This window comes from Lepisma saccharinum, chromosome 18, assembly GCF_977018435.1.
Source record: "Lepisma saccharinum chromosome 18, izLepSacc3.1, whole genome shotgun sequence".
Lineage (NCBI taxonomy): Eukaryota > Metazoa > Arthropoda > Insecta > Zygentoma > Lepismatidae > Lepisma > Lepisma saccharinum.
Genome location: NC_139246.1, coordinates 58,912,805 through 59,048,438, shown reverse-complemented (window position 1 = coordinate 59,048,438; position 135,634 = coordinate 58,912,805). Strand labels below are relative to the sequence as shown.

General features: G+C 38.2%; 3 protein-coding genes across 3 annotated transcripts in view; 2 read left to right on the top strand and 1 right to left on the bottom strand.

Moving 5' to 3' along the window:
- Positions 1-18,711: 18,711 nt before the first annotated feature.
- Positions 18,712-68,869, bottom strand: GatA (glutamyl-tRNA(Gln) amidotransferase subunit A, mitochondrial). The gene is made up of 9 exons (XM_083139843.1): positions 68,738-68,869; positions 61,535-61,694; positions 53,763-53,958; positions 44,035-44,301; positions 37,682-37,857; positions 29,258-29,460; positions 26,597-26,814; positions 24,987-25,192; positions 18,712-18,932 (listed from the first exon to the last, which is right to left on the bottom strand). Exons 1-9 carry the CDS (start codon positions 68,759-68,761, stop codon positions 18,775-18,777), a joined length of 1,608 nt encoding a protein of 535 aa, XP_082995969.1. The 5' UTR covers positions 68,762-68,869; the 3' UTR covers positions 18,712-18,774.
- Positions 68,870-75,865: 6,996 nt separating this feature from the next.
- LOC146002123 (NAD(P)H oxidoreductase RTN4IP1, mitochondrial) lies at positions 75,866-107,967 on the top strand. Its single transcript, XM_083139842.1, has 6 exons — positions 75,866-76,255; positions 79,906-80,129; positions 86,917-87,114; positions 92,005-92,117; positions 99,900-100,173; positions 107,752-107,967. The coding sequence occupies exons 1-6, from the start codon at positions 75,976-75,978 to the stop codon at positions 107,884-107,886; spliced, it is 1,224 nt and encodes a 407-aa protein (XP_082995968.1). The 5' UTR covers positions 75,866-75,975; the 3' UTR covers positions 107,887-107,967.
- A 12,687-nt stretch (positions 107,968-120,654) lies between these two features.
- The window catches only part of LOC146002298 (uncharacterized), a 54,488-nt gene continuing 39,508 nt past the window's right edge, over positions 120,655-135,634 (top strand). The window contains exons 1-5 of the mRNA XM_083140008.1: positions 120,655-120,874; positions 126,893-127,116; positions 128,276-128,623; positions 133,904-134,101; positions 134,532-134,777. Coding sequence (XP_082996134.1) covers positions 120,655-120,874; positions 126,893-127,116; positions 128,276-128,623; positions 133,904-134,101; positions 134,532-134,777 — 1,236 coding nt within the window. The remainder of the gene's footprint in view (positions 120,875-126,892; positions 127,117-128,275; positions 128,624-133,903; positions 134,102-134,531; positions 134,778-135,634) is intronic.

Genomic DNA, 135,634 nt, shown 5'->3' with positions numbered 1-135,634 from the left:
CATTTCGTTCTTAGTTTTTTTCCATATTTTAATCCTATCTTTTCTATTCTATCTTCCCATGTATTTCTTGGCCTGCCTCTTCCTACTCTACCCTCAACCCTCATCTCCATCACTTGCTTGGCTTTCCTATCTTCATTCATTCTATTTACATGTCCATATCACTTCACTTCCTTTTCTATTTCAGTCATTGTCTTCTTTTGTTTTACCTCTTCTCTTATTCTTTCATTTCTTATTCTGTCTCTTCGAGTTTTCCCCACTGTTCTTCTAAGATATTTCATCTCTATTGCTTGAAATTTACTTAGATGTTTATCTTGGAGTGCTAAGCTTTCTGTGCCATAGCCCAGTGTTCCGCAACCGGTGTGCCGCGGCACACTAGTATGCCGTCACAAGGTGAAAGGTGTGACGCGAACTTTTACCTACTATTGTAATATTGTAAGAAATTAATTGTCGATTTTAAGTAAGAAGGTGCTTCTTTATTTTTGCTGATAACTGTTATATTTTCATAGAAATTGAATGTAATTTATTTACTCAATATTGTTAGGCTATATATATAGTTTGCTCATCTTATATATATTCTCGCCTGTAATATTGGGCCGTTTTTATGAGTTACAGGCGGCAAGCTTTGTGTTCACCGCAAAGAAAGCCGCATAAGATTTTTAGCAAGCCTTTTAGCGGCCCGCACCAATCACACAATCGAGTTTTTCAAGCGAGTTCTTGTGTACGGCTAGCTGTTTTGTGCCTGTTTGTCGGTGCTTCTTAAACTTTATTGCTCTTTTCCTTCGCCGAAGGACCCACACATTGTCAGACAACAATTACTGTTCAGTTCTATCAAAGCTGTGCTCTGCAGTAGTGCGAATATTGTATTGCTACACCAGTCGTACTATTTTCTTTTTTCGATGTGGATAAGTTCCTTGTAAAATTTACGGAGTGGTCCGTCCTCGAGTGCAAGTAGTGAAACCATCGAGCCCAAAAAAAAGAAACTGAAAGTAGTTCACCGGGAATATAGTGATAACTATTTATCTTACGTTTTTTTTTTTTTGGTGTGGTGACAAAACATGCCCAATCCTGAGTGTGTTGTGTGTTGTGAAAAACTCAGTAATGCTGCTATGGTTCCCAGTAAATTAAAACGACATTTGTCAACAAAACATTCCTCTCTGTTAAGTAAAGATGTGAATTATTTTCGTCGGTTGTTGGAACAAAATAAAAAAAAAAAAACAAGTGACGCTCATGACTACGTAGGTACGTGTTTCGCAAAAAGTACAGTAAGCTAGCTATAAGGTAGCCGAACTTATCGTAAAGGCCAAAAAACCACACACACTAGCAGAAACGTTGTTAATGCCCGCGTGTAAAGAAATGGTAAAAATAGTCCTGGGTTCAGAAGCTGCTACTGAAATTTCAAAAATTCCTCTCTCTGCTGACACAATCAGCTGCCGAGTTAGGGACATGTCCAGTGACATCGAAGACATTATGAAGGAGAAAATAAAGAGCAGTCGAAAGTTCTCACTTCAGATCGACGAGTCCACCGATATTGGCGGTCACGCACAACTTCTTTCCTACATAAGGTATGTTGATGGGGATGTAATTGCCAGTTAATTTCTTTTTATGCAAAGAACTACCCGAGCGAGCAACAGGTGAAGAAATATTTCGTACGACTAATGAATATGTGGTCCGTAATGAAGTAACATGGGAGGACTGCGTTAGTGTTTGTACAGACGGAGCCGCGTCTATGACAGGCCGAGTGAAAGGATTCGTGGGTAAAGTACGCTAAGTAAATCCTAACTTACGAACCGACCATTGTCTCATTCACCGCGAAGCCATTGTTGCTAAGTCTTTGCCATCTCCTCTGAAAATTGTGATGGACGAAGTAGTAAAAGTCGTGACCTTCATCAAATGAGTATGCGGATCTATTTGCAGATGATGAATGGGTATCTAAGTTGGCATATCTTTCCGATATTTTCGTACACTTGAATGAAATAAACAGAAAAATGCAAGGTACAAACGAAAATATTCTGACTAGTATGGATAAGATTTAAGGATTTATTAATAAGTTGAACTTGTGGACATAGACAATTGAAAATGGATCGTGTGAGATGTTCCAAACTGTATGGCCCCTTGCTGACGATAACAAGGTCTTGATGGACTTAATTAAAGAACATTTAGTACTCTTGCAGCACACTTTCAAAAAATATTTTGGAGAGAGCGTTGAAGATTTTGACTGGGTTCGTGATCCATTCAGTATGGATTCGAAATATCTTCCGAAAAATTTACGCATACAAGAGGAACTGGCAGATTTGAAAGCAGACAGAACATTGAAATTAAAATTTTTCAAAGTGCCTTTGGATACATTTTGGTTGTCAATAAGCAGTGACTCCGAGATGGCAGTTAATGTGTTACTATTACCATTTTCAACTACTTATTTGTGTGAAGTGGGCTTCTCGACGTTGACTGCAATTAAAACATCAAAGAGAGAGAGACTCAAATCCATCGATGAAGAAATGAGGCTTGCTTTGTCAACGATTCTGCCACGAATCAGCCATCTGTGTGCAGCTAAGCAGGCTCAAGTATCACATTGAAGGCATGAGTAGAGTTATTTACTTTAAAATTCGTATTAGAAATGTGTATTTTCTACAGTGAATTAAAGTTAATAAATTTTTAATAAATGCATGAGTCTATTCATGTTTTATAATAATAATAATAACAATGATGATGATAATAATAATTGATTACATAATGACGTAATATTTCGTAATTATATTAAGATTTGAGGGGACAGACATTTTGGTGTGCCTTGTTGAGTCTAGGCCCGTCTGGGGTGTGCCGTGAGTAAAAAAAGGTTGCGGAACACTGCCATAGCCCATGATGGGAACTACAATTGAGTTGTAGAGTTGCATTTTTGTTTTTGTACTGATCTCTCTTTTTCCCACTAAAGTATTACTCATTTGATAATATGCTGATGCTGCCTTCTTTGTCCTATTCATTATCTCTTGATCAATTTTCCCACTGCTACTTATGATAGTTCCTAAGTATTCATATGTTTCTACTTTCTCTAGTTGTTTCCCTTCGCATATTATATTCAGGGCTTCATTTTCCTTGTCCTCTTTAGTCACCCACATGATCTTACTCTTTTCTATATTAATCTTCATGCCTTTCCTTTTAAGTTCTTCATACCATTCTTCCACTGCTTGCTGAAGTCTCTCAGGTGTATCTGATATCAGTACGATATCATCGGCATATAATAGTGCTTGGATATATACTGGCCTTAATTTCCACATACCTATCTTCGTTCTGTGTGTTCGTCGTTTGCATATTTTAGCAATTTCGTCTAAAAATACGTTAAATAGGATTGGACTGAGGCTGTCTCCTTGTTTTATGCCCTTTTCAATGTCAAATTCACCTGAGTGTTCGCCATCTACTCTTAATTGTTCCTACAGGATTATTTTATACAATTTTTATTGAATTCAATAATCTTACTGGTACTTTCTTTGCCTCCAATGCTTCCCATACATATTGCCTAGGGACTGAATCAAAAGCAGCTTTTAGGTCTATAAAAGCTAGATATGTGTCCTTGTTCTTGGCAATTCTTTTTTCCATAATCGTTCTTATAGTATATACATGATCTTGTGTTTGTCTTTTAGGGTGGAATGCTGCCTGCTCCTCCTCCATATCTTCTTCCACCACTTTTCTGAGACATCTTTCTAGTATCCTTGTGTATAATTTATAAGCGACTGATGAGAGGCATATTGCTCTGTAGTTATTACAGTCATAGCTACTGCCCTTTTTTAGTGGGATAATGATATTTTTTCTCCATTCATTTGGTATTTTGTTTTCCTTCCATTTTCTTTTAAACATCTTGGTTAAATTCTTAACTACTTCCACACCTCCATATTTTATTAATTCTGGATTTATTCCATCTGATCCTGCTGCTTTTCCTGTCTTCATCAGTTCTATTGCTATTTGTAATTCATCTTCTTTTATTTCCCCTTCTATATCTGACTCTTGTACCTCCATGTATGGTCCATATATCACCCCTGCCTCCTCTGGGTTATTATTTTCTTTCTGGAAATTTTCACCATAGTGTTTCCGCCATACATCCAAAACATCCTTTTTTCTGTGATCAATTTATCTCCATCTTTAATGGTTCTTATTGTTTTTCCATATTTTCCTCTCAAGTTCTTTACAACTTTCCAAAATTGCCTTGTATTCTTTTCTCTAGCTTTCTCTTCAACCATATTTCCAAATTTTTCCCAGGATGTTATTTTAGCTACACTATTTCCTTGACTTCATTTCTTTTTTCAATGTATTTCCTTCTATCTTCTGTCTGAGACATAATATATTTTTCCATGCTTCCTTTTTGTTTCACTTCTTCATTCCACCAAGATGTTTTCTTTTTTCTTGTATCTACTATTTTCTTTCCGCATACTTCTTCTGCAGATTTTATGAGTGCCTTTTTAATTCTCTTCCATATTTCTTTCTTCTATCTCTAGTTGTTCTACATCTGGTCCTTCTGTCAGTCTGGCTGTTACCTGTTCTTTATACTCTTCCTTCTATTTTTTCTGTAACTCATTTATGTTAATTGTTCGGTATTTTTTCATTCTGGGCTTTGGTGGTCTCGTGAAGCACGTGTCCACTATTAGTAATCTATAGTCTGTACCAAGTTCAGCACCTCTTATAACTTTAACATCCATTATGTTTCTCCAAATGCTACTGGTATATATTATGTAGACTATTATGCTTTTAGCATTTCTTCCTTCAGCCTGGAAGGTTATTTTATGTGCCTCCTTATGTGGGAATGCTTATTAGTAGAGCCCGGAAGTTTGGCAAAATGCCTTTTTTTATCTACTGCATATATTGATAAAATTTTTCCGGATATACGTTTCTTATGTTGTTTCGAATGTTTTGGAAGCCTTTTCATTTTGCCTATTTGGGACCCCCCTGCCTATTTTTAATTATAATGCCTTTTTTTGCCTTTTTCAATGAAATTTGACATTTTTTAAAAAAAAAGATGTGTATATAAACTATTTTTCTCCCAAAAAACGTTGTTGGCATTTATTTTTCTTCCGTTTATTATGTGAATAATTTTCGCCTTATTTAAGTAATATTGAACTCACGCATGTTTCAACATTGCTGAAGGAGAAAAGTGTGAGAAAAAAGTATTTCATGCCGAGTCAGGATATTGCCTTTCGGTTAACATTTCTTGTGCATGATTGACTGCTGAAGTGGACAGGTTGATTTCGAACACAAAGAAAATATTTCTGAAATCTCCCTCTCGAACCCGAAAATTTCAGGAAGTTGCGATTGAGCTTAGTTTACCTCAGCAACCAGTCTTGACGAGATAGGGAACCTGGATATCAGCAGCTATATATTATGCTAACAACCTTCAAAAAATCAGTGAGGTGATCGATGCTCTTCCAGAAAATGAAGCGGCTTCAATTCGTGAAGTGAAAAAACTCCTGTGCTATTCAAGTTTACTTTTGCACATTATGGTGCATTGCCAGAGACAATTACAATTATAGCATCCATGAAAATCTTCGAGGAATCTATGCAGCAGATGATGGAAGTGCCAGGAGAAAAGGGGTCAGCTGTTGCGGAAAAGTGCTAACGGGTAGTGAGTGCAAATGAGGACTTGAAACAATTGAAAACAATTTGTGATATTCTAAAAGGTGAAAATGCTGTTACCAAAATGAGTCCAGCTACATTAGCTTGTTACATGTACATATGCTCCAATAACTTCTGTCGAAGTAGAAAGATCATTTTCTATTATGAAAAACATTCTCTCTGACAGACGACTATCAATGAATGTTGAGAACTTAAAAAGCAATCAAGATGGAGAAAATTGAAATGCTCTTCCCAATTTAGATTTTAACATTTTGCCAGAAATTATAGGTAAAAGTAAGCGACTTCTAAATGTGCCTTTTTTCGGTTTATTTTGCCTTTTTTTTCATTTTTAGTGCCTATTTACCACATTATAAATGCCTTTTTGCCTGCCTATTTTAACGAAAATAAATGCCTGAACTTCCGGGCTCTACTTATTAGTTATAAACTGCCAATCCAGACATCAAAGAAAAGAAAGAGGGACAATTTCTTTTTCACCCATAACACTAATAGAATTGGGACAAACATTAGGCACATTTTTTTTTAATTGCAAGATTAGTGATACCAGAGGTTGAATGAGGAGAGCAAATGACCACAACCCACCTTCTTGCAGCAAAAAGAGAAATATATGCATTTTAAAGGTATTTAGATAAATTAAGAAAGACCAATAGTTCACAAAAGTTTTCCTATCATTTTTCCTAAAATTTATTGTCAACTAAACATATTTTAAGGCCCCTACATCTGAAAAAAAAGAAAATGTTAATCACTAGAAAAGTAGAAAATGGATTTTCAGATGAGAAGAAAGCCTTCATTAGCTGAATAGTTTGTCATTAATTCCATCGCTGAAGGGTAGACGACAAAAATATGCACTGGCAACTTTTTCACCCCTCCCTGCCACTATCGCACAAGTTTCATCAAGGTTTGGTGAAACTCTGCTGGTCCCTTATGTTAAGTTTCTTATGTAGTTTTTATTGTTAATGAAGTGAGATACGTTTTAAAAAAGTCCAAATGGTGCTGATATTCGAACACTGAAGAAAGAAGAGGAAGTAAAGGTAAAGCATTTTTCTATGACCCTTTCCATTTGTGAACCTGGCAGCAGTAGTGATACAACTGAAAATATCAAGTGGTGGGACTGGTAGTGGCAGAGTAGCCAACATTTGAGGGGGTAAGGTTGGCACAAACAATATTTTGTGTGTAAATATGCATAATATCTGTCCCTACATGGCATTTGTAGGTTAGTTGCGTGTTACTCACAAATGCAAAATATAAAAGAGGGAAATTTAAAAATTGTACTTACGTATGTGAGTATATGTTCCTACCGTAAAACGACGTTCCAGAGATAGACTATCTCCTTCCTCAGGTTCATATAAAAAAACTAGGTACTTGGCATAGTACTGACTCAAAAATGTAATATGAGGATAGTGGTTAAGGGTTGGTTAAGATACATTTAAAAATATTATGTTTTTGCTATTAAAAGTACGTAAGAAGTGTGTCGTTACCTGAAAAGACTTGTACTATAGACCTATTCACAGGTACAAAAGTTAAAAAAGTTAAAAATCTAAAAAACCTGCATAAATCACTATGCTACTTGCAGGTTTAGCCATTCTTATCCAACTGTGCATCCCAATCCGCATGAAGGTCAATTCTCCACGAATGTCTCGCCTCCCCTTAATTTTCTCGTTTCCCCTTATTACGTCACAAGTCCAACGTAAATTCACGTTCCTCCCGTGCAGCTTGCATAACTTCCGGAGTGATGTGGAAACCGATATTGGGTTCAATCTTCCATGCTTTGTCCCATTTTTTGTGGAAATTGATCAACCCTTCTTCCAAATTTCCTTCATCCCTATTAAGATTATTCTCGCCCCCCCCCCCCTAGAAGTGTGCACTGTTTCATACACGTTTCTTCCTAACTTCCTCCTTTCTTTTCTAATTATCTCTTTTTTTGCGATTCCATGCCCACTTTCCAAAATGTGTTCTGAGAGACCCGTTTTGGGAACTTTTTCCTTTATATCCTTTTCATGCTCGCTCCATCTTTTAAACATATTTCGACCCGTCTGTCCTATGTACTCCTTCCCGCATTGACATTCTATTCGATAAACCCCCTTCTGTTTTTCCGGTATTTCCCTAGTTGTCTTTCCTTTCGTATAATCAGTAAAGTATTTCTCTACATTCTTTGGTGCTTTCATCCCGCAAACAATTCCAAAATCTCTCGTTATTTTTCCGATACGAATTGATGGTAAGGGATACCAACGTACTTTACCTTCTTACTTTCAATTTTTTCCCCCTCATTTTGATCCCCTTTCTCTTTTTTGTTTTCTTTCCTAATAATTTTCTATGCCCTCTCCGCGATCTTATCCATTTCTCTATTCGTATACCCGTTTTTTAATCCTGTTTTTCTTATCCATCGGATTTCGTTGTCTTTTTCTTTTCCATTATTGCATAGTCTACCGGCCCTAATAAAAAAGTTAAGGAATATGCCCGAAGGGGTGGGTGGGAGATTGTTTACTAAGGTGGCTGTTAGAAAAAGGAATAGACATCCTAACTGCTTGGGAGTATGTACGATGGTACAACCTTGTAACGGAATATAACTTTTTCTACGTCAATGACAATATTTATAGACAAAAAGAAGGCTTGGCGATGGGAAACCCCATTTCCGGTATGGTAGCAAGCATTTTTATGCACTTCATTGAGAAGGCAGCTTTGGAAAAAACGAGAATGGGTATCAAATATTATGGGAGATACGTTGATGATACAAGGGTCGTTCAAGGTTGACCGGGACTTTTATTTCTAGACAAGAAGTATACATACATAGAAGCACCAAACTATGTCAGGTTTTCAAAGTATTCCCCCTGAACACCCAGACACCGTTGCCATCGTCGTGGAAGTTCTTTCATGCCTTTGGCGTAGAAAGAAGTAGGTTGGTGACGTAAGCACTGCAGGACAGCGTTCTTGAGTTCCTCATCTGTCTGGAAGTGCGTCCCACCCAAATGCTCTTTAATTAAGAGCCCCAAACAAGTGGAAATCACTGGGGGCTAAATCTGGACTCTAAGGACTGTGTGGTAAAACCTCCCAGTGCAAGTTGGTCAGTGTTGTTTGAGTCAAATGGGCCGTGTGTGGCCTGGCATTGTCATGGAGAAGAATGACATGTGTTTCGACAACATCACAGGTCATTTCTTCCAAACGGCCCAACGTACAGCACCGTGAAGCAGTGTTGAGTAATACTGGGAATTAATTGTGGTACCCTTCTCCAAAAAATCCACATGGATAACACCTTTCATGTTCCAGAAGACAGTTCCCAAAATCTTACCGGTTCAAAAATCCGTGCGGTTCATTTGCTACAAACTCCCGCCCTTCACTGAACTGTTGACACCATTCGTACACTCTTGCCCGTGACAGTGTTTGTTCATCATACTGTGCTTGCAGTCTACGCCAAATTTCAGCAGGTTTCACCTTCTCCTTCACGAGAAATTTTATTATTCACCGCTATTCCACAGCAACAGATACACTACTTGCCGCCATGTTCGCTGCAACTGCTGTGCATGTGCGAAATACGTCATGCCGGGCGCTAGTTACTCGCGAAGGAATACATTACGTCACCCGCACGTTTCATCATGATCCGGCTATTCATCGATTTTTTACGTACGAAAATCCCGGTCAACCTTGAACGACCCTTGTATTTTGATTATAGGAAAGGGGGTAGCACTGAACAAGGTATTTGAAGAATTAGAAAAACAAGACGAAAGAATAAACTTCACTAGGGAAAACTTAAGCAATGGAAAAATCAATTTTCTGGATCTTAGTATTTTGAAAGAAGGGAATAGGATTAGAACAGGAATACATCATAAACCTCTATCGGGGAACTTATATATTAATAAGGAATCGGCGCACTCCGAAAAAACAAAGAAAAACGTATTCCTTAACTTTTTTATTAGGGCCGGTAGACTATGCAATAATGGAAAAGAAAAAGACAACGAAATCCGATGGATAAGAAAAACAGGATTAAAAAACGGGTATACGAATAGAGAAATGGATAAGATCGCGGGGAGGGCATAGAAAATTATTAGGAAAGAAAACAAAAAAGAGAAAGGGGATCAAAATGAGGGGGAAAAAATCGAAAGTAAGAAGGTAAAGTACGTTGGTATCCCTTACCATCAATTCGTATCGGAAAAATAACGAGAGATTTTGGAATTGTTTGCGGGATGAAAGCACCAAAGAATGTAGAGAAATACTTTACTGATTATACGAAAGGAAAGACAACTAGGGAAATACCGGAAAAACAGAAGGGGGTTTATCGAATAGAATGTCAATGCGGGAAGGAGTACATAGGACAGACACAGGCACGTATCCAGGAATTCCTTTCGGAGGGGGCTCAACACAATTTTTTAAGGGGTATAGTAAGATCCTCACAATTGTATGTTTAAGACCAGTGGTGGCAATTGGGTTCCAAAACAGGAAGGGGGGGGGGGGGCGGAGGGCGGTGCAAGGAAAGTTTACTTTCTCTTGGTAAACAAGGCTTAACATTTAAGAGGCCATAATGTTGAGGCAAGAAAATGGGGAGCAACTATCCCTTAAATCGTCGCCACTGTAGGCAGTATGTGTGTTTGTCCATTTCTTCTCATCAGGCATAAAAACATCTATGGTGTCTTTGAGTGTTTTTACGAAGTTGTTACACATGCACGGGATGGACAATCGACTCGACAACGCGAGATTGAAATTGTGGGCTGCAAACTGGACGCAGACAGCTCTCGAATATTTCTCTCTGATTTGAGCCTGAGCACCACTAACGTGTCTTGTCCTCCCATGTTTGCAGCTCTTATAAAAGCCAAAACCCACCAAATTGTTCAGATTCAGGCTTTAGCACTCTCAAGTGTTCAAAAATGCCTGTCACAGCTTCCGCTGTCTTGTCATATATCGGCACGAAACAAAGGAAGTATTCTCGAATACAGCTGGATCAGGAAACAATTAATGCACAGCAAAAACACTTCCGTTCCCAACACATCTAATGTTTCGTCTCCCCATATGATCAAATGCTTATTCATTTATCTCCACTGACGTGCCCAAGGAAGGGTTGGTGAGGTCATAACCCCCATTTGATCCAGTATTCCTTTTCTTTAAAAAAAAAAGAAGAACGTCAAAGACAGGAATAAAAAATTGCAAAATCAGGACTGACCACCAAAAATAGTATGCGTAACCCCTCTCCCTTCCGAAAATCCTGAGCACGCCACTCTTTATCTCGGACACATTTTTTAAAATCAACTCACCAGAAGTTTTTATCATTCCGTATTGGAGATTGAAGTAAGATGCATTCTTTCTGCAATTTTGGATATGATCCTTTAGGGTGCTGTCGTCTGCCTGCCTTCACACCTAACCTTAACAAGGCCCTAATTTTCCATCCTTGTGACTTGGATTTTCAAGACTTAGGAAGGTTTCAGACCGAAGGGACAGGCAATACATGTCGATTGGAATGGGCCAATCAGCAGCAACGTTTCACACCGTAGCGACACAAAAGGCCGCACAAACCTAATTTCGACTTGTGAAATCCTCTGGCAACGCGGTGTGAAATCTCCCGTATTAGGCCACTGTCATTGTTACCTCGAAGTAGTAGCTCTTGTTGACCACAGGAAAAAAAATCCTCAACCGGTGGGAAAGAATGCTCCTCAGTTTTCTTCTCTCCCATATTTTCTGTGTTTGTTCACTATACAGGCAACACCTTACGATTTGATATACACAGGACATGTACTATGTAGACATTTTAACGAGAAATCGGTTGAAGTCAAGGATGGTTAGGTGGCTCAGTTGGTAGAGCCCTGATTCGGGTCCTGGTAGAGCCTGCAATTTCCGCCTAAAATGTCCAAATATGGAACATTTTCTTGCTTTCTCTTCTCGACATTCATAAAATTTTTGGCTGTCTCTTTATGGTAGTTAAGTGTTTGAATGTATTTTGAACGCAGTAGGCTTAAAAAAAGTATTTTTTTATACCATGAAATCCTCGGACTGCATATGCGAAATTTAGTTCTGGCAAAACTAAATCATCACTCAAAACTTTGATTTTCAGTTGATCTATGCAGCTTATTTTTGTTTTAATAAACCACTCCAATATCCAGTACTTCTGAAATATTCACTTTAGAGAGAGAAAGATTATACATATATATATATATATATAGAGAGAGAGAGAGAGAGAGAGAGGCGCGCCTTGATCTCTTCGGCTCTCGACCCGAACTAGAACTACATTGAGGCCCCGAAAGTTCTACTGTCGTCAATGTCTTCATTTTCGAATCACTATCATTAATCGAGTCTTTGTAGAGATGAACCGAAAAATTGAATCCGCGTATTTATATCCTAATTATATTCTAGAACGTTCCGTAAATAAAACGATTCGTTAATATTGCCAGTGTTGACTCCTTCTCTCATTGAAGAACGTATCCTCTCCCGCCTTCCAGAGATTAGAAATTACAACGAATTGCCCTACGTGTGGCGCTACCTTTGTTGTGCAGCTTCCAAATGCTGACAAGTTTCTACATAGTGCTCAAGTGCGCTGCGACAACACCGAAAGCGCAAGAAAAGTTGCAATATTATCAACCACAGGGTTATAGAACATTCTCTGTCTTGCCTCGATAATTGTCTATCTCCTTAAATCATCGTCACATTATTCAAAAAGCCAAAAACCTAATTTTATCTAGTGAAAAACAAAAAAAAATTCTGGGGGGGGGGGGGGGGCTCGAGCCACCTCAACCCCACCTTGGATACGTGCTATTAACAAGAACAGGGTTATAGAACATTCTCCGTCTTGTCTCGATAATTATTTCTCCCAAATTATCATCACATATTTCAAGAAGCCAAAATCCTAATTTTATCAAGTGTAAACAGAAACTTTCCTGAAGGGGGCTCGAGCCTCCCGATTCCCACCTTGGATACGTGCTATTGACAATAATAGGGTTATAGAACACTCTCCGTCTTTTCTCGATAATTATTTCTCTCAGATTTATAAATTTATTATCTTCACATTATTCAAGACGCCAAAAATCTAATTTTATCTAGTGTAAATTGAAAAATTTCCTGAGGGGGGGGCTCGAGCCATCTCATTCCCACCTTGGATACGTGCTATTAACAATAATAGGGGTATAAAACATTCTCAGTCTTGCCTCGATAATTATTTCTCTCAAATTATTTTCACATTATTCAAGAAGCCAAAAACCTAATTTTATCTAACGTAAAGTGAAAAATTTCCTGGGGAGAGGGTCGAGCCCCCTGTGCCCCATCTTGGATACGTGCTATTATCAATAACAGGGTTACGGAACATTCTCCGTGTTGCCTCGATAATTATTTCTCTCCTTAAATTATTATCACATTATTTTATTTCACACAAGAAACCAAAAACCTCATTTTATCTAGTGTAAACCTAAAACTTTCGAGGGGGGCTTGAGCCCCCTAAGCCCTCCCTCTGGATACGTGCCTGGACAGACGGGTCGAAATATGTTTAAAAGATGGAGCGAGCATGAAAAGGATATAAAGGAAAAAGTTCCCAAAATGGGTCTCTCAGAACACATTTTGGAAAGTGGGCATGGAATCGCAAAAAAAGAGATAATTAGAAAAGAAAGGAGGAAGTTAGGAAGAAACGTGTATGAAACAGTGCACACTTGTAGGGGGGGGGGGGCGAGAATAATCTTAATAGGGATGAAGGAAATTTGGAAGAAGGGTGGATCAATTTCCACAAAAAATGGGACAAAGCATGGAAGATTGAACCCAATATCGGTTTCCACATCACTCCGGAAGTTATGCAAGCTGCACGGGAGGAACGTGAATTTACGTTGGACTTGTGACGTAATAAGGGGAAACGAGAAAATTAAGGGGAGGCGAGACATTCGTGGAGAATTGACCTTCATGCGGATTGGGATGCACAGTTGGGTAAGAATGGCTAAACCTGCAAGTAGCATAGTGATTTATGCAGGTTTTTTAGATTTTTAACTTTTTAAACTTTTATACCTGTGAATAGGTCTATAGTACAAGTCTTTTCAGGGAACGACATGCTTTTTACGTACTTTTAATAGCAAATACATAATATTTTTAAATGTATCTTAACCAACCCTTAACCACTATCCTCATATTACATTTTTGAGTCAGTACTATGCCAATTACCTAGTGTTTTATATGAACCTGAGGAAGGAGACAGTCTATCTCTGAAACGTCGTTCTACGGTAGGAACATATACTCACATACGTAAGTACAATTTTTAAATTTCCCTCTTTTATATGTCCCTACATGGATTTTGTGGGGCTGAATGTGCCTTACTACTCTAGCACGAATATCGGACATGAAATACAGAAATTGGGTAAGGCCACTCATCTACATGAGAGACTGTTTATTGTAAACTGTGTTGGTTGTTTGCCAATAGGTTTGATAAATACTCAATGATGCATAGTGTAAAGGGAGAAATGGTTTGGAAAGGTTTAAGAAATCAAAGAAAACAAAATGTGCAGAATTCACTTCAGTACATGTATGACATAAAAAATCGTAAACATGTTCAATATTGGAAGAATGTCTAGAAAGCAGTGCGAAATCATTAAAATAATTTTATATGTAATAATAATGTTATCCACCTATAATTTGTCTCTCGCTGGACATCGAGAAGATGTAAGAAACATACAAAGTAGTTCTGGGAATTCTCTATCATAGACTTCTTAGACTCATCTATTTTCATTATATATATATTATATGAGTTTTAAGAAGTACATCATATATATATATATATATATATAGTTTTGTCATCCTAACCTTTCATACCAGTTTTTACATTGATTCAAATTACAGTTCATGTACGTATGTATTTTCATATTTGAATATACCTAATATAAATCGAGGCGTGAATTAATATTTTAGAATATAGCTTTTTTATTTTTTAAACGTGTAGGGGTGGTCCTCAATTGTCCCTGTGTCGCAGTATCTGTTGATGGTCCGATGCATGAACATCCTGCTGATATTCAGCTTTTTCAGGGTGTTGAAAATGTCTGATGGTGATTTGCCAACTTTGTGCAGTGCAATTGCTGCCACACAGTTCTCATACACACCCCACTCCATTTGAGTCACAGTGAAATTCACCTTTCCGCTACCACAGCCAAACACACAATGATACTGGTTGTTTGATCCAACATTGTGGGGTTACCTTGCCAACCAGTGTTGCCATCCCTGTCTAAACTTTGTAATATAATTTATGATATCACTAGGTACTTCTAGATCCATTTAATGTTGTTCATGTGAAAGCAAAAAAGGTTCATTTTTCTAGACCAGCGTTAGTGGCCTGTATGAAAAATAAAATTCATGGTTCTAGCTAACTATGTACGATAAACATGCACACTAAACACTATTAGGCTTATCTACTAATGCTAAAAAGTTTAGTTTTAGTGTCCTGGAGGGAAAATCAGATATTCATAGTCGTGGCTGACTGTACGAGAGGCAGAAATAAATTAAGACATTCCATGTTATGCGGATTCCTTTGCTCGAGCCACAGTTTTGACTGCCACTCAAGTCGTGGTAACAATATATATAGTCAACATGATTTATATAATTGGTTCGATAAATATTGTGGAGACATTTCACGATCGGGCAATACATAATAACATCTGAATAAATATCGTAAATATGAAAGTCTGCATGAATAAATTATTTCAGGGAAATTATACACGTGCTGTTTGTTTTTTCAATCAAGGGTTAAGTTTCAAATAGGGGTGAAGAGAGAAATACTTTTTTATCTTAAAATTATACACCAGTCCTGATTATCTTCTGTGCACAAAATTTACTTTAAAAATACAAAGTATGTGTGTTATCACATTTTCTTCAATATTTTATATATATACAGGGTGATTCAAGGTAAAGGTTTGGCCATGAAAGATAAACGGGCCATACACAGTCCGGTCTGATATGGCACAAAACACATTAATTATAGGAGTTATGTTCAACTTCCAGGGTGACATGCAGATTCTCTCTCACATATCCTCACATTGTATTGTTTTGCCTCATCACTGAAAATGATCTTTGACAGCAGGTTATCATAATTTTCCATTAACACCAGGAGATTCCTGCAAAATTCAAGTTGCGTTTCATTATCTTGCAGGTGTAACTTTTGGACCAACTGCAGCTTGTAAGGGTGAAACCGAAAGCGTTTGCATAAGATCTTGCTTACCAAGCTTTGTGGGATGTGCACGCTGACTTCCTGGGGCTGGGTTTTTTCCTTCTCTGATGCGATCAACAACTTGCTCTAAAATCGATGGTCGGTCTGAATATCCCTCCCTCTGATCGCATAAAAATCTTTTCTCAATGAAATTGTTGTATCACTTCAAAATGGACTTGTTAGTAGGCAGATCCACATTAAATTTGCATTTGAAAGCATGCTGCACAGTCAGAACTTTTTTTTAGCAAATTCCAACACACACCAGCTGCCCTCTGGCGGTGGGAGTGGTGCACAAAAATTTTGGGGGAGAGAAAATATTTTTTTTGAGAATGTATTCACAATCACCATATTTATAAACATATTCCAATAAGTTTTGACTTTGTAACTACTTGAAATCAAGAAATTGTTTTTGTGGTCACAATATATATCACCAACATGATATATATTCATAATTGGGAAAAGAGAGATGCGGTAGTATATAAATACGGAAAAACTAGTACTCACTTTTATCCGCGAAGCTGTTTTTTCTTCTCTTTCGATTAATTTCAGTGGCCACTGCCACCATCCTCGTTGGAACTTGAAGAAAAAACAGCTTCGCGGATAAAAGTGAGTACTAGTTTCTCCATATTTATGATATATATTGCCGACATGATACATATCGTGGAGATGATGCATATCACCTATATCGTGGAGACGATACATATTGCCAATCTATATCACCAAAATATCTTAATGTATCATCTAGTTTATATAACCTGGACGATATATTTTCAATATTGCTATATATCATCTAGAGAGTGTATCACCAAACACTATTAACCTTTTAACATAAAAGCCCGAGTATACTCGGGTTTTTAATTTCCACGAAAATATAATATCCCGAGTATATAAACTTCTGTTTATCCGTACACATTTTAAAAGGATGATTATACTCGTTTTTCTATGTTTCTGCATGTTTCCGCTAGATAGTGCTGTTGAAGTTGTTGTTTACTTGTCTTTCCGGTAGATGTCACTAATAGTGCTGTTGAAGTTGTTGTTTATTTGTCTTTCCGGTAGATGTCACTAATCTCCTTCTTTTGGCGTTTATTTTTGTATATGGCGTAGGTGTGAAAATGTCAGTTCGGGTGCCTTTGTTTTCTTCCGTGTTTCTTGGCGGTATTCTTCTTCTTTTGTGAAAATGCAAGGTAAAAAATATTATAGGAAAATATTTTTCCACCTCTTAGAACTAGCTGTGTGAAATGCCTTCGTACTCTACAGAAAACATGGAGGACGGAAGAGTGTCCTTGACTTTCGTGTCGCTGTCATTGAGAAAGTGGTTGCTCATCATCAGAGAAGAATTTTTCGCCTAAAGCAGCTGGTCGACCCTCAGCAGCGGCAACACCAATGCAACTTCTTGTTTGCCATTTTCCTTCAGTGATTCCTCCAACTGATAAGAAGTAAAATCCAACAAGAATGTGCAGCAGTGTGCGTGATGCTAGAGAGAAGGAGGCTAGAAGAGAATCCAGATACATGTGTGAGGAATGCAGTGTAGCTTTTTGCATTGATCCATGTTTCAGGGCTTATCACACAGCCAGTAACATATAAACAATGTATTTCACGTTTAGTGGGTACACTTACACACGTTTGAAGACTAATGACAGAGTCCCTATAATATAAATAATTGTTTTCAAGTTTACTAATTAGTGTTTCAGTGCTATTTTGTGTTTATTTTGATTATTAAAATAATTTATCTTGATTTTTTAACAAGTTCTATTGGTAATATTCTACTCATTGATAGCACGAGTATACTCGGGATTTAATTTTAGGGGCTTTTCAGATGCATGTATCTCATTGTTGAGTTGTCAACAATCAACATTATTATAACCATTTATAATGTTCTTAACTGATTATTTCAACTGAGTAATAAAAAAATTACATTAAAATCGAAACATTTTTTTTTAAAAAAATCTGTATGTTAAGAGGTTAAATATGCAAAATCAGATGGATTTTTAGAAATAGATCTTCATATGCCACACTCACTTTTGATCAACTGTTTTCTTTCATGGCCAGACAGATGGATAAACCGAGCTGGTTTATGTTGTTTTGAACTATTATTTGGTCTCTCTGTGCACCAAATGTTGAACTCCTGGCTCTGTTATTTTGCTCTTTATTATCCCAAAACCATGAAATGTGTGAAGATACTATATCACTTACACAGCCATGTCAAATTAGTTTGAGGAGTTTTAAGCTACATTCTTATTGTTTAAGTGGGTTTCATGTTTAGGGAAGGTTTCATTACAGTGGAGAGCAGACATTGCCTTGCATAAAATCACACCTGCAGCTTAGAAAGGAACAGCTTTGTAATTTCAACATTGTGATGTAATAGTGAAAAAAGAAAGCTAATTTTCAGGTTTTATTAATGTTGTTATTATTTCAGGATGGGTTCAATCCACCCTTATCAGCATTTCCTTTGCCTGTAAATAAATTTATCTGTTGACAAACCTTACTTCCAGCTTGTGATCATGGATTCTGATGACTGTTAGGGAGAAATTCACATGGAAGTGACAATTGAGGATTCTACCAGTCGACGGCAGGCTTGTGTTGTGCAACCTGTCATGCTGCTATGGTGTGAAACTTTACTGCTGATTTGTTTGTTCTTTAGTAGCATGTGTCTCATGTTGCTTCCATCTTGTTAATTGGGATCAAAATAATGGTGGAAGCTACCTTCACTTCACTTTCCCACCAAAAATGAATGTTGAAAAGATTGAATAAATCATTTTTGAAGCTGTCCTAGCAGCAAATAATGAAGAGATTCTTCCAGGATATCAGCTAAGTCAGTCTGGATAGGCTTCCGAGCTTTCGAGAGCTGACACCAAACTTCTTTCAGGGACTGAAGTGTGGTGGTATGTTGGAAGTTTGAGTGAGGTAATTTTTAACATAAGCATGCAAATTAAGAATGCAAACATACATTTTTCATAAATTTATTGATAAATGATAACAATATAAAAAATTACAATTATAAAATATGTACACAAAATTCATTCTTCTAATACAAGCCTGGGAAATTCAACTTTTTCTTCAATGCATTTTGCAATGCTCAATAATTGCTGCTCCTTGAAATTCTGACCAATTAACTGCAAGCTCAATGGTAAACCTTGTTGTGATAATTTAATAGGAACAGTAATGGCAGGACAACCTGAAATTACACAAAATTACATAAATTTACACAAATTATTATATCTTATAGATATTTAAAACATGATGACATCTGGTGAGAGATTTTGTAAGTAATATTTCTGGGAATACTTGCTTTGTCATGTGGACACAAGTGGAGAAAACAGAAAAAGTATATAACTTACTGAACAAGTGTTTTTGTCTAGAGATGCTTAAAACCAATGATAAATACCCAAAGCCTCCTATATCACATTTTGATATCATTCATATGTCATCCTCACAGGATATTTGAAAAAAAAAAATTATAAAATCTCGAAATGGATTATTTGTTCTTGATTTCGGGTTGCAAAATGTCAGTTCATGAAAATGGAATTTTTGCAATATATTTTGTACTTATTTTTAATACTTGTAGCAGTTAATTTTTCGCCGGACAATATAATTGTGCTAAGTAGACTCTTCTCAGTAATGTGCACAAAAAGAATATACACTGTTGTTTGTGAAAATTGCAACACCAAGAAGGATACATATGATTGAAATTAACTTTATACCACAGGTTAGGTACATGCCAATACACAAATGATTAGGATTATAGAACTGTACATAGTCTCCGACCTTGAGAATTCAGTATGGTGTGAAGTCCCCACCTGCTGCAAATAGAGCATCTACACGTCATGGCATGGAATCAAAGAGGGCCTGGATATGTTCCTGGTGAGTCTCCCTCCACGAGGTTTGTATGAGAGTCCACAAAGCATCAACAGTGGTTGCTGGAGGACAAGTTGCCGACCAACCATATCCCAGACATGTTCCATGGGCTATATGTCAGGCTAACGTGTAGGCCAGGGAAACAGTGGTACCCGTAGTTCTTTGAAGACAGCTTGCACATTCCTCGCCACATGTGGCAGGCATTGTCCTGCTGAAATATGGCATGTGGAGTTGCCTGAAGGAGGGTAAGTACCTCAGGCTCTAAAACTTTCCTGATGTAGAAGTTGCTGTTCAGATTACCTTCAATACGTAGGAGGCAAGATCACTTGTTGTATCCAATGGCGCCCCAAACCATCACACTTTGCATTTGTTCACTATGCTGCTCAACAATGCAGGCTACCAGATTGCGTTCACCACTGTAGCATCTAACACGTATGCGGCCATCACTGTAGGACAAGTTGAAGCGGGACTCATCCGAAAACACTACATTTTGCCACTCAGCATGCCAGGGACGGCGTTCATGTTCCCATTGTAGTCCGAGACGTTTGTGGTTTCTGGACAATGGAAGCTTGATGCAATGGCATGCGTACCAACAGCCCAGCCTGCAGCAGACGGCATCGAACCGTCAACGCAGACAGGTCCACAGCCGTTGCAGTGCTCCAGCGTCGAGCCAACACTGCGGACGAAGCTGTACGGTCCATTATAGCCATGGGACAAAATGGCGGTCATCCCGTGCTGTGGTCACATTGCATGGTCCAGTACCTGCCCATTGCTGTGTACGAGCCTCTTCTATCCACTGGTTCCACACACGCATCATTGTCGTAGCAGCATGCCCTGTACAAACCGAAATGTCACGGTATGACAAACCCGCTTCCCGGAGACAAACCCGCTTCCCGGAGACCGATCATTCTGGCTCGTTCGAACACACTCACATGATATTGCGCACTTTGACGTCGACGAGGCATACCGGCACTTGCTTTCACATTTCCACTTCGTTTGATGGCTCTTCACTGACTGAGCTTGGCGTAACACCGACCTTTCCAGTCACATAAGAGAGGGTGCTGCTGGGCTTACATGCACGCCATCGCTCTGCAATCCTAATCACTTATTGCTGGTATACTGCTCTACACATCCTCCAAGTTTAGATTCATTTGGGCCATCATTTCTTTTATACAAGATATTCGGTTCTTAACCTTAGCAAAAGCCAGGTAGTGGTCTGTATCCACATTAGCTCCTTCTAAACTACGTACATCTAAAATGTTAGATTTGTGTTTACTATCTAAAATTACATTGTCTATCTGATTACTTGATCCCCCATCCGGAGTTCTCCATGTTGCTTTATGTATATCTTTATGAGGATAAAAGGTGCCTGCTATGATCATTTGATGTCTATTTGCGAAATCAATCAGTTTTACTTCGATATCATTACTCTTGTGGTGCAGGCTTTGCGTTCCAATCACTGGTCTAGCACAGGTTTCCTGGCCTACCTTTGCATTAAGACCTCCGAGGATTATTTTAATATCATATTGAGAGCAGGAATCACAGGCCCTCTCTAATTTATCATAGTAGGCATTCTTTGCATCCTCAGTTTTATCCTCCATTGGTGCGTGGGTTATCAAGCTGTAGTTATGAAATTTTCCTCTAACTCTTAAAATAGAGGTTCTATCACTTATTGCCTTAAAATCCATTACAAGACTTTTCAACTTCTTTATTAAAAAACCCTATCCCAAATTGGTGTCTTTCTCCACAGCTATAGTATATTACTGTATCTTTCTGCTCCAACACATCCTTCCCAGTCCACCTTACTTCCTGTAATGCAAGAATATCAAGCTTGTATTTATTGAACTCTTCGATAAGGTTTCTTAGGGCCCAAGTTCTATATAGGGATAATATGTTCCATGTTCCTAATCTCATAACCTTTTCCTTGCCTCTTCATCTTACATGTTCCAGTCCGGCTCTCTGATTTGAAAGCTTCTGAACTGTTGGTGTTTTTACTGGGAGGAATGGTCAGTCCCACGCCAAACCCCCAAACTTGGAGGACCAGGATTTTCCATTGGGGTTTATTCTTCTAGGGAGGCTGTCTTCGCTACGCCTTAAGAGTCCTCCCTACCCTTGGTTTTCTGTCAGGATATCCTTCCCTTAGCCTTTGGGGATCCCTCCCCTCCCTGCAAGGCAGCATTAACAACTCTCCCTAAAGTTTTTTACAAAGATCTAATTTATGGTTATTTTAGCTCTCAATTGATCCTAACACCCTCCTAAAGACGAACTTCCCAGCCTATTCAGACTGAAATTTTGGGGTGAGTAATTAACCTTGCATGACTCCTGCTCTCTGCTAGGATGCGAGGACTCGCACTGTGTAAATATCACCCACAGGCAAAATTACTTTGTAAGTCCGAATTATAACTGTTATAAAGCATTTGAATAAAATTACCTTTACTGATTGAACTAATTATTGGGGTTGAGCCAATAACACTTTGAACCAATACCCACCCATACCGATACTTGTATAATTCCAATTTAAAATAACAAAGGCTATTATATATATACCGTGTGTCCATTTTGATCTTCAGCCGAGAGATCGGGAGAAGCGTGGCGGGCGGTGCTGACGGAGATGCCGACATTTGCGGCCTGTAATGTCCGCTTATTTTTATGGACATATGCAGACATTTATATAAGTATTGCAAAAGGAGCACTAGCCTGTGTTATAAGAGTTGTTCAAACTGATATCCACCAAGTGCCAAGTGTGTAGACTTTCGGGGAGAATACGTTGAATAGCCTGAAACTTTCGTGCCTGTAGCTAAAGTCGTTCTGGGTCGGGCCGAGAACTTATCAGCCCCCCCTCGTAACGTGAACCTTGCAGCTAGCATTGCAATCCTCTCACTGACACAACACACATACACACTGCAATAACACAAACAAGTAACGGCAAGTAACCAATAATAACACTCTTGCGCACAGTACGAAATTAACACGCTCGCCACTATATTCACTGCTCTGTCGCGAAGGAACAAAAAAACTCGAGCTCGGAGATTTCGGATTTCAAGGAAACTCACGAACACCATTGACTTTTAACGGTTTCGTCTACAGCGTAATCTTGATACAGTGTTGCACATTCGAAACCTCCAAACGATCCCCATCGGCACAAAACTCTTTCAAGGATATGAACTTACGCAGCACGTTACTGGTCAAAACTATGATTAAAATGTTTTATTATCTGTGGCTCTTAACATAGTTTCTAAAGCGTATTTTTTTGTGTATATAAGGGCAGAACTTGGATGAATTACAGATGATGAATTATAACACAGGTTAGTGCTCGTTTTGCAATATTTATATAAATGTCTGCATATGTCCATAAAAATAAGCGGGCATTACAGGCCGCAAATGTCGGCATCTCTGCCAGCGCCGCCCGCCATGCTTCTCCCGATCTCTCGGCTGAAGATCGAAATGGACGCACTGTATATCTGTGTGTGTCCTCTGTTGCAACGATGCATCTCAAGTTTACAGTATTTTTTAGATCAGTGACAATCGATCAAATGTTTCAAATATGAGAGAAATATTATAAGAAGCTAAGAGCGAGATAATCGTGTCGTTGTGCCCCCACCCCCAATGTTGAAAAAAGAGATCATGCCTCTTCAACCTCCTCTAAAACTAAGGGATCAATCTTCCCAAATCATCTCTGAACACAAGAATAATTGGCGACTTACCAGCCCCGGCCGGACACGTCGTCTTAAACTAACAGGAAAGCTGAAATGTAAAACCAATCTCGTCTCTTTTTTGTCCTTTAACAAAGAGAATAAAAATTTGTAAACAAAATGTAAGGAGAGAATGATAACTAACCAGTCTCTTGCTTCTATATCAGGCGATTGACTTCAGTACAGTGATATTCCGACGTGACTTTGCTTTCGGCAAATGATTTCAAAAAAAGAAGTATAGTTCTATCCATTGGCGTGCAGGAAAATCCAAACCCATCACTACATGTTCCAGAAAGTGCCTACCATCATCTGTCGTTCAAAGAACATTATTTCCCTGCCGCGTCCCTGTGTCGAAACATGCCTGCTGAAACCCAGTTATCCAGATCGGGACAAACAGAAGTCTTAAAGTTGGAACGGAAAAGTGGATTAGCCCAGGTATTTGAATTTCCAGGAATAAGCTATGTACTAGTACTATGTCTGAGACACGTCCACCACGTGGGCGATCACTGTTTTGACTGCGGGAGGTCTCTAAGGAGAGAGATGTCCACAATACACCAGGTGCCTTGTTGGCACTGGAACCTTATTGGGATTATTGCTAGACGAGACCGCATCTGTGGGAACAAAGCCTGGCAGACTTCAAAGGAACTCCTATGGGGATAATTTCACGTTACCCTTGATTTGCAAGATACTTGACCACAAGTCTTATCTGGGTATGGATTCTTTGTCACGTACTTGCCATTCACGGAACTTGAGTCCACGTTCAACTAACAAATGCACAAATACGTACTTTTCAGTTTTTCTCAAAGCCAGAGGTAAGTTGGAAAAGGTGAATGAACCTTTGAAAAGAAACAAATTTTGGTTTTGGCCACGCCGCTTCTAGCGACTCAAAGACAATGGTATCGGCTAGTATCAGTGCAAAAATATCAACTGATGCTTTCAGATACCGATAGCCTTGACTGATGTATCGGTATTGGCTCAGCCCTACTAATTATATTAATTTTGAACATTTGTATTGTATTACACAATTGTTAATAGTGATAAAAAACATGAAATACCAAACTGAAACGTATGAGCATGCATTGAGTGAAACTTAACAATATAAAATGATAAATCTTAAGACCATTTCACAGAGGTTAGATTTTTTTTTTTTTTTTTTTTGTCTTTCTGATTAGTACCACAAAATAAATCAAAATAAGAAACTTTTGCATACGTTATATAGAACATACTCATGCATTTCGATGTGGCCTCACATGGAGTAGCAATGTTTCCATAACTTTTTTATAATTTTATGAATAAAAATATACAATTCATATATCATAGTTTTGTGCAAAAGTCTAAGTATGCAATTTCTTTTCTTAAGGTACACACATTGCAGCCACTTGGTTACACACATCAATTAAGAAGGCGAATAAGCCATTCACAATCTTTACGGAACATTTGAGATTTCATATTGGATCAGTTTTCAATTAATTTTATATCAGTACATACTATCAGCAAAAAAATACATGTCACTCCATCCCCATCCCTAAAGGTGAAAATTTTGTGGAAATTGTTCTTGTTTTCCAACTGTCGGTTATGTTGTTTAGGTATCATAATGGCACAGTTAAAGCCTCGTATCACTTGTTTAAAACAAAAACAACAGGAAACATTCTTCCAAAATTAATTGCATATTTACTACTTACCTGCCATATTAACTGGTTGTGTACAATAATCTTGAGTTGAACATTGTTCTCTGTTGTCTTTACTGCTAAATTCTGAATACTTTGGAGCATCACTTAAAGTTATTGGAGTCAACAGGACATCAATTCCTGATTTCCAGAGATTTCTGAAGTCCTCAGCTATAAGGCGTCGGATTTTCAAAGCCTGAACAAAGTACTTCTTATAATTCCTTTAAAAAATGCAACACAATGAAAAACAAAGGAACTGAAAAAAACCAATGTACATATTTTTAACCATAATGAGCCTTTCAATTACAACTTTGATTTTTCAGAGAGTTGTACATATTGATTGCTATGTGAATGAACTACTAATAAGTAATGCAGTGGAATCCCAAATTTACGTTCCTCAATTTTACATTTGCCAGCATTTTACATTCAATCTTGATGTTCCCAACACAGCAAAATGTTATAGAATTGAGTTAATGGCTCTTAAACCTGGTCCTAAAGGAAATCGGTAAGGATGGAAGAGATTGGATTGACCTTGCCCAGGATAGGAACAGATGGAAGCCTTGTGTTGCTGCAGCCATGAACCGTTGGGTTTAAGAATGCTAGAGTGTTAGTTAGTTAGTTAGTTAAACCTGGTCACAGAGCAAGTTGTGATATATTTTGGTTCTCAACCTTCATGATGCTGCAGCCTGGCCATATATATATATTTTTTTTTTTTAGAAAAGTTGATGCCTTGACTGTTATATTCCTAAATAGCTTTCCAATTCCTACATTAATTAATATGCAACCTTGGAAATAAATATTAATACTGAAATTATGGCATAATCATATAGAGTAATAGTTAGATTAAATTTTAGCGGATGGAGCCTCATGCACCTGGAAAGCCTATGTGGATGGAACCGTTTCATGTGCTTGCTTTTCAAAATTGCCAAGCACCGTCTGCTAAAAGTTATGTCTAGGCTTGTTGACAAACATAAAATTAAGTTTAAATTAGTTGTGAACTACTCAATCTTATTTTACAATTTGTACACACAGGAGATATGTAGCAATTCCAGTAAAAAAAATGCAGGCATGACCAGGAATCAAATCTGGGTCTCGGCATACTGTGTCATTGTTACCACCTAAGCTACCAGGCCAGACCTGGTTTTGGCTGATCTTTCGCCGTTGCTGTTTTACCTGTGTGAAACTGTCTCTTGCCAGCATTACTGCAATGCATTTGAAACACTGATGATGTACACAGTGCTGTGTTTATCCCAGCATAGAGTTGTAAATTACCTTACGATTAGGCATACACAGGGGATGTACTATGCAGAAATCTGCTAGAAATGTGCTAATTTTAGCTGAGTTGGTAGAGAAATGGCACAGTATGCCAGAACCCCAGGTTCGAGTCCTGATCGAGCCTGCATTTTTTGATGGAATTTCTACATAAAGCACTAGATCTAATGAACTTCTCATGGGCTGGCATAATTGATACCAGGACTCAATACTGGGTCGTTGGTGCAGATTGTAAGAACTTCCAGCAAACCATTGGAATATTATTCTTATTTTATTGCGTGCTTTGTGTTTTTATTCTGTTCCTAGGCTCTTGAGAGGTTAGGAGTGGAGCAATTACTATTATGAAAACATACCTTTGCAACAGAAAGTAATTTCCAGAAAGGATTCTTTCTCGCACTATTTGATTGAAACCCTCATGACGGGAAGCAGCAAATAATTCTTCGGTAGATTTATTGTCTTTAGCTCGATGACCAAATTCCAATCCATCATATCTTGCCATGTTACTTGCCACCTCGCACACATTTAAGACCGAGTAACAAGCTATGGAATACTGCGTGTGAGGTAAGGACACCTAGGGCAAAGAAAACATATATTGTCTACTGCGGAGGGAGTTCACACTAACATATTACACATTTCTGCACAATGCTAAAAGCAAACGATATAAGCTTAAAGGGCATCTCAAAATTTAGTAAATGTAATGTAAAGCCTGACTGGTCAAACAATAAACTTCAGGAAACCAGACTTTTCGCCTCCAGTTGTGGGAGCTTGAAGTGGGGAAAAGCAGTGTTGCCACATGCCTGATTTTTTTTCCAGTCATACACAACACCTTCTCCTGTGAACATGCACCCTTAACTTGCATTTCAAGGAGAGGCAGGGAATTGGAGACCCATTCGCTTTCTATGCTGCGGCAACCATTAGGCTTCACTGTGCTCGGCCTTGTTGAGAATACCACTTTCGAAAACGACTCGAAACGAAAAATTTGGCATTGCACAATACCATGAGAATTTCCCCTCACCACGGCAACTGGACAAAGGCAATTGGTTCAGCAGTTCTTGATACCCTCCCCGATTTCGACAGAAAAGACAAAAATAGAATTTTGATGTGCCACCAACAGATACAATGTAAGTTCAGTGTGTTCAATAAGTCATGCAACCCATGGCAGTTTCCTTCTGTTGCAAGTGAATGAATAGCCTGTTCTAAACATGGTCTTCAAATTGGAACAATGGATATTCATTCTTGAGCACTACATACAGACCTGCAGTTTTAGAGAAATGCAAGAAACATTTGCAAAGAAGTTTCTGGAGACACCTGGTCGACAGAAATCGAGAATCAAACGCCTCTATGACAAATTTAAGGCCACGTGAAATGTAGTCAATGTATCGAGAAAAGGCCATCCTGCAACAGTACCAACAGAGCAGAAGTTAATGGGTAGTGAGGCTGCAATGGGTCCCCAGAAATCTATGCACAAAGTGGTGTGTCTGGACTCTGTGCACACAGCAGTCAGGAAGAAACTGTACCTTTTACCTACAAGGTCTGTGTTGTGCAGGAATTGAAACCAGAAGATCATGCTCATTGTATACAGTATTATTGCCAATGGTTCATGGAGCATGTGAATCTGGATGGAGAAGAGATAGACGAGACATGGTTTCCTGGAACTCGTGAATATGGTCAGTCACTAATCCCTATATCTTACATCTCTATAGCCAGAAGAATAGCATGTGAGCCATAATATCCTGAAAGTGCATTTTCGTTACCTTCGTTGAAGAGAAAGTGAATAGAAATGGGTATGTGTTGCTGGTATAGGAATGTCCTACTACACTCACAGACATTGAATGGGAAAGGACTTTGTTTCATCAGGCCAATGCCACAGTGCACACAGCATGGAATTCTTGGAAGGATCTTTTCACAGGTGGTTTGCCCTTTGAGACTGCCTGATCTCACTCCCTCAGACTTTTTCTTATGAGGACACCTCGAGTCCACTGATGCATACTGGCAGAACTGCAGGCAATCAGCACTGTGTGTTTTGTAACATGATTCGACACACATGAATTTGCAGGTGGCGTGCTTTCCCAACATTTGCTGTGATACAATGGGTTGCACCGACTTATTGAACACTGCAGGAGCAGCATCTCAACCCAGAAAAGAATTTTGATGGTCTTGGTCAGGAAGTTCCTTAACCAATGGATTGATGCGTGACTTGCCTTGAAATACCGAACACAAATACAGCATGAACAAACACAGATTACATTTTAAACCCTAGCTTTCGACCTTATCTCTGTGTTACCAACAGCCAGTGACCAATATTCTCATCTAACCTAACTGCAAAATCCTCCACTGAGGATGACTCTGAAACGACTCTGAAACAGGTCAAAAGGTAGGGTTTAAAGTTTTGCATGTGTTCGTGCTGTAATTGGGATACTTGTTGCAAGGTAAGTTTAATATGACTGTTCCAGCATAGGGTGTTACATGGTTTTTGGTATGTTTGTTTTAAAATTTAACATTCATTTAACTTTATGCCATTTAACAAATTCTATTATAATATATCCTCCACATGTAGTAATTGTTTTATTAGATGCAAACAAATTTTTATATGAAAAATGTTCCCTTGAAAATACAGTATTTTGCTTTGCGATACTTTAATTGTATGTTATCATCAGGTGATAATTCAAACATTGCATATAAATAAACCACAATTTCTAAACTTGGTGAGCAAGTAAAAATTTCTGGCTGCATCAGTAACATTGATAAAATTTGCTGAATCTATACACTAATATTCCTGAATCAAATAACAGCTGCATTTTTTATAGGTTAACAACGGAAGTTCAACTTCTTGAGCAAGAGAACCCAACTGCATGGATTTTTAGTTGCTTGATTCAATTTGTAATATGTGGCAATACTTTCTTGTGTGAATCACTCAAAATTGCAGTGATACCATTGAAAATGGAGAGGAAACGGTAAGGAAATGTATAATTTGAATAAACAAATATTTGAAGTCACAGGATGTTTACTATTACCTGGGAAACAATTGCTCCAGCATTCTCCAGCAAATCAGTAATGCCACTCCACGTTTCAACAACTTCAGATGACATGCCCTTGCAGTGATATTCTTTGGGAATGCCGACATGTACTCCAGAAATATCATTGTTCTCCAACTGGACAGGTGTTAACGGACTCTGGACTGTAGTTGAATCTTTAGGATCATGACCAGCCAATAAATCTGTAATGGAGAACAAAAAAGACTAAAGATATATTTTTGTATTATTTTTTGCAAACAAAACATCAATTCATACCAGTGAAATTCACATTCAGTAAGACAATGGATTTGAGAGTCAGTTGATGCCCATGGTTTACTTTAACACATCAAAATGATTTTTTTGAATGTTCGAAATTAGCAGTGCCAAGTTGCCAAATGGGTGGGTCATCATTCCATGTCAATTTATCCAGGCCATGTCACTCACCATCCCCGATTTTGATGAAATCCGGTATACTTATAGAACTTTTAATCCTGATTACAAAAATTACAACTTTTTTTTAGATTGTTCAAGGGGTTCAGAAGTTACGTGGTTTTTAAAATCTACATGTACGCTTGAGGCTCCACTTTTGATTGATTGCATTGTTGTTTTAAGTCCACTTTATGCACAGAGGCTAATCAGGACTGGACCTACAGCTTAAAGTGGGATCTGAACCACTAAGTGCCTCCACCGGGTATCGAACCCAGGACCCCTTGATTACAAGGCGAGAATGCTACCACTGCGACATCGGGGAAGCCGCGCTGCTCCACTTTGAATGACACACATTAGGTTATAAATGATTGTATCTTCCCTCAGGTTTTCCGTAGAAACTTCAAGTTTGTTTTCTTTTGTTCAGAATAGTGCAAGCTTTCATTTAAATAAGGTATCAGATGAGTGTATCAATAACCATGTATTTTTATGTATTTATTTTAGAAAAATAAATGACTAACTTCAAGAGAGAATTTCATGCAATTCCCCCCTTCAATTTTCCCCCAATTTTATATGTAGGTAGCTCAGTGTGTGTACTAATGCCTAATGAAATAAATTGGATGGGCGATAATTTGCATCACATGACATTAAAAATTAATGCATATGAATGGCTTATTGCAGAAAGGGACGTGAGTAACATTTCTGAAATATCGGAGTTAATGGTATTTTTGATTTTCCTAGTTACAGACACATCTTTTAGTGCAGAAAGGACGTCAGTCACACGAGACTATAGCCACGAAAATGCACAGTGAAAAGTGTACTTTAATGCAGAAAGGTACCTAAGTCACTGACTCGGGTCCTTTTCTGCAATAAACCTAGCTACTCTGTAGCGACGGACACTGGTCCCTTTTCACAGAGAAAGAGAAATAACCAAGTGGAAAATAAACTTGGCAACTCTGAAACAAGTGACGAGCGATTTCCTAAAAAAAAAAAGTTCGTCTGTAGAGGGTAATATGTGTTAGTGTAGAGTGGTGGCAACTGTTGTTAGAGGTTTTGTTGCTTGTATTACAGATATGCAGGACGATTGTAGTGTTAGTGACGTGAGCGTTGACAGTCCAAGAAAACGTCGGAAAGGAATTCGACATCCGGAAACATATAACAGAAATGTGATTAGAAGTGCAAGGGTGAATGGACAGGAGTATGTGAACTGCAGGGGTGTTACAACCGCAGGGGTGTATACATTCTATTGTATAGAATGCAAAGTAAAGATGAACAGGATATACATTTGCAGAGAATGATCCATGTTGAAAATGTTAAGACACATCGTCCACGCAAAGAAGATGCTGTGTTACACGAAAAGTCGTTTAAGTACCACGTACTACTGGCAAGTAACAAAATACAAGTTTGTCGTGAGGCGTTTTGCAGACTTTATGATGTGTCAGAGAAAAGAATAAGGCGTTTGCGGAAGTTATTGTTAGAGGGCAAAATACCTCATGATATGCGCGGACAGAGCAAAAGTGGGAATATGATTAAGGCTGAGGATATACAGGCAGTGCATGGACATATCACGTCTTTTCCAACTAAACGTGGACATTATGCAAACATCAAATACCTACATGAAAACCTGTCAATTCAAAAGATGTATGAACTGTTTAAAGAAAAATACCTTATGTCCAGAATAAAATACAGTTTCTAATAAAAGTATTTTAAGTAAAATTTTGCGTTTCATTTTGGGAGGACACAGGTAGACACGTGTGGTGTCTGTGAAGAACAGACTAACAAAATGAAGACTATACTCTTAAATGACAATGCAAAAAGAGTTGCTGCTGCCGAATTAATAGTTCATAAAAGACGATCAAATAGGTTCTACACAGCACTGAAGGAATCTGCAACTTTGTCTCGTTCTAAGGAAGATACAGTGGGGCTGTGTTTCGATTTCATGCAAAATCTGGACCTACTAAAAGTTCCTGTACAAGACATGTTCTATTTGCGTCAGCTGACTGTAAATACGTTTTGTGTGTTTAACATGAAAACAGGACATTCTCAGTTTTACCTGTGTCATGAAGGACAAGCAGGCAAAGGACCAAATGCCGTGGCATCTTTCCTGTTAGATTATATTACAGACTATGAGCCTCTTAGTGTTAAAAAAGTAAAGTGTTCCCCTGTGCATAGCACCACGCCATGAAGGCGTATAGGGGGTGTGGGGGTAACGCCCCACACTTTCTTGATCCGGTCGTGAGTGGGGGTGATGTGATCAGCATCACGCCCCTGACCGCCTTTACCCCCCAGGGTTTCCCCCAGGTACCCATGTTATTCGACGCTGGGTAGGCGCCGGGGCCGCTTCCACCGTTAGAAAAGTTCACGGATTTGAACCGGCCGGGGATCGAACCCGGGACCTTGAGCATGGTAGTCAGACGCGTTACCGACTGAGTGTTACAGAATTGCATATTTTCTTGGACACTTGTCCTGCACAAAATAAAAATCACACATTGTGTCGCGTTCTACTAGCATTAACGGACACTGGCAGATTTCACAAAATCGTGCATCATTTTCCTATCAGAAATCACTCATATCTTCCATGTGACCGGAAGTTTAGTGTGATTCGACGTCCCATCAGACGTTGTAGCCGTATTTATACGTTGTACGAACTGTGTACGCTAATCTGTAATGCAGCTCTGGGTGGTAAAAATACTGTCAAACTTATTGACACCAGTAACATTATTGATTTTGCAACGTGGTGGCCTCATGTCTACAAAAAAAATGTGGCATCTGTGGAAACTACCATGTGTTCCTACAAGAATAGGCAGTATTTTCAGATTTCCAAGTATAATTACTTTGAATACTGTGTTGAATATAAGGGTACTGTCAAGGTTTCCAAATTCATCAAAGTTTTGACTTGACGTCACACACCTTCTATCTGTCCAAAGGTGCAATAATTGTAATTCCTACGCCACGTATATTCCCAGTTGCACATATGCCGATCAAGCTTACTAAATTGAAGGACATACGAACTGCCTTGTCGTATGTACCAGACGACGTCAAAGGATTTTATGAAGATATTCTTCAGTGGCCCACTCCACGTGCCAATGAAACAGACTCAGATGTAGAGTAACACATACATGTATGAGCTCGTACATTATTGTACTTCAAACACTGACAATAAAGTCCAGAAAGTGCAGTACACTGTCATTTATTGATGAATCTACAATTTCCTGTGGTGTATATATAACATAATCTAACCTAACCTAGCGTATGAGGCAACGACAAACGGGCGTTTCTCATCTTATTTAACACAGTTTCCACTTTTATTGCAGAAAGGTATCGGAGTCGCAACTTTTTCATCTCCACTGTCTCTAGCAGCATACTGCAGGGGGGGCGCATTGAGGGTTGCAAAATTAACTATTCATTATGCTGAAAATCTGAGCCAACAACGGCACATTTCTTTCTTGCACTATCAATATTATACGATTTTTCTTGTTTTTCTCAGAATTGTGCAAAAGTGACTCAGGTCCCTTTCTGCAATAAGCCATTCATATGTATTTAGCACAAAGCCTGAAGTACAATATGTTTGAAGGTATAATATTCAAAATTTCTGTTCAATGTGTGTGAAGGTAAGCATAGGTGTAAACTGGCGGGGCCAAAGGGTTGCATTCTCCCCCTCCCACATTTATAGATTCATTAAAGTTTACAAGTTAAATATATTTTGTGAACCTCTTGGCACTAGAGGAACAAACAAATACAGTAATAATTGTGATTTCTCAAATGTATTTAGCAAATAACCCTGGACACTATTTTTATAGGATGGAAAACTTTGCGATTCTCCCAACCCAAAGATAGTTCCCAAGTCACGCCCATGAAGATAGTACCTAATAATACTTACTCTATTGTACTCTATGCATTGCCAAAATTTCATGTACTCTAAATTGTGCCCTTCACATTTTAGATGGATATTTTGACCACTTCGAGATTTTACTTATCACTACATACATATGTCCTTTCATTTGTGTTGTTAATGTCCACTGGACACAGAAAACTTTGTGGCATGTAGTAGAAAGTTGATGGACCAAGTGGATGCATGAATTTAATTGCTGAGCACACACATGCTACTACATAACTGTTTAGAGTTGGAATGCCACTTCTTCACAACTGTCAAACCATACACTTATATAAACCATATTTCATCAGCACTTACTATTTTTGCACTGACTGTTAAACAACCAGTGTTTCAAAGTAACTAGTTCTACAAGTAACAGTTAGTTTTTATTTAGGAATTCTAACTGTAACTAGCTACTTTTAAAAGTAAATAACTGTAACGTTAACAACAGTAACAGAGTTACTTTTTGCAATAGAGGCTGTGGTGGCTGGTGGTCTGGCTCTATGGGTGTGCACTTCAGTCTTGCGTCCAGAAAAAGTGTAGTATCACCCCTGTCAAATTCTAGTACCCGTTTTTGCATATGTAATGATGCTAAATGTATTGGCAACCCAAGTTTTGATCAGCTTTCACTGAAAATAAGGCTATGACAGTTATATTTCATGAAACTTTTTTTAACACAGATTATTTCAGACATTTTCCAGAAGAGCAATGTGGTTGTGCACTATGTAATTTAGCATTCAATAAACTAACAAAATCACTCAAAACATAGGCCGATCTATTCTAGATTTGCAAAATATTTCATAAAAACTTCCTCCCCACTCCGCTGATATTAATGAACAAGGAGAAAAATAACATTGGCGTACACCAAAGAAGCCGATCCAACTACCACATGGAGGAAATCAATTGTAATCTATCTAGCTGTTGTTTATTTCTAATGACAGACTGATGGAACCAAGCAAATCAAGTGAAATCAAGAGAATAATAAATCTTAAAGAAAATTACAGTACTCACTCAGTCCTCACTGCCCTGCTTCGTACTTCAGAACTTTTCCTTCCCTTCCGCCATGTCCATATATTACTTCAGTTTCTACAGGCTTTGTAGCTAACTTCCCTCTAAAAATTCAACAACTTTAAATATTAAGTCTCTGCTTCATGAAATCGAACACTTTACACTGAAGCAGGAAAGACCTTTTGACAGCGCTAAAAAATTTTGCAACACAGTAACAATGCAAAACAGCTGACTGATTGATGTACGCTCCCTCCACGCAGGTTGATAATTTGGCTACTCTGCCGCAGGGACCATTTATTTTGGCCAAGATGCACTAAGCGAAGGCAATACCAGACATGTTTAACACACTAGTTTTGCTTTCAGTCGCCCACCTCCCCTTCCTCTTCTTTCTTACTCGGAACAGGATGAAAGGGACAATATACAATTGAAATTTCCCATTTCTAAAAAAAAATGATGCATGGGTTCCATCGACTTTGTTACATCGTCTCGAATGGAATGGGTTTGCAACACTACATTTGCTAGCACACAGACTGCTGTATTCGTGGGGTTTCCTTATGATGCAAAATCCTCAGGCACGGGCCCTGAGCCAGAAGACCCAATCAGTGTTCTCTACGCGACTGCAGCAACAGCGTCATCGGGAATGAAAGTCGTATTGTGCGAGTGCCTCTCGGTCTACGCGTATTGATATCACTGATCGCACGCTTCTCCATCACCTCTCTTGGTGAAGCAGCGTGGCAACACTTGATGTTTCGAAGGAGACAGAGTTCAATGAATAAGTATAATAATAATAATGATTCCCATTACAGATTTATTTGGGTGTGCACGTGCGAATGTGCAAATAGGCAGAAGCTGCTACTGAATAGAGAAAGAGATAAACTTGACAATTCTGTCCACAACTAAAAAAAAAAAATATGTGCCTCCTCTGGATGCTACGTGAAAGGATTTTCTTGGAATTGCTGGCAAGGAAGCTGTGAAAACTTCAGTGTTTTTGTTGGACTGCTGTGTTCGTCTGGAATGTGGTTGTCGAACTAGGAAAAAAGTAATTGTCGCTTGATTGAGATTGATTTGGTGTTTTTAAGTCCACTTTATGCATAGTATGGTAAATCGGGACTGGACCTACAGTTTAAATTGGGATCCAAACCACTATGTGCTTCCACCAGGTACTGAACCTGGGACCCCTTGATTACAAGGCAACCATGCTACCACTGTGCCATTGAGGAGACTCCCCAAAAAAATTATTGTTGCTGGAGTGGGTCTTTGGATCTTGTTGAACTTGGAATGGAGGAGAAAGAAATACGTGCAAGTGGAATCAATGACACCACAGTCAAAATACCATGGTCACCATACAAATGATTTCTTAATTAAAATCGTTCAAGGCAAGCTAACTCTGTGTTCCATCATTTATTTATAGTTAGAGAAAATACTAGGAACATAAGTAAAACACGCAAGTCTTCATAATAATTGATTGTGTGTAATTTTTACACAAATTCAATGATCATTAATTGTAAGTGTACAGCTGTAAAGTAACTCTCAGTTACTTGTAAAAAGTAACTTACCAAACACTGTAAATAACCAATAAATGTTCAAAATAGTGCATACTTAATTTTCCTGGTACTGTTGTAGTACTTTGCAATCACTGACACATTGTACTGTGGGTTGTTGTCATTTCACCTTACATGATTAATAAGAAATTTATGCCTTGAATACTATTTCTACAGAATTGGTACATCATTGCCGCACTTGTTACTTGATACTGTAGAAGTCTATACAAAAAAAGATCATCCATATTGAGATAAAATGCACAAAAAGAATGTTCTCTCAGATAAATTAGCTAAATTTGGGAATGCTAATAATGATGATTATAACTTTGAAAAAAATGAAGACAGTTGAAACTAACTTACATATAGTGGAACCTAGATTTCACGATATTCAGGGGACCAAGCTGACAAAACTTAAAAATGTGGGAAAATGTAAAATCCAGGAATATTTCTTAACATTTTGCTGTTGGGACCACCAACATTGAAGCAAAATGCAGGAAAATGTCATACCTAGGAACTTAAAATCGAGGCTCAACTGTAATTATTATTTGTAAATTTTAATCTAACATATATAAAAATGTATGTACGAGGGATGACTGAAAAGTTCTCGGCCTACCCATGAAGGGTTGCCAGGGGCTCAATCGTTCATGGCTATTTTTCAACACCGTCCCCTTTCAGCGCCACACACTTTTAGCACCAGTGCTGTAGGCCCATGATACCTTCCTTGTAGAACGTTTCATCCTCCACTGCAAAAAAGTCCTCCACCGCAGCCATGATGTCATCATCTGATGGAAAATGGATTCCACCGAGGTGTTGCATGAGTTTAGGGAACACATGAAAGTCTGAGGGAGCCAAGTCTGGCGAATAGGTAGGGTGTCAAAGCAGTTCGACGCCGCAGGTCTCGATGGCGGACATTGCAATGGTGGATCTGTAACATTAGTTCCTAAGCTTCTGGCTAATCACAAAAGGAGAGAACACAGTACAAGCCCCTCGGAGGATTATACTGGCTGTGAGTCCACATGCCAGTCTTGTTAGTTTGCAAAATGCAGTCCAGGATTTGTGTGGAAGGGAGTTTGGCATTTGGGTGTTTTCGCAAAAGGTCAACCTTTCAATTTACATCATTTTGACACTTGGACAGATGAATCAAAACAATTTATGTGACATGTTGCTAGTTTCAGAGCTAGCCACAGGTTACCTAAGACAGACTATCAACAGCCAAACAGATAAATAAAATCTAGTTAATTTATGCAAATTATGGGGTAAGTCTATCTTTGCAAGAAAATTCATCTTTGTGGCTCTGATATCTGAGTTTGTTTGTAAGTTCACTTTGTGCACAGAAAAGCTAATCAGGACTGGACCTACAGTGGGATCTAAACCACCACGTTCCCCCCACTGGGTATCAAACGAGGACCCCCCCCCCCTGATTATACGACAATGACATTACCACTATGACATGATGGGGAGTTTGGTAGTTTCCGAGACATCAATAGTTGACACAAATTGACAGACAGATGAACATAATTATTGCAAAAGGGTACCTTTTGTTTTCAGCTTTTGCATGTTAGTAACCTCACTTACTGAGAATCAATGCTGCATCCTCCACAGTCCTAGTAATGATTCCTGGAACATCCATAGAGTTAACCAGAGGTATGAGCCCATTTCGAGAAAGTAGACAATACGTTGGCTTCAAACCAATTACACCGCAGTATGCAGCAGGATTTCTAGTTGACCCACCAGTGTCTGAGCCAAGAGCTCTACAAAAAGTGTAAGTTATTAAATGCACGTAGATGCACATGTGCATTCACAGACACACACAAACACGAAAAATATGATTTAGGCAATGCTTTGTCTAAAATTAAAAAGTTGTTCATTCATCCTTTTTCACAATTATACCCAGGAGGGGCACCACACCTGTTGATTTCCATCATCAGCTTTAATCACATGTGTTTTATTTACAGTACTGTTTAGCCTGGTATGAAGTTGCAAACATATTGAATAGTTTTAGGATATCCATACAAAATATGGTGATCTATATCAACTTTTTTTAAACAAAATTGGTTTGGTCCAAGAGACTTACCACAATGAGGTGCTACATTAGTACACTCTACCTGTAGTACTTCCATTGCACCCCACCCCCCTTGGTTGCATAGCCAGGGGGAGGGCTCAGAGGGCTGAAGCCCCTCCCAAAATCCTACATATATCTAATGAAAATAGTGTACAGTGTTCTTCTTGAAGGTTCGCATAACCACGTTTTGTACATGCAAAATAATTGAACACAATTATTATTAGTGGTTTTTATTTCATTTTATCTGTGATGTTTCGTTCTGGTTCCCCAGTACTTTTTCAAACTACACCAAGATATACATACAACACAACCTCAAATGGCTAGTCACTCTGCACTTGTAAGGAATGAATGTGTGTCCTTATTTCCTCCTAGGTAAACTGGTTTTTCCACCTTTATTGGTTTGGTGGCACTGACCTTCCCTTTCCCCTTGAACTGATCTGGTAAGGTGAAGGTGAAAGAGCATTGAGAAATAGTTTAATGAATACAAAGGAGAGAAGGAGAGTGATGAATTGTTAATGGCAGAGGTAAATGAAGTAGAATGTAGTGGATGTACACGCAAGTACATAGGAGAGACAGGGAGAAGCATCAACGAAAGAATTAAAGAACATAGGAGAGACATTACAGAGGAAGATCCAAGAACAGCCTTGAGTGAGCATATGTTGACAAATGGGCACAGGATTAAGAAATTAAAATGAAGGAGAAGAGGGGAAATGAAATAGAGAGGAAAGTGGCAGAGACAAAGCACATATGCATCAACAGGGGAGAGAAAATTAACAAAAACGAAGGGGAAATTGGAATAAAATGGGTAGAACTAATAAGAAAGCATGTGGACAGCAAGTTGGTTATTCCAGAGCCACTTTCAATTTTCTGCACAAAAATGGAAGATTTCACCTTACCAGATCAGTGCCACCAGAAGGAGGAGGGGAGGGAAGACAAGAAAAGTAGGTTACAGGATGGAGGGGGAGGGGGAGAAACAGCCAGCTATGACACCTGCAAGGTGGAAAAACCAGTTTTACCTAGGAGGAAATAAGGACACACATTCATTCCTTAGAAGTGTAGAGTGACTAGCCATGTGAGGTTGTGCTGTTGTATGTGTAGCTTGAAAAAGTTATGGGAAACCAGAATGAAACATCACCGATACAATCAAATGAAAACCACTAAACATAACTGTGTTAGATTATTTTGCATAGTGTACAGTGGTAATTAATTTTACTTCATTAACAGAATTAAACATCTTGTGTAATAAGTTGTAATATACTGAGAAATTCATTTTCAGTTCTTCTATCCCCCACTTTTTCGCTTTTAGATGGTGGCTGCTGATAAAGGATGACCCCCTCCCCCAAATAAATTTCTGGCTACAGGCCTGCCCCCCTTCCCTTCCCCAATGCCAGCATGCAGTGGCATATTCTCCCATGTTACCTGGTTTACCGCATACATATAGAAATTGCCCGAAAATTTGAATTTTGTTTTTGTTTTACTTGCATGCCTCCATTAGTGTTTAATTCCTATTATATCTAATTAATACATAATAAATATATACAATAAATAAGAATTGGTGTGGTAAACCTGGTACAATTTTCAGAAGATGCCACTGCCAACAGGGAACCACTGGAAGTGAACATTTACACCTGACAACTCACTTTATAGGCTTTCTTGGAGTGACATAGAAGCTTCATTAATTTTGATTTTGGTTTCATTAACCTTAGCTTCTACTACAAATGTCACACGTTTGTGAGTATGACATCCAATATGCAAATATTTCAGGACAAATATTTAAACGTGTACTGGGCCCCGTGAAAAATGTGCTCCTTGCATGTAGGCAACCCTGGTAGACCGAAGAGAAGAGCGGGGTAGAGAACAGTCCAGGATATCGGTGCCAAGCAGTTTAGACAACTTGACATAGAGGGAGATTGAAAAGAAAGTGTCCAGTAGTGACCTTGAGGCAGGCAGCGTGCAGGTCAGTTGAGTGCAGTTGAGCAGCGAGGAAAGTTGTGTATGTGGTTCAGTGGATGTTAACGGTAGCAGCAGCGTATCTTTGTTGTCGAGACGTATGCTCGCCTCGGTTCTTGGGAACAGTGTGCAGATTTGTTTACGACAGAGTTTGCAGTGAATGGAGTTCCAGCGAAGGTCCCAACCAAATCAGTAATGCAAAAACTGATTGCAAAATGGCGGGAAACCGGATCCCTGCTGAATAGGCCAAAAGTGCATCCAAAGAGTGTCCGAACTGAGGCAAAGGTGGGCGACGCAGCGCAGCACAGCTAATGATACGCAGTCCACAAAAATCATCTCGGCGTTTGGCACAACAGTTGCAGGTGTCCCAGTCAACTGTTATGTGGATCCTGAAGCAGGACTTGAACTTGCACACATTGAAAGTTACCGTGATGCATTAGGTGCGGGATGTGGACAAGGCAGCTCGCCTGCAGTTTTGTGAGTGGTTTCTGTCCAATATTGCTCCAGAGGTGCTGCAGGATGGTTACTTGTTCATTTCCGATGAAGCATAGTTCCATCTGTCAGGCTATTTAAACTCCCAGAACATGCGACACTGGTCAGGTGACAATTCACACGTGTTCATGGAGGTTCCACTGCACACCCAGAAACTCGGTGTCTGGTGTGCCGTGTCATCATGCCGCATCATCCCCGTGTTCTTCCATGAGACGTGAACTCGGCTCGTTACATCAGTAACATATTCAACATGTTTGTTGAACAACTGACTGATGATGAATGAAGGAATGCTTACTTTCAGCAGGATGGAGCCACGGCACAAACAGCATGTGCAACGATCACGTGCATTGAGTCAGTGTTCCCGCCTGATCGGATCATCAGCCATGGCACGAACTAACCTTGGCCACCTCGTTCTCCAGATTTATCACCCTGTGATTTCTTGTGGGGAGCTCTAAAGGGACAGGTGTATAGCAACAACCCTCACACACTCGAAGAACTCCAGAACAACATTATCACAGCTATCCAGGATATCCCGCAGGATGTCCTCGCCAGTGCTTTTCAGAACATGTGGTATCATCTGCACACGTGCCTCGAGGTCAACGGAGGACATTTCCAGCACCTCCTCTAGGTAGGTTGTTGTCACACTGTACTGTATTTACAGAAGAGATGTTTCATTAATTTACGGTTTTGTCAAGTTGTCTAAACTGCTTGGGACCGATATCCTGGACTGTTCCCTACCCTGCTCTTCTCTTCAGTGTACCAGGGTTGCCTACATGCAAGGAGCACATTTTTCCACGGGGCCTCTTCTAACAGACTCACCCAGTACATAAGCATAGCTATGATTTTTTGATTCTGAAATTCCCTGGCATTTCCAGGTTTTTCAGTCCATAAATGAAATTTTTCCAGATGTATTTATTAACATCATTATTTTCGCTTTTGAACCTTGTGTTTTAATTAAATACACAGGTCTATTAATTATTAGGAAAATGTACAAAATGATTAATACAATAGTATTCAATGAAAACCTCGAAGTGTCACCAGCATTATGTCCAGTTCCTTACATCCTGACCTATTTCAAAGCATATGTCCTTCTGCATGCACAATATTCGAAGAATAATATCATGATGTCATAACTGATACCGCATAAAATCACTAATTTCTTGGTTATAATGCATCTCCATGAGCTAAAAATTAAGACAGACTTTCATGTGAGAGACAATCTTCCTAAACCATGCATTTCTTTTTCTACTTTCTACCAGATTTGCTACACAATTCCCATGCAAAAAAAAAAAAAAAAAAAAAAATCCAGATGCTGAGCGTTTATGAACCACTTTCTACCGGATTTGCTACACAATTCCCACGCAATTTTTTTTTCCAGATGCTGAGTGTTTGAGAACATTAAGAATTTTCTATGACACTGTATTGCTTACTGAACTATTCTTGTAGGGTATTTATGACTATTATGCAGAATCACCAGATAACAGCCAGGCTAACATTCACTGCATACAATTGTACTTGCATTATCATCTTGCTAACAAAATGTATTTTCTTGTTCCAACAAATTTAAATGACAACAAGATCAAGATCTATAAATTAATAGATTATAGCCTCTTCTTCTGCACCTACCTTTCAGATAATTATGATCATACTGTCAACCTATTTTAGTTATCAATCAGTATAGATAGACTACAACTTTTACTTTGATATTCCTTTTAAAAATAGTATATAAAAGTGAAAATTAAAATACAGTCTTACAATACCGGAAAGTAAGGAAGGATCTGCAACATAGGCATGAGTCATTCGCAAACAAATGAATCTTTGCATTCTCTGACATTTCCCGGTTTTCCAGATGTGCAGCAACTCTGTACATATAACCTTAATGATAATACACTTACGAAACTAGGAATCTAGTACCTGGTCAAGAATTCCTTATTTACAAAAAACATCACAAGAACACAATTTAGTACTTATGATTGTTATCATGCCATATGAAGAGTGATAAGGTGGGATGACCAAACTTGGCATTGTCACACCTAGAATTGTAACCATAACAATAAAAACATTTTTTTTTTAATAATGTTTGAATGTTCACAAAAATTCTACTGTCATAAGTGGGGCTCAGAAGTTGATGAAAAGCCATCTTTCTTTTTTTTTTTTTGGAGGAGGAGGGAAGGGGGTCTTGAATGTAGTGTTAATAAAAAAAATATGCGAGAGTAAGTCACTAAATAATGGAAATTTTATTCTAAACTTCAAGGAGATTTACGTACAATGAAAGTTTGCATTTAGGGACTCAAAATGGTTCCTTACAAACATGCCATCAAGGTGAATGAAGGTTCAGTACGGAGACAATTATTTAAGTCAGGGTAGAGTGCATGAATGGGTGGAAAGATCTGTGAGTGAGTGACTGAGTGAGACCAAAAAAACCTTACATGGCTTGCATTAGCATACAATGACTAGCCATGTAAGGGTATAAGTGTGTGTGAATAAGTAATGGGCAAAAACAACAAAACATTGCAGCAAGAATAAAAACCACTTTAATAGTTACATTCACTGTATAATTTTGCAATATCAAATGCAAAAAGTGTCTATCACATACATAATGACAGAGAGAGGAAATAATTTAAAAAATAACATTTTAGGTAGCTGCAAATAAAAAGTAAATTAGCACATAATTCTCTTCTTAGTTTCAGTAGTTGCATTGAATTATTACAGTACTTTCATAAGCCCATGAAAAATTCAAGCTTACATTTTAGTATCTAAAGTAGCTTAATATGTAATTTTTCAATACCATTAATACTTTCTTACAATTTTAAGGTCACTTTATATGTCTTCCCCCTTTTTAAAGAATGTTATGCCATAAACTTCTGAGCCTTACTCCTAAGAGTTCCTGTGGAGAAGATCAAATGCAAAATATATTTCTAGAGTTAAACCTATTTAGAATTGTTTAAACTGCCCAGTTTGTAAGTGGCTGCAATGAGTAAAAATGCCATGAAAAAATAAAGCTGGGAGTTTTTACATTGCTTATGTAAATTTGTGTAACTACATAAGGGAAACATCAAAGTATATTCTGGAGTGACCCACAAGGTAAGGTAAAGTTTCCCATGCATATAGCACTGTGCCATGAAGGCACACTTAAGGGATGCACACATTCTCCATCCCAGCCATTTTGGAGGTGATGTGTCAGTATCATCCTCCAACCACCTTTACCCCCCATGGTTGCCCCCAGGTACCCATTGATTTCAAGCTGGGTGAACCGAAGAGCCGCTATATGTGGGGACAAGGCCAAATAAATTTCGACCTTAGATCACACCCCGGGGAATGAAACCCGGGTCTCCAACATGGCATCAGACATGAAGAGACCCACAAAAGAATTTTAATAATAAAAGATAATTTACTTTACCTGTCAGTATTGTATTGTACTTACGCAAAGGCAGCACCGCTAGCAACTGCTACTGCACTTCCACCAGAACTACCTCCCACTATAAACCAATCATCAGGAAGACCTGACGTAAGGGTGGTGTCAACATGAGCATCTTGATGCAATTTTCTATGCGACCCTACTGCTTCTTTTAATTTGACCTTCTTCTCTTCAAAATGCACTATAGTGTCCTGCTGTCTCCGCAGAATGTATTTCAGCCCTGATCTCCACACATTCCTTGTAGGACCATGAATGGAATCAATGGTTCCCGATCTGATAAGACAGAATTTGAAACAGGACAAAGTTACATTGCTGAAACAATTTCAAATAATAGCTTCATGTATTAATATGCCTTTAACAAGTACTTACAATTATCCAAGAGACCAGAAGGTGTTGTGTTAATGCTGTTACCTTGTAATCACCTGGTCCTGGGTTCAATCCCTGCTGCGTAGTGGTTTGGATCTTTCTTTAAACTGCAGGATCAAGTCCAAATTAGACTGCATGGTCACATAAAGTGAACTTAAAACAATAACATTATTCACGAGGCTGACGTGAATTGCAGATAATGTGAGTACTTGTTTAGGGGGTATATTCATAACAGTTTTTCTTTGTGAAATAATTGACAGGATAACCACATGGAATAAAAAAAAATATATACTTCTATGATTAAAGGTCTCTCTTTAATTACCTGATAGTGAATGGTTCATATGGTTTAAATATTGTGTAAACTAAATAATATACAGTACATTGCTTGTACACATCTATTATAAACAATTTTGTTTCACTTTAAATTTTTTCATGCTTCACTTTTAATTCAATTGAAGTTTAGATGCAATTCACATGGATCTTTCTCAAGAGCTGTGAACAAATGAAAAATAATGCGAGTTCTAAGAGATGCTTGTAAAACAAAATGATTAAACAATTAAGTAGTAAACGGTTACAATTTTACAAGCAATGGTAAACAATCAATGTTCAGAAATTGCTGCATTACCATGTTTGAATTCAACTTATTATATTATATTTATATTGGCATGACAAATAAGTTATTATTAAAAATTATATGGAGGGGAGGGTAATTTAATTAATATCACTTATTTGAACCATGCTGACAAGGGGGTTGACGATTACATGGCCTCTATTCCCAGCATTTGTTTGGAGTGGCTGACATAAACAAAACAAAAAGATTAGATTAAAAACAAACTGTAAAGAAGTTCGTAAGAATATAACCACAACATACGATACCAGGGAGAGAGACAAAATAAGTTCCATTTGCAGATATTGCTGACTGCAACATTGCAGTCAGGATGAGGTGCATGCATGCTGAGTTTGTTGATTCTCTGGCATGAAGAAGGATGTAGAATAGGTGTTTCTCTGAAGGCTGCTTCCCCACTCAATGGAAGAAAGCAAATATCATTCCTATTTTTAAATCTGCCAATGTGAACCATACTACATGTTACAGGCCAATTTCTCTCCTGTCCACACTTGCTATTGTCTGTGAAAAAAAGTCTAAAAAATAGACTTCTGAAATTCACATCCCCTTACTTTAACCCAGCACAACATGGTTTTCTTCAAAATTCTTCATGCCTTACCAATCTATCTTCTATGCAATCCTATGCCATAAATGCCATTACTAATAATAATCAGTTGGATGTTGTGTACTTTGATCTGTCCAAAGCTTTTGATTCAGTGGATCACCATTATCTACTGCATAAATTAGCCAACAGATTTAACATTACTGGAAATGGAAACATGTTAAAAATAGTGAACAACAACAACAGGTTATCCTTCCTGGAATTCATTCTAACTGGCTTCCTGCTTTATCTGGTGTGCTGCAAGGAAGCATTCTTGGTACTCTATCATTTGTATTATATCTGGATGATCTTACAGACCTCTTTAAGCACATTTCTAATGTTTGCCGATGATTGCAAGATTATTAGAGAAATAAAAGTCATCAGACATGCAACTTCTCCAAAATGACATACACAGATTCTCTGAATGGAAACTGTCCATAAACCCTTCAAAATGCTCTTCCATAACAATTTCATTCAAGCAAAGCATTCATGAAGGTAATTATACACTCATCGACATCCCTGTAACAAAAGAAGCACAACACCGAGATCTAGGTATCCTCATAGATTCAAAACTAACTTTCGATAATCATATCAAGCCTCACAAAAAGGGCAATGCGTATGCTAGGCCTACTTTACAGATTCACCGAAATCAATAACCCGAAAGCACTTTCCATTTACTTCAAAACATTTGTGTCCCCCATTCTAGATTACTGTTCACCCATCTGGGACATGGCTGCCCTTCTCATACCTCCAAGATCGACAGTGTTCTCAGTTTTTTCCTATCCATTGTTCGATATAGAGTGCTGGCCCTGAGACAGCTACCTAAGAGAGATCTGCTTGCAAACTTAAGCATAAATACTCCAGAATCACATAGATAGGTTACAGATATGAAATTACTACAGAAGATCATAAATGGAAACCTAAGATGTAGCATCCCACTCCACAAACTCTCCCTCAGAGTGCCCAGACATAAAACACGGAGCATGGAAACTTTCCACACTGCAACTCCCAGACTCTTACTCATACAACGTTCATTATTCCATGGGGTACCGAACCAATTCAACATCATCTCAAACCAAGTAGATATATTCACTTCATATTTGTCTTATATCATGAACTTAGAAAAAAAGGTACATAAGTAATGCATTGTGAAAATAATCTCTTTACCTTGGTACAATTTTGGCTTGTTTATTTTATTTTATTTTATTTTGTATGTGGTTTTTAAACACAAGTGTACTGTTTTACTGTTGTTTCTTTCTGGTTTAAAATGGATTCTGCTGTACTGGAAATTTCAATAAATATGCTATGAGTGATTGAATGGTATGGATGATTCTTCACTGAAGGACATGCAAGTGTGCATGATGAGTCAACCATCTGTGGTGCCTGAAGTTGTAGAGATGATTAGAGAGAACAGATATCCACCATTACATCACTTTCCCTGCATTTCCCACAAATTTTGTGGTGACTTCTTCACAAATTTATTTTTAATGAACTTCAGTTTTGGAAATTGTGTGCAAGGTGGTTGTCAAAGGTGCTTACAAAGTACCATGTAGTGTGCATCTCAGGTAGGGTCACTAGATGTCCACTTTTACCCAGACATGTCTTACATTTTATTAAGAAAATGCATGCAACAAAGAGAAATCAAGCAAGTTATAAGTGGAGGCACAAGTGGTTCGGATCCCACTTTAAACTGTAGGTCCAGTCCTGATTAGCCTTACTGTGCATAAAGTTGACTTATAACAGCAACTCAAACTCCATTGCTGTTGATGGTAATTCCAATATATTTCAAACTCTTAACTTGTTCCAGTTCTTCGTTTTCAAACTCTATTATGCATGATTATCTTCTTTGGCTATTATTTATAATATTCAAGTTTCTTTGTAAGTTTGCTTGTGAGTTAGCAAAGAGAACTATATCATCTGCATACAGCAGCTCTGAAATATTTACTGCTTTCATTCTCCAATATCCTACTTGGAACTCCCTAATTTTCGTTTTTATTTATTTCTTTTAGCACATCCTCCATTAAAATTATAAATAAGTAAGGTGATAGTATATTGCCCTGTCTTACTCTGGCTGTAACTTCAAACTCCTTATAAATATATCTTACTGGAAACACTCACTAGAGAAATTCCTCTATGCTACACAAACGTACTATGTAGAAATTTCAACAAAAAAATGCAAGTTCGACCATGATTCTAATCCAGGTCTCTGTTTCAAGTGTTCCAAAGGCAACAGATCCAACTGAGGTATCCAACAGAGACAATTCTATGCAGATAAAACAGCAACAGCAAAAAATCAGGTGAAACGAGGGATGATTTGGTACCTCAGATGTTAGTGCAATGGCACAGTACGCTACTACTCCTGGTCAGGCATTCATTTTTCACAAAATTTCTAAATATATTATTGTTTCTCCTTAATAGTCCATTGGAACTTACTCCCTGATAACCCTCACATATATGTCTCCTTGCAAGAAATGTTCTACAGGAGAATTCTGATTCCATTCTGCTGCATTATACATTCAATTTTCATGGCTCCAACAAATTGATGGATTACATATAATATTCTGAGCTTTTAAATTTTCTGGAATTAAGAATAATGCTAAAATATTTTTAATAGCAGCTAGAACGATAGGTTTGGAAGTTAGCAAAGAGGAACACAAAATTATAAGTACTCGAAAATAAAATCCTTAGAAAAATATTTGGACCTAAATGAGATGAGGAGACAGGTGAGTGGAGAAGGTTACATAACTAAGAACTGCATAATTTGTATTCATGCCCAGATATTATTAGAAAAAATAAATCAAGAAGACTTAGGTGGGCAGGCCATGTGGCACGAATAGGAGAGGAAAGAAGAGTTCACAGGATTTTTGTTGGAAAACCTGATGGTAAGAGACCTGTAGGAAGGCCAAGATTGGATTGATCTTGCCCAGAATAGGGACAGATGGAAGGCTTGTGTTGCTGCAGCCATAAACCTTCAGGTTTAAGGAGGCTAGTGTTAATTAGTTAGTTTATTTTTTTTCAACTTGTTCCCTTGAAAACACACAATCAAAAGCCTCTACTGTATAATCTTATGCTTAGTAAGTATAACAAAAATGTAAACTACACAAAAACCTTACATAAGACTTTTATTTTGCAGAAAACGAAAAATGAAATAACAAATTAATATATATTATCTGCAAAATTATTTATCAACATTTGTATTTCTTTCAGGAGCCACTGTCACTGTCCATTTGGGAACATGGTGACAACAAATTACTGAAATCAATATATATTTATTTATGAAAATTTCGAGTACAGCAGTAGACATTTTAAACTGGAAAGAAAATATACTAAAACAGTAGACTAAATAGTGTTAAAAAAATAAAACAGATGCAAAAAAATCTAACAGTTATTTTTAGTGGTTTATATTTTATCTGTAACGTTTCGTTCTGGTTCCCAGAACTTTTTCAAGCTACACCAAGATATACATACAACAACACAACCTCACATGGTCAGTCACTCTACTCTTCTAGGTAATGACAAAACACTGCTAAGGAAGTGTAGAGTGACTAGCCATGTGAGGTTGTGTTGTTGTATGTATATCTTGGTGTAGCTTGAAAAAGTTCTGGGAAACCAGGATGAAACATCGAAGATAAAATAAAATAAAAACCACTAAAAAATAATTGTGTTAGATTATTTTGCATCTACATAAAGTGATCATGCGAACCTTTAAGAACACAAAATAAAAAAAAAAAATATCAAGATTAAACAGAGTTAAGTTTTATGAGGGTGACAAATAAAAATTGAACAGGGGCCAGAGAATGATATCAACAAGGTTTATTGAAATGTAATCTCCAAAGTCACACATGCACTTGTCTCACGGTTTCTCCAAGCGGTGAATACCCTGCTCGTAGAACTCCTTAGGCTGAGATCGGAACCAGTTGTGAACATTGTCAGAGTAGAAGCGCCGAGCCATCAGTGCCTTTCTCAACAGACCATGGCGTTGCATGGTGATAGATCAGGGCTATACAGTGGGTGTTCCAACACACTGTCCACCCAAATGTCGCCAACGTGTTCTTTGTAACAGCTGACGTATGTGGCAGCACGTTGTCGTGCAGCAAAACCACTCCAAAGAACAACAGGCCGGGCCATTTGTACTTGATTGCTGGTGCAAACGGTGGAGGGTACTGCAGTAACAAGCAGCGTTGATCGTTTGACCATGGTCCAGGAACTCGAGGAGAAGGGGTCCTTCATGATTGAAAAAACATGTCAGCATCGCTTTGCCACTACTCTGCACCATCTTGAACTTCTTCGGCAGTGGAGAGCTCGGATGTCTTCACTGTTGGCTTTGTCGTTTGCTTTCGGGTTGAAAGTGGTGGCACCAAGATTCATCACCTGTCACAACCCATTCCAGGAAATTGTTCTCGACACGATATCTCATAAGATGCTGCATAGACAATCCCATACTGATCATCTGTGAGATGATGTGGCACCCACTGTGCACCCACTTTCCGGTACTGCAGTCTGTCTGTAATGACGGAAAGTACTGAACCAAAACTCACTCCTGCATCCATGCTAATGTCCCTCATGCCGACTCGTCTGTTTGCGCAGATTATCCGGTCGACTTGTTCCACCAGTTTTTGTGATGAAAACATGAGCTTGACCAGGTTGCTCATCATCCTTTACAAAAAGGCTTGTGCCAGTCCTGCACATGAGTCAATGACAAGAGCATATTCTCCATAGACTGCCTTCATTCACCGCTGCACTTCACGAACTCCAACTCTTTCTGCAACTATAAAATTAATAACACCACATTGCTCTTCTTTGCTGGCAAACATTCCGCTGCCACACGTGAAGCACTGACTGACTGCCTACCTGCTTGCCTTCTCGGATGATACTGCTGCCCGACCGCCTATTCATATCACATGCTCACTATCTAGGGCAAGTCCATTATGCAGTAGGGGTTTCCTTGCTTACCTCCTGCTCTACCTCTACACAGGGTTGTCAACCACACACATACATAAATATAACCCAATACATTCACTGTTCCGTTTTCATTTGATCCACCCTAACACAATAGCATTACTTATGCACTTTTTGTAGGTTGGTGACAAAAGACTAATAAGAGCTTACGCTATTTGGTTTGACATGGAGTTGCAGTGTGGAAAGTTTCCTTGTCCCATGTTTTACGTTGAGGCACTCCTCGGGAAAGTTCATGGAGTGGGATAATACATCTTACCTTTCCATTAATAATCTTGAATAGTAATTTCAATCTCGAATGTTCTACAAGATTTTGGGGTTCCGATGTGTAAATTTTCAAGCAGATCGCTTTTGTTAGGTGTCTCAAGGCTGATATTCTATATCAAACAATGGCGAGGAAAATGTTGCAAACACTATCAATATTAGAGATATGAGAATGGACCACCAGGTTCAAGATGTGTGAACAATATTCTGGAATGATGGGGAGACACAAATATTTTGAAGTACATGGAAAGTGTTGTTGGGTTAGTGATTTTGGTGAATGTGTACAATAAGCCTAGGATATACATTACCTTTATTGTGGTGGTGAGATGTGATTTTTGAGCTGATAAAGATACCAAGATCTTGGTGCTCGGTTCTTTTCATTAGAAGCAGGTGATTAGGTGTATAATTGCCTTAAATTTGCTTTGTTTAAAAGAAACTTGTGATGTTAGAGTATGTAGAAGGGTTTATGTACCATTCAGGTAATCTACTGATGTCATTTTGGAGAAAGTATGTGTTTCATGATTTCTTCGTTTCTCTTATAATCTTACAATCATTAGTGAATTGTGTTTAAGATGGAGGAATTGAAGAGGTTTGTAAGATCATCCAGAAGAAAGACAAATAATCGAGGACCAAGAACACTCCCACGTGTACACCGGAAATAACAGGAAGCAAGATAGAATAATTTCCAGGAAGTATAATGTGTTGTTGCCTGTTTCAATTAATTTGTGATGTTACAGCATGTAGTTTTCTATTAATTTTAACTTGTTTTCAGTGACATTAAATCAATTAGGTAATTTATGTAGTAAATAATTGTGATCACACTGGATCAAAAATTAACAAGATACATGACATCCAAATCACTGCGATTAATACCTATACCTATGGAGAGGTCGACGTGGTTATGATTTATACATAACCTAAACGTGAGCAGCCTGAGGAAGGGAGCAGTTGCATCCTGAAACGTTGCAGGAGTTACCTAGATACTCGCAAAACGTAAGTTATTAATATATTTATATTAAATTTGTGAGTAATTTGCACAACTTTCATCATGAATTTGAGAGCTGTGGATCTATTTCTTCTTTGGATTAAATGGTAGAATATAAAAATATAACCTGGTTCCTCTATTATACACGAAACTTTTTTCGGTGTAATGTTTAATCTGGCTAAGGATGTCAAATTAATTAACACTATACACTATTTAAATTAGATATTTCTAGGATTTTTTTTTTTTTTGGTGGGGAGCCTCCAGCCCCCTTAGATGTCAATGGGATTCACACTTTTACTTGTAAAGAAACAGAGGATGGACTCCAGTTTTTTCTTTGGTGCAAACCTCCAAACGGACGTGACTTCCATGTGACTAAATGTGGAACCGTAAAAAAGTACATATATATTGAAGATCTGACCTACCATTTACAGAAAAAAAGTTAACACAACATACAGTAAAAACAATTTAATCAACTTTTGACCTTTCGTGGATGGAGCCTTGTAACGTTAGACTCTGTGGACGGGGACTTTTCAAGTATGCACTTTTCAAACTTGCCGCAAAGTAACTAAGTAAGCAAGCAAATAAATAAATATAGAACTGACATATCATGTGTAGTTTTCTGAAATGGTACATTAATTGCTGCCATGTGGTACCGGGATATACAGGGTGTTACTATAGTTAGTTTCCAATGCTTAGGAGGTGACACCATACGTGGGTCAAAGTCCTGAGGTAATAGGTCTTGTACCTTTTGGAGTTTGAAAGGGTACATCCTCTCTTCGGATAGGACGCTCCACACATTAACATGGGAGGTGTTGTGGGCACTGTCTATTGCACGCGTACTGGTGTCAGGACGACCCCTGACAGCATTTAACACCGCAACTTCACATATCTGCCATGTGTTTTTTTGAATAGAGCATGCCGCATTTCTTTGTGGAACGCCCTTCACCAGCAAAATCGCCGGACATTACTCCCTTGGACTTGTTTCTATTGGGAGAGATGAAACGCCTCGTATACAAAACACCTGTCGTGTCAGCCGAGGATCTCGTTGCATGCATTAATGTTGCAGCAGCGACGATAGCAGACATCGCGGGGTTGTTTGCTCACACTAGACAATCCATGATTTGGCATTGTCATCTCTGCTTGAAAGTTAATGGCATACAATTTGAACATCGTCTGTGATTTGGTTCCCTCGGCATCTCCACTCTGCACACAGTGAACATGTCAACACATATGCAACCTAGCACAGCACCACCACCATCTTTGTTTTTCTACGCGATGGTGATGTCCACTACGGATATTCGCTTTCTTCTTAGTTGTCGGTCTCCAGATATAACTTTCCGTGGATAACACATCTCGCTAAAGCCTTCCCTAGCCCCATGACTTCAACAGACCCATTCTCTTCCTTTGGGGAATCCCTTCCACATCAACTTCACACATCCGCCATGTGCTTTTTTGAATAGAGCATGCAGCATTTCTTTGTGGAATGCCCTTCGCCGCAGTCATATGGTTGGCCGTTGTGCCACTATTTCCTTGTAAACAATTTTCACACTTTTTCCCACTTCAATAACTCCGAATGGGTGCCGTTTTCAGCATTTCATCACATGAACTTTTGTGTTTATTTTTACTTGTAGAATCACTTCCTAAGCATTGGAAATGAACTTTAGTAACACCCTGTATATATGTGTGTGTGTATGTCTCGCATCTTTCCACAACATGTTTACTGACCAAGGAGCAGTGGCACTGTGATTTTACGTTCCCAGATTTTACATTTTCCCGCATTTGAAGTTTTTTTCAGCTTGGTCCCCTGGAAAACGTAGAATCGAGGTTCCACTGTATATGTGTATATATATATATATATATATATATATCGACTAAAGGTTAACATTATTTACTGAACTTACCTTGTTTATTAAAAAAGGAAATTACAAGTTGTGCAAGAATCAAACAATTCTACTTACCCCATTGCAAATTCATCCAAATTGGATTTTCCTAACATTACTGCTCCAGCCCGCAACAACTTTTCCACAACTGTTGCATTATATGGTGGAACAAAGTCCTTCAACATATTGGAACCACATGTTGTCTTCACATTTTTTGTACAAAAATTATCTTTAAAAACAACAGGAATGCCATCTACAGTACTCAAAGGGTTACCTGAAATAATGAGGTTATATTACTGCAAGTTTACACACTTTAATTCTATACATTACTGATATTATATCACTTTTCATGTATCTAGTTTATTAGTGGTGGATGGATGGATGAAGGAACAAATATTCTTTACCTGCAATCCTTAGATTACAACCCTTAAGAGCAAGCTAGAACAAATCCCAAGCCTTGTTCAACACACAGAGTGGGCATATACAGAATGGGTAAACAATCTCTGCCCACAAGGTGCGCACCAGTGTGAGTGCTGCAAGTGTCAGGAGCCAAGAAGCCATTCTTTTTCAGGGCCACAAGGAGGAGGCAAAACCCATACCTAACCAGGACTGATGAAAACAAAGTCATCAAAAAGAAGTACAGAAAGAAATCAGGTACAGAAACTGAACTATATAGGGCATGCATTGAGATGAGATACAGCAAAAATAGACTTACACTGGAACTCACCAGGTTCAAAGCAAAAAGGAAGACCCCGAAATACCTGGAGGAATATGGTGGCAAGAAAGTCAGAGAGAAATGAGAAAAAAATGGATGGTGATAAAATAGATGGTAAAGAACAGAATCATGCATTTATCAAGGCCCTATACCTCAAGAGGAGTGAAAAGTAGATTAAGCAAGTAAGTGATCTACAGGGAGTAATGGTTATGAATCTGCAACTACTTGCTGGATGAACAAGAACTCTCATTAGCCACCAGCAAACCCAAGAACTCTCGAGGACATTCACCATGAGGTTTCAGGAGGGACAGGGTCCTTTTGGGAGGTAAATTAGCCTGTGGCAGTGTGAATCTGGAGATGGGTAAGTGATGACAATGGGACAGATTTTGCAGAGGGGTATTGGTTGTGGAGTGAAAGAGTATTGTGGACCAGGATGTTCTTGAGGTTCTGAGGTTGTTTACCACCTACCTTTTAAAAGATAGGTTCCTGTAAACCCTGGGGGATCACATATCTTTTAAAAGATACGTTGTCATGTTCATTGTTTTTAGGTCATAATGTTGCTATTATTCGCTGGAATTGCGATTTTCTTCATTTATATTATTATTAACATATATTGCACCGTAAAGACTCTTGCACGTCTTATTCTTCCATAAAAAGGCAGGAAAATGGCGGCTTTCTTTGAAACTGAGTCAGTGGTGCACAGACATATCATTTGGGGGGGTACAAATCGTGTTCTATTGCTCATATTTATTTATTTATTTACTGCCCTCAACAGAGGCAAACCTTCAATTACAGACGGCAGAAAAAAAACCCAAAGAAAACAATACAATTAGCAAATATATAAACATACATCAACTGATAATACAAGTAATCAATAATGAAATTAAACAATCTGGCCCTTTCTCTTGTCCTTCACCATACAAGAACAAAGACTTGTGCAATAATTACAGACATAAAATATGTATAGATATATAATTGTAGAATATAATGGAAAATAATGGGAAAACTAGTAATTCCAGAATGATTACGGTGTATTTGTTGTCATAATTCTGATTCAATCATTTTTTTTTATATAGTTTGAATGGCAATGATAAATCTAATGTCAGGTTATTCATTGAAAGTGTATTATACAAATCACACATTCTACTTAATGGGCTGCTTTTATATTTCTGAGTTTTAGGAATTTTCGGAATCAGTAAGTTTCGCCCACGTAAATGACTTTTCTCATATGGAATTGTAGTTGACTCAGGAAATAACTATTGTCTAATATACCACTTACAGTTTTATGTAAGTATAAGTGATACAGAATATTCCGCCTATTACAAAAGCTCTTAAAATTAAATTCATGCAGCAAATTTTGATATCACACATTATATTGTGCTGGCTTATTATATTTTATATAATATAAATACCTCAAAAATTTCTTGCGTGTTCTCTCCACAATATTTTCATGTGATTTGTAGATTGGTGACCATATAATAGAAGCATATTCAAGTCTATATGGTTGTTATACAGTTTACACTTCTGAAATTCTTAGTATTTCTAATAACAAAGCCTAGTAATTTGTATGAGTTATTAACAGCATGTGAGATAGGCTGTTTGAACGTCAAGGAAGAATCAATAAAAACACCAAGGTATTTTACTACGTATACCTGAGGAAACAAATGACCATTTACAGAGTATGTATAATGAATAGTATTTCTCTTCTTTGTTAACTGCATATATATAAGTGTTGATTTATATAAATAACTATATATATATAATAATAGTGCAATTATTTTCTTGTTCCAAACATGTCTTCGATCATTTCCATGTGTATTTTGACAATGTCCTGTACTTTGTTGTCCAGGGGGGGGGGAAGTCTTTTCCAGAAATTTTGGAATTTTCCAGTTCCTCCCATCCCCCTGCATCCATATACCGCGTGAGGCACCTAAAAGTACCACCTGAAATAGCGAAGAAACCAGAAACAGTAGCGATCTGAGGCTTGCGGGAAACAATAATATCAAATGGGGCTCATAAATCGGAGGTATGGGGTGGGTCGAAAAATATCGACAAATGGGGCATCTGGAGCAAAGTCATATTTTTTTAAATGGAACGATATACAATAACATGCATAATATAAAAGAGCACACGCAGAGAAACACAACGCCGTTGGTCTCATGCATCTACTGGACATAGGAACGAAGATATGGCCATGTGAAAATATGTAAACAAACTAACAAGTGGCCCACTTGACCGTCAGTACCACGGCATGTACAAGTATGAGATGTCGGAAGCCATTGGACAAGATGAAGACAGAACGTGTTAAAGGAAGAAAAAATACAGTAGACATCGTCAGCACCATGTATTTGACAGTGTTACAGCATAATGAAAATGACCATGACAGTATGTCGAGGAACCACTGCGTAAGAAGCGAAAACCTGTCAAAGTGTGTGTTCAAAGTGGTGGCCGTCAGCTGCGATACAGGCAACGAGGCGCCCACGCAAAGATCGTTGCACAGAATGTAGCATCTCGTAGGGAATGTCCCTACAGGCCGCAGTAATGTGGTGTTGCATATCATCTGGAGTTGTTGGCACATCCCGGTAGACAATGTCCTTCAGCTTTCCCCACAGGAAAAAGTCTAACGGTGTCAAATCTGGGGAACGAGCTGGCCATTTGACAGGCCCTCCACGTCCAATCCAACGATTTGGAAATGTATTTTCCACACATGCTGTAGCACATCTTGCACTGTGAGCTGGGCACCCGTCATGTTGGTACCACATTTCCCTCCATGTCTGAAGTGGTATGTCCTCCAATAGTACAGGCAGTTCACGTTGTAAAAACTGTATGTATCGGTCAGCATTCAGTGTCCCTTGTATAAAAAAAGGGCCAATGAGATGTTCACCCACTATACCACATCACACGTTCACACTCCATGGGCGCTGGCGTTCCACTTGGCGAAGCCAATGTGGATTTGTCACCGACCAATAGTGCATGTTCCTTAGGTTGACATTTCTATGATTGGTAAAAGTTGCCTCGTCAGTGAAGAGGATACGTGACAAATCGGGTGTGTTGTGTCGTAACATCCATGTGCAAAACCGAACACGGTCCACAAAATCATTCCCGTGAAGTTCCTGATGGAGGGAGATATGATATGGGTGAAACTTGTGTGTGTGCAGAATGCGCAATACACTTCGCTGACTCATCCCAACATCCCTGGCAATTTCACGGGAGCTAACGTGCGGATTCACAGCAACAGCGGCGAGAACATTTGTTGCACATGCCTCACCTGTAGTTGGCTTGTTCCGCACACGTGCTCGTGTTGTTATACGTCCGGTGTCTCTTAATTTAATAAATAACTTACCAAACAGACGTCGAGATGGCTGTCGTCTGTCCGGATATCTCTCTGCGTACACACGGTAGGCTTCTGAGGCATTCTTTCGGCATTCCCCATAAATCAGGATCATGTCCGCTTTTTCTATGTTTGTGAACACCATAATCTTCGCTCTTACCACTACGGCTGCTTGCTATGAACTAACACGATCTCGTGGACCTGCTATCAAAACTTGCTCTGTGTAAAGGCAGTTCTGTCAGGCACCTGAGAAGTCTTACATGCCGTGGTACTGACGGTCAAGTGGGCCACTTGTTAGTTTGTTTACATATTTTCACATGGCCATATCTTCGTTCCTATGTGCAGTAGATGCATGAGACCAACGGCATTGTGTTTCTCTGCATGTGTTCTTTTATATTATGCATGTTATTGTATATCATTCCATTTAAAAAAATATGACTTTGCTCCAGATGCCCCATTTGTCGATATTTTTTGACCCACCCCATACCTCCGATTTACGAGCCCCATTTGATATTATTGTTTCCTGCAAACCTCAGATCGCTACTGTTTCTGGTTTCTTCGCTATTTCAGGTGGTACTTTTAGGTGCCTCACGCGGTATACACTCAATGTTCATAAATTGTATGTAGTCCAAAACTATGCTTCATTCCGCATATAACGGTACTTGATTCGTCTGTCTAGGGCAATTAGCCTCCGATCTACAGTCATCTAAATGAAACTCTGCATTTTGCTAAAAATTGGTCTAGTCCTGGGGGCTTACATGGCAAAATGGGCTCGGTAATCAAAAGGTTAATAACAATACCTTTCCTGGGAAGTCCTAAAAGTATTGTACCAGTAAAACTTCACAAACTAAAGCACAGTTACACACAATTTGCTTCAATTTACAAAATAATAGTTTCAAGCCGATATCATAGAAAACATTTAACTTAAGTTACAACATCTTGTAGCACAAGCATTTGCAGTTTCCTTCAACCATTGGTATTTGCAAAAATTAACTGACACATGATTGGTAGAAAAGAAAGTAACCCTATATTAGAAATGGAATGAGCCTCATATAATCACTTCAATCACAAACCAAAACCCAAATATACACTGCAAATGAAATTATTAAGGTAATCATAATTTTTTAAGTAAGAATATTTGATGTACAATATGTTTGTTACGTATAAATTTTCAGCAAAAAATGAAGACCCAGGTTCGAGTCCTGGCCGAGCCTGCATTTTCCGCTGAAAATTTATACATAGTACATCTCCTGTGTGTGCCTAATCTACAATATGTTTGTTCTCTAGGAATATTTATTTATTTAACGAACAATTGTGTAATACTACTAATTACTTGTTGAATGAATACTATGATTATGTTCACAATAAATAGGTTAGGTTAGGTTACGTGCAAGAACTATTTACTTCAAAGTTCACACATATACATTGAAATAAATTTCCATAGAAAGGATATTTTGTTAAACATGGACACAAGCCACTTTTTTGCTTAAGGACAGTTACAAAACAACAAACATGTATGCCTTATTTGCAGGTGAGAATAATAATGTTGCTGCAATTTTAATCTCTAGATTCACTATTTCATCTGCCAGTATTTAGCTTCGATTTTGAGTAAAGCCCGATTAATGAATAATTAATAAAAATTAATCTACTGTCAGATTAAAAATTATAGATACTCAAGTTTGGACTCCAATTAAAAGTTAACCAGTAGACTTGCAGAATATTGCCTCATCTTCAATTACAAAAACCCATGTAACTTACATAAAAACGGGTTACATCAAAATTTAGCTTATTCAATTCAGCATTAATGTATGCTAACTAATTATTTTTTTTCGAGTATGCCTCCTCCTATTTTTCATAATCAAAAAATTGCAAACGATCACTCTCTTTAAAATTATATAAATCCAAAACGGGTGGTCTGATTGTGATGAAATTTTAGTATGGCGCAGGTAGATAGCTTGTAAATATAATTCTCAATTTTCAGATTTCTAAAATTTGTCAAAAAACCATCATCATCAATTTTGCGAACAACTTTTTCTTAGTATTAGGTAGTCCTACAAACACAATATTGGTTTTGTTTTGAAGCTCTTTGCACCTGTTTTCAAAATCCATTATCATTGTCAATTCACATTACGAAAGAGAATTTATATAGATTTTTATTCAACGGAATAATGATGTACGTGGCAACACTACAAACAGTGATGTCCCTTGAACCGTGGAGACTGCCGCCTGTCAGTTCAGTTCTACCTTCTCAACCGGATCCTGAACATACCATGATCAGCTTATTCCAAACTATTGTGTGGATTCCTTTGCAGTTTGGTGGCTTTCTCACAGCACATGCTTAAAAGTCACTTTTAACAACCACTTACATTTGCATTGCAGATGCAAATCAGTAAAGTTTTCAACTTAATTCACACTTCATTGTGTCTCCTTTCTTCCTTGCAACCAGTTCACCTCCTTCCACCTTCTGTCATCCCTTCATCAGACATTTATTTTTAGTATAATTGTGGCATTTTGGGAAACACACATTCCCTTCATCTAACTAACTAACTCTCTAGCCTTCTTAAACCCGAAGGTTCATGGCTGCAGCAACACAGGCCTTCCATCTGTCCCTATCTTGAGCAAGATCTATATACTCTTTTCCAATCCTACCGATTTCCTTTAGGTCCATCTCAACGTTGTCCCTCCATCTTCGTCTTGGCCTTCCTACAGGTCTCTTACCATCTGGTTTCCCAACAAGAATCCTGTAAACTCCTCTTTCCTCTCCCATTCGTGCCACATGCCCTGACCACCTAAGTCTTCTTGATTTAATTATTCTAATAATATCTGGACATGAGTACAAATTATGTATTTCTAAATTATGTAACCTTCTCCACTCACCTGTCTCCTCATCCCTTTTAGGTCCAAAGATTTTCCTAAGGATCTTATTTTCAAATACTCTCAATTTATGTTCCTCTTTCAATGTAAGGGACCAAGTTTCACACCCATATAATACTACAGGCAAAATTACTGTTTTGTATATTTTAACTTTTAGTTTCTTAGATATTAAACGAGAAGACAAAAGTTTATGAAGAGAGAAGTAACATGCATTTCCTGAATTAAGCCTACTTTTTATTTCCTCTTTAATATAATTGTCATTTGTTAATATTACTCCTAAGTATTTGAATTTGGAAACTGGTTCAAACGAGTTGTTATCAATAATTAGATTTTGATTATTTCCTAACACTTGGTTTCGGCCTGTAAGCATATATTTAGTTTTCTCTTTGTTAACTTCCAAACCATTCCCTTCATCAGACATTTATTTTAGTTTGATTGGGAATGTGTGTTTCCCGAAATGCCAAAACCAATAACTGTGTTTTTATGTTTGTAGCAGCCATAAACTACAGGAGAAATAATTGCTAGAGTAATCTTTTACATCAGAAAAAGAAAGAAGATAACTTCTTCCTCCTGATTACATCACTACTTGAATTATAGTAGCCACGCCATCTACTCAGCACCAACACAACTTCTATTTGGATTGTCCAGAAAGATACACCTTCTTCCAAAGCATGCTGTATTTTTTACTGAATAATTATGAGTAAAGTAAAAAGAGGAAACAGTCAAAAGACACTGGAAAATTTTTAAATTTTTGTGTAGTAGAAACAAAGATGGCAGAAATGGAATCCCACTTTTCAAACCACTAAATATTCTATTATTACTGAAACACCCTTGCTTCAATTTTTTCATCAGATATCAAAATCAAGAACTTTAATAAAAGCATTCAAGGTCCACCTTTATATCATAATTAAAATTCAAAACTGTAATTACCTTTTAAATATCTATCATCAGCCGTCTCAGCTTGTTTTCTGGCACTCTCTCCTTCTACACTCACAAAAGCATTCAGGTTTGCAATTGTTTTTGCTCGCATAAGACATTGTGAGCAAAGTTCTGATGGAATTAACTGTCCACTTCTAAACTTTTGGATAACCTGTAAAATATTTAATTAGAAATTAAAATAAATAAATTATGAAGAACATTGCTTTCAAACTTTGTATTATTTAAACTAACATTAAATGGCATCATGGAAAACAAAATGATGATGATTGATTTGCTTTATTTTAATTCGCTTTTTGTGCCACTTTTAGCTAATTTGCGAAGATGGGGATGAGTGATGATATAATGAATGGACACTCACAAATATCCATGCCCATGCCAGGATTCGAACCTGGAACCTCTGGCGTCGTAGGGCGATGTGCTAACCACTCTGCCATGGGGGTCGGCAGTATACTTAGAGACATTATTTATCTTGACTCACATGGAACGGAATTTCTTTGCTAGAGGACTGAAGTAGATCATATAATGGACGTCCGCAGGATCTTTATAATCAGTGTATAAATAGGGATAATCCACAATCCAACACATATATTATATAGCCTATAACATAATAATAATAAAATTACATGAAGAATTCAAAACATTTTTGGGAATGCTTGACCATGACCATCAGAGATGTTAATAAAATTTTCAACATTTACGGGCACCACATAAGAAAGTACTACTACATGTACAACATTTCATACATAGGTGTATTAGTTATAGAATTCAAAACAATTTATCAGAATATTGCCTCATCTTCAATTACCAAATCCCACATAACTCAAGTTCTAATGCAGATATGAAACCAGTTTTGGTGTCATTATAAAGCTCTTGGATGGTACCTTACACTAGCAGGTTACATATCATAATCTCAGTGACCTCAGACTTTGAATAACAAAAAAATATGTACCCTTTGATTTTCGTAATTTTTCTTTTTACCAAAAAATGTAGTCTTATAGATATATGTGTACAAAATTTTAGACTGGGATTACCATGACATCGTTACTTAGACCATTTTACATGAAACTATCTGTTGATATTTTTAATTTCTCAAAGAGAAAATTTGGGATCTGTGCAATAAAAAAAATAGCCTTACTGTTTGGCATACACAGAAGATGTACTACATAGAAGTTTCACCGACAAATGCAGGTTCGACCAAGACTAGAGTCCCCAAAGTAGACACGATCAACGTCACCAGTGTTCCAAATGAAACAGATCTTGTTGCTAAAACAGCAAAAGTGAAAAATTAGGCAAGACCAAGGCTGGCTTAGTAGCTCAGTTAGCAGAAAAATGGCATGGTATGTCAGAGACCCAGGCTCACCTCCTTGTCAAGCCTGCATTATTCACTGAAACTTCTACATAAAAGATATAGCATTGTTAAAGTAGGTAATCACGACCCTTTTCTATCATGTTATATACATGTATAACAATACACGACACCCCAAAAGTATGCCAATTAGAGTTCAAAATGTAGACAATAATATTTCTGAATTAAGTAAGCAGCTTCACAGACATACAAAGTATTTACTTTATGATTTGGCAAACATAGGAGATGTGCTTTGTACAAGACACGCACTGAATGTCGTGAGCCTTGTTCGATTACTTTCAGGCCTTGACCATTTCATTTGATTGATTGATTTGTTGTTTTAAGTCCACTTTATGTGCAGTAAGGCTAATTGGGACTGGACCTACAGTTTAAAGTAGGATCCGAACCACTTGTGCCTCCACCAGGTATCGAACACGGGACCCCTTGATTACAAAGCAACGACGCTACCACTGCGCCATCGGGGAGGCCCTACCATTTCAGTTGAAACCACATGTATGGCAGGTAGAGTCCTCTGTTGTCCACTGCATGAACCACATACTGGTGGATGCACACTTTCGCTGCCGATAGGAGAAAAATGGCATCTACAGACAGTTCGTTTTGTCGTGCTGTCGTAAAATGTTGGAGCTGCAGAAATTCATCAGCGTTTACAGAACTTCTATGGAGATGTACAGTGAAAAGGTGGGTGAAACATTTTAGAGATGGTAACACAGACATTGCTGAATAGCCTCGTGTGGCAGACCGAAGACAGCACAACATAGACCGGATTGCGAAGCTTATCCAAAGTGACAGGAGGATAACTCTATGAGAAATTGCACATTGGACCAGTGGCGACTCGTGACTTTTTCAGAGTGTAGGAACCGAGGAAGATTTGAAAAATGCGTTCAATTACATTCACACGCATCGCTTGCACTATCCTTTGCATTTAGAATGTTAGCTGCAGGCCTATGCTCAAGGTATAGATAGCAAGGAGTACTTGCTCCTCACTTTGAACTATGAAATATTTAAATGAGAACCTATAAAAAACGACGAAAATAACATTAATGATATTTCAGATTTTTCAAGAATCTCGATTTTCTTCTCCCTCCCTGTCGTCGAGTGGATTCACGATAACTGCTGCTTCAAGTTCGAAAGCAGTGGCGTGTCCAGGGTTTTCAAAAGAAAGGGGGTTACGTGCACTTTTTCGGGGTAGTCTGCCCTCATTTTGCCATCTCTTCCTATTTTTGAAGGTTTTTTTTTTAATGCTGGGACAAAGGGGGGTTATAACCCCCACCAAAACCCCCATTGGGAACACCACTGTTCGATATTATGCTAAATGTTTCTAAATTGCTCTAGGATTTATTATTAATTACTTTTTTCGGATAATTGTAATTCTGGATCTACTTTCCTATAGTTAGAACTTGCGTTACTCATTCTTAACAGTTATGTAATAGTGTAAATTTTCCCCTTAAATTATTTAAAATTGTGCAACAAACGACATGGGTTCAACATAGAACTTAAGGTTTGAGAAAATTTTTTACTTCCAACTTTCTACAGATTTCCTACCATAAAATCTCCTGACAAACTAAATCAGGCAGGATGAAGAAAATATAGAGGATGGTTGTAAAAAAACTTGCCGCTGGTGAAATAGAAATAAGATTTGGACATAATATTATTTCTATTTCATGAAAACATATTCCATCGGGTTCGATTTCAATCTCTTAGGGACTGGCGTTTGCAGATTATGGTAGATTTTATTTGACCATTATGCCAAAAGCAGGGTGCTAAGTGTCAACAAATATCAAACTCTGCTTGGTTTATAACCATTTTACTGGGGTTGGCATGCTGAATGAGGAAAACCTTGCTGGTTCCTCAGTCCTTGCCGATCTTCGCAACCTCCCACCCCTCACCCATCTGTCTGTAGGATGACCGCCAAGATTCCAGAGCGAGCGGCAGAAAGCCTGTGACCATCGTCTTTGAGCTGCTACTGGTGCGTGTGAAAGGGGTTAACTCTTGACAGTAGCTAATCTAGTCAATTGTACGTACATTGTGCTCATAACTTTATAAAACGCATTAAACTCCTAAAAAGTAGAGAACTCGAAATGAGTACAAATGAACTGTAGGAAGTTCCTCAGTTCCTACATGGAGGAATCGCCCCTGCATTGGACACAGTGCTATACAGGACATTATAACGACTCTTAGTTAGCACAAACACACTGTCATTTTGCAACATAACAATGCCTGTCCCCATACAGCTAGATACATAGTACAGGAAATGATGGCCCATTCTCCCTACATTCCAGACCTAGCCCCATCCGACTTTCACTTGTTTGCTCAGTTAAAGAGCAGCATTCGGGTTATCAAATTTGAAAATGATGACGAGCTGAAGGATGAGGTTCGCAAGTGTTTACGTCATGCTGAAACAGGCTTCTCGGTAACGGTTCTGATTGTTTTATGATTTCTCCAGCACAAAGACTAATTATCGTAGAATTTTGGAAATCATTGTCACACAAACTTTGAACCTTCCTTGAAGTAATGAGCACTGTTTGGACTCGAAAAAAGTTATGGATCAAAACTACATTCCCGAACATCAACAACACTACAGAAAATGATTTGGGTAAGAACTTTCTCCTGTAAATTTGAAGAAATCCGTCTCCGGTATAGTATCGTGTTACCATTCCGATTTACTTCTACATTCATTCCCACGCTTCTACGATATTTACTGTCGCTTGTCGACGGAGAATATCTTGTCCATGAGAAGTGCGTAAGGTAATTTTCAAGTTTTTTTTTTTTTTTCAACATAAATAACTTTGGAGCAATTTTACAATACAGGGAATTTCTCCATTTTGTTTGAAATTCGGCATACTCACTAATTTTGTGGCGCTCACACGTGGAAATAGCAAAATAATCGGTAACAGTTTCATACATCGGAGACACATTTCTTCAATTTTACACAAGAAACTACTTACGGAAATGTGTTTTCCAAGGTTTACAATGTTCGTCGAGGTATTTTCCTTCATTGTGGAATATATTTGACCGGGAAATCATGTATTTTTGAAGAGAAATATCACACCGACGTACAATTGTCATTGCTTTCCTTTGCTTACCCTACGACAACTGGATGCTGTGAACGTTTGATGACATAAGCCCCTGTCAGTGTTTCAACCCCCCCTTTTTTTTACTATGCTTGCCTAACATAACCAAACCTAACCTAACCTTATTGGAAATAGTTCGTGGGGCTATCCTGTCACGTGCCACTTCCGACGACACAATGAAAATCACAAGGAAGAAATGTTCCCGAAAGCGACGATAGATGGCAGCATGCCATATAAAGAAGAGCAGAGCTCATTGTACAAACTAGGAGCGGAGAAGAGTGATTATATATATTATAGTAAATTGAGAAATATATAAAAGAAGAGTTCAAATACTATAAAAGAAATAAATAGAATGTTGTATATAGTAAATTAAAATAATTAAGAATATGGCCGCATATGAAACGTTTAGGAAAGTTATTAAGTAAGAGAACGAATTCAGAAATCTATTCTCTTTTTGATTCTCTGGCGAGGAGAACGTCGCCATGTTTTGGTTGCTTGTCCCCGGTGGCGCTGTTGTCAAATTAGATGCCCCGAAGCACTTTACGGTTGCGCTCTTTATTAGTCGCACTGGGCCATCGGCAGCGCTTGTTATTAGCAATCCTGGTTATTTCCCTTGGTTGTTGTTTTAGGAGGAGGCACTATTGTCACATTAGACGCTCCTAAAAATCCTCTATAGCTTTGGTTCAATTCTCTACAAGGAATGCAGCATAATGATTTGTCTATATTATTGAGAAGAGATATGGTAAAGAGAAATATTTGCGATAAATGAGAGAAATAAGACTTTTTCCAGTGGCAAAGAAGAATAGAAAAAATAAGAATTTGCTGTGGAAAGAATAAATAGAAGAATTTATCGAGAATATAAGAATATCTCATCGGAATATAGAAGATAATAAGAATTGCTGCTGAAAGAAGAAATAAGAATTGATATGAATAGAGGAAATAAGAAACAGCGATGAATGAAAGGGGATGACTAGTTTTTTGTAAATAGAAGAAAGAGATTGTCATAAAAGGTAGAAGAAAGAAAAAGAAGATTATCCTTTTACCAAAGAAAAGAAGTGGAAATTGAAGAAAGAAGAAGCCATTCACATATTTTATAATAGAAGAAATTGATGAAAGAAGAAGCCTTCCTATTACCATAGAGGAGATTGACAAAAGAAGAAGAAGCCTTTTACCAAAAATAGAAGGAAGAAAAGAAGAAGAAGCCTTTTCCCAAATTAGAAGGAAGAATAGAAGAAGCCTTTTCCCCAAAATTATGAGAAGAAAAGAAGAAGAAGATTTCCTTTCGATTATACATATATTTATTATATAGTTCAATGTATATACAAGCTTCGCTATATATTTTCTCTGTATTGTGTATAGTTTCCAGAATATAGATCCGCATTTAACTATATCCTCTTGGCTATAACGCTTTCTTATTTGGAATTCTCGAACAAAGAACCTATCCCCCCTGAGATTAAGATATTTGCAGCCGTGGTAAATAACATTTAAGTACGTACCCCCAAAGGGCGTAGCATTAATGGCGCCCATAACGTGGAGCCTTGCCTTACCTTAACTTACCCACGAACCAAGGGCATAGCAATCTGTGAATGTTTTGTGAGGCTATCCGTCAGCTACTTGGGCTATCAGTTAGCTACCCATGTATAATGTATAATTCCCACTGGTGACAAACACAACCGTAGATATTTTTCAGTGAAGAAGGTTGAAACACTGCATACCTAGAACGTGAGTCAAGATGTGCCCACCATAACGTGTGTTACGGAAGCGAAGAAAGGAATAAAAAAAAGCACTCAGAATGTGAAGAATTGCGTTTCTTTTCGTGTAAAAAGCATAATGGCACCTTGAACAATGTTCCGCAATACACAATTGGTAAGTACGAACCATGCAAAACATAAAATATCCGATTTTAATGTGTCTCCGATCTATGAAACTGTTACCAAATAATCTAAATTAAGTTCTTATTCTACACCCTCGATTTCCAAATTTCCCACAGATTCCGGGCTCCGCCACTGGGGTAATTGACCTACCGCCCCCAACCACTAACGTGGCCCCGCCTCCGCTCCACTACGCTCTGCTCCGGCTTTCTCTATAGAGTCCCTATTAAAGGCATGTTAAGCGCTAAATTTATACGTGAGCGCCAAATTTTAAGTACAGATTCGTGATTACGAGTCTCAAATTAGTAAGTATCCCAAATTTCAAACAAATTGGATAAATTCCCTGTATTGTTAAATGATACCTCGGAGCCTTAGTAGAATGCATTTAGGGACTTTATTTTAATGCTAAGGGAACCAAACCTAACCTGCCTAACCTAACCACAAGATCTTATATTGAACAAAACCTTAAGTAATCGCTAAAACTCCGCAGTATGTGTTAACAGACGTACATCGAAATTGAAGCATGATGAAATCGCAATAAAACAAAATGAACTTGGGCCACGACTACTGTCATCACGGTAATTAATTTTGCAAAAATTTACGATTTATTTGCGTTCCCTGACAAATACCTATGGAATGAAATGGACCACTCTCGTACTAAAAGAAGTACACAGAAAGTATAAAACATGTAAAGCAAAATTAATTTTATTCTTTATGTTATATTCGCGAACAAAAGCTACCGATTAGCTCTACATGTGTGTGTCTTTATTCTCAAAATACAATTTACCTGCGAATCTAAGCCTCTCTCTCAGAACTAAGTGCAATATCTCGGTGACCGATACTTCTCGCCGCTCCTTATTTTTTTAAAAAATTATGTGAAACATACCTGTCTTATGCTGAGCGAAAGCATTTATTATACTCTTATTTAGCCTGTGTGACACGTATCGGAAGACATAAATAACCAGGAATTAAATAAATTTGAAGAAAAAATAATACCCAAAGTGAATTTCGCTTCTTCTTCTTCTTCTTCATGCCCCTCACCGCTTGTATGGTAGCAGTCAAGGTAATTTTATATAAGGTAGCGCCATCCGAAAATTGCCGATCATGCACGAGCGCGTGACGTCTTGTGGGAGGATCGGTTATGCTCGGTGCCCCTTCGGTTATGTTCGTTCGGGGCTTGGCCGAAGCAAACGGCCGCTATAATTTCTATGCGAGGTTCAAAGAGGGAAAGTGTTTTCTTACTTTGAGGAGGGGGAATTATTAAATATCGAAATTTTGGGATGGTATTGAGGCATTCCTTTAATGATTACTAACATGACTGATTGATTCAGTTGGTGTTTCAAAAGTCCACTTTATGCACAGAAAGGCTAATCGGGACTGGATCTACAGTTTAAAGTGGTATCCGAACTACTATGTCCCTCCACCGAGTATAGAACCCGGGATCCCTTGATTGCAAGGCAACGACGCTACCATTTCGCCATCGGGGAGGCACTAGTAGTAACATAATTGAAAACTCGCAAACGTATTGTGAAAATCCATATTTTTCAAACTTTCTGATCGATGTGTTACAAAGATAGTTGCGCATGTTCTCATTTACCATGTCTTCATTCTATAATCATAGTATACTATAATTTTAACATGCTAAAGAAGAATTGCATGAATGAAAGAGTTAAAAAGGAAATGATCGTTTCATAGATTTATTTTGTTTATTTGTTTCACTCCGCTTTTCTGCCACTTTGGGCTAATCGCGAAGACAAGATAGTAAAATGTCACGTAATTGCCTTCTAACGACAGTAAAGGAAATTACACTTCTTGAATAAAATGTATATTCCGGTTTTATAACATTATGTACACGATATTGAGCATTGTATGAAATAAATATAATGCCCATTAATGAAGTTTTACTACTTCGTTCAATTTAATATTTCACAAATATAATGTGGATGATTTTGTACCTTTCTACTCAGTGTAAACAATGGATGTCATACTCTCCTTTCGTGGAAAATTTTCTTTAAAACAGTAAGTTCTTTGTGGTGTAGTTGACGTACTATATACTTGTGCCACGAGCTCGACATACAGAATAGCTTTTCCTGGTTATAGACGACTAAAATGTATTTGGAAATGTAATAGGAAAATCCAAGACAAAGTCCAAAAATGAAATTTTACTATTTAACGATTCATACCCTTGTACAGTCCTTCATTGTGATTTCTTGTAACTTATTTGCTATATTTTCATTTATGCTTCAGATATATTATCTTAACCTGTTCTAAACGTCACATGTACAAGGGAGAAATATAATTATCAACATTATTAACCTTATGTCAGTGAACATCAAGTTAAATCTAATTAATGATTATCAATTAAATGGACAGAGTTAATAGAAAAACTATTCTCTGAAGAATTAATTATGTCCTTTGAATTCGTAATTTGGCCCAAGTTTAGATTGCAGGGTGATAATCTCTTCATTACACACAAAATCGCATGACAAGATTTCGGTACATGTGTACTATATGACTGTATGTACGCCAGAAGTAGATTGCCGTTGTCATATTAGGGACTTCATGAAATTTCTACATCTCACGCCCTATCCTCAAAGGCATTATTACTGTTTGATTTTTACCATTACTACCTGACTTGTCCACCGCAAAGGAATATAAATTATATGGAATTGAAAACAAAAAATGCAGTAATAGTGGCAACATTCTCCTGACTATACGTTAGCTTACCGTGTTGTCCTTTGCATCTCGCTTTGGCTTTGCTTAATATTATCAATGAGCTAAATTTTCCGTGTGTTCGTAAATCCCTTCCTGTACGCTTGAATTAGTAGGTTAGGTGAATTAGGTTTGGTGTTCTTAGCATCCAGTTTCGAGTAGGTTCGGCTAGTTAAGGGTGTTGCATTCGTATTTGTACACTTTCGCTCTTCGCTTGCACGTACACGTATTATAGCTTTTAATACGCAAAACGATTTCACACAACTGTAACTTATCAGCACGGTAACTTGTACAACCTCACTTTGATATCGAAAATTAACATTTTATGGAAATTACAAACTGGACTTGCGTTTTCAAGGTTTGGGGTTTTATTTACAACACAAATTTTGTAGCACGAAATGCCAATCTTACACTCTACTTCCTCATCCTCCTGTACCTAAAATTTCCGAAAATATGCAACCCGAACATAATTAATACGAAATTAAATAAAACAAACTTTTAAACAAATTATTAGTGTAATGTGATTTACAATTAGAGATAGTTCACACATATTTATTTTAAATCGGTTGCCATAACGTGTGAAGCCTGCCATTTTCGAGCCTTCTTCCAGTGTAACTGCACTGCCCTTTGAGCCCTGGCTGCTGCGTTCAGGTGGCGAATGCGAATGAAAGTTCGCGTTCTGGAGTATGTTCTTATGACGTCAGGATGAAGCCGAGGGTATTTTTCTTTTAATATGTTGATCAAATTCCTCATGACATATGGCTTACAAGATAAATTATTGCTGTGAAAGGTTAGGAACACCACTTCAAATTGTTTAACTGTCTCCAGCCAGCTATCCGATGGAACTGTTAACGCTCCTCGCGACAGTTTTTCAATCCACCCATTGCTTTGTTCTTGTGGGGCGTGTCTCATATTCTCACCACTAGAATTACCCAGAGATGGATCAACGACACGGCATCTCATTGCAATGTACCCTGCTAAATAGCGAAGGCCTTGAGCAGAGCATTCGGAAGGTGCATTGTTGGGAAATGATGGAAGATCTCCAAGTGTCATTTCCCTTACATCTGCGTCTCCTTCTATCATATTGATAACATCTTCCATGTTAGGAGTCAGTCCACTGAACAGATGAGATGTTAGATAATCTTCACGATCTTCTTGAGAAACAGGCGCAGAACTGGTTAGGGAAACGTGTAATATGCTGCGGCTCATTATGATAAGTCGCAATCTACTTTTAAATTCCACTGGCAAGGGGTGATCGTATGTTCGTCCAATGCCTCTTATTTGCGAAAACAAGTTTTCAATACAATCTTGATTTAAACGCGAAGTTAAAATATATTGAACACCATATAATTTCCTAAGGTCAGATAAACATCCCAACAAGGAACGAATAGACATAAGAAAACCTTTCTGGAACGGGAGAATAGTTTTGCCTTTACCGGTTTTCATTTTTTCAACTACTGAAAAGAATTGTTGTAAAACTGCTTCTTGTTCTTCTAAATTTACCCCAAAACCACTGGCTAGCGGCTGGTCGTAATTCCTTGGAATTCTAGAGTTCAGCACATCAAACGCGTCATTCACAAGTTTGAAGAAATCTGCAGCATGTTGCTGATCAGGCAGGAGATAACTTATTGCCTGTGCAACTTGATTGGAAAACAACTGGCATGCAAGCCGGACTCTTTGGCGTTGTCTACCGAACACAGATAAATGTTCAGGTGTTAACTTCGGGCATAGTTTCATTTCGGCATTGTCTAAAGACAAAACATCTTCAACAATAGATTTTCCAATATGCTTGCCATCAGGCAGCGTAATTCCATCGTCTAGAAAATGGTTTCTTAAAAGTTTAAGAATGTGGGGAACATCTGCGAAAACCCATACACGTTTTGATGGATCTGCAGGGTTTCCAAAACAGCTATCCTTGAAATCAATGTTTAGATCTTTCCATGTTTTGGCATTTTTACCTCCCATGTCACAAACAACAGCAACAACTGTGAATCCTACTTTATCGATGTTTAATAATATTTCCTTCAGTAATTTGCCGGTCATTAGCACATCGAAATCGTAATATATAGGCTGCTTCCAATTTGTGCATAGCCCGCGGACCATAGCAACCAGTACCTGACTATGGGGACCATAGATTCTATCTTCTTCTTGGTCATAACAAACCCGAACATCCACGTTCATCTCATCGAAACTCAAAACACATAACCTCTCCCCCTCACTAAGTTTTGTTGCTTGTAATTTCATCAATTGCAAAACATCACCTAATATACCTGGCCGGCAACGAAATGAATTTGACACCCATCTTCTTAACGTAGAAAGTCCAGGTAAAGGTATACCAACTGTATTTCTCAAATAAACGTAACATTTTTTTGAAACTGCTCGAAGAGTCAACGCTTTGCTTATATCTTCTTTAGTCCATAGGGATTTCGTTTTACCGTGTACTAAGTATTGTATTTGAGTGTCACTGAACACTTTCCCCAAGATATTCGTGAGTTTTCTTGTTACATTGTCGGTTAGGTTATGTTGAAGATTTTGAACTTGTTTAGTTTTTTTGGTTAAAACAAGTTGCAAGAGCTTGTTCTTAATCTTTAACTTATTAATTTCTTTATGTAAACGTGTGTTGTTCTTCTGTAAGCGATTAATAGTGTTTTCCAACAACGAAACATTGCTAGCAGTTTCTGTACCTACGTCTATTTTTCTTTTTTTCGGCGACATAGTATTTATCTTATTTATGGAACGTTTCCTTATTTCACACCTTTCGTAGCGTACATCTCCACAGTCTTTATCAGCACATCCTAAAAATGATTCATGTTTTGAAGAGGAAGGTTCAGGAGAATTTGCTACATCACATTCTCTATTATTTTGCACAGAAGTAATATGGTGTAATTTTAGTGATGGCACTGCAGTTGGCTTCAGTACTTTCTTTGTTGGCAAACACAGAAGTTCTGCTCTTAGATCTCGCACATAGTCTTCTTTACAAAAATGGGCACTGCACACTCTCGCATTTTTAATATTAATATTATGTTCTCGATCACAAGCACGAATCCACTGTTTACTTACACGAGTATCAGCTGGGAATCTATGATATTTTATATCACTTCCTTTACTTTTTTGGTTATAATTCTCACAGCTTGTTACTGCACAATTAGGCATGATTATAGGTGGAATGAACAAAACAATCTCATTTCAAGAGAAATAATACAATAAAAATATAACGATTGCGACAAAATCAATAACCTGTTTGTTCCGATTTTTGCGACGTGTTAGTAGCTAAATGTACCCCGCACCAAACTTAATGCACATAGCACCCGCACAAACTTAATGCACATAGCAATGAGCACCGTCAAACCCGATCCTCCCAGATGACGTAATGCATACGTACTTCACATAGCAACGAGCACCCCCTGGGTAGCAGTCTTGGGCAACGGTCTGAAAACATTGAGGGCTGGAAATTCGCGCACTAGTATAAACAGCACAATATTTTGTTCCACTTCACTTCACTGTCACTATAACACTGCAATGATGAGGGATGATATCAAAAGCGAAGTTCACACTGTCGAGCAAATCCATAGAGAATCCACATAGTAGAGGGGGAAGGTGTTGAAAGTAAAGAGGGCAAGGAGAGAGGAAAAGGAACCTTTTTTCGAAGGAGTCTGTTAAAGAGTGCCTGACGTTGTGTATTCCATAGCGGGCATTGAAAAAATAAATGAGTGGGGGTTTGTTTATGTTCTCCACAGGTACAATTGGGAGAGGGAGTTTGGTGAATTCTTGCCAGATGATCGTTTGTGGTCACGTGTCCCGTTCTAAGGCGTAGGATACAAGTGATCACTTCACGAGGCATTTTTAGGTGATGAAACCAGGGTCGAATAGGGAATTTATCGATGAACCATTTATAAGTAGTGGTTTGTGCCACTGCGGCATGAACCCAATTTTCCCACTGGGAATGAATTTTTTTTTTGACCCGAGGTAAAAGATCAGTATAGGCAAGTCGGATAGGAGAGGGGGAAGGAACGTCCGCAGCTGTTTTGGCATAAAGATCCACTAGGTCTTGATAAGGATTAAGATTGCTATGCGCTTTGACATAAGTGAACTGTACTCGTTGGTCGTTGTGGTGGAGGTGAAAGTACTCCTGTAAAATTAAGGTGGGAAAGAGTTGCAAACGATAAGCTGCCTTACCACAACGAGCGATCGTAAATAATACACTGAGGGCATCTGTGAGAATTAAAGTTTGCGTGTAGTGTGCTTCACGAGCGTGGAGCAAAGCCTGATAAATGGCATAGCACTCTGCCGAGTAAATAGACGCTTCTGACGATAAGGAAAATTGACGTACAACATTGTATCGAGGGACATAAAAGGCACATCCAACGCGGTCGGCATCTTTGGAACCGTCTGTGTAAAGAAAAGTGTAGTCGGGCCATAATTCTTTGTAGTATTCGTGTCGACCGAAATCGGTATAATTAATATTAGGGAGAGGGGCGGTGAGTATCGGTAAAGTGTAAATCAAAGGAGATGTAAATGTGAAGCTGAGATGGTAGGCGTCTCGATCAATATTATAACAAGACAAAAAGAAAAGCCGAGGGCGAAAGCGATCGAGGGTTAAAGTTTCGTTCAGTTGTCGTTGAATAGCGAATACGGTATTGAAGGGGTGAGGGTGTCGTTCCCATGTTTTCAATATGTATTTCATGGTAGAGTATTGGTATCTGAAGGAGAGAGGCGGTTCAGTACTCTCTCCATAAACGCTAACATTGGGACTAGAGGCCATTAAGCCGAGGCAAAGGCGGAGTGCCTGACGTTGTAAAATATCCATTTTTTTGTAGCCAGCGATCAGACATCCCGCCCAATACGGGAGCCGAATAATCAAAAAGTGAACGAAAACAATTCTTATAAAACAATAACATAATGGAGGGGTGGCCCCCCCATTTGGTAGTGGCAAGCCCTTTCAAAATGTTTAACAATTTTTTCCCTCTTGTGAGCAAATATGTAAGATGTGGTTGCCAAGTTAATTTCGCACTGCAAATATACGCAACGCATTTTCACTTTCTGCTGTTTATGAAAATTTGTTAGCAACTCACGAACAATATTTCAATATTCCGGTCCAAGTACCTGAAATATTTACATCAACCAATGACATACATTTACTTCTTGTACAAAAAAAATAATACCAAAATGAATTATTATAATTATAGCCTTTTTCATTTTTTTTAAAGCACATAAATATTCGCTAGTACGTACTAATATGATTGAAATTTTCATAGAAAAATAAACAAAAGAAGCGAGGAAAGCACGAAGGTAAGGTAGCAGACGACGCCGGCATCAACGGTTGTGTTCAATGTATATGAAGATTGATTTATTTAAAGGCAATAACACAAACAACCAGATCAAAGTGATAACATAAATTTGAAGTATCTTACTATGATGAAACTCAACAGTGTGTTTAAAATGGCAAACTCAGGTTTATGGAGGCACTGTGTTCGGATTTCAACCTGCAAGAAACATTTCTCCACTGCTTATGTGCACGCAATACATGATGCACATGATACTAAAATGCTTGCTTGGCAGATACATTCATACGGGGGGTTGGAAGAATTACAGTTGAATAAAAAAGTTAGGAAACCAACCATACTCAGACCTGATGAAGTTGTTATTAAAGTATCTGCCACCTCAGTAAATCCCATTGATGTTGTTATGTCAAGTGAGTATACTAATAACTGTTACGGACTAAAAATACGCAAATTGTTGTTTTAAATCCTTTTTATGCACAGATAAGCTAATCGGGACAACCTACAGTTTAAAGTGGGGTAAAATTTTCGTATCCGCAAAACGTATTTCTTCAATTTTACAGGAGAAAGTACTTACCGAACTGACTTTCCATACACTTTTGAAAGGTCCTAGAAGTGTTTTTTCCCCATCGGTTAATTTATTTCGCCGGTAAATCATGTATTTTTGAAGATTAATGTGTCTCCAATGCACGAAAGCTGTTGCCTCTATGTCCTTCCACTACGTGAATCAAATGTTGCATGCATTCGATGATGTAACCCCTGGCCACCGTTGTTGATACTTGTTTACTATCCTTCAGACACATTTATTTATTTTTACAGAAGAAACTACACTGCTCAAAAGAATTAGGGATAATGTGAGTTTAGACTTTGCATGGACAGCCAGACAATAGAAATGTATGAAAACCAAGAATGCCAGTAAATGGGAGGCTAACACATGCCAAACAGGCAAGGCAAAGGCCACTTGTGGATCATGAAGGCAAAATTAGTGGTCAACAGCCACATGTTACATGGGACTCACCAACGATGGACTCTGATATAACAATGCCGCCGCATGGAAATGGACTTCTAATATGGTGTGTGGTATCCAGCAACCGCCAAAACTGTTGCGCATTGCTGTGGCATAGAGAGAATCAGGTTATCAAACAGGTCTTGGGGGATTCTGTGCCACTCCTCGATGAGGACCTGTGCAAGCTCCTGAGGAGTCCAGGGAGGTGTTTGGAGACTTGCAATATGTCACCCTAGTGCGTCCCACGCATGCTCAATAGGATTCAGGTCAGTCGAGCACGCTGACCAGTCCATCCGCTCCATACATTCCTCGTCAAGCATGGTGTCCACCAGCTGTGCCCGATGAGGTCGAGCATTATCGTCCATAAAAAGGAATGTGTCCCCTACCGCTGCAGCGTAAGGTACAAGTATGGGTCGCAAGATCTCATCACGGTATCACACTGATCTCAGCGATCCATTCCAGACACTGTAAAGGTCTGTACGACCACCGATACTGATGCCGGCCCACACGAGAACTCCACCACCACCAAACGCATGTCATTCTTGCACAAATTATGGATTGTTGCGTGTTCCTCTTACTCGCCACACAAACAGTCGTCAATTATCGGGATACATGCTGAACCGAGACTCGTCACTGAACAAAACCGATTGCCATTGTTCATGGTTCCACGCACGATGTTCTTCAGCCCACTCTCTGCGGGCTCTCCGGTGAGGTGCAGTGTGGGGCACGTACACCATCGGTCGACGGGCATACAGGCCTACCTCATGAAGGCGATTCCGTATTGTCTGCGTCTATACGTGTCTTCCTGTAGCCACGGTGAACTCACGTTGCAGTTCGGTAGCATTCATTCGGCAGTTCCGACGGGCTAGTAATGCCAAATACTGGTCATCTTGGGGGGTTGCCCACGTCGTCTTTGTACCGTTCCGGTAACCTGGAAACGCCTCCACAGTCTACACATGACACTTTGCGACACTCTACATGCTGCTGCCACAACTTGCTGTGTTTGACCAGCTTCCAGTCGTCCAATTGCTCTCCAAGCAGTGGACTCGCGTAATTCGCGTTGCAGAGGCATCATATAATCACCCTACAGCAGCGCTGCCTTGTTCCAAGTGAACAGGATGACACAGAGAGCGCAGTACTTCTGCCCATTCCGCTATACGCTCAGGTTATGTGATGTGGAACGTCAGTAGCCCCCTGGTGCATATTCTTTTCAACCGACTTTTTTGATTACATAACACTAAGATACGTACGTTGACCCACAGAGTAACGATTGTGCATGTTAGTGGCGAATTCCATCAATATCGCATTATCCTCTAATTCTTTTGAGAAGTGTACTTACCGTAATAAGTTCCTGTAGCATTGTCGAACATCGGGAAGGTGTTTTGTGTGATGTGGGAATGTTTCATAGCTGAAATTCATGTTGTTCGTTGAAAATTAATTCTCAGACGGAGAATAGCTAGCTCCACGAACCATTGGCGCATGGATAGGTTAGTTCTGTTAGGTTAGGAAACATAGTTAAAATTTGGTGTCGTGTTAGTATCAGGATCTAGAAATTGGAAATAATTGCGAACCATTGGCACGTGGTTAGGTTAGTTCTATTAGGTTAGGAAACATAGTTAAAATTTGATGTCGTGTTAGTATCAGGATCCAGAAATTGGAAATAATTGCGAACCATTGGCACGTGGTTAGGTTAGTTTGTCTCAGGCAAGTGAAAAGGCCTATCAGAAAGACGTACTGGTAATGTGAAGGAATGTTCCGCGAAGCAGATACGTAAGTACGAATGTCAAAAATTGACAAAACAAAAAAATTAGAGGTGTCCGAAGGATAGTAAATTTTTACCTTTGGTAAATATGCGATAACGCCCGGACACCTTTAACTCATTTATTTCCTTCATTTTACCACTGGTATTTACCTTTTCTGCATTGCGGAACATTCTTTAAGGTGAAGTTATGCCTTTTTCCATAAAATAGTGTCAACTTTTCATATTACGAGTGATTATTTTTCTTCCTTGTTCCGCTTGGGTAACAGACAATATGGCATGCACTCGTCATGGATCATCGCGCCGTGCTTGTTATTTTGGAGTGGGTATGCAGTGTTTCAACCTTCTTGACCGAAAAATACCTACTTTCGTGTTCATTATGTCATCACAAACCACTGATGGATAGCCCCAAAAAACCATTCACGATAGCCCCACAAACCATTGCCAGATAGCCCCAAAAAACATTCACGATAGCCCCAAAAACCATTCACGTTAGCCCCAAAAACCATTCACGATATCCCCAAAAACCATTTCTGGCAAGGTTAGGTTAGGTAAGCATAGTTAAAAAAGAAAAAGAAAACAAAATTCTCGTAAAAAAATGCACGTTTGTAAACCCTGACAAGACGGTGTGACTTTTGACGCTCTCGCCATCTTCACGCACACAATGGAAACAACGGCATAATATGGCACGCAATGCAAGTTTCTTACGTAAAAAGTGATTAATTCTTGTTCGGCAGCATTCAAATACGAAGTTTTTAGTTTCCCGTGAAAGAAAATACCTCCAAGAACGCCCAGAATGCTAAAGAAACTCATTTCAGTAAGTACTTTCTCCTGTAAATTTGAAGAAATCCGTCCGGGCGATATCGCATATTTACCGACAATTTTAACTATGTTTGCCTAACCTTGCCGTGCATGGTTCGTGGGGCTATTTAGGAATGGTTCGTTGGGCTATCTGTGCATGGTTCGTGGGGTTTTCGAACCTGAAAAAAAAAATACAAAATCAGTAACACGAAAGTAGGTATTTTTCGATGAAGAAGGTTGCAACACTGCATAACCACTGAATTTCAGTACATTTCAACTTCCCTTACCTTACCAACACAGATTTAAGTCAGGTGTTGTCTTTGTAACAAAGTGAAAGAGCATGGCATAGAATGCTGAAGACCCAGGTGTTATTCTCCATTGAAAATCAAATATACTGCCTTTTCAATAAGTTAGACAACAAAAAACCAAGCATTGTAATTAAATTGATATATAATTGTTAGTTTTACACTGATATTATATTATCTTCTTTGTTTCAGATGGTTATGGGTCAGTGTTTCTGAACACAATTCGTCAGGTACAAGCATGTAGGACAATTGATGTTGAATTCCCATTGATATTGGGCCGGGATTTCTGTGGTGAAATTGTTGAGAAAGGACATGGAGTGGGATCCAGGCTAAATGTTGGTGATACTGTTTATGGAGTGGTCGAACCATATCAACAAGGTGCTCATGCTCAGTATGTGCTTGCTCGAGAGTCTTGTGTAAGTTTTTAACCATTACTTTTATGGAATATTTGTTTCCCATTTTTCTATTCAAATTTGTTTCAGTATAACAAACCATCAAAAAGATCAATTAGCATTGGAAGTGGTGAGGGAAAAGTACATTGTTTCACAACATTTTTGGTGTTTTAAAGTTTTTATTTCTCTCTCTGATGCACAGTACACACTTTCCTGAATTTTAAATACAACCACTGTCGGTGCTTGAAAATTGCAACCGATATTTTTTGTTCACACCACATCTATGTCAACTTACTAGAGCTTTGCTTTACATATTTATTTCTATATTTATCTAGCACCCTACTAGTATGAAAGAAATTAATATTTTGAATTTTCCATATTTCCAGAATAATAAGTCTCCTTAAAAGTGTGGTGTAGTATTATTGCAAAGACCATGAGATACTGGGAGACCAGAAAAGTATTTAACATCAGATTTAACATTGCCACAAATACCACACAGAAAATGTTCGATTTAGCTGAAGGAGCAGTTTATTTAGTTCTCTAGTAGTGTTTTTTTTTTCTGGAATGGTAGTAAATCATGCAGACTGGTTGCATGCAGGGTTACCACCATCCCCACATACCTAGTCTGGCCATAAATACTGTTACAAAGTTTCAGAGGCTGCAACACTGTCTGTTGTGAGTCGAATGAACGAACCTGGTGGTGGAATGTGCAATGCCTTATTGTGAGTGCTGCTGTAGAAAGGGAGACACGTAACCCAGACAGGCAAAATTGAATGGGGTGAGAACGAGAACCGGGTAGCAGTGATAGTGCTACACAGAGTTGGAAAACCAGCGAGTGAAATTTTCAACATGCTTAAAAAACTGATAATCAGTCGCGTGTTTGTGTTCCGCACAATCCATCGGTTCCTGGATACTGGGTCCATTCAGGATTGTCTGAGAGAAGGCTGTCTACGAAGTGCAAGAACTCCAGAAGCTGTGAAAAGGGTGGTGGCGTGTCTGAGGAGAAATTTCATACGGAAATAGGCAGTGATGGCTGGCCTGTGATATAAACATCTCCAAGCGGACGATGTCCAGGCTACTCGGGTAAGATCTTTGTCTTCGAGCTTACCGACGGTCAACAGGACACTTTCTGACATCGCGTCTGAAGGTGCAAAGGAAGGATAAATGTGCACACCTGCTTCAGCGGTACGCGAACAATGGGCATGGACAGATTCTCTTCACCGATGAGAAACTGTTCAGCACTGAAGAGAGGTTCAATTGGCAAAATGATAAGGTGTATGCCTCATCATCTCGGGAAGCTAGGGACAAGGTTCCGAAAATCCAGAGAGGCCATCGTCCCGCGTCAGTCATGGTGTGGTGGGGAGTGTGCTATGCTGGCACCACACGTCTTTATTTTTGTGAGAAAGGCATGAAAACCGGTGCTCGGGTGCACCAAAACACTGTGCTGGAGCCTATAGTGAAGGACTTGACCACCACCCTGTTCAGAACGCCCCAATGGACTTTCCAGCAAGATTCTGCTCCTGCCCACAAGGTGAAATCAACCTAGGAGTTGCTGGAGCACAATGTGCCTGACTTCATATCCACTGCTGTCTGGCCTTCTAGCAGCCCTGACCTTAATTCCCTGGATTACAAACTGTGGGCAGTGCTTGAGGATATTGCCTGCAAGAAGAGTCACCCCACAATTGACAGATTGAAGCGCTCTTTACTGGCTGCAGTGGCAACATTTCCTCTGGAGATGGTGCGTGCTGCAATAGACGAGTGCCCCGCCAGACTCCGAGCCTGTGTGCGTGCTAACGGCAGACATTTTGAAATATGATTGGTGCAAACTGTTGTCAGACCATATATACTTCACATCCTCTATGCACATTAAATTACCTTTCACCATATTGCTGGTTTTCAGTTTTACCTTTGTAACAGTATTTATGGCCAGACTAGGTACAAACGACTCTCCTGACATCGTCTTTAATTGTATGACTGAGACATTTGAATTTTACATAGACACGTACCTAAGGCAAAATAAATTAGAAAACAAGGAGCAGTGGTCCACATAATGGCTGCTACACTTATTTAATTAGTTGCAAATGTAGCAGTAGAAACTTCTGAACCCAAAACTGGGGCTGAAACTGATGGAAAAAGCTACCAAAATTTCAAGTTCTTTCCAAGAAAATCTTCTTTTTCCGATTCTAAGTGCAATTCAACAACTGATGTTATTAGTAAAACGTAATGTATTTGTATGGCTGAGATAATACCACTTTAAACGAACAACAGTTTTTTTGTGGGTACAGTGGAAGGCCAGAGGCTGGCTTGGCACCTCCATGCTTGAGCATTGGAACAGAGTGACAAGGACCCAAACATGATCTTCTTTTTGAACCATAGTCTTCATATATATCACATATATTCTATTTGATCAAAAGTATCTGGACACACCACAAAACGTGTGTTTATCATAGAGGGCGATAGTACTGCCATCTACCACGTTGAACACATGGTCAGCAATCTCGGTAGTTTGCAGACAGCACGAGACAGCAGTATGTGACAGTCTGAGGAACTCACGGACTTTCAACGTGGTCAGGTGGTTGGGTGCCACTTTGTGTAAGAAGTCTGTGCACGAGATTTCCACCCTCCTAAACATCCGTAGGTCCACTGTTTCAGATGTTATAGTGAAGTGAAAACGTGAAGGGACGTGTACAACACAAAACCATGCAGGCCGACCTCCCATGTTGACCTCCAGAGACCATTGAGTGTTGAAGAGGGTAGTATAGCATAATCGTCAATCATCCATCGCCACCATCACACAGGAATTCCGAACTGCATCAGGATATAGTCCAAGCACCATGACTGTTTGGCACGAGGTACAGCAACTTAGTTTCCATGGCCGAGCAGCTGCACACAGGCAAATTCCAAATGCCACCTCGCATGGTGCAAGGAGCATCGAAACTGGACCATAGAACAATGAAAAACCATTGTGTGTAGTGATGAATCGTGGTATGCAATGTGGCGATCTGATGGTAGGGTGTTGGTGTCGCGAATGCCTGGTGAACAACATCTACAGCCTGTATAGTGCCAACAGTGAAATTCAGGGGTGGTGGGGTTTCAGTGTGGTCATGTTTCTCCTGGAAGGGGCTTGTCCCATTTTTGTTGCTTTACGTGGCAATGTCACACAGCACAAGCGTACGTTGACATTTTAACCTCTTTCATGCTGCCTACCGTCGAAGACCAGTTCGGGGATGACCATTGTGTCTTTCAACACGACCGAGCACCCATCCATATTGCAGGGCTTGTGGGGGAGTGGTTTCACGACAACAACGTCCCACTAATGGACTGGCCTGTGCAGAGTCCTGATTTGAATCCCATAGAACATCTCTGGGATGTTTTGCAATACCGACTTCGTGCTAGACCACACCAACCCACATCCATACCTCTTCTCATTTCGGTGCTCCACGAGGAATGGGCTGTCATTTCCCAGGAAATCTTCTGCCACCTGATTGAAAGTATGCCTGTGAGAGTGAAGATTATCTTAATGGTTAAGTGTGGGGCAATGCCGTATTGACTGCCAGTATTCCCGATGGAGGGCAGCCTAAACTTGTACTTCATTTTCAGGTGGGTGTCCTGATACTTCTGATCACATAGAGTATATCAGGGCTTGCCCTAGTGCATATTTGGGGGTATTGTATGTACAATATTTAGCTCTTGGTGCACATGTGACTTTCACTAGCCCTCCGAAAGAAGGCACCAACAAGATTACATGGTTTTGACTTCCCTTTTTTTTTCCTTTTTTTCCTATTTGAGTAGGAGCAACATAAAGACACATAAATACAGAAAAATGATGTACAGAATACAGAGAATACATCATTTCTCTCTATTTTTTTTACTACCGTGTGTCTCATTTTCCAAAATATGAATAAAGAAACACATATCAATCAAGACATGGTAAAGAAATTTTCCATTTTGTTTTGGAATAAATAAAATTATGTAGATCTTAAACTACATATGAATATGTATTAATATTAGAATATGCTGTAAGGAAGGTAAAAGAAACTAAAGAAGGACTAAAATTAAATGGTGTGACTCAGTTGTTAGCATATGCAGATGATGTAGACTTACTGGGGGATGATATAAATACGATTAAGAATAATGCTAAAATATTTTTCAAAACTGCTAAAGAGATAGGTTTGGAAGTTAACAAAGAGAAAACTAAATATATGCTTACAGGCCGAAACCAAGTGTTAGGTAATAATCAAAATCTAATTATTGATAACAACTCGTTTGAACCAGTTTCCAAATTCAAATACTTAGGAGTAATATTAACAAATGAAAATTATATTAAAGAGGAAATAAAAAGTAGGCTTAATTCAGGAAATGCATGTTACTTCTCTCTTCATAAACTTTTGTCTTCTCGTTTAATATCTAAGAAACTAAAAGTTAAAATATACAAAACAGTAATTTTGCCTGTAGTATTATATGGGTGTGAAACTTGGTCCCTTACATTAAAAGAGGAACATAAATTGAGAGTATTTGAAAATAAGATCCTTAGGAAAATCTTTGGACCTAAAAGGGATGAGGAGACAGGTGAGTGGAGAAGGTTACATAATTTAGAACTACATAATTTGTATTCATGTCCAGATATTATTAGAATAATTAAATCAAGAAGACTTAGGTGGGCAGGCCATGTGGCACGAATGGGAGAGGAAAGAGGAGTTTACAAGGTTCTTGTTGGGAAACCTGATGGTAAGAGACCTGTAGGAAGGCCAAGACGAAGATGGAGGGACAACGTTGAGATGGACCTAAAGGAAATCGGTAGGGATGGAAAAGAGTATATAGATCTTGCTCAAGATAGGGACAGATGGAAGGCCTGTGTTGCTGCAGCCATGAACCTTCGGGTTTAAGAAGGCTAGAGAGTTAGTTAGTTAGATCTTAAACCATATCAGGAAGATTACAGTCACTAAATTATGCCATAGAAGCCATGAATGTGACTGATATAGGAAAGTGACATAAAATGCAATCAAGTGTCAAAGATTCTCTGATGCTCAAAAGAAACTCAAGTGGCAAGTGATTCCCAGATTTATTTATCTTGGTGGGAACGTAGTTTGTGCATCTCTGTGCATGCCATAAGCTATTACATACAGCTACTCGGTTGATTTGAATGCTGATTATCTTCCCATTCCTTCAGATATTGATACAACACCTGATCATTTCAACAATCTGACATCACTGTGAAAAACACAGTGTTCTGTTCAAAGTCTTCTAGCTTGGCAGATGAGAATTTCCATTTACAGCTTAAGTGTGAGTCCTCATAGATGACTTGACAGTGTTACCATCTGCACCATTCAAAGTGTATATTATTACTAACGTAATATATATATTATTTTAAATATAAATAGTGAGTAAACGTACAAATCCAAGTTTATATATGCAAATTGGTGAAAAGAAGTAAGCACTTTATTTCTTGTCTAACCTAATTAGAGACCGGATTTTAAAGGGAAGTCCTTTTTTATTTTTCAACACGGATCATGGGATAAATAACAACAGTGTTGATAATTATCTTCCACCAACAAGATTTTATGGTTTTGGCTTCCCTTTTTTTCCTTTTTCAGCCCACATTCCCTTTTTTTCTTTTTTAAAACATTTTCCTTTCTGGTCCCTTTATTGGCTAGTATTTCAGCCTACATTCCTTTCTCCTACCTTTTTAAAAAGCACGTTCGTTCCTTTGTCCCATTATTGACAAGATATCAAATATTTTTACAACTGTATTTTCCCTAAACAAAACATTCAACAATTGTATATTTGGTGCAGTTTAAAGGAAAGAAAGAACAAGCACCTTCTACCTTACTTTCTCTCCGTGAGTGTTGGGAGCATGTTACAGCGATTGTTGAAACAATTCGATCTGGGCTTACGCAGAAACAAATGCATTGTAAGCGGCATGCCTGTTGGATTGAAAGTGTACTTATCTGCTAGATTTAGACTTTTGTTGTTTTTTTAGAATAGTTTTAACTGAACTGTGTGACAGTGACGACAGTATTGAGTGTCAGTGAAATGACGAAGCCAGATACTAGTGGCAGCAAGCTATGGAATGCGGTAAGCCGTTGCAAGGAATATTTCATCGAAATGGATGGTAAGATTATTCGCTGTACTGTACCTTCTAAAAAAGGAAATGAAACGGACTATAGTTTTTATTTTTGCACTCCACTAAAAATATTATTTTAAATGAAAGCACAATATACACCATTCATATATAAAAAGGGATATATTAATATGAAATTTAATGTATCTCTTTTTATATATGAATGGTACATTTTGTGCTTTCATTTAAAATAGTATTTTTAGTGGAGTGCAAAAAACTTAAGTCCTTTTCTCCCTCTTTTTTGGCAATAATTTTCCCTTTTTTTTTTTGCCTTTTTTAGAGGAAAATTTTTCCCTTTAAAATCCAGTCTCTACTAATAAGAATGTGTTCCTTTAACCAGAAATCAGAACATTCACTCCAAGTGCAAATTGCTTTGTGCTGTAACAACCTTACACTCAAGATACAAAAAAATGGGAAAATGACATAATCCCCCTTTTAGGCTGAACCCAGCGACTGTGTCCAGGACAACAGTTGTTATTTTCAGAGGCAAAATAAAAGGCGTCAATCAGGATTTTGACTTAATTTGTGCTGGAGTTTAGTACACAGTGATACAAATAGTTTAATAATGCAAGTGAAGATAGCTCTTATAATGAAAAAAAATATTATTGTAGTAAAATACAATGCAGGTTAGAAGCCTAAATAGAAAAGCCCATTTGTGATGAATTGAGTTTTGTTTCCTAATTTTGAAAGGTGGACAGAAAACCAAGAAACCTGAATGCAGCAGAGGCTGCATCACTCCCTTATGCATCAATGACAGCATGGTGTGCCTTAAAAGTGTTTGGAGATATGTGCATTCTGCCAGCAAGAGGGAAGAGAGTTCTTGTTTTGGGTGGTTCTGGAGGAGTTGGAAACATTGCTATCCAATTACTCAAGGCTTGGGGTGCTGAGGTTTGTAATTGACTAAATATTTTCCCTACAATCAGTTCTTTCATTATATATTTTGCATAATGTCTGATAAGAAAGGATGAGTATTTTGTTCAGTACTTAAATTGATTGTGCAATTAGAATCAATTATCTGTAATTTATATAAAGTGTTAAAGATTAAATTCATCATAGTCACGTAAATTTTCTATGTTTATGAATATTTTGTATGTAAAACTGTTGTTTTTGATTTGCTTGAATTTTTCCAGTTATATTTTTTAGTGTTATCCTTAGCATAGGGTGTCCCAACAAGAATGCCAGATTTGAATTGCTCCATTGTCTTGGTGTTTGTTGAGGATGGAAATGCCACGACAGTGAATGGAGAACGTTACCGCAGGTTATGAAATGGTTGTGGTCTTATTTGAATGTCGTAACTATTGAACACTTGTGGTTCCAGCAGGATGGTGCTACCTGCCACACTTCTCACAAGACGATTGCCTTGCTGCATGACAAATTTTTGGGCCGAGTTCTTTCATGCAGCGTCAACCAGAACTGGCCAGCGAGGTCATGTGACCTGACAACATACGAGACTCTACTTTGGGGATATGTGAAATCGTATGTTTATGAAAACAATCCCCGAACCCTACCAGAACTTGAGGAGAAAATTCAATGTGTCATCAGCCAAATCTGGGAGCAAGTCTGTGTAAGAGTCTTCAGAGCAAGTCGTGGGGCACATAAAGCAGATATTGTTTTTCAAACTTAACTGGCAACATGGACCCATTGTAATGATATGCAATTTCATGAAAATAAAATAATATATTCACATTATTAAATCCGACATTCTTATTGGGACACCCATTACATATCGAAAAGAAACTTATCAAATAAAATAACTGTAGGCTGTGTTTATAAGGAAACATAAATGCCAACAAAACTGCATTGTTTTATAGATACAGAAAAATAATTGATCTTATAGTCTTGAAACACAGGGTTTTGATTTCATCAAAGTCTTACTAATAAAATGCACCTGCTCTGATATTCTGAGAAAGGTTTTCTACTAGAGTACTGCATTGAGTCACTTTCGCTCGCTCAAACTCGATCGAGTTTCCCACGCTCGAGCATGATTTGCTCGAATATATAGAATATCAAATATCATTTCAATCGTACAAATATGTATAAAATTAGTGCTGGTAGTTTCAGCCCATAATCATCTATTCATTTTCATATATTGCTATGTATTGGTCAGATACACTAAATTACATTTTAACATTGAGATGATGACTATGCAGGCGCGTCGCGTGATAATGTTCGCATGAGCACGTGAACACTCATGTATATGTTTTAAATTACGTACATATTAAATGCACACACACACACATATATTTAATTGAAAAAAATACTTTTTTGATGTTCGAATATATACACACAATTTACTCGGAGTTGACGTCTTTCACGTCTGATAACTTTTTTAGATAGTTGGTAACACTGACTCCTGTGTTTCACGGTTGCGATGAACACAATTGCTGTGTTGTGTGTTGTGAACTGGCAGCTAACGGGCTGTTGGCCACTATACCGCAGAAGTGTTCACTGGTCTGTGCGAACATATGGTGCTGGGAGCCCGGATTCAAGCGGCAATACTTCTTGCATTCGGCACCAGAGTGCAGCATATACATGGAATGCCTAGGGGGACTCGAGACGGTCTGCACTACATAGTTGCAAACTTTAGTGTGAAGTCGCTAAACCTGGCGGATTTTAAATTCCAGTGGGCGCTAAAGTTCACGGAATAGTGACGAGCGACTTTTCTTTAGAAACTAGTCTGCAGAAGTTACATATCTTTCAAGGTTTATATGATTTGCGCATGTGCGGCTAAGGGCCATTCAGACTGTGCAACTTTTTTTTAGTAATCGACGTTTTTAATGCAAAAAAAAAAGAAGAACTCTCACCGAATTAAATTGCAAAGGAAAGTGCCGACTACATTTACATCAATTGAACGCTCATTTTTCTGGTAACTATACTCAGAATAGTATGGAGTCCTAGGCCTAAATAGCTGTTACCGTAAAAAAATTTAATTGATGTTAGTAAATTATTTTTACTATTCTCTACGTTATAGGAATATGCTTATTGTGAAGAACAAAATATAACTTTCAGAATACTAGAGATGCATTTTTGCTACACATAATATTTTCTTCTTTGAAGTTAGAAAGTTAAAATGAAATATGCATAAATTCTCATTTGAAATTAAGTATTTTTTTTAATGTACATATAAACGCACAAACATTGAAATTTAATTTATTGGTTGGAATAAACCTGATGTAAGTTGTTCTTTACAGTACTTTTTAAAAATATATTTTGCATTTTTCACCTGTAAATTTGATTCAGCAACTTTTAGCGCATGTTGAAGATTTAGCAACTTCTGCGTTTCAGTTGTTGGCAACACTGTTGCTGTGGGAGACCTGCAAGGGACACGTTATTTTTGGAAAGGTCAAGTTCCCTTCCTTTTGCGGGGCAATAAAAAAGCCTATGCTCTTTGGCGGCAACCGGCAAAACACGGTTAGAGTGGTGTCGACTGTTGGAGAGCGCGATATCTATTGGCAAGCGGTTGGGTGACCTTATGTGCATTGGCTTTCAGACGTGCGTGCGTGTGTGTGTGTGTGTGTAGTGTAGTGTTGTGTTTTGTACACTATGAATACTGTTAAGAGTTTGAAAGAAACTCCATTTTCGCGAATGAGCGAAGCAGAACGAACTGAAGTAAAAAGGATGGGCCCTCACCAGCCGGACCTCTACATTGTACAAGAGGTAGAATACAAGTAAAATTCACCACAGTGGTTGCAACAGAAATTACTAAAGAAACTGTATCCTCTATAAAGGCAAGTGACAGCATAATGTAGAATTTAGTTTCTCTTGATATCATTATTAAGTGCATTGTGCGTCGGTGTGTGGCGTTCAATTACTCGACCCACAGTGAGAATTTTATTTTTTTCTGTGTAATATCTAGAGCTCAATTATAGGCTTCGGCCGGTTATCCTTCAGGAGGGAGTTCATGTGCAAATGTATAATTGAAAGTGCATATTTAGAGTGTGTTCTTTGGCCACTTATTCGGACAAATCAGTAAGTAGTCTTGTTTGTAATAGATACATTTAAAAAAATATTTTAATATATCTAAAAGAGAATTGTTATTCTTTTTTCATCGGACAGTTCTTGTAATTGAACAATTCACTCGAAGCTTGGATGGGCAAAGGACACATTCTGGGCGTTTGTTACCATTTGCACATAGCTATACAAAAAGACTGCCTCTGGAACGATTAGTTTCGTGCAATGCATAAGATCAAGGATGGTAAATATGTTTGATTGATTTTTTTGGTGTTTTAAGTCCAATTTATGCTCAGTAAGACTAATCGGGACTGGACCTACAGTTTTAAGTGGGATTCGAATAACTAAGTTCCTCCACGGGTATCGAACCGAGGACCCCTCGATTAGAAGGCAACGACGGGTAAATATGTTAATAATAAGAGTGTGCCGCGGCATCCTGAGGGGCGCAGGGGTGCTGCGAAATGTTCCAATATTTTCACTGAATTGTTAGTCAGTGCTATGGATGTTTCAAATATGTGCTTATTTAGTACATTTTTACATATGAAATGTTTCTGAATTTGAAATACGTGTTTAATTTTTAACTTAAGGCATGCAATCTTACAAGTAACTGACTGATGCAAGTGTTAGAGAGGGCTACATTCAGGGCGCCGCGGAAAAATCTTGAAACGCTAAGGGCCCCGTGAAGCAAAGAAATTTGAGAACCCTTGCATTAAATGGTCAAAAATCAATCTCTCTGAACCATGGCAAAATGATGCTAGGAGGGAAAATACGAAACACGACACGAGGGAAGAAGGAACATATGGAATGTCACATTGATCATAAGCATCCCAACCGAGTTATTGTGGGCGGGGCGAGGTCATTCTGTATAATTCCCAAATATCTTACATACAAAATATTTTTTTTCTGGACTGGACGCTTCCTCCCCTCTGTCCCGCTAACGATGCACGTGCTTTCAATGCTGAATGAATGTGGTTGGTTAACATATGGTCGGTGTAATAGAAAGTAGATTGCGAAGTATGGTAGTCTTGCATTGTACATACCTGAGATTGCATGTTATACTAATTAGGTTGCACTAACCATTACTAATTGTAAATTGCGTAATTAAAAGGGTGTTAATTGAATAAAAAAATGTATTACTTCAAATATAGCGTGATTTTTGTGGGAAATAGTTGAAAATAAGTTGAACTGTTATACCTACTTTTTCAATTGAAGATGAAGTTACAAGGGAGAGGAGTAAATCTCCATTGAGTATAAAAAAAATATTGTGAACACCCGTATGTGAACCGCACGCGACGCCACTGTGACTATGTTCACTTGAGTTTCAATTTCACTGCGTCTTTCACTTCATGAAGCATATTTGAAGGCCCACTACTACAGACAAATTACGGTTACACGTGAACTACTGGGCTTCGAGTGTATACCGATCGTTTGCCTGTTTGAGCGTTATTCGCTCAAGCGAAGAAACAGTAAATTCCATCTAACTCACCTGTGCCAACTATTAGACGATCAAGCAAAAAAGCCTTGATGCAGCACTTTGTTTCCCAAATTTCAACTTGAACATGTGGAGCTTCAGTAGAGTATTGTTTAAGTTGAAGTAGGAACAAATGTGGATGGCCTTTCACTGATATACTGTGACTACTGTCATATAATTCTAGACCAGTATAAAGGCACATCTAATTCCATGAAAAATAACTTCTAGTTTTTAAAAATGATGTGATTAAATAATAAGCTAATCAAATGTTGTGTTTTATTTATATTTCATTCACATTTTGAACTGGCACAGTGAAGTGTATTTAAAGCAACAGATTACATTCTTCTTATGTGCAGGTTGTGGCAACATGTAAAACAGATGCTGTACCCCTTGTGGAGTCTCTTGGAGCTGAATGTGTAATTGATTACACACAGCCTCATTCAGAGAGGCGCATAAAGGAAGAAGGAAAGTAAGTAGTGTTTTTTTTACTAGTTGTGAGGGATAGCACAGATTGATTGGTATTGCAAATATAGGCATATTAGTTTATTGATAAATTTGGCAGTAATTTTAGAGATCTAGTATTTCTATAAATAGCCTGTAACATACAATAATTAAGAAGGTGAATGAACCATTCAGGTTGAAAACTGTGGCTATTGATAAAGTCCTTTGTTTATCATATATTTTCAGTACTGTCCTTTATTTATTTATTAATTTGGTCATTTATGAACATTACTAGAAGGATTCCTAATGTTGTTCCACTCATAAAGGTAGATGAATTTTCTACTGAATAAAATTTGTACATGCAGAGAAACGTTAATGGCAAAAAATGACTTGTAAAAGAACTCTGTTTATCTACGTCATTGTATGTACAATCAATAGTAAGCATAGAAAATAAGTTTTTCAAAATGTAAAAGCAGAATTAAATCTGCTAGAGGAATGGAATCGATAAAGGGTGAAGAGGAGGTCATTTTAAAAAAAGAAATACCTCTTTCATTTTTAACATCTTTAAAACATATTTAAGCTCAAAGCCGGCACCTTTAATCTATACACCCTCCAAGTCTCCAACGGTGCTCCTCCCCTGTACTCTTTTGGTTGATTTGGTGTTTCAAGTCCACTTTATGCACAGTAAGGCTAATTGGGACTGGACCTTCAGTTTAAAGTGGAATCCGAACCACTATGTGCCTCCACCGGGTATCGAAGCTGGGACCCCTTGATTACAAGGTGATGACGCTACCACTGCACCATTGGGGAGGCCCTGTACTCTTGGAACCACTTGTCAAGACATCTTCTGACACCACATATTTTATTCTTACTGCAGTATGGGGATAACTTGCAAGGCCCAAATGAGCTTTACACACCAGTGGAATCTTCAGTCTACCTCTGTTCCTGATTACGGGAGAGAAGGTTAAAAATATCTGTCATACTGAAAACAATAACATACAATAATGCCATAATATCGTTTGAGCCATAAAATATTATTAAAGCAAAATCTATGGAAAAGATCAACTTAGCACTGTATTATATGTTTCCATCCCTGTTTGAAAATTAACATTGCGAGAAAACTATTCATTCTAATAGGAAGCACCATGAGGCCAGCCTAATCTTGTATTTTAAAGGCATGCCTGCCATTGAAATTAGACTTTACTGCATGAACTACTTAGGTTGTTATGGGACCGGATAAGTCCTTCACACAGGTGCTTCACTGCATGGCAAAGATTGAGTACCAGTTAGGGATGAAAATTTTCCATAATTATTGTAGAACCTAAATTTGAGTTTTCTTGTATTAAATGTTATTTAACTCTTAAACACTGAGTGCATTTTCAGTGGGGAGCTTAAAATTGCACAGTTTTAAGTCAAAAAATATGTCTTGGTAACTATGAATTCTAGAGTTATAAACTATAAGCTGTTTTTTTTTTTTTTCAGTACAATCTTAAGCTACAAGCCTATGGTCGAAAAAAAACAATTTTCATCTTCAATTAGAAGAAGTAAAAGATAAAAGTTAAAAAAAACAACTATTGTTTTAAAGAAATTTGAACTTCGTCAGGCCCCATGTAGGCAACGCCAAAACTTGAGGATTCAAACAGTGCCTGCATATTCCCCAATACATATTTTATTCTTATGGCAAGAATTGTGCACTTGCTCGTGATACTTTTGGAGAAAAAAATATTTTTCTAATGTAAAAGTTGTTTTTTTTTTGGTGGGAAATTTAAAATTCTGCAAGGTTCCCAATAAAAGTTTATATCTCTGTCACTATGAATGCTAAAGTTACAAATTTTAGCTAGTTTTGTTCAGTACAGATTAGGCTATATATTAATTTACTGAATAGAAGAAGAGGAAAATATCCTATTTTTCTTACAAGATTTGAGCTCCCATCGGCCTTCACATAGGCAATACCGGGACTTTAAGGTTCAAAACATTATCTGCATATTGCTTGATATGTGTTCCATTCTCGTGACAAGAACTGCACACTTACTGCTGATACTTTCAGATGGAAAAATATTCTATTGTAAAAGCCATGTTTTTTTTTTGAGCAGGAAATTCAAAATTTCAATATTTTCTTTTATCTCTGAAACTATGAATGGCAGAGTTAATTTATGTCTAGTTTTCTTCAGTACAAACTAGGCTATAAGCCTATGGCCGAAGAAACCTAATTTTCATTTATAAAGAAGAAGAATAAATGTGAAAGTTTAAAATAAAAAATAAAAAAATAAAAACTTTTTTTTACCCAATTTGAACCTCGTCGGCTCCAAGGAAGGCAACATCAAGACTTGAGGGTTCAAGATGGTACCTGCATTTTACCTGATATGTGTTCCCTTCTTGTCATAAGAATTGTACACTAGCTGTAGATACCTATGGAGGAAAATAATATTCTAATGTAAAAGTCATGCTTGTTTTAGGCAGAAAATTTAAAATTCCCTCAAGTTTTAAAAAATATATCTCTGAAAATATTTGCTATAGTTACAAATTATACCTTGTTTCCTTCAGTACAGACTCGGTTATAAGCTTGTGGTCAAAAAAACAAAATTTTCATTTATCAAGTAGAAGAAGATGATGATAAATGGAAAAAAAATGTGATTTTTTATTTTACGAAATTTGAACTTTGTCAGGTCCCCATGTAAGAAATGCTGGAATGTGAGGATTCAAAATGTACCTGCATATTGCCTGATATATGTCCCATTCTTGTGGCAAGAATTGCGTACTTCCTTGGAGAAAAAAAAAATTCTAATGTAAAAGCTGTGATTTATCAGGGGGGAATTGTTCTCTCCTCAAATATATCCAAATTGAATTGTACTATTTACTAATAGGATTCCTCAAGGCTTGTGTAGCACTCAAAACTTGTATCTCCAACCATTACTTGAGTTGCTGTATGCTCAAAAACATTTTAATGGCGCCCACGGACCACGGAAACGTATAGAGGACATCAAAACAAACAACTTTTCTCAGTAAAATTTTTCTCGTTTGTGCATCGTTTCGGCGCTGCAGTCGTTCAAAAAATACCATTTTGCCGCCTGAATGCTGGCAACCACACACTACATTTGATTGCATTTGTGACGTCATACCCCGTCGTGAAGCGATGCGTTCCAGGGTTGCCAGGAACATACATATTCTGTGAAAAATGGCATAGCGACAATCAGCCACATTATGTACCGTAAAACAAAACGAGAAAACACGTTCTGTGACCTAACAGGAAGTAAACAAACGATATGAAAAATGGTAGAAAGAAAATAGAATTCAAGTGGAAGTAGTCATATCGAATTTTGTCTTAGCTTACATATCAAATATTTGCAAATCTAGTTACCAAGTTGGTATCTACAATTTAGTCTATCCACTTCGTCCTTCTGATACTAGTTGTCTGTGACACACTGAACACATGACAAAATAGAAATGAAAGAACTCAAAATTCAAAAGGTAAGCAACACATAATATAATGTATATTCAGGGTATTATGAGGCAAGTGACAAAAATGGTTGAAAATACAGGGATATAAATAGTAGTAAAACAAACTCTCCGACGACTGGGTTTATTTACGCACCGGATACACATGTAATAGTTTGCAACTCTGAACAGGGCAATATATTCGCTACTGATTCATCATTAGATTGTTACTGGGGTTGTACGTGTTTTAGCCGTAATGTAACAACGTGAACCTCAGATACTTCCGTTATCAGCACAAAAGTACCACAAGGCATCTGGACTCAAACCTGTAGATATTAACCTTGCAATGAGATTTGCAAATACGTATAATTGACATGTAGCTGGGCGTAAACAGCCACATGTAAGTTGTAAGTACAAATAAAATTTATTGTTGTTGATATTTGACATGTAAGCTGAGACAAAATCCGATAATGACACTTCATTTTGAATACGTTTTTTACCATTCCTCATATCGTTGGTTCACTTCCCCCTTTCCCTGAGATGACTGCTGATCTTCTGGCTGGTAGGCTATCATGTTCGGTTTACTGGACCCGTTTCTCGCTTCGTTTTACAGTTAATAATGTGATTGGTAGTTTGTCATTTTTCACAAAATTTGTGTGTTCCTTGCAACACTGCCGTGCACTGTTTCGCCGCAGGAAATGACGTCACAGATACGATCAAATGTTGTGTTGGGTTGCCAGGATGCAGGCAGCAAAGCGGTCTTTTTTGAATGGCTGTAGTGTCGAATCAACGCACCAACGAGAAAAATGTTACTGAGGAAAGTTGTTTGTTTTGATGTCCTCTACACGAATCTGCTCATTGTATGGAACTTATTTCAGCGTTTTCTGATAGCTAACAAATAAGTGGTTCGTTGAGAAAAAAGTTTTTCCCAAATAACAATCACATGTAAGTAACGGGTGGGTCTAAACTTACAAGTGACGATAAAAAATTGCACTCTTAGTTTACTTGGCAACGTATTAATAGCAGAAATGGTATGACACGAAGCGTACAAATTACTTAAATTACTTCCTTGTGACATCTGCTATCCAACAAGGTACAAATGTTGCTGACATTCACATTTGTTTACAAGAAATAATACTTCATTCATCTTCATGTGAATGGAATCAATGAACATTACAATTAAAGAACATTATATGTCTTGCTGAAAGTGTGCACCTCCGTTACGAATGCAGGCACGCAGGTTTTTACGGACATTTGTTCTCTTAACTCGTGATGTGATGGTGTCCTTGATGTGTTGACCAGCTAATAAGATCCTCTCCCTGAGCTCTTCTTGCGAGTTTACCGGTGTCTTGTCATGTGGCTCCAAATGTAAAAGTCGCAAGGCGTCAAATCGATCGGGGGATCGAGCTGGGCAATCATCATGCTGATAAATCATGTCACGTCTTGTAGCTAGAGGCACATCCTCCAACAACATTGCCATCCCGTTCCCCAAAAATGTTCATAAGTGATGCCATTTAAGATTTGGGGCAGGAAAAATGGCTCGGATCAAATGATTGTTGATTACGCCCATCCATACTTCTGCCTGGGCGTGCGACAGTGGCTGGATGAAAATTACCCAAAGAAATGGATTGGTCGAGGCGGCCCGAATCCCTGGCCGGCTCGATCCCCCGATTTGAAGCCTTGCAACTTTTACATTTGGAGCCACATGACAAGACACCGGTAAACTCGCAAGAAGAGCTCAGGGAGAGGATCTTATCAGCTGGTCAACACATCAAGGACACCATCACATCACGAGTTAAGAGACCAAATTTCCCTAAAAACCTGCGTGCCTGCATTCGTAAGGAGGTGCCCACTTAGAGCAAGACATATAATGTTCTTTAATTGGATTGTTCATTGATTCCATTCATATGAAGATGAATGAAGTATTATTTCTTGTACACAAATGTGAATGTCAGCAACATTTGTACCTTGTTGGATAGCAGATGTCACAAGGAAGTAATTTAAGTAATTTGTATGCTTCGTGTCATACCATTTCTGCTATTAATACGTTGCCAAGTAAACTAAGAGTGCAATTTTTTATCGTCACTTGTAAGTTTAGACCCACCCGTTACTTACATGTGATTGTTATTTGGGAAAAACTTTTTTCTCAACGAACCACTTATTTGTTAGCTATCAGAAAATGCTGAAATAAGTTCCATACAATGAGCAGTTTTTTCTCAATTCATCTTTTTATGTGGAAAATTGTCATTTTTTAAAAATACAATTGAAATTCGATTATCTCGAAAACTACTAATTTTCGGACGGGGTATCATATGGTCAAATTTATTGCAAGTTGTCTCTACTTTAATCCCTTTCAGGGAATACATCTAATTATCAGTCACCCTGTATATATATATACAGAGGGTGTTACTAAAGTTCGTTTCCAACGCTTAGGAGGTGATTCTACAAGTGAAAATAAACACAAAAGTTCATGTGACGAAATGCCGAAAACAGCACCCATTCGGAGTTATTGAAGTGGGAAAAAATGTAAAAATTATGTTTGCAAGGAAATAGTGGCAGAACGGCCAACCATATGACCGCCGCGAAGGGCGTTCTACAAAGAAATGCTTCATGCTCTAATCAAAAAAGCACATGCCAGATGTGTGAAGTTGATGCGCAAGGGATTCCCCAAAGGAAGCGAATGGGTCTGTTGAAGTCAGGGGGGTACGGAAGGATTTAGAGCAAGATGTGTTATCCACGGAAAGTGATATCTGGAGACCGACAACTAAGAAGAAAGCGAATATCCGTAGTGGACATCACCATTATGTAGAAACACAAAGATGGTGGTGGTGCTGCGCTAGGTTGCATACGTGTCGCCATGTTCACTGTGTGCAGAGCGGAGGTGCCGAGGGAAGCACATCACAGACGATGTTCAAACTGTCTGCCATTAACTTCCAAGCAGAGATGACAACGCCGAATCAACGATTGTCTAGTGTGAGCAAACAACCCCGCGGTGTCTGCTATCATCGCTGCGGTGACATTAATGCATGCAACTAGATCCTCGGCCGACACGACAGGTGTTTCGTATACGAGGCGTTTCATCTCTCCCCATAGAAAGAAGTCCAGGGGAGTAATGTCCGGCGATCTTGCTGGCGAAGGGCATTCCACAAAGAAATGCGGCATGCTCTATTCAAAAAACCACATGGCAGATATGTACCACATAATTTTCACACTTTTTCCCACTTTAATAACTCCGAATGGGTGCCGTTTTCGGCATTTCGTCACATGAACTTTTGTGTTTATTTTCACTTGTAGAATCACCTCCTAAGCATTGGAAACGAACTTTAGTAACACCTAGTATATAAAAGTAAGGAGGGCCAAAAGGGCTAAATGAAAATCAAAGAAGGAGAAAGGAAACACTCACCAGACAGTGGAAAAAATCTTGAATTTTCGCTAACTATATCGTAGCATCTTCAGAGTAAGAAGAAAGAGACGGAACCGGAAGTTGGGGCCAATACTCATATGTTTTCTATCTACTGTTTCTGGCAACACTGACGGTAGTCACGCTGCCGTCAATATTCTGTGCCTCTACTCTTCGTAACCATGATCTCTTTCTTCTCAGTTGAAAATGCGACCTGGGTCGCGAAATATCAAACTTTTTCTTTTTGTGTGGTAAGTGTTTACTGTCTCCTTCATTTGTGTTTATATTGGTCTATGGCATTCTTTACCAACAAACTACTACTGAGCTACCAAGCCAACATTAGCCTTCCACAAATTACTTCTCTCCATAAGTTGTAACCGTTGTCAATTACATGTAGATGACATTACATGTGTTTACAAGTCGAAATGTAGAGCCGCGGTGGTCTAGTCAGTTGAGCATCTGACTGCCATGTGGCGGGAGACATGAGTTCGATTCTTGGAGTGGGTGATCTACGGTTGGAATTTTTCCGGCCTTCCCCCCCTCATGTAGCAGCTCTGGAGCTCACCCAGCCTCAAATCAATGGGTACTTGGGAGCAACCTGGGGGGGTAAAGGCAGCCGAAGCATGATGCTGATTACATCACCTCCAAAATGCCCGATATCGAGAATATGTGGGGCCCTACCCCTATATCCACTAAATGTGCTTTCATGGGATGGTGCTATATGTACGGGGAACTTTACCTTTACCTTTTTGTAATGTACAATTTTAAAATTAAGTATCGACACAATTTTTGTATGTAAATCACTAAATACACAAATTGGATGATTTATTGCCATTTCCATAAGATTTGCTCATAGGATTCTGGATCAGTAGTCTGATACTGCATGGTGGCAACACAGCTGAATAGGTTGTGAATATTGAATGCTTTCTTTCACTGATTCATATAGTTGTAGCATTATTTCATTTTGTGTTGCAGGTATGATGTCATTTTAAATGCGGCAGGAAAGGCAGAAGTAAAGTATTTAGACAACCTGAAAGAATGGAGTTGGGCAAAGTATATCAGTCTTTCTTCACCATTATTACGAAATACAAATGATTATGGCTTTTTAGGAGGGATGGTGAAAAATACACTTGATTTTTTGATTCCCAATGTTGTGAGTCACACGAGAGGATCAAGTGTCAGATGGGGATATTTCCTTCCTTTAAGCGTTGCACTGAAGGATATCACTACACTAGCAGAACAAGGGAAGGTATGTATTTTATAAGTGGGCTTGAAATAATATGTGGCTATGATAGGAAGGCCATAGAAATATAAATGTATGCAAGAAAATATTATGTTGAAGCATTGCATACAATTTGAGGATTTTTGAGGCAAATAAATGAAGACTTTGAGATAGGTATAAGGTAAAGTTGGGTGCAAATTTATGCAGTAGTTCTTTTGTAGCAAAATTCCATAATTTTCATATCTTTTCTTTCTTGTGGTTTTGTACAGCATTGGATGAATTAGTCTTTAATGGTGGATTACTAGTTCAATTATAAATTAATTTTGAAATTTTCAATTAAAATATATTTAGACAAAGTGTAATTTACACCACATGCGATCATTAGACTAAGTAGTAAAAAAAGGTCCTGAATACATCCCTTCTATGGAGAGAACACACTCAATAGGTGTGTGAGTATTCATATGGACAAGGCCTCAAACCTTACTGCCCGAACATCCCTCCACTTTTATCAGGAGATGGAGTGGGAAACAGGGATCCGTGTTATCCCATTTCAGGACATTTCAGTGAAAATTAAATCCTAGGATTTCTGTGCATTCGGATTCGTGAAATGATGTCTACATACCCTCCCCAGTCTTTGGAAAGCCTGCAGAGAGGAATGGGCTAGGATTCCCATACCCGTTCTCCAATGTATTTTGGTAGAATAGAGACTTCGATGTAGAGCGATAGTCCACAATGCTGGTTTTCCAATAGAACACAACTGCTGGTAGCAGCATGGCATTTCATGAGGTCAGTACATCTTAAAAGTCATTCGGATATATCCCGAACAACCTTCTGTGGATTTTACTTACGTGTATCTTCTGCCGGAATCATATAGAGATGCAAAAACTAAATTGGAGAACCTGCTTGCAGGAGTTGAGAAATTCTGGCTAACAGTAAATAAACAAAAGACAAAAATAGTGATATTAAATGTGAGGATCCAGGATCATGTTCAGCTGATAAAACCTTAGAACATGTGAAGAACTTCCATCTATCTAGGAAGTATAGTTGCAATAAATGGAGGGGCAGAAAATGATGTAAAGCAATGCATCCATAAAGCAAATGGGGCCGTTGTTCAGTGTCATCCAACTTTATATATATATATATATATATATATATATATATATATATATATATATATATATATATATATATATATATATATATATATATATATATATATATATATATATATTTTATGAAACAAAATCCTGGAAAGTCAAAAAAACCATTACAAATATTAGTAAGACTTGAAGCTTTCCTGGCGATGAATGATGAATAGATTCTCTCGGGCTATCGACCAGGTGAGTTGTGGAAAATATTCCAAGCTTTCGAGAGCTAACGCCACTCTCATCTTCAGGGTTGAAGTGCAGTTCTGAGCGTCAACCTGGTGTACAGAGGCTGTTCAGCATATGTTTGACCAAACGCGATTCCTTCCCCCTGTGCTCAGAATGAACTCACCCAACCTTGGCCAGGCATGTTTGTCAGTGTAATGTGTGAGCTGTAAAAGAGTGGTAGTGTTTTCTCACTGGGCCGAAAATCCTGCCCAAACTGAGCCACTTTTGGGAGGAGTACGTTGTATAACTTTTCCAAGTGTTTTGTGTTTTCTTGCTTGGCCGAAAATGCTGCCAAAACTGAGTCTCTTTTGGGAAGGTTATGTTGTAGTCCTTTATGACACAAAGTTCAGTGTGTCAATGATCAGGAAGTAGTGTAAGAGCAAGGATTGTGACGTTAGTTTGACTTTATTCAAGAATGTGATCGGCAAGTATAAGGATTGCATGGCCCCAGCGTTCGGTTCTCCAACAAAGGAGACGAGAACACGGCCATTCACACAAGCCACCACCAGTATGCAGGTGCAAGGTGCGGTTAACAATTCCAAAGACATATTGAGATGATTCGCCATCTGTCTTTCGGTCGGTATATTCTATTGCATGGCCATTCTGCGAAGTTTCGCCTGCTTACTGGCGATGGCTTGTGTGCACGGCCGTGTTCTCGTCCCCATTGTTGGAGAACCGAACGCTGGGGCCATGCAATCCTTAAACTTGCCGATCACATTCTTGAATAAAGTCCAACTAACGTCACAATCCTTGCTCTTACACTACTTCCTGATCATTGACATACTGAACTTTGCGTCATAAAGGGCTGCAACATAACCTTCCCATAAGTGACTCAGTTTTGGCAGCATTTTTGGCCAAGCGAGAAAATGCAAACACTTGGAGAAGTTATACAACGTAGTCCTCCCAAAAGTGGCTCAGTTTGGGTGGGATTTTTGGCCCAGTGAAAAAACACTATCACTCTTTTACAGCTCACACACGACACTGACAAACATGCCTGACCAAGGTTGGGTGAGTTCATTCTGAGTGCAGGGGGAAGGAATCGCGTTTGGTCAAATATATATGCTGAACAGCCTCTGTATATACGTTCGTGGAGGGGGATCACGGTGAAGATGGCAGACCAATCGGGTGGCATGTCTGCTATGCGCGCGCTTCTGGTTAACTAACGTTAACCAAGCTGGGTCTAGTTTGAGCCCTGTGTCGTGATTAAGAGTATCTGTTCCTTCATGAATGTGTATTGCTTCCTTGATGGTGCGGTCCCAGTAGTTTGAAGTTTTGGCTGTGATTTCTGTATTGCTGAAATCTGGTCTATGTCCCTCATTGATTGAATGTTCTGCTAGACTCAACTTTTCAGGATGGAAATACTTGATGTTGCTTTGGTGTTCATAACAGTGCTGTTCTATTGTCCTGCCCATCTGCCCAATGTATGCTTTCCCACATTCGCAGATAATACGGTAGACTCCTGGTGTTTTGAGTCCTAACTCATCCTTGGGGTTGCGTAGTAGGCTTCGGAGGTGGTTTGTGAATGGTTATATTTCTTGGTTGATAGCCCGAGAGAATCTATTCATCATTCATCGCCAGGAAAGCTTCAAGTCTTACTTCAAGTACCTCTATGGGGAGGAAATTCTACATCACATCCATAGATTCGAGGACTTAATGGATCAAGAAAACTAAACTACTCTCAAGCTTAGCTTTCTTACTTCGATGCAGACACAAGTAGGCCATCCTGATCTTTGCTACATTAAAATACCCCGTCAAGTACATTGCTACCAGGAGGATTTTAAGATGCACCTTCATCGTCTGGCCGCACGGTAAAGAAACGTTTAAGCCATTCTTAGACCACCTCCGAGAAGACCAACAGCTTGCCATTCCTGGATATTCTCATCGAACTCAAGCCAGATGGGTCCTTGGGACACAGTGTATACCGGAAACAGACTCTCACAGATCTATATCTCAATGCCAACAGTTTTCACCACCCGTCCCAACGAGCTACAGTACTCTCTACGTTATTTCACCTGGTCATCTCCATCAGTGACACAGAGCATCTATCAAAAGAAATACAGCATCTTCGCACGGCTTTCAAACAGAACGGGTACTCGGAACACAACATCAAAAAAACATTAAAATGAGTACTGTCCAAGAAGACCAGCACACCAGGGAATCCGGACACACCAGGGAATCTGGACACATTGAGGAATCCGGACACACCAGGGAATCCGGACACATTGGGGAATCCAGACACATTGGGAATCCGGACACATAGAGGAATCTGGACACACAGCAAAATCCGGACACATCAGGGAACCCGGAGAAAGCTAACCAGAAGATAGCCATCCTGCCTTACACTGGAAATCTCTCCAGAGTTATAAGCTGGATTCTCAAGAAACATAACATAAAAACCATTCACAAACCACCTCTGAAGATCAGAAGCCTACTACGCAACCCCAATGATGAGTTAGGACTCAAAACACAAGGAGTCTACCGTATTACGAGGGTCACTATTTATATTTTGAGCCTAACAATGAAAAAACAGGAATTTGGCATTGAAAACTGCTTTATTGTTTTTCAAAGTATTCTCCTTTATGGTCAATACACTTTTGCATTCATTCGAACCATTTATCAAAGCAGTTTTTCCAATCTTCTTGAGACACCTCCATAATATGGTTTTTGAACGCATCAACGGTATCTTCCGCCGACGAAAATCGTTGTCCACGCAATTTATTCTTGACATTCGGGAACAAGAAGAAGTCATTGGGTGCCAAATCAGGACTGTACGGCAGATGACCCATCAATTCGATTTTTTGACTGTTCATAAAGTCGGTTGTTAGACGAGATGTGTGACAGCTGGCATTGTCTTGATGAAGAATGATCCGACGGCGTTTGTTTGTTTTCCGTATTTGACCTAAGACCTCTGTCAAACAAATTGTTGTGTACCATTCAGAGTTGACCGTTCTATGTTCCTCTAAAGGCACAGTTGCCACATGACCAGTTTTCCCGAAAAAACAGGCGACCATTTGTTTCAATGTGCTTCGAGTGCGAACAACTTTTGTTGGATTGGGTTCATCTTGAAACACCCATACAGTCGACTGCTGTTTACGTTCCGGCTCATATACATATATCCATGATTCATCACCTGTTACAATCTTATATACGTCTTTTGAAGCACCATGATTGTATTTATTGAGCATTTGTTTGCACCAATTGACGCGAGCGTCTTTTTGAGTTTTTGTCAAATTGTGTGGGATCCAACGAGAACATACCTTTCTCGCAGCTAAATGATCATGTAATATTTTATATATGCTGGTGGAACTAATGCCTATGGTTGCCTCAATCTCACAGTATGTCACATGACGATCTTGCAGTATTAGGTTTTGCACAGCATCAATGTTTTCTTGAACAACAACTGATTTTGGACAACCTTCGCGAATCTCGTCGGTGAGCGAATGGCGGCCACGATTAAATTCGTTATACCAGCGTTTCACAGTGGCAAAGGATGAGGCTTCATCGCCAAATGTGGAAGTAAGTTGACCGATGCACTCTTGTCTTGATAATCCATGTCGAAAATCGTAAAAAATCATCACACAAAAATGTTCACGAGTTAATTCCATTTTATTGTTGTCGTGCAATCTCCAAGGCAACATAAACAACACAAATCAAGCTATTGGCAAAACATTTGAAGTACATTATGGTCAATAATGCCAGACAATTCCGTGCAAACGTCAAATCGTGCCTAACTTCAATCAGTGTTGCCAAGGCTCAAAATATAAATAGTGGCCCTCGTATGTGCAAATGCAGGAAAGCATACATTGGGCAGATGGGTAGGACATTAGAACATCGCTGTAAAGAACACCAAAGCAACATCATGTATTTTCATCCTGAAAAGTGTGGTCTAGCAGAACATTCAATCAATGAGGGACATAGACCAGATTTCAGCAATACAGAAATCATAGTCAAAACTTCAAACTACTGGGACCACATCATCAAGGAAGCAATTGCCATTCATGAAGAAACAGATAATCTTAATCGCTCACGGGGCTCAAACTAGATCCAGCTTGGTTAGCGTTAGTTAACCAGAAGCGTGCATGCATCAGACTCTCCACCCGATTGGTCTGCCATCTTCATCATGAACCCCATCTCCACGAACGTATATACTCCGGGTTGACGCTCAGAACTGCACTTCAACCCTGAAGATCAGAGTGACGTTAGCTCTCGAAAGCTTGGAATATTTTCCACAACTCACCTGGTCGATAGCCTGAGAGAATCTATTCACCAAATTACAAATAGATTACAAGTTTGCATTAACAGATGCCTCAGAAGAAGATTAAATATACGTTGGTCAGAAGTAATTACAAATGAAAAATTATGGACCCAAGATTAAAAACCAGATAAAAAGAAAAAAAGGAAGGCAACAGGGCAAGAGTTGGGAGAGACGTAAGATTACATCCAACAAAGTGAGATGGAGATGCTTTGTGGACTTCCTATGTTTCAGTAGGAACTAAAGGAAATAAGGAAGTTGTTTATCTATTGACAGCTAGCTACCTCGACATGTTCTGGCCAAATAGGGAAAAATTAAAATTTTGATGTGGTGCTATTGATAGTGATTCTAATGCCTTCTTCTATATTTCTTTCCAATTTATTATTAGCAGTGGCAATCAATTTCAATTTTTCGAGTGAAGGATATGCTGGGTTTCTATGCTTTCTCCTTTCTTAATATTTCTATAATATTCTAAAATTATTTTATTTTTACAGGGCATTTATTGTTTCCCACATTTTGAATTAACAGCTACATTCTAAAGTATATATTCCGGAGTTTAACAAAGTATTTTTGTGTTGGGATATGGTATTCTTGATTTGATTCTGGGTTTATATATTTTTATCTATACATTTTTATATATTATTCTAAGTATTTTTTTTTAGAAATACCTTTAATGTATTGAATTCATACACGTTTTTTAAATAATTTTTTGTTCTTTTTTCCCTAATGAAGAGTCCATTATTAAGTGTGCAGCTTAGCTTCCCTGTCTTTTGTGAAATTGTGCCAGATATTATATTGTTGTTGACAAAAGTTTCCTGAAGAATGGATAAAATTAAGACTGCCTATGGGTTTTCTACCATGTTAAATTCTGTACATTGTTAAGTCTAAAAATAATTTTGCTGTCTTTTTCTGTCATTACTATTTTTTAAACTGTGATGTTATTCAATTTTATAGATATGAATAGAGGTCTTCTTTTTCATAAATGACTGCATTTCGCAGACTAACTAGGCTCTGGCATGTGGACCTACAGCCAATATAATCTTCGTAGGACTGTGTGTGTGTGTTGTCCTGTGTTTTGTCTTTGTGTGTGCTGAGTGCCCTTTACAGCCTCAGCTTTTAACCGAAGTTAGAATATTTTAGTTATATGACATTACAGTTATGTTATTTTAGTTCTGGTAAGGGGCTGGACCCCATGAAACGTGTAGGGTGCAAAATAGCCTAATGTTATTTTAGTTCTGGTAAGGGGCTGGACCCCATGTAACATGTAGGGTGCAAAATAGCCTAAGTGCTGATGCACCCAAAGTTTTAAACTCAAATTCAAATTCATAAATGACTACTCCCTCTGTCGCATAATTATAGTCCGGTATGCCAAAATGGTAACTTTGTATTTATGTTCTTTTGGATACTTGATCGGCCAATTTGTACTGATCCTTGAGTAATAACGTTGTATGACTCATTCCCGTGTTTTATTTTCTTCTTCTGAATACACAAGTGTCACAGTTTGAATATCGGACAAGTATTTTCTGACAACAAACAAAAGTGTACCGGACAATAATTATGGGACAGAGGGAGTAAAAAATAATCTACTAAATAATGAACTTTCTTACTATTTTTTGTCACAAAATGATGCGAAATTAACTGTAAAATGCTATATAAATTCTTACACAAAAATTTATAGTTTATTTACCGATGCAACACTTTCTGAAGTATGAATTATCCATGAGTTATGCAAAATCCAGAAAATTGATTAAATCTGCTGTAAATATTTGAGAAGCAAAAATGGACTCTTTTACACTGGAATAAACTTAATACTCTGATAACTACATCAATGTACTATTAGAACGGAAATCTTTAGTTTGTTTAGTAAGTGTAGTTTAGTGTAGTGTTGATCTCTTAAAACTATATTTTTACTCTGTGTGGAATCGGTACAATAGAAGAGAATAAAGAGCCATGTTTGTTAAAAAATATTATCAATTGCAGGTAACTCCTACTATTGATCGCGTGTATCCATTTTCTGAATTGCCAGCTGCTTACCAGAAAGTAAGCGAGGGACATGCCCGTGGTAAAACTGTTGTTTCAGTGAATACTTCAGATGACAAATCACAGTATATATAGCATCATGTGTTAGATGTTACCTATTGTACAGCAATTTGTATCTTTTCTACAGTATATTAAAACATTTGTTTTACATTAAAACGAATGTATTTGTTTGTTTACATTTGTCGTGGAAAAGATTAATATCTTAAAAAATTAAATTAAGTCAAGACCTAGCAGGGTTTTTTTATTGGGTAATACAGGGTGTTCGTAAAGGTACTGTACAACTTTGATGTCATACAGCATAACTTCCAATTAACATTAAGAAACATACCATGCCCCATTTGATTTACCAACACATGAAGTTTTATTGTGGATTAGTCCACTTCAACATGCACACCTCTGGTGGTACGTACAACATCTAATCAAAATTCCAACTCTGTCCATGCCGTCCATAGCATATTCCTGTCAGGCAGCCTTATTCTGGCTTTTAAAATCATCAGGATCACTGACAGGAGTGCTGTACACTGTTCAAAGCCTCACAAAAAGAAGCCTAGGGGTGTAATGTCAGGGGATCTAGGCCGTCTCTTCCAATCCAACATGCTGGAAATGCCCTGTCCAGGATATGCTGCACGTCTAAGCCCAGTTTGATTGGGCACTATCTTATTCAATACCTGACATAAAAAACTTTAGGCGTTGGTGAATCACCTACAACAAAGTATATTCATCTGCATCAATTACAAGTTGTGCTGTATGACATGAAAGTTGTAAAGTATCTTTTGGGACACAGTGTACATAATTAATTTCAAACCAGAGTTTGCTACATGTTGTGTTCCAAAATGAGTGAAAAATTTTCGGATGACATCACATCAACATATTGTAACTGTTCAATATTAAGAGAACGTAAGGTTATGGGAACCATTATATATTCTTTCTATTGTAGAAATGAAGCCATAGTAAATTATATTTTATAGAAATTTATATGTAACGAAACCAGTTTCCTTTGCAAACCAGTTAAGCCAGATGGTGTGAAGCATGAGGTCATAGGTTTGAGTATTAAGCATATTTTCTTGTTTTTGTTATTTCATTGTAATATTTAATCTGTACAGGATTGCTTCAGAAGGGTAACACAAAAAGAAAGCTTATGCAACTAACTGTCTTGCTTAGATAATGAAGAACTGCAAGTAGCAAAACAAATAAGTTGTCAACATTGGAATTGTTAATGAATATTCTGAATATCAGTTCCAGATATAACCAGAGTGCATTAAAAAGCATTAATTTTTTTCTTTGCACACATTACTTTGCTACTAGATATGTGCACGGTAAAATGTAGAAGGTGTTATATTTTAAGTGTGTGGAATTGAGAGTTACTTCAGAACTTCCTTTAAATATGACAAATCGGAGGGTGGAGTAGTGGGAAAATGATCATAGGAGAAGAATATAATGAACTGATAGCTATATCTTTATTTCCTGTTGTTATCTACATATTTCATCTCTTCTTTAGCTACCTCGGTGGCCAAGAGCATTAAGTGTTCAATGCACGGACTTTCCACCAAAGGTTCTCTCTTTGTTTGAGTTTATTCATAAGTCCACTTTATGCATAGAAAGACTAATCAGGAGTAATTTTCACAAATTCATTTTTATACTAATTCCCTAATTTAACTACTTAAGCTTAAAAACTGTGCTTTATTCATGTAAATATTGTGTTATCAACGGTAATAGCCTATTGGACCTACAGGTTAAAGTGGGATCCAAACAACTTTGTGCCTCCACGAGGTATCAAACCTGGTACCTCTTTATTACAAGGCAGCTCTCTCTCTTAGCTTTCAGTCCTTGACGTAGGTGTTTCCTTCTTTGTGTCCATTGTCAATTTCATCTAATAATCATTGAAACTCATCCTCACAATTATCCAAATTATGAGGTAATGTGATGTAAAATAAGAGAAATACAGTATATTTGTTTTTCACTGCAGACCCAACTGTTAACCATCACTGAACTGATTTTCAAATGTGAAAACTTTTCATTTTAATAGAATAAGAAGATTTTGCCTATTTCTGAGGCATTGTAATTAATAAAACATAAAATAAGGCTTCAATTTAAAAAAAATGCAAATATATTTCAGTATTTTACCTCACATGTTTGAATTACAATTGATTGATTTGGTTTATTGTTACTTCAGTTTTCTGCCACTTTTGGCTAATCATGAAGATGATGAGTGATGGATGATATGATGAAATTGATGAAGTTACACTCACAAAGAACAACCAAGCCCAGGATAGGATTCGAACTCGTGACCCATGGCATTGTAGCATTATGTGCTAACCACCCCACCATTGAGGTTGCCCTGAATTGAATTACAATTATTTTAATGAATATATATATATATATATATATATATATATATATATATATATAATGGATGTGGATACTAAAACAACAAACAAAAAAAATCCAAGAAAAAATTGTAACATATTCACATCCCTGTGGTGCTTGGAAAGAAGTCTGTATAGAGATTAGGAAGTTCTGTGCCAACTAAATTGGGATGTATAGTAAGTAAGTAGCCTTTGTAATTAAGGCAACAATTATTATAGTGTTTCGTTCAGCATGTTTTATGTGAATTGTTTTCGGACATATGATGTGCAGCTTTTGCTGGTTCTGCGACTTGGCTTGAGAACAGCGATTTTCTGAAACTCAACACACCACCTGACAAGTTACCTGACCTTCCTATGTTTCCTGTGCCGTGTTGAATTTTGCATGAAAGACAAATTGGTGTTGAGACAGACAGACCTGATCACCGAAAGGTGCAATGTGTGTTAACTACCATCTTCCATTACTTATTGCCATTGAAGTGTTATGGAGGAAGTACTTTTTTTTTCCCAAGACTCTACACTAGAGTACTGCATTGGACCACTTTCGCTCAAAAATACTTGATCGAATCTCCCAGGCGTACTGCACTTGTAGTGGAATGATTGACAATGTCTCATATTTCAGAGCCTAATAAGCAGCACTGTCAACCTAAAACCTATACATGGAAGGAAACCAGTCTATGCAATAACAATTCTAAATAATAATTCTGTATATTATTATGTAAGGCTCAAATATGATATATTTGAAAGTATGCAATATCTACAGGCCAAAACGTAAAATGGATACACATGCTCACAGAGCTGCCTAAGCAATTACAAATATCGTACCACAGTGCAACAAATACGTGTACATCATTTTTCACTTACCGAAAAAGATAATCATATTCTGCGAAATAATAAAATGCAGTTATAACATTCAATCGAACATCATTTTAATGTGACAAAAATCGTAGATCATAAAATGTCAGCCTTTGTAGTTTCAGCCCATAATCATCTATTTCATTTTCACATATCTCGGTAAGATACACAAAACTGCATTTTAACATGGAGATGATGACTATGATCACTTATTTTTCAATTTCACTTAGTCTTTTACTTCACGATCCATATTTGAGGACCCATTACCATAGACAAATGACGGAAATATGTGTACTAATAGGGTTTGAGAGTTCGAGTGTATTCGAGCGTAAAACCTATCAATTCTGCATGCCATCTAGCATTCCCCTTGTGAACTTTTTGCCTCTCGAGCAAAAAACACTCATTGCAGCACTCTACTCTACACATTGTGTGAATTTCAACTAGGAGCCAAATGATCGTGATAAAATGTTGACGTGCCTCATGTATTCATATCCTCTCCCCTTCTCACCAAACCATAAGTACGAGGCACATGTAAAATATAGGGGCCGATAATTTTTTATGCAGGGTTGGCAACACTGATGAAGTTGAGCATGCGCAGGAGCATGCCCTAGGTATTCTGTGCTTGCAGCCGACATCCATCGGGAATTGTGTACCATTTATGGACCGACAGTGATGGGAAGGTCAGGCAATGGTGCAGAGAGTTTCGGGAAGGGCATTCAAATCTCCATGATGATGAGCGTAGTGGAAGGCCTCATGGTGTAAAGACTAAAGAGGTGGATGCAAGCCGATCCTGAAAACTCTCCCTTCCGGCGCATGACGTCATCATCGTTGCAGAAGAGGACTGAAAGGAGTCCATTCGCCTTACAGTGAAGCGTTCTTCGTGAGACAAATTTCAACTACAGACTCAATATAACTTCAAAACACGCGGAATAACCATAACCATGGTGTACTGAGCCAGGCACGTATCCAAGGAGAGGTCTTAGTGGGCTCGAGCCCCCCCCCCGAAAGTTTTTGGTTTACATTAGATAAAATGAGGTTTTTGGTTTCTTGTGTTGTGAAATAAGATAATGTGACGATAATTTAAGGAGATAAATAATTATCGAGGCAATACGGAGAATGTTCTGTATCCTTGTTATTGTTAATAGTGCGTATCCAAGGTGGAAATCAAGGGGCTCAAGCCCCCCCCTATAGGATTTTTTTCTGTTTATGCTACATAAAATTAGGATTTAGGCTTCTTGAATAATGTGATCATAATTTGAGAGAAATAATTATCGAGAAAAGACGGAGAATGTTCTATAACCCTGTTATTGTTACTAGAGCGTATCCAAGGTGGGGATCAGGTAGCTCGACCCCCCCCCCCCCCCAGGAAATGTTTCAGTTTACACTAGATAAAATTAGGTATTTGTCTTCTTGAATAATAGGCCTATGATGATAATTTAAGGAGAAATTATTGTCGAGGCAAGACGAAGAATGTTCTATAACCCTCTTATTATTAATAGCGCGTATCCAAGGTGGGAATCAGGTGGCTCGAGCACCCCTCCCCAGGAAACGAAATATTTTAGTTTACACTAGATATAATTAGGTTCTTGTCTTCTTGAATAATGTGATGATAATTTAAAGAGATACAATTATCGAGGCAAGACGAAGATTGTTCTATAACCCTGTTATTGTTAATAGCGCGTATCCAAGGTGGGAATCAGGGGACTCGAGCCCCCCCCCCCCACACACACCTTCAGGAAATATTTCTGTTTACATTAGATAAAACTAGGATTTTTGGTTTTTGAATAATGTGACGATAATTTAAGGGGAGAAATACTTATCAAGGCAAGACGGAGAATGTTCTATAACCCTGTTGTTGATAATATTGCACGTAAACTTTTCTTGAGCTTTCAGTATTGTCGCAGCAAACTTGAGCACTATGTAGAAACTTGTCAGCATTTGGCAGCTGCACAGCAAAGGTATCGCCACACGTAGAGCGATTCGTTGTAATTTTTAATCTCTGGAAGGCGCGAGAGGGAATATTCTTCAATAAGTGGAGTCGAACTACTGGCAATATTTATAAATCATTTATCTGCGCAACGTTCTAGAATATACTGAGGATATAAATGCGCGTTAATTAGAACCATTTCTAAATAGAAATTCTTTGACCGAACCTTGGATCCAAGAGAAAAATGGCGTTGTCTCTGACATAATTTCCTTTTAAGCGTTCAATTCAAGGACTTGTTCATGATTCATTTGATCGTGTTAAAGGTGCATTACTTCAGTCTGTAATACGAAATTATAAAACTTTCTGGTGAGTTGTTTTTAAAAATGTGTCCGAGATAAAGAGTGGCGTGCCAACGATTTTCGGCAGGGAGAGGGGTTACGCATACTATTTTTGGTGGTCAGTCCTCATTTTGCCATATTTTCCTGTTTTTGACGTTCTTTTTTTTTAAGGACTGTATCAAATGGGGCAATGACCCCACCAACCCTCCCTTGGGCACGTCACTGGAGATACCTAAATGAGTACGCATTTGATCATATTGGGAGAAGAAACATTAGATGTATTGGGAACGGAAGGGTTTTCACTGTGCAATAATTGTTTCGCGATCCAGCTGTATTCTATAGAAGACTTCCTTCCACGGGGGGAAGGCTGCCGGAGCGTGGTACGGATTACATCACCTCCTAAATGGCCGAGATCTAGAATGTGTGGGTCCCTACACCTAAAACCTCTAAAATGTGCCTTCATGGTACGGTACTATATGCACGGGGAACTTAGAAATAAATTTGAGGCACGAAAGAGCATATAACACAGACTGCATTAATAACCCTATATATACACATATGTATAGTACGTATAATACATATACGTAAATATACACACACCTAAGACTGCATATATACGTGAGTCGCTTCGGTGACTGAGGGCGCCGGGTTCTTGACTCGCGATATTGCCACGGAAGTTACCGGGTTCGAATCCTGAACTGGGTAAGAGTATTTGTTTTGGGCAATCAGCCCAAGTAGGCAGAAAAGCAACGTAAAATGTGATACGTGAAAGCACACAATACATGCACACATATATATATATATATATATATATATATATATATAAGAGAGAGAGATATAAAATTGTTTATTTTGTTCTTCCGCCTGCAAGCCAATACCCATTCGTAACAAAAATCTTCTTTTTTAACAGGAAACCCAAAATACTTGATATTCGTTCCTTTCGTCCTTTTGTAATGATTGCTACAGCCGTAAAAGGCACAGTTAGGCATATTTTCTTTCGCAATGCACTTAGATTCTTCTCACTAGAAGTGAAACGAAGACAACAAAAAAGAAACACCCGTTCAATGGTCTACAGAAAAGAACAAACCCGGAAACTCCACTTGTTACCCTCTGAAAAGCAACCCCTCTCCTGGCTGTGGCCACTATGTTGACGTCAGAGCTGTGACGTATGGCTGAGAGCCATGCGCGTGCATCCACCTGTTTGTCATTCCACCATGGGAAGGCCTAGTGTGCAGACGGACAATCTGGTGGAAAGCGTTAACGAGAAAGGGCGTTTCAATTGCCGGTTCACAATATCTGAACTCCGCAAAGAGTTTCCAGAAGTTTCTGTGAAAACAGTGCATCGAATTGTGACTAACAACCTGGGGTATCACAAACTGTGCGCGAGGTGGGTACCAAAAATGCTGACAGACGTTCACAAAGAGCAAAGAAGGACAGCTGTACGTGATTTTTTGGCCTGCTGGGGGGGGGGGGGAAGGATGGAGATGACCTCTTTTCGCACATAGTGACAGGGGATCAAACGTGGATATCATACGACACTGGGGAGTCGAAGCAGCAGACAATGCAATGGCGGCACTCTGGTTCTCCTAAGCGAAGAAATTCAAACAAACACCATCAGTTCACAAAATCATGGCAACCGTGTTTCGGGACCAAAAGGGTGTGATTTTTGTGGAATTTTTGGAACCAGGATGAACAATTACAGCAGAGGTGTATTGCGAAACACTGAATACTCTGTGACGTGCCACCCAAAATCGGCAGAGAGGAATGCTAAGCTCTGGAATTTTTCTGATCCATGACAACGCCCGCCCACACACAGCTGCTCATAATGTTGAGACAATTCAAAGATTTCAATGGTAACTATTCAATCATCCCCCTTACAGCCCCAACCTTGCCCCCAGCGATTTCTTTCTTTTTCTTCATCTGAAAAAGTGGCTTGCATCGAAGCGTTTTAACGACAGTGACGTGCTCACGACATCAGTTCTGGACTGGCTGCACTCTCAGGGCTCCACACACTCTCGACCTCGACCTAGGCCATATTATGGAGGTGATGTGGTTCACCGACTGCCTTTACCCCAGGTTTGCTCCAGGTACTCACTTGGGCTGAGTCAACCCCGGAGCCACTCGGGATATTTGAAAAAGTTCCACAAACCACCGTGGGTCTCCCACGTGAAAGTCAGACGCCCCACCAACTGGACTTTTGTGCACTTCAGTTGCAGTATAATTGAAAGATGGGCAGAATTTAACGGCGACTTCGGAAAGAAATGGTTATTGCAAGTGTATATGTTCAATATTTTCAGAATGGATTGAAAAGGTAACCTGTAAACAATGCTCGTTTCGTTAATTTGTTCATGTTGTAAGGGAGATGGAAATGAACAGAGAAAACAATAACGCATTCATCATTGTTATTCTGTTTTTCTCGAAAAGCAATCACACATTTGATCATTGTTTTTCCTTTTCATAACACGTTTTCCTCCATACAGCGTCAGACTGCTGCACTGCGTACCGTGCCGTACCACATAATATGGCAACACTGTGATGCATGTTTTTTCAGCTCTCAATACCAAACTAATTTTGTGGCAGGTATAATTGCTATATCTGTTAGCCAGGTTGCAATTAAATACAATAAAAAACAATAAACACCTGATCTTTACAACTGAATCTAGATTCAAAAATGTTATGTTTTATCAGGACAATGCTCCAAATCGCAGGTCTCATTCATCGGTGTGAGTTTCACTTGATACTCGCAAACCCCTATCCAGTGTATGTGCTTCTGCATATGAGGCATGAATATGAAGTTCCTTTCAGAATTTTACTTAAGCATAGCTGGGTTTATAATACTCTGTTCATCTATTCTGGAAATACGTTCTTATTATTTATGTCAAAAATCAATTTCTTATTTATGTCAAAAATTTAAACAAGTATTTAAAACAATAATTTACAAAATTTTCTGAAAAACCCAGATGGGGAAATCTGTGCATCATGGTCAGACCATGAACAAAAGTTGTATACTGGTTCAAAGTGGTATATCAGGGCTCACCTGTACTTTAACCTTTAGGGGTCGGACAGGAAAAGGTTTTGCCAGCACCATGTGGTTAGCAATTGACATGCTGTTCTTAAAAACTACACATGATATTTCAGTTCTGTCTTTTTTGTTCACTAGTACATATGAAGGTATGGCATATTTGAATTCAGGGTGGCTACTCTAGGACCATGATAAAATTCAAGTATAATTCCCGGTTTTCCAGGCGAACTTTCCAAAAATTCAAGCAGATATTTTCTCTATTTCAACCTTGCGTATTGCCACCTCTCAACATCCACACACAAATATCTTAATATGTGATTCCAACATCCAAAAATTATAATTCAATTAAACGGTATACGTAATATAATTAAAATATTTAATTTAAGGTGCTGAGTTTCTATTTACAATCAGAGGCGCAACCACGAATTTTAGTCTGGGTGGGCGGGGAGAAAGTGCCACGATAAACGTACTAATAATAATAATAATAATAATAGTGAATAATATTTTAATTATAATTATTATTATTATTAATTTGTTTTACTTTATTTTGCTTCTTGTGCCAAGAAGCTAATTTGCGAAGATGGGGATGAGTCATGATGAAATTGATGAATGGACAGTCACAAACATCCATGCCCAAGCCAGGATTCGAACCAGCTGGGACCAACATTGTTAGTATTACTAGTAGTATTGGTAGTAGTATCAAAGTTGCTATTATCCTTGTAAATTATGGAAAAAGGGGGTAGAAGTTGGTGCTAAAGCATTTGTGTTCGAACAAACTATTTCAATTATTTTTTTAACACGTTCAATTTCATAATGGAAAACAAGCACACAAACTATTTTTGAAAGGCAGAAAATGCTTGATAAATGCATTACAAATATAATTCTTTTTTACATTAACATGTATAACTTTCATGCATGATATTTCACAAATATGCAACCTGGAGCGACATGGACACTAAATTGTGTACGTATTCAAAGTTTCTTTAATACATATTATATACAATATATATTATTTAAATACATTACACAACTAATTCATCCGTGCCACAATAAACCAACAGCAAAAATTACATAAATTGTCTCTCAAATGTGCATGCTCCCTTTCCTCAAAACAATTGTTCAAGCATTTAAAATAAAATCAATTAAGACAAGTGTTATTTCTCTGTCTGATAATTTACAATACAATGCATTATGGAGAACAATGAAACAATGTGAGCGAAGCGAGGAAGAAAATTTTTGTATCTAATTTTTTGCAGGCTGAAATCAATATTGATTTAATAGGGTGCAAATAATTTCACAGGACAGCAATGCATTCTCTCTTTTACAACTTTTGTGCCTCCCCGATGGTGTAGTGGTAACATCGTCGTCTTTTGATCAAGGGGTCCTGGGTTCAATACCTGGTGGAGGCACATGCCACAGTAGTTCGGATCCCACTTTAAACTGTAGATCCAGTCCTGATTAACCTTTCTGTGCATAAAGTGGATTTAAAACCACAAATCAATCAATCAATTTTACAATTATTTTTTTTCATTTAGATAGTTCGGTGCCCAGGGCCGACTCCCGCCGCCCCCTAGCTATGGTTATAAACTTGATAAAACTAAGAAAAGGAAGAACTGCGAGCGAAGCGAGCAAGATAATTTTACAAAAATAATTTTTATTTGCATAAAATGTGAATAGGATTTGGAGTATTACAAGTTGTAATTTTTCACGCCTACGGAGGAAAAATCAAATAGAATTCACGCATAATTCAAGGAATTCCCAGTGAGTAGCCACACTGGAAATACAAACAATATATCCATTGTTACTGTTATTAACGAGCAAAGTTTGAAAAAATCCTGTTTCTGTGTATTATGGGATAGATCTTATAAAATTGGCTATAACTACTCAACCAGCACTTTTTTCTGACATATTTCATTTTTCCATATATTTAATGAGAATATAGGGACACTTTAATTATGTGCCACAATTAGGGATCCAGGGGCAAAGGCCCAAATTTCAAAATTTTACGAAAATTACGACATTCGAAAAGGTTGCATAATTTCCATTTTTGTTTTCTCCAAAATTAAGGGCATTACATATGGTAACACTGTTAAGCCTTGTTTCCATGTTAATAAAACATTCAAATGCTGACCAAGGCAAAATTTATTGTATAAAAAATATACACTAAGAAAGTAACATTTCTACCCTCTAACAGGGTGTTCTTCAAAGATTCACAATAAATACATACATTTTGTGTATATTTTTTATACAATAAATTTTGGCTTGGTCAGCATTTGAATGTTGCATTGCACATACAGGGTGGCCACTCCAGGACCATGATAAAATTCAAGTATAATTCCCGGTTTTCAAAAATTCAAGGTTACAATCAGATGTTTTCTCTATTTCAATCTCATATATTACCGCCTCTTACCAGCCCCCCCCCCCCCCCCCACACACACATATATACAAGGTGTAATTTTAATGGCACCCACTCACCACAGATTCGTATAGAGGGCATCAAAACAAACAACTTTTCTCACTAACATTTTTCTCGTTGGTGCGTCTATTCGACGCTACAGCCGTTCAAAAATGACCATTTTGCTGCCTGGATGCTGGCAACCCAACACAACATTTGATCGTATCTATGACGTCATTTCCTGCATCAAAACAGCACATGGCACTGTTTTCAAGGAACACACAAATTTTGTGAAAAATGACAAACTACCAACCACATTATTAGCTGTAAAATGAAGCGAGAAACGCGTCCAGTAGACTGAACATCATAGTCTACCAGCCAGAAGATCAGCAGTCATCTCAGGGGAACAGGGAAGTGAACCAACTATATGAGAAATGGTAAAAAAAAAAAAAAAGTATTCAAAATGAAGTGTCAATATCGGATTTTGTCTCAGCTTAAATGTCAAATATCAACAACAATAAATTTTATTGGGCTTACAGCTTACATGTGGCTGTTTACGCCCAGCTACATGTCAATTATATTTGCAAATCTCGTTGTAAGGTTGATATCTCCAGGTTTGTGACCAGATGCCTTGTGGTACTTTTGTGCTGATAACAATAGTATCCGAGGTTCACGTTGTTACATTATGGCTAAAACACGTACAACCACAGTAACAATCTAATTATGAATTAGTAGCGAATATACTGCCCTGTTCACAGTTGCAAACTATTACATGTGTATCCGGTGCGTAGATAAACACATTCCTGTATTTTTCAACCATTTTTGCCACTTGCCTCATAATGCCCTGAATATACATTATATTATGTGGTGCTTACCTTTGGAATTTTGAGTTCTTACATTTCTGTTTTGTCATCTGTTCAGTGTGTCACAGACAACTAGTATCAGAAGGACGAAGTGCATAGACTAAATTGTAGATGCCATCTTGGTAACTAGATTTGCAAATATTTGACATGTAAGCTGAGACAAAATTCGATATGACCACTTCCACTTGAATTCTATTTTCTTTCTACCATTTTTCGTATCATTTGTTTACAGGTTACAGAACGTGTTTTCCCTTTTTGTTTTACAGTACATAATGTGGCTGATTGTAGCTATGTCATTTTTCACAGAATATGTGTGTTTCTGGCAACCCTGGAATGCATCGTTTCACGATGGGATATGATGTCACAAATGCAATCAAATGCAAAATTGGCTTTTTTGAACGACTGCAGCGCCGAAATGATGTACCAACGAGAAAAATGTTACTGAGAAAAGTTGTTTATTTTGATGTCTCTATAAGTTTTCATGGTTTGTGGGCGCCATTAAAATAACACCCTGTATATATATATATATATATATATATATATATATATATATATATATATATATATATATATATATTATATATATATATATATATATATATATATATATATATATATATATATATATATTGTAAATACAGGTGGAGCATTTTCGATTACCCAGTTTGAAAATAATATACTCAGGCCTACAGAAAATGAAACTCCAAAAATGTGATATCATCCTTTTCACTACACTTGTCCATTTACATACATGCCACATAGACTTTACTACTGCGCTTTCTGTGCATTTGCTACAGTTATTTGTGAAACACTATGTCTGCCAAATGAAAACGTTTCAGACATTTTTGAAAATGGCCACACTGCGTGGACGGACGATGACGGAAACAGCTTTGTGGCCTTGACTATCAGTAGCCAAGGAGCGCTGGCTCGTTCAACAGCGTGTGCTTTGTGTAGAGAAGTTTATTGAAACAAAGTCAATCGTAACAGTCCAGCGTGCCTTTAGGAATGAGTTTTACGACAAGCGAAGACGAAGAAACATTCCTAATCGGAAGACAATCAGTGCATGGGTGAAACAGTGGCATGCTAGTGGAAGTGTACAAAACAAACCACACCCACGGTGACATTCAATGGCCCACCAGATCCCCCAACCTAACTGCCCCAGATTTCTTCCTTTGGGGACACTTACAGGATAAGGTGTTTGCAACCAGAATAGGAAGTGTGGAAGAGCTGAAGGAACGCATCAGGGAGGAAATTGTGCACATAACCCCAGATGTCCTTGACCGTGTCATGCAAAGTGTCCGTAATCGTCTTGTGCAGTGCATTGCTAAACAAGGTGGTCATTTGGCAGACATAGTGTTTCACAAATAACTGTAGCAAATGCACACAAAACACAGTGGTAATCGAAAATGCTCCACCCTGTATATGTATACATAACAAATATGATAATATAATAACAAAAATATATATAAAACAATATAAAGAGTCTGTGTGATTTCAAAGTTTTCAAAATTCTAATTCAATTAAATGATATATAATTTAAAATATTTAATTTAAGGTGTGAGAGTTTATATTTGCCATTCCACATACTCAGACTCGACATACATCTACAAACAAAAGTCACAAATGTTGGGATATATTAATATACAAAACTTGTTAATTGTACAAGAATTTCAAATTCAAATTTGCCTAATCAACTTCAATATATATTATCTTACAATAATCTTCTATCAGATAGATTGTTCTGTAAACGACACTAACAAAATCAACGCCTTGAGAAAATTCTGTTTTATTTTCCATGCAACTTCCTTTTCCTTCTACGATAAAAATAAAAGCTAAACTGTGAAAAACTTGCCTCAGGGCATTTATAAATATATTTCATTTGGATTAATAAAAGTTCATATTTTCCACGTCTACGGAGAAAAGTTCAAGCAGAATTCCCGAAGCCAATAATTCACACATAATTACCGGAATTCAAGGAATTCCCGGTGAGTAGCCACCCTGACATACTCAGAGAGTGGTCTTTTGTCGTGCTTCCCTCCAAATTTGGTCCATCCAGCATCCATAGGACCAACACTAGAAGTAAAATTCCAGAAATTGTTTCCATAAGCTGGCAACACTGCCGCTCTTATACATTAATTTTTCCCCAAGTAGTATCAGCCTATTTTCGATGACACTTTGCATGGTTGTAGGAATGCTACATACCACATTTTTCGTTCTCTTTAGTCTATTGTGGTAGACAGAGGGGCATGCAAAATATTTTTTTCTAAAAATTATTATTATTCTTCCATTAACTTCCATTATTGATAGGTACAATATGTAAATTCCACTGAAACTACCCTCCACACCTCCACTAAAAGCACTGTCTTTAAGAAAGAAAACAAAACCAATTTCATCTCTTTACGACAATTAGTTCCTGAGCTATTTTTTTTGGTAAAACTCGCGAAGTTTAAAATCCTTAAAATTTCTAGCTGGAGAGGCTATCCATGTGCACGAAGCTGCATCCAGTAAAGATTAAACTAATAAATACATATAGTTTATGCTAAACAAACACTGCATTCTCTCTTTTGGCAATATTTCAGTGATTTCCACAGTTCTTTTGTTAGATCTAGTGCTACCAGTAATTAATACAGGAGTTAGTTTATCATAATCTTCATGTGCTTATTAGCAATAGATTTGCTCTTTTATCATAATCACAAATCTTTTCCCTTCAGCCTTACATCAAATGTTACTTTTGAAAATGTGTTGGAAAAGCAAAGCACTTTATGCATGTTATATGAATCAAAAATTTTAAATTTTTTGATACACGTTTTACATTCTCGAAAGTTAATTCTACGCTCATGATTAACCTCCCCGATGGTAATGTTGTTGCCATGTAATCAAGGGGTTCCATGTTCGATACCCAGTGCAGGCACATTGCACAATGGTTCAGATCCCACTTTAAACTGTAGGTCCAGTTCAGATTATCCATCTGTGCATAAAATGGACTTTAAACAACAATTCAAATTACACTCAAGATTAGTGTGTTTTTTTCTTACATATTTGCATTTTTTACATTTGTAATAAAACATAGGTTTCAATGTTGTAAATTCATTTCATGTTGTTTCAAGCATGCTAATACTTTTTATAGAGCCTTCAAATATCTATTTTGGGTATTAAGCCCTATTTTCCATAATCATGCCTTAAAATCCCTTCTTATGTATGCATACTCTCCTTTTCTTGTGAATTAGACTTCCTAAATATTTTCTAGAAGATAATTTCTTCATCATGTGGAGCTGAATACTGGGATTTAAGATCAAAGATTTTGCATCACAGGGGAAGTCATATCTTAGAAATTCTGAGTATCCCTTAAGCGGAGTAAGGAAACAATACTTTGAAGGGATTTCAGCCATCCTTCCTTTTCCCAGCTAAATGCTTGTATGAGTCAATAAGCACTCTCTTGTTTTGTTGTGTGTGAAAGGAAGGTAACTTTCAAATGAGTGCATTGCAAAATGCCTAACAAAATGTTCAGAAAGAATACTGATAAACAGTGAATTGTTGCATTTCATATTTTTATTTTGCATCACTTTTCTGCCACTTTTGGTTAATCACAGTGATGAGGATGAATAATGAGTCATACGCAAAGGATAGGACTCAAACCTGAATCCTTTGGTAGAGAGATTGTGAGATGACCACTCAATCCGTTCAATCAAACATGTATGTGAAGTATTAAGTTTAGCTGTTAAAATGTAATTTATAAATTAGCACCACAAAGGTATTGCTTTGGAGAGAGAAATTTTAATCGTAGCACTCTAGCAACAATAAAGTTCAAAATGTGTGAATTAAAGTGGAACCTCATTTATACGAGGGATGATCGGTAAAAAAATAATACAAAGCCTACAAATTCCAGTAGGTATTTATTAGACGAATACAGACAGACACATGTGAAAGGATACTTCATACACTACTTCTCAACAAGTCTCCTCCCAGGTTCAGGCATTTATCAGTGATGGGCATTAGTCGACTAATATTAGTCGATTATTAAAACCATCGAAAAAAACATCGACTAATGAAAATTAGTCGACTGAAAAAAATAGTCAAATTCAAATTCTTTATTTGCGTGGGCGAGGTTCAGCCTGAGGCTGTTCTGCCACCTAATATTAGTCAAATTAGTTGTTTGACTAATATCAGTTGAAGTAATCGCACGACAAATTTCAGTCGAACCATCAGTTCACTACATTTCCGACTAATTCAGTCGAAACTGAACACGAACTCATTCAGATTCCAAACGAACCATCGACTAGTGAAGTATTGGCCAGAGGGCTTATTGTATAAGAAGTGAGTAGGAGGGGATTTCTTGGAAAGGTCAGCAACTGGAAAATTTCATCACGGTACCTTGTCACAGAAAAGGAAAATGTGACATCTCCCCCTACCTCCAGGGGGTGTGATGGCTGTGGTCATTCATGTTGCTATTTTTGTTTGCATTTGCTGTACTTTCTCAAGGGATATGCATTCAGACTTCGAGAGTTTCTTGGAACTTACAGGCAAGTGACCGACCATCCCTATCGTGGTTGGTGCAAGAAAGACATCGCAATATTTAAGCGCAAAGGTCTCATTTCTGGCCTTCGGATTTTGTCGAGATTTTATGTTAAAAACATTGTACTGCAATGAAAAATATTCTTAAACTTAAAAAAAAATGGTAAAATATAAGAACAGTATAAAATCCATTAATTAAAAATAAACACTATTTATGTTCATGGGATAAATACTAAAATTTACGCTGAGCAGTATGATCTCACACTTGCTCAGTCACTATATTATGTTCATTTTCACTTTCCTTTTCTCCGAGGTAGAGATTTGCTAGCAAACATCGGTGGCTGAGTCCATTCACATTCTCGCCACTGACGGCTCTGGTTTGAATCCTGGCAGCCTCACTCCTCAATTTTCTCTAATCTCCATTCATTCTCATCGCCCCGATTAGTCTAAAGATGCAGGAAAGGAGCGTAAAATGAAGAAAATAATAACGAAAGATAGAGCATATGTCACTGCAGAAACTTATGACATAATTCTTAGGTATGTATTTACCACTGTGTACTAAGAGCCCAATCGAGATGTGTAACGGTCTTTCAAATTTTTTCCTTATCGACATTTGACTCCACAAAATAAGCATATTTACATTATGATGTTGCTTGTAACACTTGTTTTCATACCAGGAAGTAATCACACCTCGAAAAGGCTGCGTTGAGGCCCCCTGTTATATGAATTTGTATTTTTATTATTTAGCGTCGCTTTTCTGACACTTTTGGATAATCAAAAGGATGAGGATGAATGATGATTATGAAATTGATGAATGGACACTCACAAGGAACACCCATGTTCTGCCATGGACTCAAGGGTTGGGCAATTGGCCCATTTCCTCCCTTCAAACTATGAAATGTTTTAATGTGAAGCTATAAATATCTACGAAAGATTTTGAAAGAAATTTGATTTTGTACTTGCATAAATGAATGGGTTATTCGGGGAGAGAGGCAGGCTCCAGGACTCTGCAGTCTGCAATATTTTAGTTTTATCACTATTGATGCAAGTTTTTCCCGAGGTCCCGATTTAGTTGGGACAGTCTACTCTTTTTAATGCCTGCCTCTAGTTTCATTGAACTGCAGTCGCCATGAAAAAATTCTATTTAATTGGTTTCCTCACATTCAGATATGTTCATTATAAAAATCATTGCTAATACATATCATTTAAATTTTCAAAAAATTGGCGCATGGATAGGTTAGTTCTGTTAGGTTAGGAAACATAGTTAAAATTTGGTGTCGTGTTAGTATCAGGATCTAGAAATTGGAAATAATTGCGAACCATTGGCACGTGGTTAGGTTAGTTCTATTAGGTTAGGAAACATAGTTAAAATTTGATGTCGTGTTAGTATCAGGATCCAGAAATTGGAAATAATTGCGAACCATTGGCACGTGGTTAGGTTAGTTTGTCTCAGGCAAGTGAAAAGGCCTATCAGAAAGACGTACTGGTAATGTGAAGGAATGTTCCGCGAAGCAGATACGTAAGTACGAATGTCAAAAATTGACAAAACAAAAAAATTAGAGGTGTCCGAAGGATAGTAAATTTTTACCTTTGGTAAATATGCGATAACGCCCGGACACCTTTAACTCATTTATTTCCTTCATTTTACCACTGGTATTTACCTTTTCTGCATTGCGGAACATTCTTTAAGGTGAAGTTATGCCTTTTTCCATAAAATAGTGTCAACTTTTCATATTACGAGTGATTATTTTTCTTCCTTGTTCCGCTTGGGTAACAGACAATATGGCATGCACTCGTCATGGATCATCGCGCCGTGCTTGTTATTTTGGAGTGGGTATGCAGTGTTTCAACCTTCTTGACCGAAAAATACCTACTTTCGTGTTCATTATGTCATCACAAACCACTGATGGATAGCCCCAAAAAACCATTCACGATAGCCCCACAAACCATTGCCAGATAGCCCCAAAAAACATTCACGATAGCCCCAAAAACCATTCACGTTAGCCCCAAAAACCATTCACGATATCCCCAAAAACCATTTCTGGCAAGGTTAGGTTAGGTAAGCATAGTTAAAAAAGAAAAAGAAAACAAAATTCTCGTAAAAAAATGCACGTTTGTAAACCCTGACAAGACGGTGTGACTTTTGACGCTCTCGCCATCTTCACGCACACAATGGAAACAACGGCATAATATGGCACGCAATGCAAGTTTCTTACGTAAAAAGTGATTAATTCTTGTTCGGCAGCATTCAAATACGAAGTTTTTAGTTTCCCGTGAAAGAAAATACCTCCAAGAACGCCCAGAATGCTAAAGAAACTCATTTCAGTAAGTACTTTCTCCTGTAAATTTGAAGAAATCCGTCCGGGCGATATCGCATATTTACCGACAATTTTAACTATGTTTGCCTAACCTTGCCGTGCATGGTTCGTGGGGCTATTTAGGAATGGTTCGTTGGGCTATCTGTGCATGGTTCGTGGGGTTTTCGAACCTGAAAAAAAAAATACAAAATCAGTAACACGAAAGTAGGTATTTTTCGATGAAGAAGGTTGCAACACTGCATAACCACTGAATTTCAGTACATTTCAACTTCCCTTACCTTACCAACACAGATTTAAGTCAGGTGTTGTCTTTGTAACAAAGTGAAAGAGCATGGCATAGAATGCTGAAGACCCAGGTGTTATTCTCCATTGAAAATCAAATATACTGCCTTTTCAATAAGTTAGACAACAAAAAACCAAGCATTGTAATTAAATTGATATATAATTGTTAGTTTTACACTGATATTATATTATCTTCTTTGTTTCAGATGGTTATGGGTCAGTGTTTCTGAACACAATTCGTCAGGTACAAGCATGTAGGACAATTGATGTTGAATTCCCATTGATATTGGGCCGGGATTTCTGTGGTGAAATTGTTGAGAAAGGACATGGAGTGGGATCCAGGCTAAATGTTGGTGATACTGTTTATGGAGTGGTCGAACCATATCAACAAGGTGCTCATGCTCAGTATGTGCTTGCTCGAGAGTCTTGTGTAAGTTTTTAACCATTACTTTTATGGAATATTTGTTTCCCATTTTTCTATTCAAATTTGTTTCAGTATAACAAACCATCAAAAAGATCAATTAGCATTGGAAGTGGTGAGGGAAAAGTACATTGTTTCACAACATTTTTGGTGTTTTAAAGTTTTTATTTCTCTCTCTGATGCACAGTACACACTTTCCTGAATTTTAAATACAACCACTGTCGGTGCTTGAAAATTGCAACCGATATTTTTTGTTCACACCACATCTATGTCAACTTACTAGAGCTTTGCTTTACATATTTATTTCTATATTTATCTAGCACCCTACTAGTATGAAAGAAATTAATATTTTGAATTTTCCATATTTCCAGAATAATAAGTCTCCTTAAAAGTGTGGTGTAGTATTATTGCAAAGACCATGAGATACTGGGAGACCAGAAAAGTATTTAACATCAGATTTAACATTGCCACAAATACCACACAGAAAATGTTCGATTTAGCTGAAGGAGCAGTTTATTTAGTTCTCTAGTAGTGTTTTTTTTTTCTGGAATGGTAGTAAATCATGCAGACTGGTTGCATGCAGGGTTACCACCATCCCCACATACCTAGTCTGGCCATAAATACTGTTACAAAGTTTCAGAGGCTGCAACACTGTCTGTTGTGAGTCGAATGAACGAACCTGGTGGTGGAATGTGCAATGCCTTATTGTGAGTGCTGCTGTAGAAAGGGAGACACGTAACCCAGACAGGCAAAATTGAATGGGGTGAGAACGAGAACCGGGTAGCAGTGATAGTGCTACACAGAGTTGGAAAACCAGCGAGTGAAATTTTCAACATGCTTAAAAAACTGATAATCAGTCGCGTGTTTGTGTTCCGCACAATCCATCGGTTCCTGGATACTGGGTCCATTCAGGATTGTCTGAGAGAAGGCTGTCTACGAAGTGCAAGAACTCCAGAAGCTGTGAAAAGGGTGGTGGCGTGTCTGAGGAGAAATTTCATACGGAAATAGGCAGTGATGGCTGGCCTGTGATATAAACATCTCCAAGCGGACGATGTCCAGGCTACTCGGGTAAGATCTTTGTCTTCGAGCTTACCGACGGTCAACAGGACACTTTCTGACATCGCGTCTGAAGGTGCAAAGGAAGGATAAATGTGCACACCTGCTTCAGCGGTACGCGAACAATGGGCATGGACAGATTCTCTTCACCGATGAGAAACTGTTCAGCACTGAAGAGAGGTTCAATTGGCAAAATGATAAGGTGTATGCCTCATCATCTCGGGAAGCTAGGGACAAGGTTCCGAAAATCCAGAGAGGCCATCGTCCCGCGTCAGTCATGGTGTGGTGGGGAGTGTGCTATGCTGGCACCACACGTCTTTATTTTTGTGAGAAAGGCATGAAAACCGGTGCTCGGGTGCACCAAAACACTGTGCTGGAGCCTATAGTGAAGGACTTGACCACCACCCTGTTCAGAACGCCCCAATGGACTTTCCAGCAAGATTCTGCTCCTGCCCACAAGGTGAAATCAACCTAGGAGTTGCTGGAGCACAATGTGCCTGACTTCATATCCACTGCTGTCTGGCCTTCTAGCAGCCCTGACCTTAATTCCCTGGATTACAAACTGTGGGCAGTGCTTGAGGATATTGCCTGCAAGAAGAGTCACCCCACAATTGACAGATTGAAGCGCTCTTTACTGGCTGCAGTGGCAACATTTCCTCTGGAGATGGTGCGTGCTGCAATAGACGAGTGCCCCGCCAGACTCCGAGCCTGTGTGCGTGCTAACGGCAGACATTTTGAAATATGATTGGTGCAAACTGTTGTCAGACCATATATACTTCACATCCTCTATGCACATTAAATTACCTTTCACCATATTGCTGGTTTTCAGTTTTACCTTTGTAACAGTATTTATGGCCAGACTAGGTACAAACGACTCTCCTGACATCGTCTTTAATTGTATGACTGAGACATTTGAATTTTACATAGACACGTACCTAAGGCAAAATAAATTAGAAAACAAGGAGCAGTGGTCCACATAATGGCTGCTACACTTATTTAATTAGTTGCAAATGTAGCAGTAGAAACTTCTGAACCCAAAACTGGGGCTGAAACTGATGGAAAAAGCTACCAAAATTTCAAGTTCTTTCCAAGAAAATCTTCTTTTTCCGATTCTAAGTGCAATTCAACAACTGATGTTATTAGTAAAACGTAATGTATTTGTATGGCTGAGATAATACCACTTTAAACGAACAACAGTTTTTTTGTGGGTACAGTGGAAGGCCAGAGGCTGGCTTGGCACCTCCATGCTTGAGCATTGGAACAGAGTGACAAGGACCCAAACATGATCTTCTTTTTGAACCATAGTCTTCATATATATCACATATATTCTATTTGATCAAAAGTATCTGGACACACCACAAAACGTGTGTTTATCATAGAGGGCGATAGTACTGCCATCTACCACGTTGAACACATGGTCAGCAATCTCGGTAGTTTGCAGACAGCACGAGACAGCAGTATGTGACAGTCTGAGGAACTCACGGACTTTCAACGTGGTCAGGTGGTTGGGTGCCACTTTGTGTAAGAAGTCTGTGCACGAGATTTCCACCCTCCTAAACATCCGTAGGTCCACTGTTTCAGATGTTATAGTGAAGTGAAAACGTGAAGGGACGTGTACAACACAAAACCATGCAGGCCGACCTCCCATGTTGACCTCCAGAGACCATTGAGTGTTGAAGAGGGTAGTATAGCATAATCGTCAATCATCCATCGCCACCATCACACAGGAATTCCGAACTGCATCAGGATATAGTCCAAGCACCATGACTGTTTGGCACGAGGTACAGCAACTTAGTTTCCATGGCCGAGCAGCTGCACACAGGCAAATTCCAAATGCCACCTCGCATGGTGCAAGGAGCATCGAAACTGGACCATAGAACAATGAAAAACCATTGTGTGTAGTGATGAATCGTGGTATGCAATGTGGCGATCTGATGGTAGGGTGTTGGTGTCGCGAATGCCTGGTGAACAACATCTACAGCCTGTATAGTGCCAACAGTGAAATTCAGGGGTGGTGGGGTTTCAGTGTGGTCATGTTTCTCCTGGAAGGGGCTTGTCCCATTTTTGTTGCTTTACGTGGCAATGTCACACAGCACAAGCGTACGTTGACATTTTAACCTCTTTCATGCTGCCTACCGTCGAAGACCAGTTCGGGGATGACCATTGTGTCTTTCAACACGACCGAGCACCCATCCATATTGCAGGGCTTGTGGGGGAGTGGTTTCACGACAACAACGTCCCACTAATGGACTGGCCTGTGCAGAGTCCTGATTTGAATCCCATAGAACATCTCTGGGATGTTTTGCAATACCGACTTCGTGCTAGACCACACCAACCCACATCCATACCTCTTCTCATTTCGGTGCTCCACGAGGAATGGGCTGTCATTTCCCAGGAAATCTTCTGCCACCTGATTGAAAGTATGCCTGTGAGAGTGAAGATTATCTTAATGGTTAAGTGTGGGGCAATGCCGTATTGACTGCCAGTATTCCCGATGGAGGGCAGCCTAAACTTGTACTTCATTTTCAGGTGGGTGTCCTGATACTTCTGATCACATAGAGTATATCAGGGCTTGCCCTAGTGCATATTTGGGGGTATTGTATGTACAATATTTAGCTCTTGGTGCACATGTGACTTTCACTAGCCCTCCGAAAGAAGGCACCAACAAGATTACATGGTTTTGACTTCCCTTTTTTTTTCCTTTTTTTCCTATTTGAGTAGGAGCAACATAAAGACACATAAATACAGAAAAATGATGTACAGAATACAGAGAATACATCATTTCTCTCTATTTTTTTTACTACCGTGTGTCTCATTTTCCAAAATATGAATAAAGAAACACATATCAATCAAGACATGGTAAAGAAATTTTCCATTTTGTTTTGGAATAAATAAAATTATGTAGATCTTAAACTACATATGAATATGTATTAATATTAGAATATGCTGTAAGGAAGGTAAAAGAAACTAAAGAAGGACTAAAATTAAATGGTGTGACTCAGTTGTTAGCATATGCAGATGATGTAGACTTACTGGGGGATGATATAAATACGATTAAGAATAATGCTAAAATATTTTTCAAAACTGCTAAAGAGATAGGTTTGGAAGTTAACAAAGAGAAAACTAAATATATGCTTACAGGCCGAAACCAAGTGTTAGGTAATAATCAAAATCTAATTATTGATAACAACTCGTTTGAACCAGTTTCCAAATTCAAATACTTAGGAGTAATATTAACAAATGAAAATTATATTAAAGAGGAAATAAAAAGTAGGCTTAATTCAGGAAATGCATGTTACTTCTCTCTTCATAAACTTTTGTCTTCTCGTTTAATATCTAAGAAACTAAAAGTTAAAATATACAAAACAGTAATTTTGCCTGTAGTATTATATGGGTGTGAAACTTGGTCCCTTACATTAAAAGAGGAACATAAATTGAGAGTATTTGAAAATAAGATCCTTAGGAAAATCTTTGGACCTAAAAGGGATGAGGAGACAGGTGAGTGGAGAAGGTTACATAATTTAGAACTACATAATTTGTATTCATGTCCAGATATTATTAGAATAATTAAATCAAGAAGACTTAGGTGGGCAGGCCATGTGGCACGAATGGGAGAGGAAAGAGGAGTTTACAAGGTTCTTGTTGGGAAACCTGATGGTAAGAGACCTGTAGGAAGGCCAAGACGAAGATGGAGGGACAACGTTGAGATGGACCTAAAGGAAATCGGTAGGGATGGAAAAGAGTATATAGATCTTGCTCAAGATAGGGACAGATGGAAGGCCTGTGTTGCTGCAGCCATGAACCTTCGGGTTTAAGAAGGCTAGAGAGTTAGTTAGTTAGATCTTAAACCATATCAGGAAGATTACAGTCACTAAATTATGCCATAGAAGCCATGAATGTGACTGATATAGGAAAGTGACATAAAATGCAATCAAGTGTCAAAGATTCTCTGATGCTCAAAAGAAACTCAAGTGGCAAGTGATTCCCAGATTTATTTATCTTGGTGGGAACGTAGTTTGTGCATCTCTGTGCATGCCATAAGCTATTACATACAGCTACTCGGTTGATTTGAATGCTGATTATCTTCCCATTCCTTCAGATATTGATACAACACCTGATCATTTCAACAATCTGACATCACTGTGAAAAACACAGTGTTCTGTTCAAAGTCTTCTAGCTTGGCAGATGAGAATTTCCATTTACAGCTTAAGTGTGAGTCCTCATAGATGACTTGACAGTGTTACCATCTGCACCATTCAAAGTGTATATTATTACTAACGTAATATATATATTATTTTAAATATAAATAGTGAGTAAACGTACAAATCCAAGTTTATATATGCAAATTGGTGAAAAGAAGTAAGCACTTTATTTCTTGTCTAACCTAATTAGAGACCGGATTTTAAAGGGAAGTCCTTTTTTATTTTTCAACACGGATCATGGGATAAATAACAACAGTGTTGATAATTATCTTCCACCAACAAGATTTTATGGTTTTGGCTTCCCTTTTTTTCCTTTTTCAGCCCACATTCCCTTTTTTTCTTTTTTAAAACATTTTCCTTTCTGGTCCCTTTATTGGCTAGTATTTCAGCCTACATTCCTTTCTCCTACCTTTTTAAAAAGCACGTTCGTTCCTTTGTCCCATTATTGACAAGATATCAAATATTTTTACAACTGTATTTTCCCTAAACAAAACATTCAACAATTGTATATTTGGTGCAGTTTAAAGGAAAGAAAGAACAAGCACCTTCTACCTTACTTTCTCTCCGTGAGTGTTGGGAGCATGTTACAGCGATTGTTGAAACAATTCGATCTGGGCTTACGCAGAAACAAATGCATTGTAAGCGGCATGCCTGTTGGATTGAAAGTGTACTTATCTGCTAGATTTAGACTTTTGTTGTTTTTTTAGAATAGTTTTAACTGAACTGTGTGACAGTGACGACAGTATTGAGTGTCAGTGAAATGACGAAGCCAGATACTAGTGGCAGCAAGCTATGGAATGCGGTAAGCCGTTGCAAGGAATATTTCATCGAAATGGATGGTAAGATTATTCGCTGTACTGTACCTTCTAAAAAAGGAAATGAAACGGACTATAGTTTTTATTTTTGCACTCCACTAAAAATATTATTTTAAATGAAAGCACAATATACACCATTCATATATAAAAAGGGATATATTAATATGAAATTTAATGTATCTCTTTTTATATATGAATGGTACATTTTGTGCTTTCATTTAAAATAGTATTTTTAGTGGAGTGCAAAAAACTTAAGTCCTTTTCTCCCTCTTTTTTGGCAATAATTTTCCCTTTTTTTTTTTGCCTTTTTTAGAGGAAAATTTTTCCCTTTAAAATCCAGTCTCTACTAATAAGAATGTGTTCCTTTAACCAGAAATCAGAACATTCACTCCAAGTGCAAATTGCTTTGTGCTGTAACAACCTTACACTCAAGATACAAAAAAATGGGAAAATGACATAATCCCCCTTTTAGGCTGAACCCAGCGACTGTGTCCAGGACAACAGTTGTTATTTTCAGAGGCAAAATAAAAGGCGTCAATCAGGATTTTGACTTAATTTGTGCTGGAGTTTAGTACACAGTGATACAAATAGTTTAATAATGCAAGTGAAGATAGCTCTTATAATGAAAAAAAATATTATTGTAGTAAAATACAATGCAGGTTAGAAGCCTAAATAGAAAAGCCCATTTGTGATGAATTGAGTTTTGTTTCCTAATTTTGAAAGGTGGACAGAAAACCAAGAAACCTGAATGCAGCAGAGGCTGCATCACTCCCTTATGCATCAATGACAGCATGGTGTGCCTTAAAAGTGTTTGGAGATATGTGCATTCTGCCAGCAAGAGGGAAGAGAGTTCTTGTTTTGGGTGGTTCTGGAGGAGTTGGAAACATTGCTATCCAATTACTCAAGGCTTGGGGTGCTGAGGTTTGTAATTGACTAAATATTTTCCCTACAATCAGTTCTTTCATTATATATTTTGCATAATGTCTGATAAGAAAGGATGAGTATTTTGTTCAGTACTTAAATTGATTGTGCAATTAGAATCAATTATCTGTAATTTATATAAAGTGTTAAAGATTAAATTCATCATAGTCACGTAAATTTTCTATGTTTATGAATATTTTGTATGTAAAACTGTTGTTTTTGATTTGCTTGAATTTTTCCAGTTATATTTTTTAGTGTTATCCTTAGCATAGGGTGTCCCAACAAGAATGCCAGATTTGAATTGCTCCATTGTCTTGGTGTTTGTTGAGGATGGAAATGCCACGACAGTGAATGGAGAACGTTACCGCAGGTTATGAAATGGTTGTGGTCTTATTTGAATGTCGTAACTATTGAACACTTGTGGTTCCAGCAGGATGGTGCTACCTGCCACACTTCTCACAAGACGATTGCCTTGCTGCATGACAAATTTTTGGGCCGAGTTCTTTCATGCAGCGTCAACCAGAACTGGCCAGCGAGGTCATGTGACCTGACAACATACGAGACTCTACTTTGGGGATATGTGAAATCGTATGTTTATGAAAACAATCCCCGAACCCTACCAGAACTTGAGGAGAAAATTCAATGTGTCATCAGCCAAATCTGGGAGCAAGTCTGTGTAAGAGTCTTCAGAGCAAGTCGTGGGGCACATAAAGCAGATATTGTTTTTCAAACTTAACTGGCAACATGGACCCATTGTAATGATATGCAATTTCATGAAAATAAAATAATATATTCACATTATTAAATCCGACATTCTTATTGGGACACCCATTACATATCGAAAAGAAACTTATCAAATAAAATAACTGTAGGCTGTGTTTATAAGGAAACATAAATGCCAACAAAACTGCATTGTTTTATAGATACAGAAAAATAATTGATCTTATAGTCTTGAAACACAGGGTTTTGATTTCATCAAAGTCTTACTAATAAAATGCACCTGCTCTGATATTCTGAGAAAGGTTTTCTACTAGAGTACTGCATTGAGTCACTTTCGCTCGCTCAAACTCGATCGAGTTTCCCACGCTCGAGCATGATTTGCTCGAATATATAGAATATCAAATATCATTTCAATCGTACAAATATGTATAAAATTAGTGCTGGTAGTTTCAGCCCATAATCATCTATTCATTTTCATATATTGCTATGTATTGGTCAGATACACTAAATTACATTTTAACATTGAGATGATGACTATGCAGGCGCGTCGCGTGATAATGTTCGCATGAGCACGTGAACACTCATGTATATGTTTTAAATTACGTACATATTAAATGCACACACACACACATATATTTAATTGAAAAAAATACTTTTTTGATGTTCGAATATATACACACAATTTACTCGGAGTTGACGTCTTTCACGTCTGATAACTTTTTTAGATAGTTGGTAACACTGACTCCTGTGTTTCACGGTTGCGATGAACACAATTGCTGTGTTGTGTGTTGTGAACTGGCAGCTAACGGGCTG

Excerpts from the sequence above, each read along its gene's own strand:
- GatA (XM_083139843.1), bottom strand. The coding sequence starts at position 68,761 with ATGCTTTCGCTCAGCATAAGACAG. Across the intron at positions 25,193-26,596 it reads AATTACTTTCTGTTGCAAAG|GAATTATAAGAAGTACTTTG; the intron begins GTATGTTTTCAT and ends CATTTTTTAAAG. Across the intron at positions 18,933-24,986 it reads ACAACCAGTTAATATGGCAG|GTTGTCCTGCCATTACTGTT; the intron begins GTAAGTAGTAAA and ends GTGTAATTTCAG.
- LOC146002123 (XM_083139842.1), top strand. The coding sequence starts at position 75,976 with ATGATGAAACTCAACAGTGTGTTTAAAATGGCAAACTCAGGTTTATGG. Across the intron at positions 76,256-79,905 it reads CATTGATGTTGTTATGTCAA|ATGGTTATGGGTCAGTGTTT; the intron begins GTGAGTATACTA and ends TCTTTGTTTCAG. Across the intron at positions 80,130-86,916 it reads TGCTTGCTCGAGAGTCTTGT|GTGGACAGAAAACCAAGAAA; the intron begins GTAAGTTTTTAA and ends TAATTTTGAAAG.